Raw genomic sequence first — 144179 nt, forward strand, 5'->3', positions numbered from 1 at the left:
CAATGCATCATGGACTTATTTCTATTTTGCAAGGAGACAAAAGCCCCCAGATCAGCTAATAGATAAAATAAGAATACCTAGCAGGGGAAGCAGAGGAGACCCCAAATTCCCATCTTCAAAAACCTGTTTTGCTTCTATTATAGCAGGGATGTTTCAACATGGGGATTAGGCATGCTATGCAAGTGTTTTGACTATTCAGTCTGTTCTAGCCTGGCTCTCAGCTTCTCCTAGTAGAGCTTTTCCATTTTGAGAAATTCACTGGAGCAGTGACAGAAATCTTGCTTTCTCCCTACCAGATAGGGTAACAAGAGTGTCTCTCTTGTATGGCTAACATCTCTTTATTTGTAAAAAGCAAAACATCTCCACCAGGAGAAACCCTCCCATTTCAGCATAGTCCTTGGTCTTGTGGCTCCTCTCTGACCCTGAACCTTCTAGCCTAGTTCCTGCAAGTCTTTCACAGTAGAGATAGTGCAGGTGCCCATTTAGCAGACAAGAGGAGGATCTGTTGGCCTCTGACTCTTGCGCTCTTATCACATCAGCGGGAACTCAAAACACAGTGGTGCACTGACAGTACCAATCTCCAGCTCTCCTGTCCCAAACAGGGTGAGACACAGAAAACCTGCAGCTGTGTGTGGTGCAAGATAACCCTTAGTCTTCACCGTCTACCTTTACTGTGCATAATGCTAGTGGTGGTGATGGAGAGCCCATTTGTTCCCCCTGTGCACCATTAATAGTGGAACTGTCTAAATGAGTTAGAGTAAAAAGTTTCAGTTTCTGTTGTTTTCTGTTAAAAGAAAAAAAGAAAAGATCTCATGCAAGAACACCATCCCTCTTAAAACGACCAACTTCAGGCCCCTGTTGCTGGCAAACACAGAAAGAATCTATTTCAGATGCAAAAAATCTTCAGGCTTTAAACCCGCACAAATCACTAACTACTTGCCAGACAGCAGGTCCATCATGCAGACTTCAAAGGAATGTCGAGTGGGAGCAAACAGGCAATTACGTTCCAGCAATGCCCGATTATGTTAGGTGCTCTGTTCAACCAGCAACTTACTCAACCAGCGACACTTGTAATGCCCAAAGAGTTCACAGTACTAATTGGTAGGATTTTGAGCGCAATAGAAGTCTTCTCTGCAGGACTTCCTGGCCACTCTGATGGAATTAATTTCATCCTAATGCTTCAGTGTTCATATTATGTATCCTCTTTCTACAAAAATAGCATTTCAAATAATTAAAGCCAGGTTAATTACTGTGCCAGCCATTGGGAATATGTACAATACCACCACATGTGGCAAAAGAGCCACATGCTGTTTCCCATGGGCCTGAAAGGAAAACTCATCTACAATTTAATAAAAAACACTGTTAGCTGAAATACAGATGGTGGGTGTGAGATTTGACAGGATATTTCATGTGAGATTTGAAAGCATAAGTAACAAGTATTGAGGATAAACTGTGACAGAGGAAGGCTCAGAAACTATTTCTTTTAGGTAGTTATTTTCAATAGTTTGGCATTACTGGCAGCAAAGAGCTCAACTTGTTTAATCCAACACAGGTAAGGGCAAGAGGGAATACAGCTGCTCTCTACAGATGCACTGAGAGAAGACAGTGACGCCAGAAGGGAGAAGAACTTCTCAAGCTGAGGACAAATTTATCATAAGAGCAAATGCTATAGACTTGCAACAAATGCCTGTAAATTGGAAATTGGGAAGTCTAGCCAGCAGAGCTATCAGGTGTTTGAATAGTCTCTCAGTTGAAGCAATGGGCACAAAACAGCAACTTTGCAGATGAAGCTCAGCCAGTCTGTGAACAGGAGTAAAAGATCAATTAGATGTGAGAGCAGGGAAATGTACTTTGAAAGCTGGGGAGATCTTTCTAGTCTTACATTTACAGCTCTTTGGTCTGTATGTCCCAGCAGATTTCACTGGGACATTTTTCGCATATCCACATCCCCCAGTCACAAATGTTTTGGAGTTCAGGTATTTGCTAAAACAGGGAAATGTTTTGCCTTGTAGGCTTTTGATCTACCCATTGTCTAAAAATGGAAGATGAAAGCATTTGTACTCTTTGGGAAGTGTGGCCACTATTTATTTACATACTTTTACTGCCTAGGAGTACACAAAAAATTCAAAGTTGCAATGAGCACTTAATAGGACTTGTGAGAGATACCTAGTGTAACATCTATTAAAGCAGCCTAAAGCAAAGAGGAGCCCAAGTTCTCTCTGCTTTCACTTTTAGCAAGGGTAATTCAGCAGACATACTTTAATTTGCTGCTGCCAATTCAGACAGCAATTTTCCCTGGGTTCATAAATAATATGCAAGTGTTTTTCTGGCAGAAGTCTGTTTGAACATTAGAATGTTTAACTAGCAATACAAAACTAATCCTCTTCCCTCTTTCAGGGATGAGGATCCAACCACATCATTTACAAGCCCATTTGCACTGTCAGTTTTAGGTAGCCTTAGTAGAGTCTGGGAACAGTTATCTTCCCGGCTAACATTACAAAGCTGATGATAGCGTCTACCTCAGATTGTACCAAGCTGCTAACCATAAGTAGCAAATAGGACGTTTTAAGTTTTTCTTTCCTTGCAGGTCAAGACAGTAGAACGCCTCTCTCACCAAAACCTTGTGTTTACAGAAACTGCAGACTGGGTCAACAGCTAAGGAAAAATGAAAGCAGAGTTTAAAACTGCAGTTTAACTGAAGCAGACAATAACTCCCCTTTTGCTTAATTCTTTCTAAAGCCAAATCAGTCACTATTTTCAACCAAACCCCACCATGTTGATTCCTGGTGTTTTCTGTTGTTTTGTTGCAGGGAGTGGCAGCTGTTTTTCTAACTAGACCTGACACACAGGAAGAGTTAGAGCAGTCATTATTCTGACAAATAGCAGTCATGTCCTCCTTTCAGACATAACCGCTGGCCCTCAAGATGGCTATTTTTTCCCCATAAACTCTGAATCCAAGTGCTCCACTGACTCACACTCTGCAGGAAAGCAGAGGAAATTTATTTTATCAGGCTGCACTGCCTTGCAAGTCCCCCCCTGCCCCGATCCAAACACATTAAGAATCAAGCAGGTTCAGGATAACAGGCTGAAAGATGATTCATTGTACAAGGAGTTTTATAGACCAACTGAGTTAGGGACGGCTTCCTGGAAACTTGAGGCACCAGTTCCATAAGAAGTCTTGTTACAAATCAATTATCCAACAAAAAGGTCCAACAGAGGCAGATGACTAGTTAAGATTCATAAATCAATGTCATTACTAGAAGTTATCCTGTTAAGAAACTGCATGTTGAAGAGCCACACTATGTGATGACTCAAAGTGATCCTGTCCTTATACAAAATTTATGAAGAAACAGGAGCAAAGTGTGACTGCATCATTTTTCCTTTTTCTACCTACAAATATATATATTTTTTTCCAAATAAAGTGTTTTAGCTAGAGCAGGTCTCTGGAGATGATTAAATAGTATTAAAGGCACTATTAAATGAGAGAGCTCATCTCAAAGTGCACCTACAATAATTGTTTGTTTTGCAGATCACCTTTGATTCATTGCCATGGCAGCAAAGAGTGAACAGTACACCTGCAGCGTGACAAAAAACCCCACAAGTTTTGGCCAAGAAAACTCGTGTGGCCAAAACAAACTGAATTTTCACCTTATGAGAGAATCAACATTTTTATGAAGGTCAAAGTCTAGTTACCACTGCCTATCATAGCTATGTGCACAATACACATGTCAAAATATATAGCAGGATTCATTTCCTCAGCTACAGAAACTTAATTGATCCATATCTAGAAAAACTACAGGAACCAGGACAAAGAAGAGAGCAAGTGCTGGCCTCCACAGAAAAGGACCTGGGGGACCTAGTGAATAACAAGCTCAACATGAGTCAGCAGTACGCCCTTACAGGCTAACTGCCTACTGGGCTATATTAGTCAAAGGGAAGACAGCAGGACAAGGGAAATTATTCGTTCCCTCTATTCGGTATTTTTAAAGCCTCATCCGGAGTACAGTGTCCATTTTTGGCCATGCCAATACAAGAGAGAGGTTGATAAACTGGAGTGATTCCAGGGGAGGGCCACTAAGATGGTCAGGGCTGGAGTACGTGGTGTATGGGGAAAGGCTGAGGAAGCTGGGGCCATTCAGATGGAGAAGTCTAAGGGGTGTGAGGAGACACCCACTGACTTCAGCTACCTAATGGGAGGTTAGAGAGAGAGCCAAACTGTTCTCAGACATGTCCTTTCACTGTACAAAAGACAACACTGGTAAGTTACAGCAAGTAAAATTCTGATTAGAGTTAAAAAGAAATTCTTTCACTATGATGGTAGGCAAGCATTGTAACAGGTTGCACAAAAAGGCTTGGAGGCGATCCTGTGCAGCGCGCTCTAGGTGACCCTGCTTGAGCAGGGGGGTTGGACTAGATCTCCAGAGGTCCCTTCCAACCTCAACCATTCTGTGATTCTGTGAAAACTCCATCCTTGAAGATAATCAAAATTCCACTGGTCAAGACTCTGAACAACCTGATCCAACTTTGATTCTAGTCTTGCTTTGAGTGGGGAGTTGGATCAGTTCATCACCAGACATCCCTCCCAATCTCAATTATTTTATGATTCTAAAAAAATGTGAACCGGATGATCAGGAAAAAAAGGTTTATCTGCCTTAGAAATATTTCAGATTCTATAAGCACCTTTATGATAAGAGACAATTACAATAAAAACAAAACTTACAACCTTGATAAAGATTTTCCTCATCTGCTCATGTTCTTTCAAGTTTCAAGTTTCCATTGCACCTGTGTAAGGCAATGCTAGAGACTAAATCTACAGACTTTGTCACTTCTCTTTCATGGTTGGAAAATATGGATGAAAATTAGTTGTTTGACACAGAGATAGAAGAAAAGAGGGTCATGAAATCTAATTAGCAGCTGCAGAGCAGTTGAGGTCATCTGAAGAAAATGGTGCTAGTATTTTTTCCCCTCTCTTCTGAAGGATCATATCTCTCTGCTTAGCAAGAATGTGTGTCTGTCTGAGCTTTAAACAACTTTTACAAGTAGTGATTTGGTTGTCTCCAGAAAGCCCACTATGAGATCTTAGCATAAATTCAGATATCTCTCTTCAGAAAGACTGTGAAGGGAAAGCCTCCCTGTAGTAGTAGCTGTGAGGTCCTGCTCTGCCATTCCTACACCAGGATCCTGAATAGAAACAAAGCAAATAAGCTGACTCATACACATAACATGTCCAGAACTGTCACGCAGGCCCAGCGGAGGATGAAGTGGCTGAATTGAGTACCATGGGTCATCAGTAATGAATGCCATTAATAATAGACCTCATGAGTGGATCCACTTCTTGCAGCAATTGAGGATGACAAGCTAAAAAGACTTTCAAAGTGAAGCAAGTACACACATGCAGCTAGAGTAGAAGTAGCACACATCTTTTTCAGAAAACCTTCTCCCTGGCTCCCTCTCCATCAGTGAAGTTTAGGCTCCAGAGGCTTATTCCCACACCATATGCACCTCCATCAGAGCAGAGCATCCTGTCAGTTTCTGCTGTGCTCACCAAGATCATCTTAATTCTTTTGCAAGCCAGTCCATAAGCATTCAGGATATTTTTTAGTCACCTGTGAAGGTAAAGGACTATTTCCTTTGCAGTTGCTTGCAGTCACATCCCACATGGTTAGCTTCAAAAGCAAAGAGGTAAATTCAAGACTCTGACAGGTAGCCCATCTCAGTATTTAGTAGGGACTTGTGGGATGAACAATATGGACTCAACATGGCACACACACTGGTGACATACTAACAAAAAAAAAGCTGGTGTCCCATCAACTTCATACAGAGATATTTACTGGGCAAACTCACAGCACTCTACCTGTGACAGACTACAGCATGCAGTTGAACATGTTTCAATGTGCAAAGAGTCAGTAGCAATATTGTTTTCAGCTGCTGAAGGTGCCACATTCGGATGCAACAAACTCATTTTGTTTCCTTACTTCTTCCTTGCATCCTAAGGTGCACCTTACACAAGAGCATGTGAACAGGGAAAAACAGCATTATCAACAGATGTATAACTAAACAACAAATCTATTCTCTGGCTAGACCACTACTTTTATTTACCACCAAGACACACTGAAACACATTAGAGAAATGTCTGACTTATTAGGAAACATCACAGCAGAACACATTTGAGACACAGCTATTAAAGACAAAAATATAAGTGAGGGAGGATACTGACAAAGTGCAAACTTGAAACAGTATAGAACTAAACTGAAACTTATTTCACTTCCAAGACAATTTAATTTTTTTTCTTGTAATCTGATATGCAAAATTTGAGCAAGGCCCAGAGTCTGAGATGCAACAGTGCTTCACTTACCAATAAAACCACGCATCTTCAGGTTTCAAAGGCTGTAAAGAAGCCTAGGTTCATTTGAAAAAGTTTAACATCAGGGCAAAACTATTTCAAGGGACATTAGAAGTTTCATATGTGCTTTTCAAAGGTTTGCAATTCGAGAACCAAAGGGATGTTTCAATGTCTTTGGTACAAGCAGCTTTACAGTGCATGCAATGTTCCCTCCATCAGCTAATAAGGAAAAAAGCTGGGAAAAACTATTGTCAAATCCCAGACTGAAGAGACACACAACTCACTTGAAAGGGGGGAGTTGTCTAGGCATCAAACTGGTCACATCATTTTCTGTTACTCAGTGTACCAGGTAATTGACCATATATCCAATTGTAGACCACTCAGCAGTTATGCCAGACAATCACAGACCTAATGAAAGCAGCAGCATTGACCATGTGCTTGGCAGTAAACATCAGCTTTGTTTTGCAACTAACCTTACAGTCCTACTAGAAAAATATTGTGATCTTGATCTGATGTTTATTGTTTTAACTGAAGATAAATAAAGCTTATTATAGGTAGTTATTTTGTGGACAAAAAGCATTTCAGTAACAGCAAGGCAAGTCACAATGAGGAACACTCAAAAAGCTGCATCTCATACATTTTGTCTAAGAACAGGCTTAATCTCAGGGACTAGCTAGGGAATACAATCCTTGGTAGGGGAAATCCAAACAGCAGGGCAAACAGCTCACCATTAAGGTACCAACTATTCAGGGTTAGGCAAACAGATTACACTTACGTTGAATTCCATTTTTTGCTTCTTGACCAACTGACTTCAAATGGCAACTTCCTTAAGTGCCATGATGTTCTGCTAGCACAGCAATGTACGGTGCTAACAAAAAGGAATTCCAGTCTTACTGAGGAGTGAGCCTTGTTCTGCAAGTCTGCATAAATATTCTGAACTTTTCATCCATCTGCATTTATGAAGCAGAGGAAGCATGTGCTGGTATTAGAGTCCAAATTAGGCATGAAAAAAATCTGAAAAGCTCTATTATTTTGTTACTATATCTATGGGAACATTTTACATTTAAGACAATTATTTGACAGTTTTCAAAGGTTTCAAGAACACCTGTAGTGAAGAAAACCAGATTATATTGTAATTACTTACTGATACCAAATCAGGGTGAGATACAAATTCTGACAGAACTGAAGCAATCCTGAGACAGAGTTATCAAGATGCACAGAAGTCCTCAATCACTATTCTCTTTAGTCTCGCTTGTTTAGTGCTCCAGTGAAGTGTAGTGGCACTCACTGATAGCCTTTAGAATGGGCTTTTGGCACTTGTGTAGAAGCACATATCAGCTTCCTACTCTTTTCCTCTCCTTTCTTTTCAGTTTGCATCACATATTATGGTATCTTCAGAAAATACCAGGTATGCCAAGAATTCCAAATCAAAAAAGTGAGCAGTTATCATGCACTTGATGAAGAATCAATAAACGAATTATATGCCCATTTATCACACACCGTCCCTCTTAGGTGCGTGCAACACACTTGTTAAATGCACAGATTTCTATAAAATGCAAAGCTCGGTAAACAGACTTCATGCTCAAAGTCACAAAGGGAAGAGGAGGGATTATTAACAAGCCCTAAACAGAAGGCTCCTGTTTAGGGCTTATTTAATATGTCAGTCAGGAAAAACAACATCACCTAATCTTTCAAAACAAAATTTCATCTCCATTTAACTAAACAATGTTTAGTTAAATTCAGAAAAGCAGCAATCCTATCTTTGTGAACAGAAAGTAGTAAATAGTTTCAGGGAGAAACATTAAAAACATTCAGATTTCTCAGAGGATTCCAAAAGGTGATCAACTGTGTAAATCAGCAAATATTTTCTGTTGGAGTGCGCAAACAACTGAACTTGCAAGCATTACAAAGATAGGAGTTTGTGAGAGGGAACAGGTATTTTGTGACCTATCAATCTTCATTAAGAAATGGAGAATTTTTTCATATATAAATTTTGTGTAGGAAGTTTAAAATAGCTGTCTTTCACTCATTTCTCTGCATCATTTAAAAGCATTTATTACTGTGTGGTACAAGTGGACTCTGCATCTTTAAAAAAAGATCTATTGTGAGGTACAAGTGGGTGCTATAAAATATTTATTTGTATTAGCAGCAATTTGGCCAACTGCAGTTATGGGCAACTTCAATGCATCAAATAGGTTGGGGGGGGGTGTCTCCCCCCCCCCCCTTGCAAAGTTCGGCAAATTTGTGCAGATAGACATACTCTTAAGTGCCCAGCTTCCCAGACCATTGTCCAAAATATCCAGAGTAACAGTGAGCTCCCACATCAGCTGCACTGGCTAAATAAAGCACTTAAAGGTAACATTTCAGATTCAAGACTATTTGCACATGACCTAGGTGGGCTTTCTTCTGGTTTGCTTGTTTTCTTCTATTAGAAGTCTCTTCAGGGACCAGAAGCAAGAAGAGTTAGATCTACTCAGATTAAGAGGCTATTAACATTATGCTGTGAACAGAAATAAAAAAAATCCACATCCTAATACCTTTACGATTCCATGTGGTTTCACCTCCTTCTAATGCAAACCATCGCAGGACTCATTTCAGAGGGTACTTGCCTGTTGGTGCTGAAGTAGGTCTTAAGCAGCCCTGAACACTTTCAGTGCAGTGAGCATCTACAGCATCCATTCACCTCCATCTGCGCATATTTGCCTCCTATGCTTTGTCTTTAGACACAAAGGTTGATGAGCTTTAAGACTTGCAAAGTCCTGAACTTTCTTCAAATTATAAAATAATTTATTCTTGAAAGAGAAAGATTTTGAGATCTGAAGCTGTCATCACAAGACAAACTAATTTCACTACTTGCTGTGGTTATTCAGCTGCAGTTTAAAATCAAGTTTTCTACCTTAAACTGCCTCTGTTTTGATACTGTAAAAGTAGTTTCTTCTCCCCCCGTCCCCAAGTCTTTTTATAAAGAGAACTGATTTCCTTAGTTAATTTTAAGTGATTGAGATACACAATACAGTAACTCAATTACTTATTGTATAATCAACACTTTTAGTTACAAGTATCCACTAGATATTTTATTTCATATAGATATTCCACAGGGTCAATTACACTTGCTGCGCAAATTAAGCAGTGAAGCCAGTGACACTAGAAACTCGATCATCTTTGGCTTTCTAGGGGAATCTTCTGATGTGCTAGGAGACGGCTATGCAGCTACTAAATCTGAATACTGATCCAGCCTGAAACAGATGGTAAAACTCTGATGTTATTTCATAGTAACACATTTGAACATGACAACTATAAGTCTCAAGTTTTGTATAGTTTTGTCTTAACACAGCAGCTTTTGGATACTACACCCTGCAATATTCAGCTAAGTGGCATCAACATCCAAATTAACCAGATTCCTCTTGCTATTAGGATGCACCAGGAAGTGAGTAGCTTTTTCTAGACAATTGTCACACATTTGGTTTAAGATGCTTTGAGAAAACTGAAAATTTAAGTAAGTCACTGCTTTGTCAGAGAATAATTTTTTGTTAAATGGTAAGAGTATTTTATTTTGCTAGAGGCTCATTTCCACCACCATGAAACTAAGATACTGCGTCATGCAATCTCACTACTAAGCATCCTACATCACTAGCTGTCCTAACTCTTGAAAGCAGCATGCAAGTGCTTTAAATGCTGTAATACCGCCTTTTTGTGCAGGTAGAGGACTATTGCCTCCAAGCTATTATATTCCACTCCACATTGGCCTTCTTTCTTGCTTATTAAGTGTCATCTGTCACCTGAAATTTAGGCCACTTAACTATTTGCAGTGTTGCATCTTCATCATTTTTCAGCTATAAAGAGGATAGCTAACGTTGAAAAATTTCCCACTTTCCACTCTTAAAATTTCTTATTTAAATACACATATATACACACACACACAGAGCACATCCCTCATGCAGTTATAAAATTTGAAAAAGAAAAAAGTTCTATAACACTTTGTATATCAACCATTTTTACCTAGGGTTTAAAATTCACTAACACTGTTCTGAGAAGTCAGAGGCCAGCAGCTCAGAGACATATGTGGTATAAGATAGAACCTATTCAGTGTTTTAGAAACACATTGAAGGGTTTCTCTTAAGACCCTAACTAGGTATATTAGCATGAAATATTTAGACAGGAATATAAATGAGAAGGCAATCCCAGGGAAGACACTGCATCCTCTCCCTGCTGGAAGATTAAGTTTGAGGTGACTGGGCAAAGAAGAATGCTACAGACTTTGGAGGAACAAAGCTACTGGGAAGGGATCAGAAAGACAGACAAGCTGCAGAATTAGCAGAAACAAAATGGCTTTAAGGGCATTTGAGACCTTTTCAATCTGAATTACTTAACAGGTAAGCATTACCTGCTTACTGTCACTTAACAGGCCTCCCAAAACTAAACAAAACAGACTGCAAATGTCTAAAGCTACTGACTGTTTTTGTGATGTGTTCCCTTTTAAAGAATAGAAGCTAGGCAGATCCATGTTGCAGGGGGCAGGCAGGCAGAACTTGGTTCTGGTTTATGTAAAGGCTAGTCCCTTTGGTTTACGAAGTCACAGAGGATACCAGAGGCTTGCTGACTACTCAAATCAACAATCCCACAATGAGAGATCCTGGAAAATTATCTTTTTGTCCACACACACCCTTGGTAATGGCCACACAGCTAGAAAATTAGAGGCTGCCAACTTTGTTGTTTGTAGAGGATACATCTGCGCCATATTGCTTAAGGCATGGAGTCAAGCCTGGAAGAGTTCCTGAAGATCAGTTGTTAAGGCTTAGGTTAGTAGTGCTCACTGCATCAGACTCACCGGGAATCCTGACAGCTTATGTAAAGGTAGTGGTACTCTTGGGTCCCAATTTATTATTAGCTGGTTTTTGTGGTGTCTCTTCGAGCACTTTTAAACATATGCAAACATGTGAGACTTCTCACCTTACCCAATATTTGTTATTCTATAGGAAAAACAATGCAATTCTGTACAGTGCCTCTAGCGATGTTTTGGCAACTGCAAGCTGATCCAGTAAATGATACATTAAGTCAAGTCACAAGCATTAGTAACTAAACATTGTACCCAGAAATAGTAGAAATCTTCCTCAGGCAACACCTTAAGCCTTTTGCCTATTTGCTTAGCTTATCTGGACCAACCAATCTACAATAGATACTGTCTAGTCAATCAGGTTTTTACAGCTACCTGGACCAACGCAAAGGCATTCTAGGCACCCACAGAAATTTCTCTTTCATATCAATTCACAGCAAAGCAGAAGAGAACTTTGTTAGTCATGGCATTGAAGTTGGGCAATGTGTGGTTCACACAATGGGTTCAGTGTGCCTTTATGCCTAATAGAAGCAGTCGCATCAGTAACTGAAGTTTGGTCTTGAAAGAGCTGATCTAGTTCAAATAGAAAACTGAAATCCAGCTGCTGTAGGATTTCATCTACCCTCTGTGACAAGGAATTCAGCTCTCATCACAGCAGACAACACTAAAAGTAATCACTCCAAGTTCATTACAGCAGTCCAGAACAGTAATGTAGATCTGTGGCCTCTTTTGTTCTGGTGAGCCCAGTACACCATGGTGATTGGAGAGAGCAGCTGGAACTCCTAAGGAGTGGACTGTATCCCAAGGAACACGACAGGGGAAAGCTGGTTGCAGCTGGGGGGACACCATCTTTTAACAGGTCATTCTCTCCTAATAGCCAACCACCTGAATGGTAGGACTGATGCACCTTTTGTCAATACACTGCTGCATTGCACATGATCTAACACTAGAAATAGGCACAAAGTAGCATGAAAAACTTCACTTTCTGAAGTTTATGACCTGAATGGTGTAAACAAATAAATATTGGTCCAAAATATTTTGCTATCAATTAAGGAGCTGTTCAAGCACAACATATCTCAAGTCATACATATCACAAACTTCTTAAAAGGACAGGCAAGATAAAATGTCAGGAAGATGAAAATTGCAACCACCACCATAACCGGACCACCAGAAGCCAGTTTTCAGAGATCCAAGGCAAAGTAACAAACAAGTAAAATTGAGCTTTGGGAACAGGACAAAGAAGGAAACAGTCAAATCTTTTGCAACACCTCTAACACTTTACTCACAATCCTTTAGTGATGCAGCCTGATTATTGTTTTCATATATGCAAAAAAATGAAGTTACTTGCTGGCATTTACACCAAAGTCATACAGCACTGGCTTGGAAGCAGAGGCAGAAGTGGCAGAGAAAGATCTGGCCAAAGACATCTAATTTATCAAGTTCCATTAAGAGCAGTAAGAGTTTCTGATGTCACAGGCATCATACAAATTCAGTATTATTTTTAAATACCACCACTAAAGTAAGTTTTCACTCGAACAGGAACAAATTCAGATGCAATGAAACAGCAAGTATTTTCTTTAAACTTCTTCCTGTGACAAATCAGCATTAAAAAGTGATTTCCTATATACCTGTTGTTAGATTAGAATTCTAATTCATCCTAGTTAACAGTGGTTTTTAGGGTGGAAAACAAAACAAAACAAAACAAAAAAATCAATCACTGGCTATACTCAGTCAAGTTAAACTGACATTTTTATATACTTAACACACTATGTATTCTCTGTGCATAGCCCTGCACAGTAAATTCAAATTCATCCATGGGTAAGCAAGCTGGAATCTTCTTTGTCTCCTGACTCAGTCTTAGTGAGCTAAACTCCAATTATACAGTCTCGGTTACTAGTCATACATAAGAGACAGAAGGATCACAGCTTGACTTCTAGGCTCCTAAATAGAGTTTGTTTTCTACTAGCAATTGAAGTTTCTATATTTAGGTACAGAATAAAATTAATGTCAAGTAAGATTAAAAAACAGAACTAGAAAGAGTTGTGTCAAGGTGGTTTCAGTGCGGATTTAAGTGCCTCACACATCCCTACCTGGGTTTCACATTGTTTGAATAATTACTACTAAGATTCAGAATCTTTTTTTTTTTTTATATTTTCCTTCAGTATTATTCAGCTAAAGGTATGAAGTCAATGACCAAAAACAGTGCCATACTTTTCTATAATTGCACAGATATCAAATCTTTACTTTCAGTCAGAAAGGAACTCTGAGGTTTACTAGAATTTTGAACCGATATTTTGACTGTAAGCACTTTAGAAGTCCAGTTTTTGGCAAAGGATCAAGTCTAGACCTCTACTTTTCAAAGCAGTTGGTGATATTGGAAGCAGAGAGCAGAACAGCATAACCTAAAAGTTGCCTAAATTTCAAAACCTGAAGTCCTTACTTATAGAGAAAGGACACTCCACAAGTAGGTCATTTCAAAGACTCTCTAGTGAAATCACTAAACTAGTAACTGACAGTTTTTTCACTGCTGACAATTATCTTCCAAAAAAAAAAAAACTTAATTACACAGCACAGGAGAGGAGAAAAAAAACAAAAAACAACCTCCTCCCCCAAACCCAGAAGAATAAAGGTTGGTATATTTCAATGTCACCAAATTTTCTAAGCCATTTTCTCCAAAGGGGGGAAATCTCCCAGGATTCAAATAGGTGCTATCCTGTTGAGATTCAACCACTCTTCAGCTTCTGCTTTTCACCAGCTGTCATCTCCTTAACAGTTTACCAATACCCCTTACATGACGTTTTACCACTTCATAAGAACATAGTTATTTATAACCTTTCATAGTGACTGGCCAGGTGATTTAGGTCTTTCTACACCAAGCAGTTTCTTGCACATCTCCCTACTATTCCAGGGTTCTACTCCACTAGTCACATGAAAAATTGGCAACATTGCTTTGAAACAGTACTAAAAACACAGCCTAACTTGACTAATCTCAAACTCAGTGCTTTGATGACATTTGTAAGATGTGTTATATGTGAAGCAGCAATGAAGTGTTAGCTTTGCTGTTGGAAAAAATCTTGTTTCCGGAAGTCAAATCTAGTCTTCCAATACTTTAGACACATACCACAGTGGACAAAGAACTGAAGGCATGTGCATACTGTTGTCACCCAATGCTCAGTCTCCTGTTTCAAAGTTAAGTTTCTCCCTAGAAATTTAATCTGCCTTAATCAGCCTCATCTTCAAAAAAAACCTACATCAAGACCAAGTCTTAAAGAGTTTATTCTCCAGTCAAAGTATTCAATTTTTATAATGCAGGGATTAATACTGACATGTGACAAAAATGAAAAACTGTACCTAGTAACCAAACCCTCCCCACCAAAGGACTCGGCAAACAATCAACTGATATTAGTCTTTGCTAGGAGTGCCTTATCTGAAATGCAGAAGAGCCAGGAGAGCAACTGCTGCAGCTAAGGGACCCTACCATTACTAAGCAACCTACAACCCGGGCCATCTCTCACCAGGCAGCTGAGCAGTTAAGAGCTACTAAGGTCATTTTGTTTTTCCACAAGCATTTACAGTGAGCATGCCTACAGCTTCATCTCTTCTTGTCAGTAATCTGTGAAGTAACCTAAGTTGACAAACAATTTCATCTTTGCTGTTACCACATGGACAGCACCCACATGCAAAGCCATCTAACATCACAGTGATTTGGTCACAAAGAAAAGTAACTTCAGGTTTGTGGCATCAAAAATGTTACTGTGCTACACTTTAAGCACTTGTCTATAAAATGTTACAGCATTTTGCACTCAAATTCATACCACTCAAAGAAGGAAATAGCAACAAGGCTGTCAGAAAGCACCTGAAGTTAAGAATTCTAGAGATGAAAACCTTCTCTCCACTCTCCATGAATTATCACACCCTCTTATTGGGCTCTCTGCAAGACGGGCCTATTCATACACCCAATACATTAAATTTTTTTTGACGCAACAGCAACAGGCCTCTAGTGATCTCTTGTGCAGCATTTCCCTAGTTCAAAAGTTTCTTGCTTTTCCTTTTTAATTATATCCAAAAGCATTTATATCTCTAACTGGACTAGCTTGTAGATTTTTAAAGATACTTGAGCAGAGAACAATTCATATTTAATCAAAGCTAGAAGCATGAATTCAGCTGCTGCTTCTCCATTCCTACTTCCCTCAGCAGTGATTTTGGGTGGTCAGTTTAAACCCTAGAAGGGCTGGATCTTCAGGAAATACTATATGCTACCTGTTAAATAAAACAAAATGTTGGAAGTGCATCTCAATTCAGTACCCATGACCACATTCAGAAGTGTCGCTATTAGAAAAATATAATATGTGCTCTGAGGATAGAACCAGAGATGAAGAGAATATCACCAAGAAAGTAGATGAACTTTTCATACCTTAAGGAAGCTTAGAGTCTAAACAACATATGAAAAAACTTCCATTTTGAGTGCTTTTATTCAAAACAAAATCCAAATACAAACATTTGAAGACATACAAAAATAAAAAGCCATCTTCTACACCTTAAAAAGGCAGATTAAATTCACTTCTATAAGCAATCCTTTCTGTGGGAAATCCTAATTAGCAGACATTTTTCTGTTCTCTTCAAAGAATTCTGCATTAAGTCCCCTCCCCCCAATATCTACCCACACTTAAGACTGTAGACAATGCTTCAAAAAAACTTAATACTCTAAATGTCCCTGAATATATTACCAAAACCCCTTTAAGTTTCTTACAGGTAATAACCACAGTAATATATTTCCCTAGTTACCTTAGGGCAAACTAGGCTGATGGGTAGCTTGCAATTCAAGTTTTTTGTAGTTTGTTCATATAACTTGAGCAACATAATTGGATTTTTTATTTTTTTTAAATAGTCTTACTTGCATTTTTACAAATTCAAAAGGTAATTCAATACTTTACTATACAGAAAGCTAACAGAACCAGACAATTTTATGATAATACAATTACAATTTTGTTGATAACATTCTCCCCTTCTCCCTCCTTCCCCCCAGTTTCAACTTTTTAAACCAAAATGTATCTGCCAATAAGAATAAAAGTCAGTAGAAGAATGAAGACTAAACCTAAAGAACCAGTTTTGGATCATCTGCCAACATAATAGGAGTTGAAATGATCATACTGAACTAATGAATTTAGTGTAATACATATTTAATTTTTTTAAATAAAGTTTTGTTCAGTGATGTCGGTTAAATTTGAAGCAATATAATTCATGTCAGTGTTGTATTATTCTATTTCCTTTAATTTTTGGCCAAGGCATTGTGTTTTCTTTTCATGTTCTCACAATAGCTTTTTTGGACCTACAGTAACATATGGATAAGTGGGGCAACAGTTGTGGAAAGAGGTAGTAACTTAAACTGACATTATTGGAAAATATAGTTTTGGGGCACACCTTCTTCAGATCTCAAATACAGCAGCAGGCTTCAAAGTTGAAAACAGTTGCTCAGCATTTAAATGTATGCACTCATCCGTCCATCAGAGAAGAGCAAGTCAACAGTGGTTCAAAGAAAGCTTCCCAGAAACAGTCTTTCTCCTCAACCTTTTTCTCTGCCACCAGCTCAGTAGTCAACTTCAGCACCACCATAAAATATTAAGCTGCTTAGCAACAGAACAATGTCTTTTGTACAGTGTCCAGAACATGGGGACCTAAACCATGAGCTTCTAACTGCTACCCGTAACAAACTAGAAATACTTACCTATCCCTATTGTAGTTCCCCTATTGTGGGATCTGCTTTTAAACACCAGAAATAACCTCATTAACTTCACAATAATGGAGATGAATAGACGTTTTAAAATAGCACTGTCTGCAGCACACAACTATACTACTTTTCAGTTCTATTGCTTCTACAACTATGATTCTTCCCCTCTGCCTGAGAATCAAAGCAAGTCTGTACAGAAAATACCCTACTATTGCACAAGGGATGTTTAAAAAATGAAGAGTTAGTTTAGTATGAAATAGCCATTCCTCTCCATATTTAATCTTAAGGTCATCTGATTGAAATTCACTATTCCAGTACTTATGCTTAACTTTCTCCAGCAAGTTTTAGTCATTGTCTTATTTCCTGCTGTCTTAAATTACTCTGATTGTCACATGAGCTCATTTCTGCATTGATACATTATATATACCCTTTTTACTTGCAAAATATTTTTTTGCACTCCCAAAGAAAACTTGATTCTTTTAAAAAGATCCTGAGCACATTTTTCAACCATTACCTTCACTCTTAGAATTTCACCTGGAATACTATTAGCACTAGCAACATCAGGACATTCACCAATTTCTTCACAGTACTATTGCCATCTAATTTAAGATTAAAGGCTAGTGCTGAAAACTACTAGTGCTGAAAGCCCACAGAAGCCTTCCTTCTCTTGCTAAGATGTAAGAACATATGCAAGGCAGGAGTTTTACCAGCAAACTGAGAAGAAACCAAAGAACATGAAATGTACTTATTAACAAGCAACAGCAAACTCTGCAACACTTAAATGGGAGTAATCCATGGAAAAATGGCTAATAGCAATTTGTAGATAAGGTGCAGTTACATGTGAGACACTTTTAGGAAGAGTTTTATCAGCCTAGTAACCTGCTTCCTGCAACTAAGTTTTATATAAACTTACTCTGAAACTACAACCAGGAAGTACATCAGTTGGCAGCCAAGATCAAAATAAAAGGAAACAAAGGTTCTTACGTAAGGAAACTGCTTCAGTTTTTACAAGGTGGGAAGACACACAACGTATGTTATGAAACAAAGCAGTAGTAGAGAGGTAGTATAGTTGTTCATTTGACTGGGAGAGGTAGAAGTAGTGGAGAAAACAATAGCTGTGGCCAGTCAAAATTATAATTATCCCAAGTTTTCTAAAAAGATGCAACAAAAACTGGTTCACAGCCTGTGACTGCTCATTTAACCAAGGATTCAGTTCGCTTGCTCTTATTTACTCATTTTTAAATCAGTACCATAATTTCCATTCAAAATATCCATTCGGGGGGGGAGGAGGGGAAGGGGAGAGAACAGTCCCAGAAATAACCAGGAAAAACAGTCTAACTACATTCTGACATGTCAGCCAATTCATTTGCAACTTATACATTTTAAGACAACAAAGGTTAATAAAACCAGATGGAGCTCCTTTGCTGGCAGACTGATATTGTACTATAACTACTAAAACAAGTACATACCAAATGCTAGAAGCCAGTTAAGTCACAAATTCCATAGGGTTTATCTACACAAAATTCTCCATGCAATTTCTTCCCACAGGAAAAAAGACCAATTCTTTTAGAGATGAAAGCCACTAAAACATATTGGTCATACAGTCAACAAGCATTAAAAACTTCACATCTTAAAGTTAATATCTGAGTATACAATCATACATAATGCTCCCTTGGATTGATGTAGACTCTTCCAGATCCTGAGCTCTGATGGTGTCTGCTACTCCAATTTTTGTAGTACATTTGCTCATAAACAGGGTACGTTTGCTGAAGACTCTCTTGTTCCTGGGGCTCTTCAGCCTCACAGTTAAGTTGCCTTCCATTCACAGCTTTCTAAACACACACATACAAAAATTAGTCAGGTTCATAGTCCTGCAACTCCTGTTGTTACAGCTTTAAGCAAAATAAAAGGTGCACGGTCTCCAAAACAGTCCTTTGAATCAAGAAACATGACCTTAAAAATTCTAATAACTCAGAAACAAACTTAAATAAAACTATTAGTAACTACTCAGATTTAGCCTCAATATTTTTATTTTAAAAGAAAGTTGATTTTAAGGCTCACTGAATCTAAAAAGCAAAGCAAAATAGAAAAATGTCCGTCAGCACTCCTGTGCTTTGTTATTTTATTCAGCAATAACTTTAGAGTTCTCGTGTTTCTGCACTGAAGCCAGTCAGCAAAACTACATAGGAAATACAAGATATTAAAATGATACTGACTTGTTTCATTTCAGGGATAGCAAACCCACACATCCAACAGTTATTGACTAGGATGGATAAATCCTCTGTTCTTCATGGAAAATATCCTTGTAAACTTATTTTAAGAAACAAGATAAAAATCAAAGCTTTAGCTAGGAATTTAATCTATTTTATTATTTACTATGTATTGCAGATTTCCAGTATCTCTCTCTCCGTACTGGCTTTGTGAAGCAAAATTTTCTTTCTGAAAGAAGAAAAGTTACAGCAGAAGCAAGTCAGAATTCAACACTGCAGAACAGGTTCAATTTAAACAAAAGCACTAGTCATTGCAAAATACATTATTGCCTTGTGAAGTGTCTTAACTGACCACCTTTTTGAATATCTTTTACAAGCTGATCTCTGGTGGAAAAAAATAGATGTTGTCGTCAATTTAAAAAGCGTTATTTTCAGAAATATATTTTTTAATTTTAATGTGAAATTTATTTCAGACAAGTCAACACAGGTTAAAATCAAAGCCAAACCCCAAATCAGATACATATTTTCAAGTTTTCACAATCAAATAGATAAATGGTCAGTCTGATATTAGACAAAAATATTTAACTGAAAGGAAATTTAACTGTATACTACTGATAGTGAAGGGATTACATGTTTCTGTTTCTCAGTTTGACAAAAGCTAAACAAACTGCTTCCAAATGAATAAATTAAAAACCTGTAATGAGACTATTCAAAACATTCAACTAAAACTAAGAGAAATTACCCTGCAACAGTACAAAGAAAAGGTGCTTTTCAGTACAGTTAAATTGTTTTTTTTCCTTGTTAATAAAAGCAGCAAAGACATATTTACAGCTTATCTACCCAAGTTTATTTTGCTGGTTGGTTTTCCTACTGACAGTCCATACTCCCTAGACATTTTACTATGAACTTCTGTGGAGCCTAGAACTTTTATCTTCCTGGTTCCTCAGATTATACCTCCCTAAAACATCTCAGAGCTCTGGCAAGGCTTGATAAGATGCACATCAGGAGCTAACCGGCATTCAGTTCACAGCACAGGACAAGAGCTAATCACAAGCAAAACCATCCAACACATGCATAGCACGAACACCCTCAGTACCAGCTGTAGGTTTACTCCTACTGCCAGGCACTGCTTGCTAATAAAGAAATGGTTTTATGTAGCAGTAACTTCTCTTGCAACTCAAATAGGATTCCTTTGCTTGTTTCATTAAGACCATCAGTTCTTGGAACATTGGTTATGCTGGAACAGAGAGGGGGAAAAAACCCAAACCCACACACGAGAAACCACACACAGAGCATATGGCTGGGTCCTGTTATTTCATTCCCTATTTACAAAAGTATCTTTAGAAATTTATTTTACTCTCTCTCCTATTTACATAAGTATTTTTAGAAAGTCACTTATTTTATTCTGCAATTATTTGCCAGTCATTGGTTCCCAAAGAATGGTCGCATGACTGAGATCAATATGGTTTTACAGACTGTTTAACCCTGAAGTTTCCAAACTCATTAGCTCCACATGGCTATTATGGTTAAAAAAGTTTTAAAACTGACAATGATCAACTGATTAAAGAGTTTGAAAAATACTATCCTATCCCAAAGGTCTCTATCACTTAACTATTCAGTGAGCTCTCCCAGAAACTGGGTAAAGAAAGCAGAGGTTTGCAGGTGGCAGATATGTACTGTTCTCTGCCTTACCTGTATCTCATACATTCCACCCACCAACACTGTTACTGTACTTACTGGGGCTCTGTAACAGCTTTGCAAGCTAAGACATTCAGCCTCAACATATAGAGTAAACATCAATGTTCCCAAAAGCGTGACCATCTTGGTCTGACCGAAGCGTTTGCATTAACCCCAAATCTGAGAGAACAAAAGCATATCAATAAAATTACAGATACATATAAAGGGTAAGCACAGATGTTACTTTTACCTGTTAGAATATTCAGTAAGGGATAGAGAGTGATGGGTTAGAGACTCATGACATTTAACTTAGATAGAAAATACCTTATAAGGTTTCTGTATCTTGTCAGCTACATTGCTTCTGGAAAGAGATGCCATAAATGGAGAATATATTTGAAGATAATGATGTGTATGACACCAGTATCCTAAGTAGTCCCCAACTTAAACATATCCAAATTCGTTTCATCTACAATTCCTGATATGATTTTTTACAGGCAGAACTCCAGACAGTATCGATTTTTTTTTTTTTTTTGAAGGGCACATGGTAGTAGATAAACATAAGATATGGAGAAGGAAGAGGAATAGGGAAAAAAAGAAAAAAAAACTGTGTAGCACTACAACTAGAACAAGTCAGTCATTATCAGTATTCCTGATACAGTAAGGAGGATATGGAGGTGGCTCATCATTTGGTCAGAGTTTTGCTTGGTTTTTTTGAAATAAAAAACCCATCTTCCAGTGGATACTTTGCATATTACTCATTTGATCTTCACACAAATCAGGAGTAAGACCAAACCTAATAGCACCAATAGTGTACCTCAAGAGTTTCCCTTAAGGATTTACAGGTACATAGCAGCTATACAGAGCAAAAATCAAAAATGCCTCCTGGCTACTAGCTTTAAGTGAAGACAGATATATGTCAAAAGTGAGCTACGTTTCCTATGTATTGCATCTTTATTAGCAGGTGTGCCACTTCCCAAGTAACTGCAGAGTTCCAATTTTCATCCTTAGAAGTTCAAATAAGTAAGTCCAACACTGCAAAATATGAACAGCTATTACTAAAGAGGATTGCTTATCTTAAAATATTTATAGTATATTGCATCTTTAACTGAATTATTACAGTCAGACTTTAATTTCTACTTAATGATCAAAATTATTATTTAACCTCCTCTATTAGGCCAGATGTCTGTTTTCAACTCTACCTCAAGAAAAAAAGTATTCATGGGCAACTGAAAGCCTAGTCAGCAAGTATACAAATGCACCATAACCAACTAGATTGAAATAGTACAGCCTAAGTTGTATAGTACAACTATACACAAAAAAGTTTGGTATTCTTCAAGTAATTATTTAAACCCTGATTCAAAAGAAATAAAAATTTTCCTGAATAGCAAATACAATATCTGAAAAACCATACTGGTTAAATTTTCAAAGAAAACCGATGTTTGTCCTTTAATTTTGCAATTCTGAAAATTGTGCATTAAAGAAAAGCTAACCTCAATTCACCTCTACGCTAAACAGAAAAAGATAAGCTAAAAGTTGTTACTTCTACATTCAAAGACTTGTTTTAAGCAATACAGCAGAGAGTCAAACATACAAGATGACGACTCCAGCCTTCTTCATGGAAAGTCTAACGCAACACATTATGAACAGGGAGAAACCCAGGAACAGACAATTTCAGCACAGATCCATATAGCAGAGGAATAGTTTGAGATCATTCAAGATGATCTCAAAACTGACTGGACCTTTACATTTTAAAGTGGAGCTTTGTGAAAGACCTCAGGAAATTGAGGTATGCACGGGTGGTTGTTCACGTGCAAATTAAGATACATTAAAGCCCTTTAAGACAAATATAGCATAAATGTCGACTAGGTTTCAAAGCACCAAATGTATAATGACAGTTTATTGCCATTAGCTATAATTGAGTTTCTATGACTAACATTGAACCAACATGAAATTTAGTGGTCTGAACTCTATCGCTTGCTCTAGAGAACTACTGAAATATAGCCATGCCTTAAAGTTAACAGCCAAAGTGAAATGAAGTATTATTCATCCCATTAAAGCTCTGTAATTCAAACCTTAACTTATTCCAATGCCATCAATCTTTATGGATCTAATGTCTTGCTTTACCATATTCCACCAAACTCATGATTTAAAAGTGCTGCTTTTCTCCTCCTCCTATCTGCTTCCCTCCATTTCTTAGAAAGAGAAGATTAAAAGGGACATTTGATCTACCAATAAAAGCTAGAAAATTGAAACGTGTCAGGCCCAATCAACAGTACAAGGCACTGGAGAGGCAAACAAATCTGAATGTATTAAACTAATACTGTAGTAGCCAGTTACTTGATGTATTTACAACAATATCAAGAGCCAATAAAATTCTCACATACATTTCAGAAACAACACTATGATTTTTTTTACTTCAAGTTTAATAAGATGTTTCTTATCCACCTCAGCTGAAAGGCAGGCATTTTAATATTGTGAAAACTCATACTGCAAGTTTTCCATGTAACATCAAAAATTCCTATTTGCAGTAGGCAGAAACAAACCCTGACAGAGCCACCCCAGAATAAATCAGTAAGAGTTGAGCTACTTGGCCAATTTCACCAGCAAACTGCCAGTGGCTTGCAGAACTACTGAACCACACTGGTGATGCATCTATGTTCCATCTCAGATCTATTTGCATACGTTTTGGATAAGAATTCTGTTTGCCACCTTTGTCTGCCACCGTTATAACGAAGTCAGTCTGTTACTGAATGGACAACTTCCAAACACATAGTCAGTCACCAACTCCAACTGCCCAAGTTAAAGAACAGCCAATTGCAATCACGAGCAAGCAACACTATCTAAGAAACATGATTTAAGATTCAGCTTTTACTAAGGTATCATCACTCCTTAGTAAGCTCCTCTGTCTGTCACACTTCACTGGTAGTAAGGGAGTACAGCACAGACTAAAGCAGTAGCTTTTCCACAAGTGGAACAACCCCTTTTCCAACTACTCCACAGTGGTAGCTGAGATACTAGGTAGCTAAATTGCCAGTCTTTCAGGAGGAAGAAAACCACACCCAAGATGTATTCCTAAGTCTTTTTGACTGACAGGTTGATAACATTCAGAGTGGTCATACAGCCCATGTTTGTACCTTCAGAATTGTTTTTCAAAATAAGCTATTTTAAGTCTTAATAATCTTTCATGCTTTTTCCTCCTTCCCCTTTTCTTTTTCCACATTTGTTATTTAGTTCAAGTTTTCAAATAGAGTTATTTAGTTTTTAACCTGACCTGCACATTCATTGTGAAACAAGTTGAAAAATCTAATGTTTTCTTTGATCCTCCTTTCCCCACTCCTCCAACAGTTCTTTTTCACTGTCTTCACAGACCTATTTTTCCTACTCTTACTCATCAAGTTTGCTGCCTCATAATTCCATTAAAATATTATCATTTTCTGAAGTCATACTGCTTCTGCTCCTCAACTACTAGAATGTAATGTTAATTAATTCCAAGAACATGTGGTTTACCACTTACCAGAAAGAAACATACTGCTGAACATGAATTCATCACACTAGCAGGTGATATGCAGGTGAGGAACAAAAACACTAGCATTATCACTAAAGGCTAACGTTCTCTGGACAGGGAGGGAAGGGGGGCAGGAAATCTGCCTGCTCTAAGATTTCTACCAACAGCAGATTTAGACATGACATAGACAAGCACTGGAAATGAGAACAGGAAATTCTGGTGGGTCCATTTATTATACTAAAACCAGAAATCAGGGAAATCTTCCCATACAGCATTAAAACACAAGACCCTTGTTAGAGAAAGGAGTTTCACCTTTTACTGCCATGGAGCATGTGACAGAACTCAAAACCATTAGGTTTTGTCAAAGAAAACAGGTACTGGTCTACCCAACAGCGTTCAGATACAGAAGGACATAGCATATCTCTGTTTTTGTGCTTTGATGCTTGCAATAGCTTGCATAGTTGTATTTTGTAGAGTTTTATGAAAGGTATTACATACAGCATTGTGTTTCACTCTAAACATGCTCGTTCTCAAACAGTCCTTTAAAACTCTAAATCAATATCTCACCAACATCTTAATCTTATGTTTTCTTACCCTTTCCAACACAGAAATCCAACTACAACAATATTGCATCTACTCACAATGTCTATCACTTCTCATTTACCAGCATCCATCCCAGACAGTATGTCATTGTCTTCATACAGCCAGAGTCCATTAACAAAATCACTTTCGTGCGTCATTCTGGTCCCCATCAGGTTAACGATTTCTTCCATTGTAAGGTCCTTCATTAATATAGATGAGTTTATCTACATGCATTTTGTGCTTCCTTCTATTCAATCTTGTTTGCCTAAACAGCTCCTCAGTCTAAAGCAAATTATAATAATAATGCTTTCTCTTTCATTTCAGAAGAGACAGTCTCACCTGTATTAAGACCATTAGGAAAACAACCAGTAGAGTCCAAGAGAGCCATAATCTATAATGAATCCATATTATGCCAGATTAAAACTACTGTGGGCCATCTTTTCAAATCTGGTCCAGAAATATCACCATTCATAAAGGGTGTTTTTTAGCTTTATGCTTTTAACTATGCTATTACAATTTCACTATCTTCTCTCCTGTTTTGAGCAGGAATACAAACATTATCATTAAGGAGCTGCAGTATTTGACAGGCTAGCCTTGCTAAGTACATTAGGTATTCTTACAAGATGCAAGTCTAAAGTCAATCTTCCCAAGGCTAGAATTACTGAACTATTTCCCTTCTCCAGTTTTATTTCTGTTGCTACAAAAAGCCCAACTGATTCCTCAATGCTTCAAGAACTCCGAACATGCATTGTACTAAACAAAAAAATCAGTTATTTCCCCCCCGCCTTTCCTTCAGAAGTACCTGTCAAGCTAGACATAACTCCATTCCTTCACAAAGTCAAAGAGTATTTTTTCCCCCGTCACATTTCTCAGCAAGCATAGAAGTCATCACTTTGAATAAAGTGAATCTAACTCTAATAATTCAGAAGACTGCCTGAATTAGTGCCTTTCTCCCCACTCCATTAATTAATATTATACAACAAGATTAATTCCTTTCCAGGCTACTGAAATTCTTCCATTGCTCAATTTTCTGTTGATTTACCTCAAAACTCAGTTGCCAGGTTGACATCTCTCTGTCACCAAGGGCATAACCTTCATGCTGCTCAATAAAGACACTGCTCTTTGGAATTATATGCAAAAACAAGAGTAACAAGATAGTATTTACATGGCCATTAGGAAAAAAAAAAAAAAAAAGAGACAAAAGCAATAGTTCTGTAGTTAAAAAACAGATAAAAATGAACTTACAGTCTTCAGAGCAAATAAAACTGAAAAGGGCAGAACTATTTAGTGTCATTCTTTGCTCTGTTTAATATTCCTTTGTTTTGGACTTCTGCCCCACTATTTTAGGGTCATAAGTGAACTGGTTCTTTGCAATTCTGAAGTGAGCCAAAGAAACACAAATTGGTTTCCACAAATATCAACATAGAGATATGGTGATGAATACTCAGTTACAAGGTACTTTACATACATGAAGCTTATTATTTAACATTAGCACATAAACGCAGATTATGAAAAGCATTTGCTACCCAGTATTACTGAACATGTACAACATCCCTCATTTATTTTAATACCAACACCTACCTACTCAGACATCGGTAAAATCTCAATTAAACATTAACTGTTGAAACACTAACAAGAGAATTTCAGTTTTGTTAACTCTAAAATAATTCACATGATCCAAAAAAGCTACTGTGTATGACTTGGAAAATAGCTGTAGAGGCAATAATTAAAAAATGTGCCTATTAAAATATATCAGTGTAATGAAATCAGCTTAAATTGAGTCAATCCACTTCCGTCATCAGATATTTAGAACATGCAGAAGACATCATTCCAATTCATTCTCCTTTAACTTTGCTTTACATCTTTGTGTAGCTTATCATTTGCACTCAGACTGAATTTGATTATCTATTGCTGTTGACAATGCATCAACACCTCACCTGCAGTACCTTTTGATGTAACCAAAAGCTTACATCTGAACAATCCAGAAAAGCTTACCAGCATACTTCTCATTTCCATCTAGACAACATCATTCAAACAGCATTTGGAACATAAAATCCAAGGCTAGTAGAGTTTTAGTCAAATAGGACAAGACATCATGACAGGCTGCTTACTCTGGGGCTTATTCACTTCCTTTCCCTCTTTACAGCTATTCAGGCGTTGGCTTATTACATCAAAACAATATAACTAATAATTTCTTGGTTAAAGCTAGTATTTTGACACTTATTTCTATTAGATTAAGCAGAAGCTCTTGCCTAAAGCAGAGAAGACAGCACATGTTGATTATGAGTAATATCATCAGCAGATCCATCACCCTCCAGCTCTATTTCTTTTCAGATTGACAGAGTTCCACAGAAAGGAAACAGAATATGAATGCTAACGGTGTTTTGCCAGCATCCAGGATTTTTAAATAAAGTGTAGTTAGCATCTAGCCTGAAAAGGAACTGGATCATCTCTCACTTCCTTTTCCCAGAACAGCGCTGCATTTATCCAGCTTGAGGGACCCAAGTATTCAATTCAGCCTGTTTAGGGTCTTTCCTCCATATATACATATATATTAAAGTTATAAATGTGTTTAACATACAGATTATATTCAGTTTCAGCTTTTCTTAACTCCTTTATTACAAGTATTCACCAACACAGAAGCCACAATAAGCAAACCCCAGAGAGAATTCAGACATAGTGGACAGAGCTCACAGAAGGAAACCAACAGGAGCTATACTTTATGAATAGCCCTATTAAGGGAAAAGGATTGCATTTCCTTCCATCACCATTTTTCTATCTAGCAGCACTACATATGCATAATATATTTTTTACAATAATCCATATCTTGTGATTCTGTAAGCAAGATAATTTTTCACCATAACACTTAAGCTCAGGATTTTATCTGTGATGGTTAGGATCAGTTCAAGTGAGATATATAATACAGTGATGCAGAGGCCACATTCACATTATATATATATGAACTAATGAAGATGGAACAAAAAACCATTAAGAACAATTACAATCAAATTCTCACTAATATTGATAGTAGAGGCTTAAAGTTTTCTTCAGTGACAGCAGAAATCTAAAAGTCAGACTGACCGATTCAACATATACCAAAATCACACTTTGGGGCTACAGTCAGGATCTATGTGGTCTTCATAAACAGACTGGTTTATCATATGAGATGTAATAATACTGTTAACTCAAGCTCTCTCCTATAAATAGGTACTTCTGTATTGCCTAGTACAAAAGAATCATTTTGGATTAATTCAATCAGATAACTCATCTGGAGTTTCACAAGCAGCCCAGCCCAGGGCAAGTCCACATTCCAGCTAAGAAAAGCAGTCCTACCATCCCTTGCTCTGTGCTTATTTTAGCTTTCTGATTTGCTAGAATTAGCTTCCTAGTGTATCAGCTCTCTGATCTAGCTAGATCAGACTGCAACCACACAAACACCAAATGCTGTCGTGGAACTCCAGCACACAGAAGAAAGCACAGGCCCATCCTTTGTTTAGACAGCATTACTTTAGATCACATTAAGCCACTCATGGAAGCGCATTAAAAGTCCAAATACTTGTCACAGAATTGGCATAGAGTTGATGAAGATCAGCTCAAGAAAAGAGATAAAAATTGAAAGACAATTGCAGGAATTTAAGAGCGATTTAGTGATCTTCACTGAGAATCAAAACAGTCCCATGAGTTATCCACATAAAAGCCAAAATTCCAATATATTCCCATCACTCAGACCTCAATAACTTATAGTAACAACTGCTTTTTTTTTTTTTTTTTTTTTTTTTTTAAAGTCACAGAACTTCACTAGCAAGGAAGATCATGCTGCTGAAGTCACTTGTGAAGTTTATCAATTATATTTGCTCTAAATATTAAAAGCCTTTCATAAAACCATCAAATCCCAAGGTGATTAGAGAATAGACATCTGTAGTTTCTTTGGTTCAAGATTAGCAGAGTCTGTTACATACTATGAGAGATCCAAAAAGGATTTATCTGCTAGTTCCCCATCTTTAAGGATCACATTAACACCAAAAACATAAGATTCAGATACCCCAAAGGTAAGAAAACCTTTTGATTGCAAATTAACAACGGAACAACTCTGTATGTTATCAGAAAACAAAAACCAGACTAAATTAACATTTAAAAAAAAAAAAGGCAAGTTAACACTTTTCAGTTTAAGATTATAAATAACCACTCACTCACCTGAAGCATGTCTTCATTCTGTGGTGCAGAGAATGCTCTATCCTCACATGAAGAGGATGGTTTGTGAGTGGGTGGAAGATCAATCCTGTATTAAAAAAGAATAAAGTAGAACATACCATGTTTGTGAAGTCCAACTGAAGGGTCAATTAGACAGACAGATTTTTTTTTTTTTTTTTTTTTAAAGCAGCCAGATCCTCCAAAGATCACATTCAGGAGCACACACTTTTCAGTCAGCAATAGCATGTGAAATAAATATTTTAACATTAACAATACTTGCAAAGTATAGCTGCTTTACTCTTACATTAGGCCTGCAGTTATGACAAACCAATAGCCTATAGCATTTGTGGCAACAGTCAAGATGGACCTCCCCCCAACCCTCCAGTTCAAACTGCAAGTGATTTTCTTTCCCAAACCTTTTTTTGAAGGGATTAAGAAATATATTGCCTCTTAAGTCATGCTTAGCTTCCTCATTTCTTTTCAGAAAGAAGTGATTTTACATTTGTCTGCCCTGAAAATGCTGCCCTGGAATTGTGACAACTGAAAAGTTTCTACAGGAACTCAGTCATTTAAATACTTATGTAGAACAAATACAAGTTTTCTGCATATTTCTTCCAGTTAAGAAGTCCAACACATACTTACACTTTGTCAAGATACGATGGCCTTTTTTTCCTTGGGGTCAGCAGCACTGTCACAAAGATGGTAATGATAAAAAGAGCAAGGACTGCTCCAATCACAGCCCCTGCTACAGCAACAGAAGATGTCTGCTTAAATGGCACATCTGTAATGTGATAGCATAGATTACTTTTTTTTTTTTTTTTTAAGAAGTCTACGTATTTTCAATACTCATATAAGCTATTTCAGTGATGCTCTGAGAAATGTTTCTTCCTTGTATCACCAAGTAGGAGCCCTCTTTCTGCACTATCATTTTTGTGGTCTTGGTTTCAGCTGCCCAATTCAAAAATTGATTGAATTAAAAAAGAGCTTAGGAATAATTAATACCATTTCAAGAAACTCATTGACTACTTCTTAAAAAAATACTAGCTGCATGCTTTTATTTTCAATTTCAAACCAAGATACAGTTACAGAACACATGCTTTGCACTTACACGAGCAAGCTAGGTGTTAACTCAAAAAAGACAGACAACTATGCTCTATTTGCAATCTTTAAAGCCACTGAAGTCTGCCAGAAAGGGAAAACAAACTTAGAATCAAAGAAAAAGATATACTGCTACAAGCAATGAACATGCAAACCCACTAATGCTTGGTTTACACTTACCAAAGCAGCCCCTAAGACCATCTGTCATCTCTAGGACTTAAAGTTATTATTAGAAACAGTCATTTTTATAAATAAACTTTAACACTGAGTCCTCCCTCCAGTAATTTGCTTTCACTTTAGGGGGAAGAAGAGATTATTACTATTATTAAAGTATTTGTTTGACCTCAGCATTTTCAATCACTACATTTAACAACTCTCATACTGAATTAAAACATTTGTCAGTCTTTAAAGCTCACCCATCTACTATGCTAGAAATTCAGTAAGCGCTTAAGATCTTTCAGAAGACTAAGTTTGAAACCTGTTAGCAAGCTCTAATTCAGTGTCATCAGCCTGAGTGTTATATACACTTTAGAGAGCTATCCACACTGACATTGACAGGCTTATCAAAAAGTCACACAGTTGGAACAATTCATACTAGCTTCAGTAAAACTGTTACCTGCAAAATATACGTAAACATGCAGAAATAAGGAACTGCTCTGTTTTATATCATTTACTGGATCAAAGGTAACAGCAAAGGAGCTTAAAGTTAACACAGCTCTATACCTGGTAATGCATTTTTAATGCATTACACTTTTATCATTTTCCTTCAGGAACAATCATGTACTGTGTTTCTCCAAACACCACACAATCCTCCTCCATTCAGTCTCTTACCAAAGGGAATCTCAGGAGCCTTTTCAGCTACACTGCTATATCAAAACCAAACAAGTATCAATCACTTGTATTTCAAATGCTGCCCAGCTTCTGAGCCAGAAAGCTGGACCATGTCACCTTACTTTCATCCCTCATTTTGGGAAAGCTCATTTCCAATCCAATAAAGGCATTCCTGCCTCTTGCAGCATAAGACAGACCTGACAGATAACTCACATGAGTAAGGTGAACTCGCATAACTTGTTTAAATAGTAAGAATATCTAGATAAACATAAAACAATGGAACTATGTTTTTTTCTAACTTCTTCCATCAACATTAAGGTATAAAGCCACAGGTTAACAAAACTGGCAGGAAGCTAACTCACTACACAAGACTGATGTAAACTATCACCTTAAGTGATCAGTGTTCTACTTTAGGAAATATATTTGATGGAAACAGCTTTCCTGACATAAGCTTCATTTGCTGTCACAACACTACCCTATATACATAAGAACCACAGGTCCCTTTTTCTCATGAAGATTGGGCACATGAATTGGCTTAAGTTTAGTTTATGCTGGATGCTATCGTGTTCAAGCAAGTAAGTTGCAGGAAACAGACAGTGATAGGTCCAGAATTCATGAAGACACTGGTCTTGTGATTGCAGCCTCACTAGAGTTTCTTGCCCATAGGTTTCAGCATACTACGGTCTGATAGACCTTTATGATGTCTTTTCCAGTAAGTTTTGCAATAACATTGAAATATCCTCAAGTATTATAAGTTCAGTGAAAGTCTGGCCATTGAATCTGGTTTTGGGTGATATGACAACAGCCACCCAATTCTCTCCCAACACCAGGAAACAGAGCCACTCTTACAACAAGAGTAGCAACATATAGGAACTGATAACTGCAGTTATCACAGTGCTCACTTAATTTGCTTTTGAATTGCTTTGGCAAAGTAGTAGGTACAAAAATTAAACCCGTCTAACCAGAGGAGTGGTCAGAAACCTAGACCATCTTGCCAAGCTGAACAAGTCAGAAAGCACCAAAGATGTATGGTGCCAACTACACAGCAATTTATGATCAGTTGGTCATAAATAGGTGGGAATTGTTTTGTTTCAACAAATATGGTTAAAGCAAAGCTACAGCACCTGAAAACAAAGTAAAAATTTCTTTCAAGAATCTAAATCCTAGATATTTTATTAGCTGTGCTTATTTATTAGCTGTGCTTAATGTACAATTGTTTAGACCACACCTATCCCTACTTATCCTTCTCAAGTTCACACTTTTTAAAATTGTTTCTAAAGCCAGCTGTTTTGTAAGCTTAGGGTCTTTGAGAAAATACTAAAAAAGCCCATCCTAGAGGTTTAATTGCTTTAGCTCCTTTTACCCAACTTTTAGTTTTGTTATACCTGTTCACCTTCACTTTTATGAAAGTATCTTTTAAAGATTTTTGAACACTACCTACACTGGAGAATGTAACAAAAGTTTATTCACACAACAGCCATTTGTACTTACAATCAATTCTTTTTACAGCAGATATAATGTACAAAACATTGCAACACTTGTAAGCCCTATCCCTATTATCAACTTCAACTCCAAAACATTTCAACTTCTCAATCAATAGTAGTTAAATATTTTTTAAAACAAAAAATCCAACCAAAAAAACAACCCTCAAAAATCCACAGAGACACAAGCAAGATATCCCATGTGGAGAACAGGTTTATGGTTATGTTTATTTCCAAGTAAGACCATCTTTTAAAGATGATATATCAAGTATTTCTTTAAGAGATATGATCCCTTTACTTCAGAAACTTGGATCAGAACCTTCTACTAGAAACTCAACTGCTTTCTTTGAATTTGCTCTCAAACTACTGATACATAGAATATTATTTGCTATTGTACTTGAGACTTTCGTCAATTACATACCAGTTAATCCAGATGTGAACTTTAGTTGTTTAGGGAAGTTTTCGCATTTGAATTTCAAATAAAACTGTTGTCTTACTTTTTTTTTTTTTTTTAAAGACATGCAGTCATATGCGATCACAGTGTATTGTCTACAGCACTCAATACAACTATTTTTGTCAAGCTCTAAATGCTGTAAGCTACCAAATACCATGAGGATAGAAAAGAGCTTCCAGCATGAATACTCATGAAGCAGCCATAATTACGGAGCCCATTTCATTTTAAATGTAATGGGCAGTTTTCCCTTTTCAGGTTTCAAATACTAATAGCCTTATTAGCTTCATTTTTCCAGCTAAACATTTAAAAATGGCACTTCAAAGAAGTCATCTTTCTAGTTCTGACTTTATCATTGTTCTGTAATTCATCTAGATTTATTTCATCTTCTGTCCACATAATCAACAGAATTAGTTTACTGAACCTGCTTAAGACAAAGTAGAACTACTTCAGATCATAAAATAGATGTCCTACATATGATGCCATTTTAAAGAACAAGCACTTACTGTTAAATCAGTAACTATTTGCAGGGAAAACAAATCCACTGCTGTACAGAGACTGCAGGGTATATCTAAACTTCTGTTCCATATATTCTGTAGTTGCACAGTACGTTTTTACTACATGAAGTGGCAATGCAGTGTCCACTTCCCTACTAATAACCCGGAGTTCTAGTCACCCTCTTCGAAGCAAGCATTGTAACTTTTAAAACTTGTTATCCAGAAGTAGCGTAAAACTGCCATTTTAACTACAGGTCATAAAATTTCTAGAAAACATTACAACATCTCTTCACCTGCTTGATGTTATTGGCATTCTGGAAAATATGCAAGCTTGTTTGCTTCTCCAACTTAGAAATCCATTGGAGTTTTCTTCCTAGCTGTGTTCAATTCCCCAGCTTTCAGATTCAAAGGTAGGATTCCCACAAAGCCTCATAAATGGGTCTTTAAAACTATTAAATGTACTTGCAAAAAAGAATCTTGTATTCAGTAATGAGTTTTGATATCCTGTCAAATACAGGCCTAAAAATACCTCACTTGTATGTATATATACACATGCTAACATAAGCTTTTAGAAATCAAAGATTACAAAAATAATTTTTCATATTACTCGAAAGACAAGCCTTTGACCTGTTTACACAGTTACTCCTCAAAGTTTTGTTCATAGATAAGTTATTTTCAGTGCAATGACTTAAGTACATAGTTACAAGAAGGCTCATTAAAACACTAAGAGGTATTCATTTTTGTGCAGAAAACCTAGAAATAAAGCTTTAATTCTGCTAAACTCATTTTAATTGGTAAAGTAGTTGCTATATAGAAGCATTAGATTTGTTGCGGATGGTCTCTAGATTTGAGTAATTCTCTTACTGTTCTGCATTAATAGATCTGCAAATTAAATGCCCCAAAAGATTATACTTGATCATTGTCTTAGGTAAACTTCTTTTTCAATCAGAAAGCCAAGAAAGCCACTTTTCATTCTTAATCAAGTCTGAATGGTAACTTTAATTTAGCCGTTGTTACCTCTGACATAGACCAATATAAGCACTCTGCATTAAAATTCAAATCTTGAACAGTAGTACAAGCATTGGGAGAAAAATAATAATAATAAAAAAATCAAAGCAGCTCAAATACACTTTCCGAGATTCAACATTTCCATTTGTCAAGTCACAATAGAAAAAGCTTGGGGGGGGGGGGACAATTTCAAAAAGTTTATTCCTCCTCACATGTAAGTAAGTATAAACAATCTGAAAGTGACCAGCCAATGAAATGAATTGTAGGTACAAGTTAAGTTTTCAGTGGTTACTACACATACCACTCCCTCCGGGATATTACCGAGCCATCTATGTGAGAAACAAAGTCTTCTTCATTGTCATCATAACATTCACCACCCATATATTTCATCCCCAGTGTTCCACCTTCAAAATAATCCATTGGTCTTTCATAACGTTCCTGGTACCTGTTAATATTGTCTATATTGTTCCACTCTGGCTTTTCAGGGTCTTCTAAATAATCTTTAGATATTAGGCTGTTCATTGGGTGTTTTATTTCTTTTTTTATACTGTCAGGGTAAGAATCCACATCATCTGACTGAAGAACATCTATTTGAGACTCTTTTTGCATATCTGATGGTGGAATGTAGTTCTTAGCAAAGTAGTCACCACGGAACGTCCGTCTTCTCCTATAGCAGATAATTCCAACCAGAACACTGACAAGTATGAGGAAGAGGGCCCCCCCCACCGCACTACCGATGACGGTACCCCAAGTGTCTTCCTGCATTGCTGGCAAAGTTGATGTTGGGATATTTATTATTCTAGGTTGTGTTGCTAAACCTGTGATGCCATCAGTCGAAGGATGCCAGGGAACCGTGGGCAGTCGAGTGGTAGTAGTAGGAGGATCTAATGGAAAGAGCAAAGAAGTAGACAAGACACAGAAAAGGCACAGAATGTCAATGCAAGCTAAATCAGTTAAGGGTTTATAAGAAAGCCAAGTTGATGGATATGTTCTACAAGAATAGTTTTTCATTCTCAAGTTTATGGTACTACAAAATGAGCCTCTTACATTTTCCACAGGCTTTGAATCAGCTTCAGTGCATTTTATTCTGAGCTATGCTGCAGCAGGATAGGGAGCCTCCTTTGTAGTACAGGATGGGGAAATAATGTTTAAGTCATCATCTTGCCCTCCTCACAGTAAGGAGGTGCAGCTTTCCTGCTCAGAAGTTCACTGTTCATATTTACCTCACCCATGGGAGAACACTGCCTATTACAAAAAAACAAACAGTCCCATACCTTTCCAGCCAGCAGTTAGAAATACTGGATCAAATTGATTATGCCACAAAATAAGTTATTTAACATCAAATCCCCTCTTCAGAAATTGTTCAGGGCAATGAGTATAAGAATGAAAAACTATAAACTGTGTGCTAAGCCAACAGCACGTGAACTACTGATTTCAAGCTATTCTCTCCAAAAATATTTGTTACATTAATACAACTTACACAGCTTCAGGTTGGGAATAGTGAAGGAAGCATAGTTAAAAATGGCATGTATTAATTTAATCTCAAAATAAAACTACTTATACTTGAGCAAGGAGTTTTCAGGATTTTAAGTAACAAAAAAACCTGAAACATTTGAAGTAAAAATGCCATCCTGCATTCCTCCTAAAAGTAATTTGATTCCTCATGTGCAAAAAAAATTCCATATTCACTCCCCAATGTGGTACAACATCAACCAATTTCATGTCAGGCTATACAAGTAAACAAGAGATTGTCAGCTACTGCGCTTCTCCAGTGGCCAGCTTTTTCCCTGTGTTCTTCACATCAACTGGAGATTTATGCAGCTGCATTTAAGACAGGGTTGCAAGCACTGGGCTGATGACAATGAGAAAACTTCAAAATTATTTCAGACTGCAATATTTCATGCAACACCAGTTTCTATGTTAGTGTTGCACTGAATAAAAAAATTCTTATTTTACATTGCCCAATACAAGGTAGTTTTAAAACCAGTAAAGCAACAAACTCAAAACATGTTACTGTAGCTTGAATCTTTTAGAGAGAATATTACATGGACAGCCAACTAGTTCACTACACCATGTTATTATTGAGTTAAATGAACATAAGCAAGTTTCATGGAACCATTATTATTACCTTACAGAGGCACGTAAATTTGCCGACACAAAAGTAAAATAGAACTGGAGATTGGTCAAACTTCCAGTTATTTGACAAAATTTTAAGTTTGAAAGCTCATAAACAAAATTTTTAATCTTACTATTGAGAGATAGTCACTCAATTCTCTCATACCAGACAGAATTGCCACATTTGTCATGACCAATACAAATCATACTTCAAACTGCACCTCACTGCTGAATGCAACACTTTAAACCTGACATAAGTAAATTTTTGTGCAGGTTTTTCTAAGCACAATTATATGACCTGGCCATGTAAAAGAAGTGGTGATTTGTTAGGTATCTATACATAAATGATATTAATTTGACAGAAGACAGGAAACTGAACAAGATGTGTAATCAAAATGAACAAAATGAATTCAGATTATGATTTTAGTAAAAACAGATTTAAAGTGAGTTTCATACTTTAACAAAGATGTAGAGATTTAGGAATCCAAATTTACCAGGGTTCCCACGTCCTACAAATCCACAGGTAAAGAAGTTAACTCAGATCTCTCTTCCTTGAAAATACATTTGCTTCAGGATACAAGATTTGTTAGCTTTGTACACAATTTCAGACAGGACCAGAAGCATTTACTTCCAGTTTTCTTTCCTTTTTTTTGTTTAATTTAAAGTAACTGGCTTTATAATTCATCTATTTTCCTCTAATACTGAGGTGTTAGGTATCATTCTCTATATTTTAAAAATTCACAAGTACGTAGCACTTGCTTCCTGGAAAGTTTAGCCATCACCTATGTAAAAATAAAGACAGTGGCAATTATACTCTATCAGGAATATTTTAATTAAAATGCTAGTGTTTTAAGAAATGCTTTTTGTTTAAAACATTTTCTTTCATCCACCCATTGTCAGGCTGTCTAGCTGAATTATCTTCAAGCACTAATTAACATATTAATCTTAAATTCACCATAAATGTAAAAAAACCTCAGGGTTCATTTATATGCATTCCTAGTCTATTTAACAATGAATACCTCTACTGTCCATTTGTGTCAATTCTTTTTATTGTTGCAGAATGACTATTAAAATCAGCTTTCCTTGTTTACAAAGCATAAAAAATCAGTTGCAACTAAGAACCTGTGAAGTCACAGAGCTTTCTGAAAGGAAAACTAGACTTTTCCCACTTCCTGCACCAAGCAAGCTTCCCAAATAGAAAGCAACAGTGGAAACAATTAAGACCAGGAGTGTCAGTAGAATTTCAAACACTATGTTGCTGATGTGGCATTTTATGCAGCAGCACAAGTTTACAATATACTCAAGGATACATACAGGCCACAGAGCTGAGAGCTGCAGAAATTCGGACAAATTTCATCTTTTAGTAATTAAGTGTACCTTGATTTTTATTCTGCTCTGTGTTCTGGGCCCCAATCACATCCTTATGACATATAGCCCCAATAGTAAAGATAAGGACAAGCTAAGACCCATAAAAAGACTCTTCTAGTATTACATAGCTACCATCCTCATTAAAATAAGATGGACTCATAACTGAAGAAACCAGAAGAATGCAAAAGCCTATTCCCATTAGGTACAATAAACACACCAGCTCCCTCCATACATAAAAAGAAGTCTAACTTTCCTGGTTTGTTTCAAAGCCAGTCCTTATTAGTCGTCTACCAATAAAAGCAAGATTTGCCTTTTGCTTCAATTGAAGCTCTAATATCTTCTCATAAAAGCACCATGGTCTTTGTACAGTATGCTTAGCTTCCCCTCTATTATATATTTTCCAGACAATTCCTATGATAGCTGGTACCAACTTTCAACAGTAGCTTTGCCCTACTTGGGTCTGATACTTTTATGCTTCCCTTAAATGACTCTTCTTGATCCAGTTTTCACAGCTCTTGCAATGCAAACAACTTAATTCTAAAATCTCCTCTGCATAAGGTAAGCTTAATAGAGATATTTGTTATATATTCCAACTACATGCATTGACCAATCTCGTATCCCCAAACACTGCACCTCTCCCTCCAAATCCCCTTGCAGTACATCCTTGTTCAAGTGTCCAGGGCCTATCTTCTCTCCTCCTGCAATTCAAAACCAACAGAAGCTGAAGAGTCTGAGAGATAGATGGTCAATCCTTAGTACCAGACCAACACCTTCAAACAACTTCTGTTAAGTCTTAACTTGAAATCAAAAAGCATACCATTTTATATAATTGACCACTTGAGTCTAGAGAACAAAATAAATTTCAACTACAAACCACTCTAGATTTAGCCCAATCTGAAGTCTTTTAGGAGTAAAGTGACCAACTCTATAATGAGGAAAATCATAAATACTGGCATACATCTCCTTCAGATAAAGTTGTCACTTAAGCATTACAGAAATGAAGTCTTGGAGGGGAAGGTACTTTGGTCTAGTCACCACGTATTAACACTGATAGTCAAAGGCTGTCTGGTTCCAAAAACAGGATAAAGTCTAGTTCCTCCCATATGAAAAACAAAACCCAAACCCCACATGTCATTCCAGATCACAATCCATAAGTTTTTCTGTCATATGTAACTGAAGAGTTTTAAGTGGTCAGTTACTTTTGGCATTTTCCTCCTTATGGAAAGGATTAGGTCATCTCAAAATTCTCAGGTCAGAGAGGTTCATCTTCAAGTACCCCTTCCAGATTAAAATGATCATCCTTAAAGACCACATTCTTTGAAACAGACTTAAAGACTTAACAACAGGACCTAAAAATAAGGTCATACCTGTTGTGATCAGAAAAACAATATGAAATTCCATTAAACTATGCAGTCTTATTTAGGATGCTGAAGACCCTTCAGAAAACTTCATTTCAAGGGCAACTGGAGCATGCCAAAGTATAGTAAACAGATCTCTTTGGCAATGGAGTTAGAAATCAGCTATAGGCCAACACTACTTCCTATCCAATGCCGTGTCATTAACTAATGTTCTTCAACTATGCCAACTGCTAATGGTGATTTAGCATCTTTCTGGGGGGAGGGAAAGGAGGAGGATGATGAACTATGGACCCCTTTCTACATCCCAGACACACGAGTTAAGAATTCTTCTCCACAAGCACATGGAATTAACCCTAAACCAAAGTTTCTAGCCTCAGATAGACCTGAGTATCCACAAACGCGCTACCACTCACTAATCTACATACTGCAAGATGAAAATATCACCACACACTGCAGGTGTCTTTTTTTCCAAAGAAAAAAAAAACCCACCACACACTACATTCCAAAAAGCACTTGTACTTTTCTCTGAACTAGAGAGGCCTATAGAAATAGGGGAAAAGCACAGTACCGCTTTGCTATTAGTTGACTCCCCACCCCCACCCCCCAATCAGCTAAGTACCAAGGCTAGCTTTTCAAACTTGTACCACTGCATAGTTTGCTAAAACAAATAAAGCTGGAGCCTGAACAACACATCTCTGTACTGGTTAACTTGAAATTCATTACAACCAGACAGACAACATAGCTGAAGCATCTTCAGAGTCTTAATCAGACTCCAGGCTTTCAAATACAAAAGGCCATTTAATCTGAGGTGGATTGCACCACAACATTTCTTCAGGCCAAGACAGAGAGAACTGGAAGAGTTATTTGTTCTGCTTCAGACTCTGAATGAATTCCCTCATTAGTAAATGGACTACATTTCTGTTAGAATCTTATTCTGGAATACAGGTGAGAATCAGTGAAGAATATCAACAATCATGTACTCAAAGCAATAGGAGTGAGACCTGAGAAAAACAGTTGCAACAGTCATCTTTTTGGAATTGCTGCTGTTACTGAGGTAGTCATCTCTGGGATCAACAGGAGTGGTTTCCCCCTACCCTCCCACTCCGCCACTGAGATTAGTGATCAGTCTTCCACATGTAGCAGTAGTGCTTAGAGGAATTCGATTAGAAGACTGACAACTTTCAAAAGCTTCAGTTACAGTGTACAGCTTTGGACATAAGTTTTTACTATGAATTTCCACAGCAAAAGTCTTCTTTTGCTGAAGACTAGCAGATAACAGCCAGAAAGCTACAGCCATGACAATGAGAATTTATCAGCCTGGTAGCTATATGAAACACATTTACAATCACCTCAAGAATTTTTCCTGGAAGGAAAAATGACACTTCAACTCCCACAACACTTCCTTAGCAGTCTGCAAGACAAGAAGCCATCATAATTATAACCTAAAAGTCAGTTGGCTCTGCATAAATAAAGTATCTGATTTTCTGCAATTCTAATTTTAGAGAGAGGAGATGGAGTGCGTATACACAGGTATAGTCATCTCTACTTCTTAACCTGCTGTTATTGCTAAGTTGCTCTTAGACATGTTAAGTACCTAAAACAAAGTGGTTGACAACACTTTTCCATGTAGCTGGTCATGACAAAAATAGCCGTTTCTTACAACAGAAGTTTTTATGCAGTTAAAACTCCGTTACAGCAGGGAAAGTGGTCTCTCCATAAAAGAAGGCTTTCTGAATGTCTAAAGTATGTCTGATGGTTTAGAAAATCATTGTTTCTCCAACCATTCACACCCTCAAGTTAGGAAGTGGGTAAGGACACTGTGTAACCTTCCCCGCAGCCCTCCCCAAAAGCTTCTTGTGTGTGCAGGCTCCACACTGGCTTTAAGGATTAACATTTTTCTTACGATTCTCTTCGGTTTTCCCCCCCCCCTCACACCCTTGGCCCCAATTTGGCAGCATGATAGATAGGAAGATTTATATCAGCCTGAAGCAACAGACCATTTCTTTCAAAGTCATAGGTTCATTTTGACAGTTTGTTGTAATTCCAATCTGGGACAATTTGCCTGCACGAAGTAGAGCATTTTGCCACCTCTGTGGGAAACGAGAAAGTTTACTGTTATCATAAACATGATCAAGCTTGCAAAGAGTATTCAGAAATAATGTTGAAAGTTCAAAGGCTGTATACTGGCAGTATAGAAGTTAACAGTTAGAAAAGAGGGTCTTGGGACATCCTATCTAGCAGAAAAAAAGTGAGCTTATCAAAAGCCATCCAAATATATTGTGATAAGACACAAGTGTGTCTATATTCACAGTGCTCTCCAGTGAGCTTTAAACAAGAGTAAAAACAATACCTTTGCTAGGTTAACCCTGACAATATCCACCCTATGAAAAGGTGGCCCAACTCAAAAAGATTCTGCATTTAGAAATCTGACCTTTCTAGTATTGCCGGGATCACTGGCTAACAGAGGCTAGCTTTACTTTTAGCAAATAAACAGTCTCTTCCAAAAGCAGTCATTTGAAAAGATGACAGAGGAAGTAATTATGTTCCTATCTGAATGCAAGTCTCAGGTCACCTCTCTTTGCAAATGGAAAAGGGGGAATCCACAGTAAGCAGTATGAAGGTGTAGGAGCACAGGAAAATAAAGTTCAATTCCTTATGTAAAGTACTAAATAAATCTATATTATGAAATCAAGTGTTTGACATATCAAGCTGATAGCTGGTTTTGGAAACCATGCTGCTGTGGAACTTTCAGCAGGAAACTTTCAGCAATACTGGATCACATCTGATTTCCATGATTAATCAGCATGACCTGCTTTTGCATAAAGAGGAAATTTCTTATTTTTTTTTCCACAATTTCCCTTTTTTTTTGTTCAGAGATGTAAAGGTATTTGTGCCTCAAAACCAGTATTAAAAAAGCCTCCACCTTCAAATACTATTTTAATATTTCCCTGTCTATTTAAGGACATATATTATTTCTGGGAACTTAAAGCCTGATGAATCTATCATTTAATCCATGTCAACTACTATTGATAATTTTTTTCCCCCCTCCAACTTGTTTCAACTTAACAGCTACTTACTTTTTTAGAGCAGTCAAATAACTTTACAACTACCAGCACCATGACTGTTCAGAAAGACTAACTTGACAAGTCGTCTTTGACAGCTTCATAATTAATATTTGCAAGATGGTGTGATCATATAGCTTGTCTGCTAGCTTCAAAATTGAATTTTATGTTTTTGCCAGGTTTTATACAGTGAAAAATGGCTGCTAGGGTAAGGAGAAAAAGAAAAGAAAAGAAAAGAAAAAGAGCTAATTAAATGATTACACCACAATCTACAACAGTCCCAATGCTCACCGTTACTAAATAAGTTTCAGAGTTAAGGTGATAAACAAGCTAACAAAGTTTAGTACTTCACAGTCTTGTTTTTGTACTCTTGACAGCAGTCTATGTTCTTTCCTTAGGAAAGAATCTAAATGATTATTGAAAAACAAGAAAAATTTTCTGCTGTTTCATACTTATTTACCACAGTCCTACATCATGAAGGGCTTTTCAGTTATTTTAAGAGCCAGTCAGCACACTGAAAGGTTATTCAGAGTTGTAGAAAAAGGGGCTTAATATTCATTTTTGAAAACAGTACAGGTGTTAAACTATTCCCCCCAGCAATGCACACAAACTGTCATTCTTTTTAGGAAATGTCATAAGACCTTGCACTAAGATTTTAGTCTGTTAGGAAAGGCTGCAACTGTAATTTAAATAAGATTTTCATGCATGACAGTTGTCAGAAAAAAGCATGAGTTCTACTTGCAGATCATATTCATAGAAGTGACAACTTTTAAAGTGATGGACTTCAGATAACGCCCCTCCCCTTACAGGCAGAACAACAGGGCTGAGGACAGGACTGTACTCAGAGAAAGTAACAATACAGTTTAAGTGATTTTGAATTTTACATTCCAGGAGAATTTTTCATCATATTTAATGATGCATTTTTAATCTTTATATTACTTAATACTTCTTACAAAGCAATAGTCTTTGTAATTGCTTTAAGGCTGCTAAAAAGTCACGAATTCTTATACATACAGGAATCATTGGAACCAAATATTTAGAATAACTTCTCACAGATGTGACTTTCACTATCAATTGCAGTACTTAGTCTTTTAATAGCTAAAATTTTATTTAATTTAAAGTTCCATTTACAAATAGTTCCGCTATCTCAAAGTATAAGTTTCCAGTTAACAAGCCAATTAGCTAGCCAGTTAATTAGATCCTATTAATTTTCACAATGGCTCACAGTGTAGTTATGTCAGTCTGATGGTCTGAAACACCACCTCTTGTTCCAAAATTGCTGTTAACTAACAAATATGAATTGATACATGTGGCTTCAAACATTCTGTACCCTTAGTTTAGTCTTAAGCTCTCATTCCCTTCTCAACCTTTAAGTATTCATATTTAGTTTCTATATTTGTACTAAGAAATTACCTATGTTTCTATTCACATGTCTTGTAAGTAGTCAACATGCACTCTGATGCTTATTTCACATTGTGGAACAACTTATGCCAAGAACTTAACGAAGTTAAAACTTCATTCTGTTTTGTGTTTTCATCTCTATATTGTTTTCCTTAAAAATTGGTAATATATTAGCACTTTTCAATCAAACTAAGTATTATCAATGTAGTTACTCCATCATAGAAACCTGGAGATCTTTTTTGCACTTGTACAGCACTACCCACATATACCCTACTAAGTCACAATGCTATGAGTGAACTTTTAAAGTCCTTACAAAGAAGTTGCCATAGTAAAACATTAAGTACATTAGGCTAAAGAGACATGAGGATATTTTCCAGCAGCAGTGGTGCTAAACAGATGCACAAACTTGCCATGTACACTGAGTAGATCAGCATGTGAGTTCTACATGAGAGAGTTAGCTTTATGATAGATGCTTCCATCCTGAGAAAAGGCGGCAACGAGTAACAACACTGCCATTCTGGCATTCAGAAGACAACCCTAATAACCTTAAAGCAGAGCATTTTTGACTTTTCTAGATCTGGTTGCTCCCCTCCTAGTAAGATCTGTTTTTCAGCTTATTACAAACTACAGTTCGTATGTCTTGCCAAAATGCAGGTTAACACTGGAAAAAACAAAAAGTTCATCTACCAAGAGGAAGTAATAACATGAGTAGCACTAGAGAAAAGCTTCAGGCTTAACTTCCACTATATGTTGCTGTTACGGAAGAGTCAGTTTAATCCCAAGTTTTACCATAGCTCTCAGCTTCATACTTTTAATTCCTTTTAACACAACAGGCTGAAGTATTTAATATGTCAAGCAGCTCTTCAGTTTGCTTATTCAATTATTGACAAAAACGTTTGAGTTAACATATTATCTTTGCCAAGCAGCAAGACTTACCTAATATGTAGATAGTCTTCTGATCACTTCTCTGACCAAGGGAATTAGTCACCTTACAGATGTAAGTCCCAGTGTAGTTGTAAGTCAATGGGCTGCTGAACTGCAGAGTATTGTTGACAGATAGCAATCCTTCAGGCCATTGTCCATCCAACCTACAATAAAACAGATGGATATATTTTAAGTGTGAATCTTTAAGACTAAAGTCTAAATGTATCTAATGGAAAATAATATTTGCAGTAATCTAGAGATTTAACTTTTGCTGAGCTTATTGATATTCTTAATGTACCTTGATTGAATATTTTCAATATCTACCTGAACATTTAGCCCTTTAACTTAAGGGATTTGGCACACAACTTCAGTGCAATATTTGCTGGCACTAGTGAGGTATCTAGAAAATAAATGCTCTTAAAAATACCAAGAAAACATCATCATCTCAAAAGAACTTGGAGGAACTATTCAACTCAAGCTGTACAAACTAACAGACAAGGTAGGATGCCTTTATACCACTATCAGGATTATCTAGCCAGTTGAGTTTACCATGATAAAGAATGCTTTTGCCAGTACGAGCTTCATTTACAGGGCAATTGGACTAGCATTTCTCAGCAAGAGTTCAAGCAGCTTCCTCCTTCTCAACCCACCTCTTTTCACCCTGCATCATTTTCCCTTCCAAATCATGGAAACATAACTGAATTTGCTGCTTAGAACCAAGTGACTTGTCCAAACGCATCATTCCCCTGAAGCATTCTGCACGTGATTGCAGAACAACTGTGCAAGCACAATGGAGAAAGGGGAAGGGACCAAAGCATCAGGACTACTTTAACAGAGCTGCCAAATGCTAAAATATGTACTCAGTAGGTGTGTGAGTCCGCATGTCTGTTATCATCACATACATAAATGCAGACCCCAGTTTCACTCGTTTATATGACTTCAGCTTCAAACTTCTGCTAAATCACTCTTCAGTCCTAAATTCAGCTGTTTGAGAATCAACTTTATTTTAGCTTAGATTCTTAGGCATCTTACTCCCCACTGGACACTTATGTAATTTCATAACTATACCACTCTGTTGCATTCTATTTTGCCACTATGAGAACAGCTAAGAGATATTAACTCAAATATTTGATAACCTGATCCTCAGTATCCTGGAAGCATTTAGAAAGTATGATTTTTATAAGTAATATCAAAAATAAAACCCTCCCATGACACTTTGAACCATGTACTGAATTAGAAAAAACACTTAACAATAAACATGAATACGTGAACTCCAAACAGTGCAGGCTCAGGAAGACGTTCCTATTTGAAGTAGGTGCCAGTGTTATGGACAACCCATGCTGTTTACATGTGTCGCGGATGAGTACTCATCGCAACATGTAAGGCTTCTAACAAATACTTTTACATAAATCCTCATCCTAAAGCCAATGATCCATCTTCATTTAAAAGCTCCAATTACTTTGCTGACAATTATTGCCCGTAGTTGCTTCTGTCATATAAAATTAATACCAGTGATTGAAATCAAGGATTCTGATATTATGAAGTACATGTTTAAAGAATATTGCAAAATAATCAATTAGTTTGAGTGCTCCAATATAATATTAAAGGTTTCACATATAAAAATAGTATTTTAGATATTATTAGGAAAGTTTTTTTATCCTAGCAAGTATGATGTCACCCTTGCTTCCAAGGAATAAAGAAGTTTGGGGTTGACAGTTCTAAGATGCTATTATAGTTTGAAAACAGTAAGATACCAAGCAAGTTTAATACAGGTAGTTTTTGTTGCTTAAACACTTGAACTATCTTTCTTGTGCATAGATTTTTCCCAGCCCCCAAAGGGTCTTCTCTCAGCAGTACGACAGGGTTTTGCTGTTGTTTAGTAAAGCAAAAGGATACAGTAGTTTTATTCTACAAAATTAAGTTTTTATCTTCAAATTTGTTTCAGTTTTAATGTTAGGAAGTTTAGTAGCGACCTTTGTAAACATCAAGCATTTGTGCATGTTAAGTGCTCTATTTCTGATGAAATTAGAAGTTGTATTGATTAGTTCTTATATACATCTCAAGCTCAAGTCAGAGAACTGAGAACCTAGTTCACCTAAAGAAACAAGCTGTTATTACTCTTGAAAGCCTGGCATGCCCTTTCAAGTGTAGAATGTTTTGTTTTGAGCTCTCTTATCACCCTAAATTTAAACTAAGCATGGGGTGGGGATGGCAGCCTATCATGACACACAGGTAATGCATCCATTGTACTAATCCTCCTTTAGTGTAATCATACCATTCTGACTACAGTTAGCTGCAATACTGATTCAAGGTCTGAATGGTTGCTTTTAGGATTGAGATAGTTTATCAGGAAAAAAAATGCTAGCATAACCACCATCAAGCAATTCCAAGCTTACCACAACTTCAAAGCACATTATGACTAGTGTTCCTATATACTAAGTTTTATCTGCCAACAGAAAGGAGGGAAATAGAATACAGCTTCAGATCAGTAAATATTCCCGTGATTTTATTGGCAGAAGCACTGCAACAGAACTACATATAGATTTATGCTATCCTTATGAAAGTTACTTCCTTGGTTTCAGCTAGCACCAAATCAATTTAAAGCACCTGCTTATTTCACTTTTTTCCCCTTCACAAAACAGACTTTGGATCTACGTTTGCTTTTATTGTCTCCGTCCCTTGCCCAAAACACATCAATGACTACAAAAGCAAAGCAGTAAATCTCAAAGCAGGGCCATCCAGTCCATGTATTCATGACAGGCATGTTACATAAGAAATACTTCCTTTCCTCCTATTTCCCCCTCACATATGTTCAAACTACAGTTTGCATCAGTAGGCAAAACACTGCATTTATCTGTCTTGGCAACTACTTGAGCACTCTTGAAAAAACCTGACAGATTCTTTAATTCAGTAAGTAGTATTTGCCATCTCAACTTTAGATTCCAGATCTTAGAAAACAGATACCAAATAGTCTTTTCAAGTGTTTACAATCACCTTCCAAGTAATAATAAAACAGAACTGAAGAACAGTTGGATCCCTACTAGATTAATTGGGCTTTGCCTAATCTACTGCAACATACTTTAAGTAGAGTAAAATTTGTAACTACAAAGGATTTTATCCTAAAATTAATGACAAAGTGTTCAGGCCTGTAAACTTAAAAGTTATCCACCCACCCATATTCACACACACACACACACCCTTGTATTTTTTTTTTTTTTAAATAATACAAGTCATGCAATCCTTGTTTTCAAACCAGGTATTCTGTAAACAAAGAGATACCATTTACACCACTGTAATCAAGTGGCAAGCCTCTTTTTATAAATATTTACCTGGTCCACATAAATTCCATAGGCAATGGATTTGCATCAGCATTACATCTGAGCTGAACGTTTTCTCTTCCAATGAACCAGTTTCCATCATAGCCAGTTACTGAAACTTCTGGGGCATCTACCAAAAAAGATTTAACCTATCAATAACACAATATTTTCTTTAAACAGAGACCGTGTTTAACAGTCAGCTTGATGGTGCAGGAGGCATTTTTTGTTTCATTTTTTAAAAGGATTCGCAAAACAAAATATAACTCCAAGCTACAGCACAACATACAGCAGTAGATTAGATCAGAAACGGTATGTTATTTTAACCAGTGTCAATATCCCATTGTGCGTTTTCAGCAGCAAGCATACAACATTTGGGAAAAATGAAAGGCCAGAAGAAAAGCGGTTTAATGCCCTTTCAAAGCAGGGAAAGGTAAGTTAGAGCTATTTCTCACTAACAAGATATAGCAGAGAATCAGAAATAGCATTCTGAGAAGTCAGATAATTAGGAAATCAAAAAGGTCATAAATACTGGTTGAAAATGTTAAGGACAATTATCCATTGGTATCATCAAGTGGGACTCTTGTCATGGACCTAAAAAGAAAAGAAGCTACTTCAGATAGGCAGGAGAAATTTGGCTGAAGTATTCAGAAACCACAGAACACACAAAAGCCAGTGTGATTCAGTATAAGCTCCTACAGCAGAGGAGTAATAAGAGTTGCAGCAAAAGCTGTAAGCTTAAGGGAAGAATGACAGATGACTTGAGAATAAAGACTTGGACATAAGATCTCTGCTTCTCATTTGCCACTCTGTCGCCTACTACACAGTTACGTGGCAAATTCTGAAACAAATTTACCTGAGCACTAGTGCTCAGGTAAGACTAACTTGCTCCCTCTTTTCACTTTAAAGACAAAACTTCATTCTTTTATTCACTCTTCAAGGCAACAGTGGGATCAGCCATTTCTATTCCTGAATCAATCGCACTTCAATCTAGAACTTTACTGTAACATCTTATAAAACATGACAGTATAAACCAACTCTTCTACATCCAAGTGATTTCAGTTGTGCTAAGAAAAATACAGTTGTGTACCCAATGCAATAACCACATACTCATCCTTTAAAAGTTTAAATTACTCATCTTCTAAGGATTAAAATTCCCAAACAAGGAAGTTGCCTCAAGTCCTAAACAGCATCAGTCACCTTCAAAAAGAGGCAAAGGTGAAATACGACACCAAAGGCTATCTCGGTTCAAAGTGGCCATCTCTCAGGAACTACACAAAGCTTCACCAAACAGAAAGAAGTCACAGGAGATTTTGGTCAAACAGAAATAATCAAGTTTATGCTTTCTAGCCATTACATTTTTTTTAAACCAAGTTGACAGACTTCTAAGATTCAGAATACTTTAAAGCAGCACACAGCTAAGAAGGGTATCAAAGGAAACACTTGAAAATGGCTCATTTTGGTCCCATGCATTGTTTAACAAAACATGGATCACATATGCCTAAGGCTTATTTGTGTCGGCTGGTTTTAGATAAGCAGGGTTATAAGCCATCTGACTTTTATTCATGCATTTTAAAGCCACAAACTTGTTAGACAAGCCTGGAGTAACTGTACAGGTTTGAATTACATGAGCAACTGGGTGCTCAATATCACAAATTACTATTGTATATATTACATTCCCATTTTCTTATGCAAATTAGAATGGGAAAAACCTTAGTGAATAATTTGAAAAATAACTTACTATCCCTCATAAGACATTTTCAAGTTATCATCTCATAAACATGAATCCTCATTAGAATTCCTCTCTAATACTGCTGAAATTGTTTCAAATGAACATCAGCTGACAATTTAAGGCACTGTAAACAGTTTACAGATCAACTGAGTGTGTTATTTTATCTGTAAACTTTCAAAATTAAATATAAAAATGAATAAGAGGTTTACCCATGAGGCAATAATAAAAGGTAATAGCTTAATTGTATTCTAGCTTTGTGATTAGATCATGATTGCATTTATCATTTTTATATGCACAGTCCCTTGGTTCTGCTCCGGGCTGATCTATTACATGCTTTTCTATACAGTTTTATTTTCCTTTCATTCCCCTGAAACAATATGTGGTCATCTCATCCCCACAAAAGGTATACCAGATAAAGAGCATGGTTAAGACACGTACTGAGTAGTAGCTACCTTACAGAATACTTACACTGTATGTCCAACACATGAGAATATCTTATCTCCTTTTCCAAAGCTGGGTGCCTCACAATACAAGTTATACGTCTTCCTCTTGCAAATCGCGTCGGAACAATAGTATACTGACTTACAACTGTCACTGTTTCATTTGGAAATGAAGTAGAGCTGGATTCCATTTCACCAAGACCTCCTTCCCAGTCAATCTCTGCAGCAGGTTTTCCAGTGGCTGCTGTACAAATGGCTGCTATTGTCTGATTTGCACCATCTATCAGAGGATTTGGTCCTTTTGTTAAGCTCACAACAGGTTCAACTATTGGGGAGGAGGGGGGGAAAAAAAAGTAGATTTAAACAGCAAAGACTCCATATCCTCAAAACTGTTGCTATGTAAAACAATCAAACAAGATTAATCTATCTGCAAAAGCCCACACTCATCAGATATCCCAGAAATAAGATCAGGTTTATATCAAGGGTGAAAACTCTGTAATGCTTTGGCCTGCTAACACTATTCACTTTTGCCCCCTCGTTAAAGCTTAATGCTGTTCATTCACCGCAATTTAACACATCAGAGAACTCCCAGGTGGTTAGGTTCAAAATGCCAACTACAGTGCTCCAGTTGCAGTGTCTGACAATATAGACAGACTAAGATACTAGGCTGAAACTATACTGTTATTTAAAAAAAAGGGCTTGGATTCTGCTGCACTTTAAGTGTTAAAGCATTCATCTATACCATCAGTTTATGACATTTCAAAGCTAACAGTGGATGCTAAGAGTTTAAGCTTCAGTTGGTCAGTGCAGCAATACAAACTGATGCCAAGCTGAAAGTGCCCCAACTAGGAATTACTTACTAACATGTAAAAAAGTGTGTGTATGTACATGTATATATACACATACACACACACCATTTTCGCTTGTATTGCGCTTCACTTTCCAATGCTGCTTCAATGTATGTTTGTAGCACTTCAGTGCAGCTTCCCAAGTCAGTATGTGCTTCATGGCTCAACTTAAGTTTATGAAAATTAGCCTTAAAACATATACAATATGTTTAAGGACAAAATTAAGTACAAATGCATTAAGATCACTAGCTGTTACGTAGTCAATGATATTGTGTTCGTGTAGTATATCCAAGGAAGAACTGAAAATATTTTGTCAATCTTATTTTACAAAAGGTCTTTTAGTGTTGAAATGGTCACAGTCTTTAGGTAATCAAGACCACCACTAAAGGTCAATACATACATCTTAAATCCAGTTCATTACTAGCTGTCTTTTTAAGATATTTGATCAGCAAAATTACACCTTTCCTTCAAAGAACTCTGACCCTCATCGTCTCCACCGTACCAAGTTGGCAGAATTAAATGAAATCTGACTTCTAATGCCTTTGCACATTAATCCTATGTGATTTCCGATTTAAAAACCTACTGTTTCTAACCCAGTTTTCTAACCCTCATCTTTTCACTACTCATACTCTGTTTACTAGCTGGAAAAGTAGTACAGTATTACACAATTGATGTGGCAGTTGTGTTGCAGCCAGAAAACAAACAAAACAATCACTGAAGTCATTACAGCTTTTCTTTTGAAGGGGACAGCAGATAGGCTCTCTTTTCTCCTTCCAGCTTCAAGTTATCATATAGCCTATAGAAATTTCACCTATCCTCTCAGCTATTTTCACCAAGTACCTTCCACAACTGACTGGAGGCAAGAGGTGAGGGTGGGCACACAGGGGCGCCAGGATCAACACAAAAGCAACAAAGAAGCAAGGATAAAAAGTATTTTTAAACCAAGTACTTCAGAAAGTCATACAAAGTCTCACAGTAAAAAAAAAAAAAAGCAGTATATCTTAGAAGAAGCCTTCTTTATAACAACTACTACTAGCAGATGCATCTGTAGTAGACAGCAGTTTATCACAGAAGGCTCTTTAATAGTTTATGCACCAAGACTACTATATTTTGCGAGTATTAGAGTTTGCCCTCAATATTCAACAGACATGGGTCACAGCATTAACTACAGCAGTGGCTAAATGTTAATGTTAAAAAAAAAAACAAAACACACACCCTCTTCTACAAGGTACTTCAAATATCAGGCATCAGACCAGAGGAAAGTACTCACAATATTGTATTTTGTCAAAAAACTTGAATTCTTAAATGCCCTATTATTATTTCTTCCTAATATTATATTAAGTTTTGACTGCAAAAAAGGCATCAAGGCATTTAAGAAAATTATCTAAGGTCAAGCTTGGAGAAAAGTCAAAAATTAAGCAAGGACATTTTTAAAGTCAGAGAGGCATGCTCCTTCTCCACAGCATTAGAAATGACAGCTACGAATAAGTTTAAAAATGTAAGATCTCCCTACCGTCATTTAGAGGTCAAAAATTTGAACTCAATACCATGCCAAAGACTTAAAAACAAACAAACAACAAAAAACAAAAAAAAAGCCTCACCTTGAAGGACCCAACTTCCTTAGAAGCCCATTCCTCCCCCAAAAGTTTAGAGAGCACACTAAAAGAAATTTGAGTTCCCTGATGTAGAATTCTACTGTTGAGAGTAGCAGTCAGAAAAGCTTTTTTAAAAAAATTCTATTTATCAAGTCAGTTTCAGCCCTGTAGTAGTCCCTTCACTAGTTACAGCTTCAGTCAGAGAGACCATTTGCTGGTTCTGATACAAACTAAAGTTTTGCTTTCTAGGATGGCCCATTTTCATCATCAATACTAGAACAGATGTTTCCCCAGGAACATACTAGACTATTACAAAAATCCTTGTCTTCTGATCCAATTAGGCTATCAAAGTCCTCCAAAGTGAAGCCATCACTACACAATATACTGTTTTAGAACTTACTTCAATGGACCAGTCCTCACTAATCACAAACCCAAGGCAACTCTTGCCACTTGCATGCCTTTCAGTATCCTGTAAGAATTGCTTTTTGAAGTAGAGGCATAGCTTTTCTTTCCAAAAAACTTGAAGATGACCTATGTATCTTAAAATGAAATAGAGTTCACAACTGCTAGCAAGGTACTTCTCCAAGTAGCAATACTTCAGAAGGGAACTGGTTAACAAATTCCTCCAGCTTGAGTGAATCCAGTGCCAGAATCAGTCTGATTCTTTTCTGCTATACATTAAGACTACTCAGTGTTTTTTTATTTCTTCAACACCACCAAAAGGAAAGGCAATTACTAAATGTATAGACCTATAAAAAGATTATGTTTTCTGTTCTATGCCCAAAGTATACCAGGTGCTTAAAGTACACACCTCATTACCAAAAGAAAGTTAGTTTGTTTGGGGTAAAGGTGGAAAGGGATGGGGAGAGGGGCATTGCTTTCCACTTTGTTTCTCTGGATACAGAATGACTGCCTACCCTCTGCTATTTGTAAATGACCCTAATGTAAGAAAACTAACATCCAGTTTTTATTTATTTTGTGAAGTCCTAATATTCACTCTTCTAGATCTGAAATATCCACAGCAGAACTTCTAAGTTTGATTCCTTGCTCTCCAACACTATCAATCACTAAAGTTTACTACAAAAACCAGGTTCTTCCACCTGATGTATATATTCTGTTGTATATATTTATATATTATGTATTGCATATATTCTATTGTTTGAACATAAATTTCAAAACCTATCATGTAGAACTTGACATTTATAGCATTGCTATCTGACCAACAATCTGATTACTCTGATTTAACCTAAACATTATTCCCTTATTCCCCCTAAATCACTACCAGTAAACATTATTCCCTTATTCCCCCTAAATCACTACCAGTAACCTTTCAATAGCCTCTGTAGAGGTTCTATGTCTTTAGTATTGTTGAAACAGAGGTAAACCCTCAAAGTTACATTTAGTGTCTTACAGGCATAAAGATATCCATTTGTGATGTTACTTCAAAAACAAGTTTGTATTTTATAAGAAACTGATGTGCATAATAGTTATTTATTCTTGAAGAAAGCAATCCCTTTTCCACAGGACCTCTGTCACAGTGAGATCAGTTACCCAGCAGCTATCACTAGCTTTTCAAGTCAAAACTTTTGGACTCAAATCTTTCCAGCTGGAAATACTTCAGTTTTGAGGAAAGTTCAAAGGAATAGAATATATGGAACTGCTTTGAGTACACACCTCCAGAACTGCTCAACACCTTCTTGAAGGCATAAGTCAACATGAGTTCTTAGGTAGCTGAGATCTCCAGACCCAAAGCAGACTATTCAATACACTGCTTCATTTACTGTGCTTGTTATAAAAATGGCCTTCAAGTATCATTAAATTACACTAGCCAGAGAACAGGATGTAGGCTCATTTAAAAAGTGAGCTTAGTTTCTCTGAAGATTATCATCATCAGGAAAAAAAAAAAAGTGTATTTTACTTTCTCAAGTGTCATCTGAAATTGGTGAGATTGGACAGCTTCAGCTGATTAATTCTTAGTCTTAGGTTTCTCAGAAAGACAAAGTTAAAGTATTCAAAGCCTAATTTATAAAATGTACTATTCCAGGTTCAAAGTGTTTCTATGCTTCAGTTTAAGTTATACTTCACAAATGGCTAGGCCTCCACTATTACATCTTCCTGTAAATCATGATTCTTGGACTACAAACCACCTACCAGGATGACCAAATAGTCACAAATTACTGACCAAGATGCAAAGCAACTTCTGTTGGAATACCTACATTTTATCTATTGTCTTTCCTTCAGGGCTACTTTATTCCAGCAACTGAAGCAGCAACTGAAACCCAGCTACTCATTCTACAGCCTTTCTAGTTGTTTATCTTAATCCATGACTAAAGCACGACTTGAATGAATCCTCAGGTTCAAGGGTATAATGGCACCTCCTAATCTCACTTCTCACATCAGGAAAGTTACTTTTTCAACTTGGAACAAAGATTACCCTAAGCTTCTTTTTGAAAGCATAAGTTCCATATATACAGACTCCTGTAGCAGTCATCTTTAGTCACTGGAACCATTAAGGGTGCCGTGGTACTAACAGAATCATACTGAAGTGTGTCCTATAGACTTTAATTGCACTTGGGAGGGGCACGGAGAGGAGCATGGGAGATGAGGGGGAGTGCAACTTCCCCAAGCACTAGAGAAGCTGCTTCAGCCATTCAGTAGAAACATGCTCTATTCAGTTCAATTGAAAGAGATGGAGAGGGACAAAGCTTAGACAGGGGAAAAAGAAAACAACAAACCCTACAAAGATGCAAAAGCAGAAGGGACTTGCTTCCACAATGCAAGAGTTAAAGGGCAGTGGCAACTTTTTGTTTTAAATAATTAATGCAGTAGATATGAAGGGGTATAGGCTATCAAAAGGTCGGTGCACATGGGACATCTTGTTTGCACACCTTAGGAGAAGGATAGTCATGCAAGCCTGAAGCAACTTCATAGCATTAATTACCTTCAAGTTATATGAAGAAGTGGTGGTTGAAGTATGAGAGCTGAACTTGTAGCTAACTGCTTTGGGAAAGTCTAACTTACACATCCATGCTATCTCATTTACTGATTCATGACCACTATTTCACTACCTAATATAAGCTTATTTACTCCCACTTTACGTTATGTTTACAAGGACTGTCAGAGATCTCTTGTTGTCCAAGTCCTTACATTTCTTTACAGAAGGACAACATAATAAACTATCCAGAAAAGAAAGAGTCTCAAATCCAATTTTGTTAAGTTCCTAGGTCTCAAAAAGCTTCTTCTATTTCCAGTGTCAAGAATTTCATAAACCCTTTCCAACTGCTTCTGTTCTTTTTTCAGATTTTCTTCTACCACTGTGCACAGGAAGTCTGGATGAAATTGGCATGATTACAACATAAACAGTGTTATTTCTATTTACCATTAAATTCACTAGTTCCCCCACCACAGCATGACACTGGGACTTGTCAGCCCTTTCTTACTCATAACTGACATATCCTTGAATAACTTTGCCAAAACAGAATTTCTACTTTTTAGTTTGTCTCTCCCCCTCAAAACCATGACCTTAGATTTCTGTGCAATAAAACTTATCCAATCCACTAAATTAATCCTTTATTATTGACTTTTTCCCCCCTACACCAGTCAGTTCACTAATTTAACTCATAATGGTACATGCTGTCTACCTGATACTTTTTTTTTGCCCGGGGTATTGCACAGTACTTCAGAAGCATGTGTACGTTTCCTCAACCAGTACTTTTCAAGCAACTACTTCATCAAAATTGCCTGATAGAATCCATTTTCCATACTGTCTGACACGCATCTTCCCTTAATTTCTTACTGTAAGAATTCCTATATTAGCTCTTACCAATATCAAGCAGGATTTAGCCTGTAAAGAAAATAAGCTATACAGATAAGGTTGACAAAGGTAAGTGTAGGTCTGTCAGCCTGACTAGATCCCAGAAATGCTAGCATGCACAGGAACAAGATCTACTTTATCAATATGCACGCTAACACAGCTAGCTTGTTAAGAGAGTAGCAGTCAAATTGAACCACGTTTACTTAGAAAGAACATTTGACAGGGTAATTATGCAGTGTATATTATCTCTGCAAGTTACCCCACCATACACCATTTCTTCTGCCTTCAAACACCATTTTGGCTGGTTTAGGTCATTGTCTTCAGAAAGCAAAAGAACACCAAGTGAGAAGCTTGGCATACAAGTCTTCACATTCTTTTTCCCCTAGATTAATAAGAGAAGCTTGAAGAACCACAGTTTTTGACAAAGTCAATACACCAGTTTGTCTCTAAAAGCATTTTCAGTTTTTACATGATTTATCCTCTTCTACAGTGAATTTCCTTACAATATCATGAAGCAGCAAATCAAGCAAACTGGGAGTAAGGACAGTCACTAAATGTGGTAGGTCTATTAAGCTTAAATAGCATAAGATAGATGTTCTAAATAGGGCTTCAAGCAATTAATGTGCTGCATCAGATGAAGTATTTTATCCTGCAGTTGCATTCTCCTTCATGTTTGTCTTCAGTGTCTCTGCCTTACAACGTGCAAGCACCTACAAGATGAAGTTAAGTATGCCTACTACAGATGGAAAGGAAACTACTTCCTTGCTGAATAGTAATGGACAGGGACTGGGGAGAAATGCAGTGCTGCTTGGACTGGAAACAATCAGTTTCAGCTCCAGGACAGGAATTTCTCTCTCCTCACTTACAGGAGATATTCAGTACAGTAGGAGAATGCAGTCAGAATAAAGCTGATTTGAAGTTACATCAAGTTTTAAATTTTGAAAGGAAATACTCTATGCCTTAAGATTGAGCTGAGCTTGTGGTTTGCTGAGCTCAGGCCTGTAAAACTCAAATTATTCAGTCATATACCTACTCTGAAAAGCTAACTTCCCCATTATTTTTTCTGCTTAAGTATAGATGTCAGTATAGCAGGACTTTTGAGAAAGTGCTCTGAGGCCACAGAAAGCAGGCAAGTTGACAGAGGCTTACCCAGTTCTTTATGCAAGTCAAGCAACTGCTAACTAGGAGGAAAAAGCAAACAACACTTAGAAAACAAGCCAGAGGAACAGAATAATTAAGATGAAGGACTTGTAAAAAGAGAAGTTTGAACTACACCTCTCTCCCCTCTCCTCATCCCACCTCCAGAATTGCAGAGGTATTCCTCTCAAATATGTAAGTTTGTTACTAATTTGGTTTTGGGGGGTGAGAGGGTACACATTTGCAAGTATTAGTTAGGTTTTGCAATTCAGAGGTTGATACCAACTCACCGACATCCATCATCAGCTACAAAAAAGCTATGATAAAAACCAGTGTATGCCCAATAAATACTTCTCTACCCATTCCAACTGCAGTTTTTGATCATATACAAGTTACCAAGCAAGTTGTAGCCCCTCTACATTTTCCAACGTGACAGAATAAACACAGGCCATACATTTCTTTCTCAAGTTGTGTGGCCTCCTCAGATTCTTCATAAATCTAAAATCTGAAGAGTATGACAGATGCAACTACTAGTAAGATCTAAAAAATTTCCTAGTAACAGCCACTTACTGGAAGAGATGAGGGAAAGCAGTAAGACCAAGCCTCCCATTTTATGTTAATCTCAATAAATCACAACAGCTGAAACCTGAATTCAAGAGATTGCTATAGTAGCCACAGACATAACACCACTTGCGACATAGGTGGAAGAGAGGTGGAAAAGGAAGGGTCATAAGGTTGCATGCTATGTATCACATGGAACTTCTTTGATCAAGTTACTTGTTTCAAATTGGATTGAGTCACTTGCTTTGATGTGTTTATTTTGCCCACCTTGTGGTGAAATCCAGTTTACACAGTATGCTGCAGCCATCTGATTAAACTTATATGGTATTCTACTATCCAGGAAAGGGGAGAGAGCAAAGACCAAGAACGTAAAAAAACGCATTTATTTACAAAAATAGAGTGACCAAGGGCCACCTCAGATGAATAAAATGCCACTTGATCACTCGTAGCAGATACAGAAGTAACTTAATTATATTGAGCTATAATTATTATTACAATAAAGAAAGGACAAGTCAACAGGTTTTGAAATTTCAAGATAAAGTAAACATTTTACTTCATACTGCACTACCAACTAAGTCTACCTGTGACTCAGTAGAAGTCCTTTACAACAGCATTTCACCATAACAAAGCAAGACAATTAGTTTAGGGTTCTGCATACCTTGAAATGAGAAATTTAATTTTATATACACTTCATAATTTTGACTATTCACAACCAACATAGGGCTTAAATTTCCCCTTTTTCTTCTCACAATTCCCACTAGTAGGCTGAATAGCTTTATTTTACATTCACACTGTGCAGACAGCAATTTACCAGCCCCAAGCAGTTAAAATAAGTTGTATTAACAGCATAGTTATCAGGAAACTTAAACAAGGTGGTGACTAACAATATCTTTAGCAGCTTCTCAGCACACACACAGGGGTCTAGCATCAGCACTGCCAGGTCCAAATTCTAAAGCACTGTCCAAAATGTTTAGACTAGCACGATGCCTAAAATGGTCTTTTAAGTCAGGATAATCAAGAAGCAAGTTCTAAAGAAGCAAGACCCTAAACAAGTCCCCTCACTGAAGTAAGAACATCAAGAAGGCTGTTAAGAAAGACTGGTGAATACATCTTCGCATTGTCATTGGGTTAAAGAGTAAAATACAATGTATTAATAAATTTGCAGAATTTCACTAAGAAGTTTGTGCTAGTCATCTAATTTCTTTTTATAAAGAAGTTGACTTACCTAATACTGTTACAATTGTTGATGACTGTGCATTTCCAAGGGGGAATGTAACTGCCTTGCAAATATATTCTCCTGCATCAGAAAAGCTTACATTTTTTAAGACGATTGTTGCATCAGTAAGCGAGTAATTTTTAAATGACACTCTTCCTTGGTATTCTCCTTGAATAGAAATTCCATATTCAGGATGATGAACAGCAATAGTCCGTGAACTTTTACCATGCATCTTCTCCCAAGAAACTTGTGTAATTGTTTCATTTACATCAATTATGCATTTCAGTGCAACTTTCTTCCCCCAAACTGCCGTCACATGTGGATCAACAATTGGTCCAGCTAAAACACCTAAAAACAAAGCAATCATTAGTTGGTACACAAGAATGTTATGCCTCTTAAGTCTTCACATTAAGCCTTCTTCAGCAATTAGCTTACGTTTTTCCAATGAGAATTCCTACTTCCCTCTGAAGAACCATATTCTTCATGTGATTCACAGCAGTGTGGAAATATATCGACCTTAAAGGTATGCTCTGAGCAGCAACATAAAATTACACCTAGAGGTCTGAACTTGCATCTGGATCCACTGAGCTAGGTGTAGATCAACCATTCTTCAAAGAACACTGTCATTACGATGCAACATTCTACCAAAATGACCTGACAATTGTGTAACTGCTGCATAAATTTTTTGGAAAAGGTAACTAGATAGATATCAGCATTGTGTACATTCATATTTACTAGAGGGGGAAAAAAGTAATCAGACATGGGACAACTGCAGTCAAACTACAGATGTAGGGCATCAAGTAAAAATTTAAGCTAGATTACTGCAGTTTCTTCTATTTCCAAGAGATAAGACTCCTAATAAAAGACTTTTAATGAGACATGCATAAGTCAAACTTCTACCACATACCATACCAGTGATTATAATTTAAAAAAGCAGCCCCCACACTACTCCATCTTAACAGTGACAGTCAATCTAATAATTCAGTTTTAGTTTTAGTAGTCTCATATCCAGGAAAGTAGTGTACCATCATACATATGCAATCTTTCTGCTACACTATAGTGCAACATCTTCACCCTAGTCCTTCCTTCTGTATTAACACAGTAAAAAGCAAGATTAGATATGGTCATTGTTTGCTTAAGATTTAACATAATTCTGTTGTAGACCTAAGATACTTTCCTTAGTAGCAACTACATTCCGAGCTCAGCATTTCAGACCAGCTCCCTTCAAGAAAAGGAATCCACCAGAGAAAGCAGTTTTGTTCCCACACAAAGTTCATTAAACCACAAGTATCCCTCTCTTGTTTTGGCCAAAACAGATGCTCCAGCAACTTCAAACATCCATTTTCTTGGAGTAGTGTAAATTAACATGATGAAGAGGAATCATGGTCTTAGACCATACTGCATTTATTTTTACTGTGCTTAAGTTTTCAGTTTTAGAGAAGCTGTTTTATCTTCTCTGATTTTCTTTTTAGTTGTTCAGCCAGTATTCAAGCTGTTACCTAATAAGTTAAACCAAGGAGCTAGATCTGAGACTAAATTTTTGTTGCCCAACTCACATGCATGAAGTTATTCAATTCATTAACCACCTTTTTAAAGTTTCAACAAAAGAGAAATTATGCATTCAAGAAAAAAAGAATTTGTACATCCTTTTATAAAAGGGTTCATTGTCAAAAGCTTTCTATTTCCCATCCATTGATTTTTCAGTGTTCAAACGATAACTAAGTCAATGGAGTCATCTAAGCAAGTGATTTAGAGATCCAACTATAGATTTCTTCAGTATTAAACTCCTGACTAATGTCAACAGTATGAAAACAATGAGTTGCACAAATAAATCAAACTGTAAGCCAAAACCTTATCTCTAGATTATTGAAATGCCAAGTCATTAGAAGTGTTTGGTGAGGGGCAAAACAACCATGAAACTCAAACCAGAATGAGTTTAAGTTTCAGATAAAGAAAGTCTAATATTAGCAATCCATGAGTGAAGAAAGAGCATTTCCTGTCGTCTTTTCATGCCTCTTCAACTGATCCATACTGTTGAGAGAGACCCTGGACAGAGGACCACTATCTAAACACTTAAACAGGTGGAATTCTGTCCAAATTTTGCATCTATCTCCCACTGCTACATGTAAGCATACGGAGATGTATTCCTTAGAGGTAATTTAACTAACACTTCCTACCTTCTAAACTCAAAAGGCTTACAAGTTACATTTCTGTGGTATTCAGAAAAGAAAAAAACACACTTTTTCTTGTTCAAAAATAGGCAATTTACAATATTTAAGACTAGCTTGTCCCGAGTGTTCACAAAATGATCAGCTGTACTTTTTAACTACAAAAAGTTTATTAGGACAGAAAAACACTATAAACAAACTTAGCTAAAAGCTTCTTATACTTCTGGAAAGGTATCAAACTGAACAAAAAAGTCATTCTAGTTAGTAGCATATACTTAAAATGTTTTGTTTCCTTTTAAATTAGTTTTTTACTGGGCTACTTCTAATAATTAGATGCTTTAGCTACACCAAGATGATCAAAGGACCTTTATAAGTTCAATATTCAATCAACTCACAACTATTGCTTTCTGGAGATGTAAAAATAAAACATTTTTCACCAAGGAACACTTCCAGCAGCTCATTTATGCCATGAGAACATTGTGTTACTTCTTATATGAATTGCATCAATATTGTCAGTCTAACTTTTTGTTGCTGCTAGTTTCAAGATTACAGACTTGACTGAACAAACCTCAAGCTTACCTGCAGCTATATAACATTAACCAGTTGTGTCTTACTCTTCATTCAGCTTTTCCAGTAACAGAAATAGAGCCAACAGATTATTCGACCAAATCAAAAGCATGTTGGAAGACAAGATAAACATGAAAAGACTCCAAGGACAAGATCAAATCCACTCATCTATACTAATTACTTAACTTGAAATTTCATATCTAACAATGAATATGGGGGAGGAGCAAAGAAAGTACAACATTATTACTGCTACTACAGGATTATTAGAGTCATCCACACAGTAGATTTTTGGGGGTGTGTAAAGTAGATGTATGAGATTGGCTGAGTTTAAGACGGACTCTGAAGAGCCTCCCTACACTATAAGGCAAGGCTTGTTAAGAGTCAGGTAAAATGGGTAGCTGTAGGTTTGTTTTTCTTTCTTTTTCTTAAGCCACTTTATCCTCAAGAAAGTTCTTAAACATTGAGGAACTGATACATATGTAGAAAAATTGGCCCCAAAAGACCCAGCTGTCAACAAGAAGAAATTTCTAAAAATTATTAAAAGCTGTGTTCTAAAGAAGTTGTGATTAAAAGAAGCTATGAGTCAACTCCAACTGCAGGCTTAGACCAAGAAATAGAATCAAACTTGACAGTTTCTATGACATCTCATAAAAAGGAGAAAATCAGCAGCTTTAAATACTTGTACACATCTCAACTCTTAAGTATGTGGAATCTTACAGAGACTTTGCCAATAAAAGCCACCAAGCTCTACAAAACCAAACAATCATGGCCTGATATTCCATCCATTTACTAAACAGATTTTCCTCACCACTCAGAAGTCTTCTGGCTGCCTCATCTTTCAACCTCTAACTCAGAACTGGCCATCTTATCCACATAAAGTCAGTCTGTCTGTCAGACAGACACACACTATATTAAAGCTTCCTTTAATAACTACATCACTAATATCATTGGAAACACACACTACTATTCCTAAAGTTCCTGTGAAAAAGCTTGCTTTGAACAGTAACCAGTAAGTTTTATGACTGAATAGGTTCTGTTTACACTGCATACTCACACCAGATGCTTTTCCAAAAATGGAAATTAGATACTGGAGAGTTAATTTTCATTATACATCAACTGCTATGTACCTTATTTACAAGGCTACCAATTCTTCACATAATTACAACTTTTCACAAGTTTGAGGTTTAAGCCCATGAATCCATCTCCTGAAACACCCCACAGCATATAATTTACTGAACTTCAGAAGGTCAAGATACCTGTTTCACGGAATCAGGGGAGACAGGCTTTTCTTCATAGAATAGTTTAGGTTGGACAGGACCTCTGAAAAATCATCTGGTCCAACAGTGGTCAAAGCAGGGCCAATTTTTACAAGTTATTCAGGACACTCAGGACCTTTTCCAGTCAAGCTTCGAATGTCTATGGATAGGATTCCAACTAGAGATTTCATATACAAGACACTTGACCTTTTTGCAGGTTCTTTACAATACAATACTCAAGTGCAATATAACAGCAAAACTTTTTGCATACATCTGTGCACATTTTCAGACAACAGAATATTTTAATGTGGCTGCAGAGGCTCATTCTCATTTAAGTTGCAAACACACATCTTACAATCAAGTAACAATGTTTTAAGTTCGCTTTGGAAACACTTCATGTTTTGACTGCTTAGAATACTGAACATCAGAGAATCCAACAGGCTCCTTTCCCTTACAACTAAGGTTCATACAAACAAGTGATCTGAAAACTAATGATTAACATTAAGAGTTTCACAGAATTTGAGGAACATATCTAGTAATTAGTACTATATGAACAAAGCAGATACTGTCTGAAGCCTACAAGAAAGACGCACTGAAATGACTGCTGTTTTGAACTGACCTTTTATTGAGCAAGTATTGCAAGATGATAAACACCAAGACCATTTGAATAGCTTTGTTAGGTTTTAAATGTTGGATCTGAGACTAGAAAGCAAGAGAGTCACAAGCTATGATTATGCATGAGATTAGAGGAACACCACTGCTCTAGCGCAAAGCTGTAAAAATTGCACAAAGGTAAAAGATTTCATGTGACCTACAAATTGAAGACACTAGCTACAAGAATTGGTTGAGTTTGAGATTGCAGAAGTTCAGCCTCTTATTTCAGAACTGTCTTAATCAAAAATTAAATGCTGCAGTATAAAGAAGCAGGGGATTTATTCAAAACATCAAGCTCAAGACAGATCGCTTTTCAGTCAAGTGGTATCATAGTACTTGCAAATTCTGCAAAGCATCCTCTGAACCTCTGCCTTCTTGTCTTAAGGGTAGTGTTGACAACACACCATGCCATCTACCCGGAGGCTGGTGTTAGACAACTTTCTCAAAACCCATAACTAATGGAAAGGACAGTCCATTATATTCCTTTAACTGCTGCATCAACATTTAGATATTAAAAAATACTGGTACACCAGGAAAAGATCAGCAACTATATTACTTGCCAGACAGCCAGATAACACAGTACTGAACAAAATACTTCCATCCCAATACAAATGGGTTAATATAAGGTATACAAACCTCTGCGGGGCCATAATAAACATTGTTTGGTTATCAACAAGATTTCTGACATTTTCATCACAGAAAAGCAAGGAAACAGCTTAAGAAAGAGGTATTTTACTCCAATGCAAGGGGAAGTCAAAGAAAATGTGGTAAATTCTGAGTGTTACACTAACATAGCTTGAACCCAACTCATATAGATATGCTTAAAAAAAAATTCCACAGCTCTGTACTTAAAGTCAGGTATGGCTGTAAAGCAATATCCACATTATGTGGATCTATTTCACATGGGACTTGCTCTTTTCTTCACACTAACTTGAGCTTCTGTTCTAGTCTCGCTACCTCCACATTCAGTAGAAACAGTGTCCCTGCAGACTCTGCTTCCCAGCATGCTCTACAGACCTTTACTATCAAACATCAAAAAAAAATTACAACCTAAGACACTAGAGGAAAGCTAAAAGTCATGATTTAAACTGAGTTGTCAAGGACACAACCAAATTTATAAAGTTCAAGCTTTAAATCCAGCTGCTCACCAAGAACATCGACAAAGCATCAGTAACTTTAAAACTTCTTCTGGAATTTCTACTTAAACCATGTTAGCATCATTGCCTGTTTTACATGATGTTGCATTGTAATCTTCTGTGCATGTTAATACACAGGAAATCAAGACACTCATGTTTACACTGATACTAAGCATTCAGATGTTTACAAGACATGTTGAACTAATAAGTGAGGCAAGCTAGAGGACAGCTGGAAGTTCTTCTGCAATGAACATTCCAGCCTCAGTTTAACCAAGCCTCCCACCCCCTTTAAAGAGAACTTCAAAATCACTTGAAACACAGAAGAGTCATAGTCCTGACAAACTGACCTGGAGAAAAAAGCTAAAGTCCTCTTATGTGGCATCCAGTTTAAACATACAACTAAAATTATCTAAGAGATACAGTGACAGGTCAAAAGGACTCTGTGCTTCTGTTCTGTATCTGTGGGACTGCCAGCTAAGCACATTAGAGACAGAAAAAATCCCAAGTAAAATTACACATAACAAAGTCAGCCAGTGGAAACCCTGAAAAACAGAGAGGAAAGCTTCATGTTCTAAATGGGTCCAAATTAGAATAGTAGTGAGCAGGAACAAATGTAAGTTACAGTTACAGGATGCTAAGGAACTGGTTAGAGAACCAGCAGAAAGTTCTGAAAATTACAGCAAGTCTGTACATGATTATTATGTTTTGAAGAATTGAAAATGCCACTCTAGATTGTGCAAATATAGAAGTAAACTTTCTACTCTAGCCAGCACTGGCAAGGCTCCATCTGAAGTTTTTCAGCTTGAACATCATACTTCCGTTATCAGTCATCTAGACAGTCTGAAAGTAAAAAGCTTGTTCAAAGGCCTAGAAAACATGACCTACATGGGAGGACTGGAAGAACTGACCTTTGTTCTCAAAAGAAGGGGACCCCAATAAAGGTTCTGCAGTACTGACACTGATGCAAAGACAGAAGGATTAGTGAGTATATCTGAAGGACAGGACAAGAAATAAACTGAAGCACTGACAAAACATGAAAGTAAAAAAGTTTTTGATGCTACAGGAAGTCAAACAATCAAACAGCCTGGCCAAATTGGTAAACATTCACCACCTTCAAAACCGGTTAAGTGTTCAGCTATCAAACTAACTTAAGCTGATCCTGCATTGGAACAGAGGCATGATCTGTGTTCAAGGACCTTACTAGTCTAATTCCTATGAGATTACCAATAACTTTAAGTAATAACCTGGTCATCTTTCAAATTCTTGTCAACTGATATGACACACATGTTGAAGGATTCAGTTTTGCACTCTGCTCTCAGGAGCTTAGTCCATCAATCCATTCCACATTTACAATGCTTGTTCTCATGACCACTAGTTTCCTGGACCTCAGGAAGTCTGAGAGGGTTTTAGAAAACATCGCCCTTAGAAGTTTTTTCTTTTCCCAATCCTCTAACTAGTGACTAGCTGCTATACTTTTTTCCCCACCTGTGTTTCAAGATTATCATAACTTGCTTTGCAAATCAAGGAACTAACACAGTTACAGGTGAAGAAAATACCAGAAACAAAAAAGAAATGAACTCAAAAGACATCTAGCCACTCAATTTTTAATGCACAGCTAGTAGCAATTCAAAAATATACTTATTAATTACAAAAGCTAAATTCTGTGTTCAAGAGCACTAGTGTTTTCAGGTGGCACATATTTACTTGTGAAGATAAAGTATTTTCAGTTACTTTTTTCACCCTCAAGTCTACTGCGTTTGACATTTAACTTGAATGTTACATTCAACCTATTCAATTAGATAGCTGTTTAGTCACCAAATGTTTTCCAACATTTGCCGCTTTTATTTATCTCTTCTCAAGTTAGTCTTTTCAGTAAAGGTTTTCCTTTACAGAGGGACAAGCCAGCTCAGAGCAGGTAGCCTTCTCTACTACTTATTTCTTGTATTCTGATCCACAAGTAGATATTGAGCTTTTGTCATGTATTTTTAAAGCTTTAAATTCTTCAAGGCTCTAGAGCTGAGACCACATAAAGTCTGTTGGCACCAGTTTGTCCATAACTGAGTGATTCTGATGTACTCGAATCACTCTTTAGAGACCAGTTTTCTCTTCCTCAACTACAAATGAGACTTGGAGAATTAACAGCCTTCAACTCTGAAAAAAGTAACTCATTCCAAACATGTTCATTAAAAAGTTAAGTTATAACCTTAAGTTTAGAAGCAAATTTAGAATTCCTTGCTTAGTAATTTTAAAAGCTCAATTTCTTCATTTTTATTTGCAGAGTCATAAATTCAAGATTATGGTAGTAATTTCATTCAGGAAATCTGGGGTGACACCACATCACTTAGTTTTAGTCAGCTAGCACTTAAGCTTTTCCCCTTCTATAACCAAAGTACATAAAGCTTCATTTCCATTTAAGTCAGCCCCATCACCTACTACCAAGTGCCTTATGTAACAGATTTAATGATTAACATGGAGAGACAAATACGTATATTATCAAAAAAAGTCACTAGAGAGCAATTCATTTTTAAAAGGCTTCAGTTCCAATATGGCTCTTCAGAGCTAAGTCCACAAATTCCATCACTGGCACCATTATTCATTAAGTTCAAAAGAGATGACATTAAGCTCAAAAGAGATTATGTTATGGCAGAAGAACTGCTTCAAAACAATACACTAGCTAGTCTAGTATGTGCAGCTGCCTTCATGCAAGACCTCTAGCAAACGTCCTCTGCTTTTCTCTTAGGGTGCAAAACAGGAGAGACAACACAGCTTACGGCTAGACTCCAAACTTCAGAGATAGGCATAGCTGCTCAGGCTGCTATGCAATCATCCACATTATGGGTGTATTCTGTATTCTCCACCATATTCTCCCACATTCAGAACTGAATGCAAGATGCTCAGCCACGCTGCGCCAATGAAGGACAGTCCAACTGAGGCAAGGCTTACAGGTAAGAGCAGCACTAAAGTCAAAAGCACATCTGACATGAGAGTGATTACCTACACAATTGTCTGTAAGGGTGAAAAGAGTATCCAAAGCTTGCAATATGACTACAAAATTCAATGTCAAAGTGTGGTCTGCACTCCAGGTCTGTTGACCCCTGTAATCTCCCACCACCTGGAAACCCAACAGCACAGCTTGTCATGGTAGAGAAACAACACTTGTGCTCTCACCAAGAAAAAAGAAAAATACCAAGAGTAAGTCATATGCAGACATCTCAGTAACAACGGGGCGAGGAGCAGGAGAGAAAACAGGGCAAGTATTTCCTCCTAATACTTTCAGCTCAGGAATTGCCAAGCCTGATGTGATCTTTGAGTTTAATTCTCAGTTGATTTTGAAGTACTCGCCCGTCTCCTGTTGATATCATAAGCTTTCTGCATCCACACCATCCTCTGACAAGGAGTGCCAGAGGTCTTACTGTCAGTTTTAAAAACACCTTATCTGTTTGTAACCTGCCTCCTGCTAGCACACTGTTGACATCACTCATGATTTTGTAGATCCCAGCATATCCCTCCCTCTCCTCCCCCAAAGAACCATCTCTTTTCTGAACTGAGAAGTCTTAGCCTACTCATTATTTCTTACAAAAAAAGCCTCTTTTCATACCTTTTATCCTTGTTGCCCTCCTCCAAACCTACTCCAATCCTAAGGGTTTTTCTTGCTTTTTTTATTTTTATTTAATATCAGGGAACCAAAACTGCATAGAATATTTAAATGGACAAACAACCTATTTACATAGTGACACAGCATGTTCTGTTTTCTCAAGAACTCCAAGACTTGACTTGGATCCCACATTCTGTTTTTAAAAAAGGTAACAGAAAACACCAGTTCACAGAACTGACCAAAGACCCAAGGTCTTGTTTCCAAGTTACAAAAAGTGAGCTCAGAGGCCATAATATATATGAATTTAAGATTATTCCTCTCCTCCACAATGGAGGCTTTAGGTGCATCACTTATCTGTACTAAAATTAATCAGCTTGTTTCATTACTCAATTACTCAGTCGCATAAGACCCTCCATAATTCTGTGCAATTCACCCTTATTCCAACTTCGTATGAGCAGCAAGGAGTTATGTTAAATTAGGACATCTCATACTCTAGAAAATGGAATGGACAAGATCCTACTACCCTCCAGCACCATCTAGAACTATAGCTTCCACCATACAAAGACCCTCTAGAGAGACACCCTAACAAGACCACAAATGACTGCTAACCAAAGGTTTGGTCAGATATATACCCTCCCACACTTCCTTCCACAGACTCCAAGCCTCACCCTTACTGGAAAAGGGATTTAATGCTATCACAATACCTGCTGGCATTAGATGTTGCAGGTTTCCATTTTTTGTTTGAGTCCCCCCCCCCCCCTCTTTTGAAGGATACAGGAATTGGGGTAGGGGAACAGGACAGCACACTAAATATCACATCAGTCTGGAGCAGTACTGCCCATCACTCCTGCTTCATCTCGAAATCTGTGAGTTATCAATGACAGGGCAGCAGTCTCTTCTACCTAGCCACAAACTTGCAAGAGCTTAGATTGATTCTCCAGTAGATGCACTAAGTCCCACACTCAACTTTTCTCCCAAGTTATATGTCTGTTATTTCAGCACTATCATGTAATGAAGTTACCATTACATGAACTAACAGAAATACAAGATGGCAACTACAATCAGAAACCAAAAATGCAATACAAAGCAAATAATGACATAAGAATCTTATACTTTATCACTGCTTTTCATTACCATCTAGGAAGCTACTGTTTTGCTGCACAGTGACAGGTATGTACACTGTTGTACTAATTGCAAGGATACCTGTAACATGTAGCTTGCTAGACTATTCCAGAAGATTGCTGCCTAGCCTATCCCAGGGTACAAATTGTTAGCAGCAAGAGAATCTTCACCTGTTGTGGACTTAATCCATTGGACCCAGGCATTCAAAATACTCAGGTCACAGAATTTGCTATTTATCTGTACTGGCCATCAGAGAAAACACATTCACAGAAAGCCTGTGACATCTCCAAAGTGTTCAATAATACATCATCTCTAGAGGCAGCTAAAAACTGTATTCATCAGCTCCAGCCAATATAGCTACCAGTTACCTCAAACAAGTGAAGTCCTAGGTAAGGGTTTCTTCACAATGCACTTGCAATTAGTAAGGGCAAATAAGCTCTAATATTAATTTACAGAATAATGAAATGACATACATTGCATGAGACCTCTAGAAGTTACCTAGTCCTGCTCAAAGTAGGTCCAGTTAGACCAGGCTGCTCAGGGCCTCATCCAGTCAAGTTTTGACCACCTGTCACCAATGAGGTTCCTCAACCTCTCTTGGCACCTGTTCCAGTGCCCAACCTCCCTCAGGGAAGGAATTATTTTTCCCCTTGCATTGAGTCAAAATTTCCCACATTCCAGCTTGTGCTTGTCCCACACCTCTGGAAACAGTCTAGCTCCATCTTTTCTACACCCATCCAAGAGGCAGCTGCAGGCAGCAACAGGGGCTCCCCTCAGCCTTCCCTCCTTCTGGCTGAAGGAGTCCAGCTCTCACAGCCTCTCCTCCCACACCCTGGACTCTAATCCCCAACCAGTTGGGATGGCCTGCAGCTGGGCTTGCTCCAGCACAGCAGGTCTCCCTTGTACTGGGGAGCCCCAAACTAGACACAGCACTCCAGGGGTGGTCTCACCAGTGCCAAACAGAGGAAAAGGAGCACTTCCCTCAACCAGCTGGCTGCACTCTTGCTAACACAACCCTGCAAAGGCATACAGCTAACCCATGCTCAATTTGTTATTCACCAGATCTTTGCCTGCCAAGCTGCCTTCCAGCCAGTTGGACCTCAACCTGTGCTGTTGCATAGGGCTATTCCAGTCCAAATGTAAGACTTGACACTTTCCATTGTTGAACTCCATGAAGTTCCTGCCAGATCATTTTTCCAACCTGTTGAGGTTGGAATAGCAACCCCACCCTCTAGTGTATCAGCTGCTCACCTAGTTTGGTATCATCCATGAACTTTGAGACCACACTCTACCCTATCTTCCTAGTCATTAGTGAAGACATGAAACAATATTGGCCTCAGCGTCAACTACTGAGGAATAACATTAGTAATCAGCCACCAGTTGAACTTTGTACAGTTACCACCACCCTTTGAGCCTGACAATTCAGTCAAAATTTCCATTCACCTTATTCCCCCCTTACCAATGCATATCTCAATTTTGTTACAAGGATGCTATGAGAGTCAGTGTCAAAGGCCTTGCCAAAGTCAAGTAAGCAACATCATCTGTTCTCTTCTTGTTCACTGAGCCATTCATGTCATTGTAGGAGGCAATCAGATCAGTCATGATTTGCCCTTGGTAAATCTGCACTGGCCACTCCCAACCACCCTCCTGACCTTCATGTGACTAGAAATGGCTTGGAGAATTTGCTCCATAACCTTCCCAGGGACTGAGGTAAGACGGACCAGACTGCAGCTCCCTGGATCACTGGAAAAGGAAATGACATTTGCCTTTTTCCACCATGATCTTTCAAAGATGACAATAGTGACATCAGCTAGCTCTCTCAGCCGCATCCTATTTGGGCCCACGGTCTTGCATATGTCCATTAGCTTCTGTACCTTCCTCTATGGTAAGTAATGTTACATTCCCACAGACTTTGCTAGTAGGCTCAGGGAACAGGCAGGCCAGATCTTACCAGTGAAAACCAAGACAATAAATAAATAAAGCATTACATACCTCAGCTTTTTCCATGTCCTTCCTCACTAGGTCCCTGCCTCACCAAGTAGTGCGGGCACATTTTCCTTAGATTTTCTTTTGCTGCCAATGTAGTTATAGAAGCCCCTTCTGTTCTCCTTCATATCCCTTACTAGTTTCAGTTGCAGCTGAGCCCCAGCTTCTCTAGCTCTATCCCTATACTCATCCTGGACAGCACCCCCCCCCCCCCCCCCGCTTCAGCTTTCTGTGAATTTCCTTTGTGCATCTGAGCTCAGTGAAGAGTTCCCTGTTCATCCATGCTGACCTTCTGCCATGCCTGCTGCACTTCCCACACACTGCAGTGGATCCTTCTTGTAATCTGAAGAGGTTTCCCTTAAAGATCAGTCAGCTGTCTTAAGCTTGTTTGCCCAAGGCAGTTTTCCATGAGAACATGGCAAACCGGTCCCTGAATAAGGAGAAATATTCTCTCCTGAAGTTCAGTGTTATGATTCTGTTGGTCTTTTGCTCATGATTTCAAGCTCCAGACTCAAAAATCACTGCAGCCAAGGCTGCCCTTAACCTTCACATCTTCAACCAGGTTTTCCTTGTTTGTGCATAACAGATCCAGTAAGTAGAGCATCTCCCCTAGTCAGCCCATGATCACCTGCATCAAGAAATTGTCTTCAGTACACTCCAGAAGTCTCCCAGATGACTTGTGTCCAGTCCTATTGTTCTTTCAGCAGATGCCAGGCTGCTTGAAGTCTCCCATGAGCAGCACAGCCTGCGATCATGAGGCTTCTTCAAGCTGCCTAAAGTAGGCTTCTACTTCCTTTTTGATCAAGCCATCAGCAGCAGATCCTTAACAACTGCTTTGGTCTGTCCTCTTAACCTTACCCATAAATCTTTGAACCAGCTTATCACCTGCTGCATGGCAAGGCTTCATGCACTTCAGCTGCTTTTCTATATAGTGCAACTCCTCCTTCTCACCTTCCCAGCTTGCCTTTCTTGAAAAGCATGACTCCAGCTAATTGCAGTACTCCAGTCATGCAAGCTAACCCACCACATCTCTGGAATCCAAATGAGGCCATAGCTCTGCAGCTGTGCACAGACTTTCAATTCCTCCTGCTTGTTTCCCACACTGGGTGCATCTGTGCACAGTCACTAGGGATGGGACCACACTTGTGCTGCCTTCACAGCAGGAGTGATAGTCTCTTCCCCATCATGTCCCCCCAGACACTTCATTGCTTCTCACACCTTCACTTATCTTCAAAATAGAGACAATTTGAAGACACAGTCAACAAACCTAGTTTAAAGCCCTCCCACAAGCTAGCAAGGCTGTTGGAAGAGAAACTCCCACATGACTTTGATGGATTTGTCCCCCTCTTGCTTCCTCAAGGAGGGTCCAGTGGTCAGAAAAGTCAAAGCCTTGCCTGCAACATCAGCTATGCTGCTAGGCATTGACCTGGTAGGTGCATCCACTTCTATCTGAGCCTCTCCTTCACTTGGAATTACTGCTGAGACCACAACCTGGGTCACTGGACTCTTTAGTCACTCTTGATAATACTCACGGTCACCCCTGGCAGAATTGTTGGTGACCACATGGATATCAGTGAAGGGTAGTAGTCAGAAGGCTGGACTCAGCAGTCTCTCTGCAACACCCTGAAACCAAGTGCCCAGAAAGGAGTCCTCTCAAGACATCAAGTCAGACTGGCAGAGGGGTGCTGCTGTTCCTCTGCCCCAGGAGAGTCTCTCTGATAACTAGCACCCTCCTTTTCTCTTTTGTGAGGTCACTAAGTCCATTATACAGAACACTAGGCTATTAAGATACATTAACTCACATGAGTACAAAACTAGGTGCAAACATGTGAAGAAACCACTAAGCAATTTTAGCTTCTTCCATCTGATGAATAAAAGTGCTAAGACTACAGTTTCAGGTATGCCCTCATCAGTACAAATCCCAGCCAGCAGCCAATAATCCTAAGATAATAAGCTTTTTTAAACCAAAAAGCTTTCGCAACACCTCTGAGTTAATGTTTTTGTGAAGGACAGTCAAGTCAGCACTATACTGATAGGCCTAGCAGATACTGGTGAAGGAATGACTCATGGAATTAGCAAACGAAAATTTGACCTTGCATGCTACAGTAAGCAATAGCTGACTGCGGCATTGTCACAACCAAGTCTTCCTGCCATTAGTTCCTCTCCCTTCTAAGGGATGCACTTACGATATAATTAGGACATAACTTGTATGCATGCAAACAGTCTTTTCCCCCTACCTCCACCATACAAGCTATCCACTGGAACTTAAAGTAACCCAGCTATGACATAAATGCTCTAGCTATAGCTACCTTTTTCTCCAGTAATATCTGATAAGCAAAAAATGTGCTGGATGAAAATTTGCATGTTATAGCAGCTGGATGTTAAGAATAGTCCACTACAGCAAGCTGTTGCTAATCTCAGAGTTGCAATCTTTTCTCACTGTTGTGCCATACCAAGACCACAGGAAACTCCTGGGGAATACTACTAGTCTTCATTCTCACACAAACAGTTCCTCCACTAGAATATCATTCAAAGATCCAAAAATGAACAAGTGTTTTTCTTCCTCACTTCAGTTTAAACCAGTAAATGTTTCAGCCCCAGCTTCAAATGAAGTTATAACTTCAGATGGCAATTAAGAGAATCCTACAGCAGGTAATTCAGAGCCAGTAACATGGTAATAAATTATTGGGGCTGGGCTGTAATTGCTGAAGTCTTAGTGATCAAGTGTCAGTACCTGATCCTTCAGGCATTTGCCACTATTTACACTACAACAAGAAAGCTCCAGTGGTCAGCTAGAATCTACATATTAACTATTACACCGCATGGTACACTTGGAGTAACAGTCAACTCACTTGGCTATGAGAAGCAATAAAAGTCTAAATCAAGAATTAGTGTATTTCTCTGTGTTCAGGTGCCTTTTAATAGACCTACAGCAGTAGGTCATTATTTTGTCATACACTGTTAAACCTTAAAGTTTCTACATCTGTTTCAGTGCTTTTCTGCTTATGTAGTTTCTGCTCTTCACAAGCTGTGCCGCACCTCTAGGAATCCATTTCTCCAATAATCATTACCAATAGTTTAAGTCTGCCTTATCCTGTGGATTCCAAGAAACAACCATCAATTTCTGGATTTCACAATTACTATTTAACTTTCTTATGTTCTAATGGAAGGTCTAATAAAACCTGATCAGTTAAGTTATTAAGCTTTCTAGTACTAAGCCATTTACCTTCTAATTTTTAACTGATCTTACCTACCCAAGCAGGGAAGGTAGGTTTGAACTGGTCAGTTCAGGCAGTAATGGCCAATAAAAATCAAAGTAAAGACTAAACAGATCGCTTTCCTTTGTCTTAGGAAAGTAAGTTCATTAAGTATAAATACAAGATAGTTAAACATATCAACTAGAAAAACAGTTTTGCAGCACATAAAAGCAAAGCAGCTCTGGTAGTAAGTATTTAACTACTGACAGGCAGCGATACAGATTTAAATGTGTATCATATTGAATGACTTTGAAATTCCCATAAAGCTTGACCAAGAATTAAATTATAAGCACAAGTGAACTTAAATAGCTGAGACACTTGAGGGAATGAGACCAACAGAAAAAAATACTGCTGTATTGACATCTTTAATAGGGTGCTGATGAGATATTATTTTTTATAGGCAGATTAAGGCAAAAATTTGTGTGAAACAAAGATGGACTTAGCTCTGATTTTTAATGGAGAAAGGAGCATGGCACACTTGGAGAGAGAGCCCACGTCATTTGGTGTTAGGGAAGTAAACAATCCTTAGGGAAAGCCTGAGGAAAAGCTAGCACAAAATTCTGTACAAACAAAAATTCAGAATTTCTTAAAATAAGCACCCAGTTTTGTGCATGTACAACAAGTTTTAGAAAATGAACAGAAACTCTGCTAAGCATACAGCAACAGTCCTAAGCATTCAGCATTCCTTGCCCCCTCAACCGCACCTCCCAACTTGGAATTAGAGAACCATTAAAAAACTGGTCAGAAGCACAAGTGCACAATGCCCTTCTACATGAAGGGACTAGACCTTCAATCCCTACAAAAGTCCTTACACCCTTAAGCAGGAAGTCACCCCCCCCCTTTTTTTTTTAAATACAGTCTTGCCCACTTTCAGACATTTCTCCTAGAGCATATAGCACCTAATCTAGGAATAACAGATCTGAGGGAAGAGAAGGGAAGGTGTACTTTTTATAAAGTGTTGTCTTCCTGAGCTTGTTTTTGACTGCTAAAGCATAAACTTCACATGTTCATTTATTTGTAGAGTTTGATTATCTGCCAATACTCAACAACTGCAGCCGTACCATGAAATGCAAAATGGACAAGTTTTGTAAGGAGCAGCAAATCATAAGATATAATGTCTAAATCTCAGCTGTCCATGACAAGATCTGATAAAGTTATAAGTTATATTACAAAGTTAGGAGGATGCCAGCCACCCATTGCATTTCTGACACTGCTTGCTTTCTTTTTGCTCTTAAGGCTACCCTCCACTGCAAATTATTCTGAAAAGCTTACTCTTCTTCCCAAGACCTGCACCTAACTAGGTGATAGCAAAGCACATAAGGCTGTATAATAGCTGCTGTATTTATTGTCAAACCATATTTTTAGTATTTGTCACACTGCCAGCATTGCTCCGAGCCATGTGCTGTAAACAGTGGTCTTACTGAACTAACAGAAGAAATGCAGGCACATCTTTCTTAAAGACATTCTCTAAAAGTTATTACTTACATTAGAAGATAACAATGGGATCCAATCAAACTGCTTGATAGGAAAAATCTTGTTTCAGGCTTTATTCAGACATTTTTAAGCTCAACAGAAAAGACTCATATATGATTTCTACATTTTCTTCCAGGGCTAGCAGCTATAGTATTAGCTCCTGCCTACCCATGCACAAAACCGAGACTCACTTAGGTTGAAACGGACTTCTGAATGTTATCCAATCCAACCCCCAATTCAAAGCAGGGCCAACTTTGAAGTCAGATCAGGTTGCTCAGGATCATAACACAGTCAAGTTCTGAATATCTCCAAGGACAGATTCCACAACCTGTTTCAGTGCTTTATTCTTCTTTCCTTGTGAAAAAAACATATTGCTAATATTTTATTAGCATTTCCCTTGTTGCAGCTTGTTTCTGTTGCCTCTCATCCTTTCCCTATACACGTCTGAGGAGATCTGGCTCCATCACCTCCCATTAAGCAGTTGTAGCCAGCCATTAAACTCCTCCCCTTAGACTTTTTGTTTCTCAAGGATGAGCAAACACAGTTCTCTGCCTCTCTTCATATGTCATGCGCTCCAGCCTCCTTATCTTAGTGGCCCACTGCAGAGGCATCAGCATCTGCCTTATACTTGAGAGCATAAAATAGGACACAGCTCTCCAGGTGATGTCTCAAACTCTGAACAGAAGAAAGTTGCTTCCTTTAACCTGCTGGCCACACTTTTGCTGCTACCACCCAGTACGCACTTTACCTTTTACACCACAAAGGCATACTGCTGATCAATATCCACAAGGACACCTAGACCCTTTTCTCTAGGAGGTCCTTTACACAAGTTGGCACCACACCTTTTCTGCTGCATGGGGTCATTCCATCCCAGAAGGACCTGGCATTTGCTTTTATTGAACTTCATGAGGTTCCTGCCAGCCATTTCTCCAGCCTGCAGGCATCCCCCTCAATTAGCCCTAGTCTCCAGCATTTGTGGATATCATCCACAAACTTACTAGAAGTGCCTTACTGACCTGGACAATAGGTTGGAATAAAGACAAACTGTCCTAGTACTGATCCCTGAGGAATGGCACCAGTAACAGGCCTCCAGCTGGACTTTGTACTTGTTGAAAGCCTTACTAAAGTCATGGTAAATAACACTCATTGTTCTTCCTTTGTCCAGAGTCATGCCTTAGGTATTCGTAGCAATCAGTACAGGACCTCTTTTCAGAGCAGCCTCTCAAATTGTGAGGACACTATAACTCCTTTTCCTCCCTACCTTAGTTTTCACCTTATTTGCAGCCACATGAATTAATACACCTAAGAATCAAGAGGCCTAGCTTGGGAAACACTGCTGTAGAGTAGCACCCTCAAAATCTGTCACTGAATGACCTCTCACTAACAGTCCCATAGAGTTCCACAGACCTTACCTCTTTCTGTGCAGCAGAGCATTCTCAGCAGAATCTTTAGAAGATCCTACAAGAGCCTTGCACAAAGTTTCTTCTACAAGCTATACTCTGATTTGTTAGTAGGTGATTTATTAAATTATTAAATGTTTACATGAAGACTTTGACCCATCAACAGTGACACCTACTTGTAGTCCAAAGTCTTACTCTTTTACAGCTGTGAATTTAAGAGTGGCCTTAGACAAGCCTACGTGCAGAAGCTTGAACTACCTGATACCACAAACTCCCAGTACACAGCTACACAGAGGGGCATCGAAGCTTAGTAAGCTTCTTCCCATGTAGAATATCCTGAGTAAATTGGTATGTTGCACTTGCTGGTACGCTGCACTTACCAAAGGTAAATTATTTAATGCCATCTCAGCTACCAAACACATATTAGAACTTTTAACAAGAATACATTTAAATCTGTTAAAAAATGATTAACAGTATGTTCACAACCAAATTCTCATGTTTGATTTCTTTAGATCTATAGGGCCAATTATGCTTTTTAAAAGTCTCAGTATCTTAATCAAGTCATAACACCACTGTTACTATTTAAAGGAAATTTAGCTTTTGAAGTTACAAGTGCATACAAGTGTTTAAAAGCACAGCAGTAGCATCACTGCAGAAGGGACAACCGGTGAGTTTTTATAATACAAATACTATCAACATTGCAAATATGCTCAAAGATGGAATTAAGCCTAACTCCTCTTCATCTTTGCTTCACCAACCTCTAACTACAAGCTTTAGCAGAGTCAACTAAGTATACTTTTATTGTGGCAAGGGCCAAGAGGGGAAGAAGAAAAAGTAAGGAAAATAAAGAGAATCATAGAAACAATTCTCATACAATGAGCTTGAAAAATTTACACCCCAGGTTAAGTTAGTACAAACCAGAAGTTACGATGCCTCAATTAATATTCGTTATTATGCAGAAGTTCCCTGGATTTGATGACATTTAAGTTATCATCTTTGATTAAACTGACCACTGTTTTACCAGGTGATGTACACTGACAAGAAATTAGCAAAGCTAGTTACCCAGCTTGAACACAAGCTCAACTTTTTGAAGCCCTACTTTCAGCATCCTGTCACCTAGTAGCATGTTCTTAAGTGCGCTTGTCCCAGCAATAACTAGTATTCAGCTTAATCAGATGCTGCATGGGTGTTATTGCAAGTAGAAAGGAAGCAGAGAATGCCCTCATGAAACTGGATTAAGAGAAACTTAAGCCAAGCATTTATAATCCTCTAACCCAATGGCTAGTGAGGACAACAGGTCAGAAATCAACTCTTACTATTAAATTCATCAAGATAACCGTTTCCTCTACCCATCTCTATAGAGATCTGTTTGACTAACCTTTATTTACCTTTCAGTTAACACCTTTTTTGGCAAGAGATTGCTGTTGTAATACTTTGAAATTCTGCATATGCTACTGCATTACAGTGGTAACACTAACACCCTATAAGTATTTAAAACAGCAGTCGCTTTTAAGGAAAGCATGTCTCTTCAAACCAACTCCAGGAAGATACTGAGGAAAAGTTTAAGAACTGTCACATTATACTAGCATTGACTAATAGAAAAAGAGAAACTGATGATTCCCTTTAGACATACAAAGATAATTAAGTACTTACAGGAAAAAAAAAGAAAGAAAAACAGCAAGAGCCATCTACTGTTGGAGGCAATCCTAATACTCCAGTCAACTTAAGACAAACCAACACTTGACTAGTCTTCGTGTTGAGAAGGTGAAAACATGCCATTTTAGGGCATTAGAAAATTTAAATTGCTTCTACTCCCCTACACTGCCTGAAAACCAACTGAAACAACACAAAAAATATTGAACAGAGATTATCAGAAAAGAATCTGGAAGCTTGTTACTTTTCACTACCTGAATTAATAGTGACCTTCTTGGTATTTTAACTCAAGAAGTTTACTCTTGAAAACATACAGACATAAAACTTCACCTGATCAGTTTCCCACACTTGGAGAACACAGGTAAATGAAAGAGAGAATGGAGACTGAAGTTTAAAGACTTCAAAGGTTTTTATTCTTGCTTCTAACTTTTTACTACTAGTAATTCATGGACAGAAAGACCTACTTGTGATTTAACATTTGAAACAGCCCCATGCCTCAAAGGTAATTAGCTGAGCAGAACACGAAGAAAATAACTCTTGAGGCACTGATCTCGGATCACACACGAGAAAGTTTATTATGACTGGAAGCTGTTACATTCTGCCTTGAAGTCCTTCACCATAAGCCTGTGTTTAAACATTTAATTTAGTAGCCAGCACTGGCAATTCACTATTCTTATCTTATTCTTAAGTGATCCTGAAGAAACCATGATCTGACTGTACTGAGTACAAGATGACTAATTATACCTTCAGATACACATGTAACTCTTAATGCAACCTACAATGCTCCATACTTGAGCAGAAATTTAGAGTATTTCCAAGAAAATCAGCTTGTCTCATTTTCCTCAACTCCGTCAGACTCTGCTGTACAACTAGAACCACAGTTTAATGAGAAGGAATTAGAAGCTATAGCCATAAACAAATTACTAGTTTGTATTAACCTTTGAAGTCTCCTATGAAATTATCCACAATAACAGAAATCTTCAGATGCGTATGAAAATATTTTATATGATTATGTAGTATTTTGGCACTGAAGTGCAAGCACAAACATGATAAAGGTGCACCATTATCTAGTTCATGTAACAGACACACACCTGTTCTTGTCGTAAGTCTATCCAAAGGGAGGCCATCAACACCAGATAGCATATAACAAATGGAAATACCTCCCACAGCTTCCCTCAAAAGCAGTTTTAGTACCCATACAGCTGTGAGTAATAACAGTATATCCATGTAACACAAACCTCTGGATCAGTTACTCATGTAGCTTCAAATAATCTGCTCCTGACTCCAGGTCATCTCATATACAATCAGCCCACTCTGGACACTATGTCAGCTCACAAGCATAACGGGGTAAAGCCTGAACTTTTGACTAGCTTTCTTTACATTACAGAGAAACAACATGTTTCAGCACATGCATACTTTGACAGGTTTGACCAACAGTTATTGCCTTATTTTAAACAGAGAATCTCAGGTCTTTTTTCATCTCTCCTCACTTCATGGACTGGAAATAACAAGCAGTTTCTTTGACATATTCTATTACTGCTCATTTTGTTGCTTAATTGCTTCTCATGTATTTTGCTGCATTTTATCCACACTCAGGCTATTCCCATCCTTCCCTTCTCAGGTATTCTTGGGATTTCTTCCCATAAAGTGATACTCTTTTCTAGGCAATCCTTTTGCTTTCTAACCAGGAAAAGAGAAGAGTTTTAACTACCCTTTACCACTAGCAATAAAGTTTGACCAATCTCATGCCTAATCCAAAAATTCACTCTCTTCCACATCTCATCAATAAAAATGCACTACTGTATTTCAAATCCTTATGGTCTCTGAGGCACTGAATGCAACTGTTCAAGCATCTTTTAAGAGCCTGATTTTTATATAGGCAAACAGTACCAAAAAGCCATACTCGCAACACAACTCCTCCCCCAAAACAACAAAAAAACCTCAGCAACACACAGCATAAATAAAACAGTAATTAAATAATTGCACCTATAGCTATCCTTTGAGTATAGGTAAGAAAATCTAGCCATTTAGCTAGTATCCAACTATCAGATCCCTAAGAAAATTCCTCACAGGAACCTCTGCATTAGCATTTATACAATAGTAAACATAGTGGTCACAGACAAATAAGTTTAGTTCAGATAATCCTGATTCAATACAACATTGCCATTCAAAGCTGGAAACAAGAAGTCCAAGCAAAAACAAAGTGCTAGCGCAAAGTGATCTGTTACCACACAGCTCACCTTCAAGAGACAATATGACTACAGAGTAACTGTGTAAAGCAACAGGTATCAGCTCTCTCATTTAACTGCAGTCTTGCCTAACAAGTCTCTTGCCATATATTCCAGTACAGAATGTGGTTTGGACACAGGAAAACCCAAAGTTGCATTCAACTAGACAGTAATTCAAGATTACTTCCAGGGCAACAGCCTGGTGCAACATGGGATGCAAAGTAGTTTTCTTCGACTTTATCACGCTTTAACAGATTCCGGCACTGACACCGAAAAAAAGACAACATGTACTTACAACACAGCAGGCAATTGGCACTTACCAAGATTAACTTATACCAGTTTATATACCAAGCTTCATATTTCTATTACCCGTCCTCTGTTCACTAGTGGTTTTGTTTTTAAAAATTGAGACTTGGACTTGAATTCTTGAGCTTCAACCCAACCTTTTTCACATTGCACAAATGCTAGGCTTTAGCCCCACCCGCTGTGTACTGAAACACCACATCACCAGTTCCTTTCCCCCTTTCACAAGGGATCCATTTACACCTGTGACACTGCATACTGTAGAAACATAAACCACCAGCATCTAACAGGCAATCAGTTGGTATGCAGGCTCTGCAAAGGCAATATATTTTTGCTTCTCTTGCTGCAAAAAGAGTCCTGTATGTTTCCTAATATCTTCTAGGGAAGAATACTACATAAATGGGGCAAGAGAAAGAACATCCTAGATTTGATTACATTTCTAACCAGGATATTTGGCTGTACAGTCTTACAAGAAGTAAACCATGACAGAGTCCTCCTTGGTCTCAGTATCAAACAATCTTCATACTTCATATAAGAGTATTTATTTATTATTTAAGGAGGCAGTGAAGAGAAATGCACTGTTTAAACCAAGAAGCTGTTTTCAACCTTTATGTAGAAAAAGTGGCTAAACAACCATCACAATCCTTTTACAGTCCTCAAAGTGCTCAGATGTTAACAAGTCAGAGTAACATTACATTTCACTTTCATATGCATATGGGAGTGCTTGCACCCCAGAAGCTAAAACATCAGCTGGCATCCCCTCTCCTCTCATTCATCCTAAAATTCATGATTACTGTAACACTGGTCGGAATGAAGCCTGCCACCTGCTTTCACCTTTTCTCTGCAAGTTTTACACCACTTCTTCCAGTTAGAGCATCTCCAACATACTATTTCCATGTAATGCTACAGATATATGAAAAATACAACCTAAAACAAAAACAGTCAAAAATTATAAACCTATGCAATAATTTTATTAGAACATTAGCATCCACATTTTATTATTCTGTATTTATTTTACATGAGCACCACAGCCTAACAGTTATCTCTCTAACATGACACACCTAGCACAACGAAATGGAGTTTAAGACCTGTTCCAAGATTGCACTATGTATTACTGAGTTGTTCTGATGCACGAGCTTGACAAGCTTTAGGTTTCATTTTCTCTAATTATCAAGCAAACTAGATTTTCTTCTCCCCTCTATTTGAGGTCACTCTTATTTCTTCCAGTGCAGTTGCTCTATTTATTTTCTCACATGGGTTTCATACACTGCCCTACTTCCTGCATAACTCACCAATATCCCCTTCTCTCCAAGTTCTTTCAAATATCTTCTATAGTACTCCCATTCTTTCTCTTAACATTGTTGTATTGGTTCACCCCAAATCTTTTCAGAAGTACACTTCTCGCCATAGTAATTCTAAAAACATATGCTGACAAGGATTTTTTTTAACTATTATTGTTGTTTTACATACAATGAGGAAAAAACATTCTATAGTGTTTTTGAACATACCACCACACTTCCCCATTTCCAAGGTAGTAACCTTGTTTGCTTAGCTTCAGTATGCTTTCATCATGGCTTGATTTCTTAGTCACCTAGGAGCTAGTCCAGTCAAAAGTCACTTGGGAATTTTCTTTGCTTTACTTACAACTCTTTTTTTAATACAGTAGACTTCCATTTATCCAGCTTTCACACTTTTATGACCCAACCCCCTTAGCTGTCCTTCCACTCCCACTACTCTCTGGAGTTCTGTACTCCAGGCTGCTTTAAGAGAAGTCTTTTCAGTGTTAATTTGAAAACATGTGGCCCACAAATAATTGTTTTTGTAGCCTCATTAAGAAGCCAACATAGCCAACAATTCAACTTGGAAAGAAAGGTAAGTATTTCCTAAAAGAAGTCCCTGAAAACACATCTTGGAACTTTTTCTTTTCTATTCCCTTTACTTTCCAATTTTGCTTAGTTTTTCTTTAATTCACACTTATATTTTTGCTGAGCTGTTGAAATATATCACTGTATGCAAACTAATGAGGCACTGAAATTACAAGAATTTTGTTACTCAGTAGCCCACAGGTTCACATATACAGCACAGCTGAAAAATATTTGCCACAACATATATTCAGTTATCTTATGGATTGTTGTAATTTCTTATGCATACCATATATTTCCACTAGTTCAAAACTGCAATACTTTTGCTTTCATAAACTTTGTACATACTCCATTGTCAGAGAAATAAGTGGAAGAAATACTTGTACATGCAATAAATTAAGCTGAACTTTATAGACTTTTTTTTACTAAAAGGAGCAGTATTTATCAAAACAGGTCTATTTTTATTTAAAATCCAAAAGTTGCTGTTATTTCAGACTCTACATGTATTTCTCTCTCTCCTCCCCATTCAGGTTTTTTTTTTTTGAGCCTTTTTAATATATTTCTCTGAGGAACTACACAGATCAAAAAAATCATCATCTCTAGCTTTTGCTCAAAACGATTGTGTAAAAATCCATCTGATTTTATATTGAAGCTTTCCTGTTTGCATTTTTGGTGGTGATGTTTTCAATTCTTGCTTTTGCTAGGGTTACGAAAATTAACTTACTGGCAGGAACAACGGTGACCAAAAGCAGTCAACAATTTTGTGTTCTCTCAACATCTAAGCATGCTCAAAACGTATTTCTGTGAAATGGCACTAGCATTTTTAAAAATCTACAATGATTATCTCCCTCTTCCCCCACCTTTTAAACTCAATGACAGTTACAGAGATAAGGAAAAAACTGTGTGAAAATTCAGTGAAAAATGTAATCTAAACACTGATGTTTACCAAGAACTGTTTTCCTCTTACCTCACAGTCCAAGAGTCACCAGTAGTTCCTTAAGCTTCCCTTTTTATCTACAGACTACACTTCAAAGCTTTAAACTTGGAAAAATCCCATTATTTCAACACAACACTCCGACTTTTGGCAGACACTCTGAAGCCTTATCAGTCAAGTTCATATACATCAAAAAGGATCCAGGAAGAGTGGCATCTGAATTGCACTCAAGGCTAAAATAGTAACCTATTGCATGACACAGCATATGGATGCTCTTAACTTCATTGTTACTATTATCTTTACATTCACAAGTAAAAATAGCTTGGCAAAGTTATGTCAGGTCTGCAACTACAACTTTTTCAGCTCAAAAGAGCAAAGATCACTCTGAACAAAGGGAAGGAAAAAAGTGCTAGTGAAATATGTTTGCCAACACTACAAACACCAAGTCTTCAAACCTTAAAAGTGTTGAAATGTGACAGCTTAATATTGGGAAAGTCAATTGGCCACAAATAAAGCTGAATACCACCTAATAAGTGCTTGTTGTCAGCTAACAGCTCCAAAGTTTATTCATGGGAAAACTAACTATTGGTCTTTAATGCTTTAAGACATGCAGCCATGTAGCTCTAGGGAACACGCAGGAAGACAATAGGCCTTGTTTCATTTATTTCAAGTGCAAACGAACTCTAGATTTCCATCACCTGGCATTTCTGCCAGGACTCCAGGAAACTCAGTACAGGGGAAGTCTGAATTGCTTAAGTTCAGGGCAGACATCTCTGCATGAACACACTCTGCTGCTTGAAAATCAAGTTGTACTTAGTTTTCACTTGGGGAGGTTCCCCCCCCACACACACCATTTGGTGCCCCCCTTTTTTTTAAAGCAACACAACATTTATCCTCTCGATTTTAGCATTTTATTTTTCATTGAAAATGAGGGGATGCTGTAGAAGTAACCTTGCATTAACATTAATGCATATGGGCTCAATTGCTTTGGTTTTATTAACTCAGATTAACTTTCGGTTCTCTAAGAAATTTTTTAAATGTAGAATCTATTTCATACAGAATAATACCAAATTCAGCTTATTTTTAATCAATAATTATCTCCCACCCCACCCCCCTGCCAATATCACCAACTATCAAACTAAGAAAGCCCTCAATACATGGACTTAATCCTGTAGCCAGGACATGCTCACTGTATGCAACAACAACAACAAATCTGCATAAGCAATTCAGCTTGTAGACCACTTCCCTAACATATAGTTCATCTTCTCTAAAGAAGCACACCAACAAATCTCTGACTAATATGACAGTCAGCTAGTCCTGCAGAACTCTTATGCTATAAGAAATATTGCAGTTATCATTCAGGTCAACTAGGACCAGTTTGTCTTCTCATCAGAATTTATATAAGTACATTAGCTGTAAGTCAAAACAGTTATAGGTTCACCACCAGAATAAGGAATCATATGAAACCTTTTTTTTTTAAGGACAAATGCTACATATGCTATTTTACAGCGTTCTGTTTCAGCAAATGCATGTTTTTAACTTAAATTAGTAACAATCGTCTGTTCCAAGAGCTACATCATTGCCAGAGGGGGGAGACTATTACATGCAAGAGCACAATTTTACAGCAGCAGTGTCTCAACTCCCTCCCTGCAAAAGCATTTCTCAGATACAATACCATTGCTTTATGGTGACTAGGCTTGTAAGCTCATCTAAGTATTTATATCACATGAACCTCCAGAGACTTTTTCCTTTAACTTGTTCCTCCCTCTCCTTCTAGAGGGAGAGGACACAGTATACCCTATAACACAAAATCCTTGCCAACTACTCCTTACTGCGTTGGGAACACAAACAGCAGGATGGTGGTTTTCAATCTGCCCTTTAAACAGCCACTTCACTTTGTCTTCCACTGCCGTGAAAATGGCATTACACACTCCACTTTTCATGCAGTAAAATCCTCCCTTGATTTAAGTTTACAACTGCTACCTCGTTTGCTTGTTTTCTACGGAGGGGAGGAGGAGAGGAATACATAATAATAATAAAAACAAAAACAAACAAAAAAAGGAGCTGGGTGTGATTGGAAGGGGAAGATTTCTCCGCGTCTGGTCACATCAAACCACATGGGGGCCCTGCACTGTAGTGCCCCCCGTACCAGCTGTTGGAGGGTGATCTAGGGTACGCAAATCAATTTTCACAAGAAAAGAGCTCTAAAACTATCAGTCTACAGTAACTAGCACCAATTTCACCCTCATTAAGGGAAAAAACTACGCAAGCCAACAGCATCAGAAGCTAAGAACACACATTCCTCGTCCTCCGAAATAAACCCTAGGCACATGAAGGCCCACCCTTCTGTCTTTCCCACAGGCTAAGGAAAAACAAACAAAAAAAAAGAAAAACGAAAGCGAGCAGCCGGGAGTTTCTTCAAGCAGAAGACCGCGCACCATTCAAGAAGGGAATTAGGCGCGGACAGTCTGTCGTTTTGGGGAGAAACGACAGACTGCCAGGAGAGCGCCGCGGAGAGCGGCGGACAAGCTTCCCCCCGCCGCCGGCCAGCCCCGGCTTTCCCCGCGGGCCGCCCCGCGCTGATCTGCGGCCACCAGCCGCCGGCCGCCTCCGCAGCCCTCTGACAAGGCGCAAACACACGCGCAACTCGCCAGGGGCAGAGCCAGCCCCCGCCGCCCGCGCGCAGCCCGGGAGGCTCCACCCGAGCGCGGCGCCCGGCAGCGCCCCCCGCCCGGCGCCCCCAGCGCCTAACGGTCGCGTAACGGTCCCCGCTGCGACAAGTGGAATCCAACGGCCGCGGCTCCCGGCAACGGCGCCACAACACGGCACAACAGCCCGCCCCGCCGCCGCTGCCCCCCCTCCTGGCCCCAGCCCCGGCTCGCCTCCCCCCCTCCCCGGCCCCAGCCCCGGCGCCCCGCGGCGGCTCGCCTCCCACCCTCCCCGGCCCCAGCCCCGGCGCCCCGCGGCGGCTCGCCTCCCCCCCCCGGCCTCCCGGGACGCCTCGAGGCGGGTGCGCGTCCCCGCGGCGGCCCAGCGGCGCAGGGCGCGGAGATACCTCGGGGAAGGAACGCAAAGTGGCCGGGGGTCTGCTGGATGCCGGCTTCATCCCGTCCGCAACCTTCTCCACCCCCCCCCCCACCTCCAGCCGCTCTGGGGGGGCTTCGCCCCCGCGGCGAGCGCTCCCGGGAACAACTTGCGCGATCCCGGTCACGTCCCGCCCTCCTTCTCCTTCCCCGTTCCCGGCGCGGCCACCACGCAACCGCCACCCCGCCCCGCCGAGCGCGCACACAAAGTTTCCCCCAACTCCACCGCGTCCCCCGGCCCGGCCCGGCCGCATCCCGAGGCATGCCGAGATTTCTCAGATTTCTCTTTCTCGCCGCCCTCCTCCATCGCCCGCCCCCTCTCCCTGCCCCAGCTGCGAAGAGGGAAAAGTTTCACTTACTGCAGCAGAGGCGGGAGAAAAGCAGCCCCAGCAGCCCCAGTCGCGGCCCGGGGGGCACAGCCGAGCGGAGCCGCCGTCGCTGCTGCCTCTGCCACCACCACCACCGGGGGGAGGCACCAGCGGCGGCCGCCGGAAAAAGTTCCCGGCGGGCAGGAGGAACCGGCAAGGGGGGGGAAACAGCGGCAGCCTCCACAGCCTCTTCGGCCCTTGCCATGCTCCGGGCTCGGCTCCCAGTCACCGCCGCCGCTACGGCTCCAGTCCGCTCTCGCCTGCTCCCTACCAGCTGCCGCCGCCTCCCCGCGCCGGGTGCGTGTGTCGCTGAGCAGGGAGGTGCTGCGCGCGACTCCCCGCCCTCTTGGAGCGGGCCACACCACCCCGCCGCGGGGCGGGGGGGGGACGGGAGGGGGGGAGGCGCGCGCCGAGCGGGCAGGCTGGCGCGCCCGCCTTGACCCCCGCCTTTGTTCCCCCTTCCCCACCGGCCCCGCGGTGAATCGTCGCGGCCCGCCGCGCCCCTGCCCCGCTCTGCGAAACCCCAGCCGCGCTCGCGCGCCGGGGGGGTTCCCCTTGGCGACGCGGCCAGCCCGCGGAGCTGGTGGGAGGGGGCGCCCGCGGCGCCCTCCCCCGGGGGGCTGTTGGTACGTCCCGCCCCGCCCCGCCCCGCCCCGCCTCGCCCCGCCTCGCCCCTCTCCCCCCGCCCGCCAGCAGCCGCCCCGAGGCGGGCCGGGGGCGCCGCGCTTCCCGGCGGCCGGGCCTGGCTCGCGGCGCCTGCCCGGCCTCCGCTCCTGCCCCGCCGGCCTCTTCCCGGCAGCGCCCCGGCCGCCCCCGCCCCTGGCCCCGGCCGCTTCGCCGCTCCGCCGCTCCGCGAGGCCGCTGTCCCGCGCACGCCGGCGCCGCGGCGGTGCTGCCGGGCCGGGCGGCGGGAGAGGGGCTCGGGCGGCGAAACGGCGCTGCGGCGCCGCCCGGCGCGGCTCCCCCGGCCGCCGCGCAGCGAGGCGCGGAGCTGCGGGCGCTGCCGCTGGCTCCCGAGGGGGGCGCGGGAGGGCCGCGGTGTCCCCGCCGGGCAGCGCCGTGCGGCGCCCCGCCGCGGCGTGGGCCATGCCCGCCGCAGGCTCCTGCGGTCGCTGGTCGGGCGCGGGGCAGCGCCGGCTCGCCCGCGCCCTTCGCGCTGGGCTCCCACCTCTGCAGACCGTCGACTTTCCCTCGTGCTTAGCGCACCGCCCCGCTGCCGTTCGCAGGCCCGTTTCCCACCCGAGGAGCGCCGTCGCCGCCACCCCCGAGCGCCCGTGCGCGGACATCTCGGCAGCGCGGGGAGACCCCAGCACAGAGCGCAAGCCCGGGAAAAGACACGGGCCTCGTCCGAAGCCTGCAAGGGACGGTAACACCAAAGGCAGGTTCTGGCAGACCAAGGGGTCTGAACCAGCTGGGAGCAAAGAAAAGCCTGCACAGAAATCACTTAGGAATACCAAATATGGCCCTTTGCAGCCCTCTGCAGAGGGCTTGCAGGGATCTGAGGGACAGAAGGGAGAATCTGTCACACCAGCACCCTCAGAGATGCTTGGCTGTGGCACAACACATAGCTTTTCTCTGGGTAAGGCTGTCGGCAATTAGGGCAGAGCTGCTTCAACCAGAGCAGCCAGTGCCCCAGCCGTGGCCGCATCCGAGTGCTGTGAGATGGCAGAGCAAGGTGACTTTGAAAGGTTGCTTTACAGATGACTCTTCCAGCAAATGCAGCTTCTCTGCTATATCTCAGCACTGACTTGAACAAAAGTTCTGTGGGTGCAATGTCAATGGCTGTATCCCTAAATCCAGTTCAGATATCAGAATACAGCAGGGCTTAAAATAATTGGGTTGAGAGTCTGACTTTTTTACCATCCAGGTGTGTTTTTCTTTCATGGCAGATGCACCATCATCCCAAAACTTCAAAGAAAACATTGAGGAGTTGTATAGACCATATCTGCCGTTGAGATATCTCCTGGGAATAGGTTCCATACAAGCCCCATGTTTTCCACAGCACAGCGTAACATTTGACAATTTCCTTCGCTAGCAGCCGTGAACAGCAGTTCCTCTCAAAGCTACGCATGGCTAAGTTTATCGGATGCTCACAACAGTATGTTCATCCAGTCCTCAGCTACCACTGAATGCTTGCCAATTAACTGGCCTCATTAATCTGTAACTATGAAACAAAACAGAGTTCAGGCAAGGAGTTACTAGAGGCAAATTGTTAGCAGCAATGGGCATTGTACATTCATCAACACTTTGGCGTGCAAATGAACAACCAACAGGGCTCTAAAAGTTTTGTGAAATCAGTTTCATTCCGTAAGTCTGGTCCTTGGCTAATATATAACTGTGCTCATGTCAATTAATGCTGGGTTTAGGAATCAGGATTGCTCAGGTGGTACGCAAGATCTTGTCCAAAAGTGTGTAAACAAATTGAGGAGCAGTTTGTTTTACAGGAAAAAAAAAGTACTTGCTGGAGAGTATTTTCAATGTTTTTCCCACTCTGTTGAAACTTTTGAAGTCTGATCCTTTATTCTGTTCTTAGAGTCTTTGCCATTTTGATTCCATGGAAACTAATACATTCCAGTATGCCAATAAATCTAGATAAATGTATTACTGATCTAATCATTAGAGCCCAACTTCTGTTTATACTGAGAGTCTTTTCACATGGAAAAATTGATCAGCATACCTATAGTAGCCTTACTGGTGTAACATTCCAGGCAGATGTTTTAATTGCATGTGACTATTCCATTTCCCTGTATAGACAAGTACTACACAGATAAGTCCCTCTTTATACTTAACAGTAGAAGCAAATTACATTTCATAATTACATTTACACCAAGTTTAAGGCGCTTTTAATCTGGCCAGGAAATGTAATGAGGCCATAGTGTAATTGAGAATGCAATCCTTAAAATTATGTTTGTGACAACTATAATCAAATTGTCATCTGCTATAAAATTTTCTTTTTTTTTCTCATTCCAAAATAATAAAAGGCATTAAATCTATTCAAATAAAATGTTTTGAAGGTCTAGCACCAAAATTCATACATCTATTCATGATGGCTACAGACCCAAATGCAGTTTGTCATATGTAAACAAAACTGTGCCCAGTCTGTAGGTAACATCTTCTAGTGCCAGATTCAGCGCTGTTGTAATCAGGCATCCTGGGGACCATGTGATACAAAAGGAAATTTCACTTCATGATATCAAGGCTAAATTTGGCTCTCCAATGTTTAGAACACTCCTGAAGGTACAAGGCTCCAAACAATTAATCTTGCATAATATTGAATGAATGTATATAGGGCATGCTGGCTCAGTTTTTTTTATATCCATTGTTACTGGCATATTTTTCCATAAAAAGATGTTCTTCCAAAGTTGGCAGCAGTCCTGTTCAAAAGCGTCTTTAAACTCTAGAAATACAAGCGTCTACTTTATTTCCAGTCTGTACTTTTTTCTCTCTCTAGTCATTGTCCACCCACCTGCCTTTCCCTCCATAAAAGAAGCCCTTACCCTTAATTTGTATTGAGGTGTTTGGCAAGCGTTCACTTCTCAGTCCTTAATCCTTCTGGTCATTTGAAAACAAGGCTCTGAAGCGGTGTGAAATTAACTTATGTGCATAACATTTGAAGTGACGGCACAAATTCCCGTTGGAATGAAGGGCTATTCACTTCAGTGGGAATTTGTAAATAGATTTGTAACAGAACAATGTGCTTTTTTGAAAACTTTCACTTCCATTTGAATGGATGTGATGGCACCTCCCTAGCAATGTTTGTGCACATTATGACCTTTAAAAAAAAAAACACAACAAAACAACACAAGACTTGCCTTTTTCCACACACTTTCAGCTGCATGAGTGATATTTAGCTTGTTATTATATAGTTTCTGTGATTTGTTAACAGGTGTTTGCATTTCCTTGGTGAGTGAGATCATTCCTGTGTCATTCCTACAGCTGAAGTCAGACTAGTTGTGTCTCTGTACATGCTTCAGCAAAACTGCAAATGTGGTTAGTGTTTTCTGTGCTGTATGGAGAAAGGTGCCTGTCCAAATCCTTGTCTAAAAAGCCATGGAAAAGCATCTGTGTAGGCTGTGTGGCAGGCATGACTGACAACAATTCCAGCAGGGCCAAGGATTCAAGGAACATGGGCTGCATATTTATGTGCATACATCTCCTGACCCAGCAGTGGATTCAGTGCTCTGCTCATCCATGAACTTGTTTGGGAAGGGCTAGACCACTCCCCACTGTGACAGAGTTCAGCTTATTGCTGTTCAATTATGTTTTTAATAGTGTTGGATGTGCTTAGGAATCTTTGGTTCCAGGATGCTCTATAATCATGATTATGAAATGACTAAATTAAGAATATATTGTACAAGTTGAATTATTCTTATGTTTCCAAGTTCTTTGCCTGCAGTATGATGTAAAATGATCTGGGTTGTCATCTCATGGAAAAATCTATCATAATATTTTGATTTATATCATAAGTAAACTTAGCCAAGAATAACATACAGTTGCCTGGTATATGGAATTTTTGAATTCCATTTGCCCAATACTTTACTTATTAAAGATGGCATATTTAAATCTTGTTTGAATCAAATACTATCCCGTTAAGGAGAAATTTGGGTAGCTGACTCCCTCTTTATTGCATGCTACAGTTGGAAAACTTGGGTTCTTTTGTACACAGAATAGCCCTGCTCTCATAGGTTTATGCAAGAAATTTGTGTGTCTCAGCAGAGTCACAGAGTCCCAAAGCTCATCATTTGTGTACAAAACAGTCAGTAATGCATTTACTGACAATAATCACCCCTGACATTATGTTTCATACCCATGGTCAAAGGTATGTATCATCTAGGGTCCAATGAAATTGAGATTCTCATTGTCTCGGCCAAGAGGTGTTAAGACTCCCAGCCAAATAATTAAATTCCTGCATTTCTGAGAAACAAAAATAATAGACAAGGAGGTGAAACTGTTTCCAGTTTGATCTGACTGCCACTTTCGCCACTGAGAAAGCGGGCAGAAAATGTAAGGATTCCTCTTGAAATAATGTTTACAAATCAGACAATGCTTCCTCTGTTTTCTTGCTACTCTGCTTCCCTTTACTGTAGTCTCTTGATCTCTTTCTGCATGTCTGTTTTCTTGCCTGTCTCTCTTTCTTTTTAACTCTTTATGTGCACATACATAAATTTGTGATGCTTTATTCTAATAAATACAAAAATACCCTTGGTTTATATGTGTCTGTATGGACAAACTCACAATGTACATATTTTGTTCTAAGACTGCCACAATTCATTCTAGACACAAGCTATAAATACTTAGGTTAATCAAAAAGAGATCCCAGGAAGGTGAGAAAGAAAAGTGAAAGGAATAGGTGGACAAGAGAGGGAAAGAGAGTGAGCGTGAGGGGAAAAAAGAGGCTGTGTTACCACAACACATCTCAGAAAGACAAGTATACTGGTACAGTTACAAAGACTGGAAGAAACACAGAGCACCCTACCTTTATCTATAGCTGAGGAGCAGTTGATGGAGCAGAGCCAGGATGCTAAATCATGCTTTTCACATCCCTCACCCTGGGGCTGTTCCCCAGCCGTAACTACTAGCCAGATGCCTGGGGTGCTGCCAGCCCAGTCGGGTGCCAATGGGACATCCTTCTACCTGAGACCCACTTCCCTGCCCTGAGCAACGATCCCTGTAGCAGCCACAGAGATCCTCCCAGTCACACCTCTACAGTCTGCCTGATTTCCCTACACAAGAGAGCCACTGACCTGGTCTATGGGGCTGAGCTTCCTTCAGCCCCCGCGTGGTGTAAAGTGGTGGAGGAGGAATGTGGGTTATTACATAAGATAGTCCTGATACTGTCTGTGTAAGAGGATTCTTCCTGTCCAGTGGATATTTCTTTCATGACTAAAGAAAACTGAAATTAATCTGCTTTTCTACAGGGTCAAAAAGAACAAAGATGAGTTCCAGGAAAAAACCTATATACAAATGAGGTCACGATTTTATAGTGCATACATACATTTCACAATGTTCTTTTTATTGTCTCGATTCACTAACATTATCCCATACCCAGCAAGAGTTTGGATCTTGATTCAGGGAAAAGGGAGTTTTAACATTCATTTCAATGGGACCCTTTATTCATTATTAGTGTCAGTACTGTTACACCAGCTTTACTTAATCACGAGAGGAGGAGCAGGCTTAGTATTCTCCACAGAAACTTCTTGTTACAGTTTTCTCTTCTTGGAGTTACCCTCTTCATCTTCTCAACTGCTCCTCCCTAAGTCTTTGTATTTTCCTTTAAAATGCTTACTCTTATCTCTAAAAATGAGCACATTTTGGTGAGATTTTTAAGCACTCTAAATGATGTCATCTTATTACTTTGCTTCTATTGCTTTTCCTCTGTCTCCTCCTCTGTGCGTTGATAGTTAAATGCCACAGGTATTCCACAGTAATGATGACTGGAATACACAAAAGTTGTGTCTGCATGTGTCTGAAGAATACAGCTTGGATTGTAATACATGAAAGATGCATCAAAGTATGGTCACAAGGTGACTGCAGTAACATACTATATCCCTGCTACTAGCATCCATGTTTTGTACTTGAAACCACATTAACTTCTTTGAACTCAAAAACCTGTGTAAGATCGAAGCATGACATAATAGAGTATGAAAAAATCACCTTTATTCTATCTGTAGGCTTCTGCTGCATTAAGTCAGTGAACATTGCAGGTTACATTATGACATTTCTGAATGTCTATAAAAATTATTGTTGGCCTAAAACTAAATAAAGGTTTCAGCCTCTGAATGATTTTTTGAGCACATTTTAAATCACTTACAGATCACGTCTTCTAAAACTTTATGAGTGGCAAAGAGAAATGTATATTAATTTTATACAACTATTCTTAAACTTGTATAATTGAGTTCAGAATTTGCCCTTCTACTTTCAGCCTGAGAAAAGTAACCTAGAATGTACCTACATGATTTTGATATTTTGAAAAAATCTGTGCACTGTGCATTTCTGTACCGATCTTCAATAGATAGATGCTCTTACAGGCATACACAAAATCACTAAGGCTCTGCTTAAACACGAGCATTCATTGGCTTATCTCAAGGTATGTCTTTAAACCAAGAGAAGTACACTAGTACAAATTTGCATGTAGAAAATGTTACTGAAGTTGAAGAGTTCATCTACATAACCAGCTTGCACTACTTTAACTCTTCCCTCTCAGAAAAGAAAGATGCATTTATACAGATATGAATATCCTTATTCCTATAAGGAAAAAGAGTGCTTACCCTTTATTGATAATAAATACATCCAAATTGCAGTTACGTAACTGTTTCACCTAGAAATCAACTCATGATCAAAACTGATACCTAACAACAAAAAAATCTGTGTAGATGAAGGACACATGAATACTGGATTTTTAATTGGTGGTCCAGCCAAAATATGGAAGAAAAGTAATTTCAGTTGTGCCAAAAAATGCTCAATATTTTGGCTTTTATAAACATTTCTAACCTCTTTAAATTAGGTCAGTTTCTAATCAAAAGCACCGTTTAAATGTGAAGTATCAACATTTCATTTTGGAAGTATTTCCTGTTTCTTTGTTCCAGTTCTCCAAAATGAGACATTCCACCATTTACTGGAAACTGTCTCAAATTCACAAATATTTTCAGATTCTACAAAAATGAGCTTTGGGTAATTTATATTTTTTGGGGGGGAGGGGAAGCAGTACACCTACACCTTCTTTGAGAGTTCACAAGGCCTGAGAATTTTTTTCCTTTATCATAACCCAGTCAGAAAGGATTAAGTAATCTAAAACAGACCACCCTGCAACTGAAATACAAAGGTTTTATTTTAAGCTTGCACTAAAAAAATCAGTTTAAAAGAATATCTTATGTGAGGCGCACAATACTGAAGCATCTGACTTTTTTATGTCATCTTTTAATAGATACAATCAAGAAAGAATACAGGCCTAACTGGTAAAGAACTTAAATACATGTGTAACTTTAAGTAGAAGAACCCAGTTAAAAGCAAGAAAACCTCACATGCTCTAAGTTGTATGTACATGTAAAATACCATGCTAAACGAAGGTTGTAAGACATATTTCTTCTGCCCACACACTCACACCTGCTAATATTTCTCAGAAAATTAGTAGCATACTCAATAACATCCTTCAACAGCAAGTTCCAAGGTCTAATTATATATTTAATTATATATTTTTTGTCATCTCATTTACATCCAAGTACATTCAGCAGCATGTCATCTGGGATCAATTCTGCAACAGTGATTTTATTATAGCCTGTATATAATTTTACTTTGGTATATCCACCCCGTTCCCACCCCTGAGCATATGGTGTCTCTTTTTTTATACATTTGAATTGGAGCAAAGTACCAGCGTTAAATATGAATCTCTTGGCTTTTGATGGTTGCCAGTCCTAGAGTTGTTTGCAAATGTTTTTGATATCAATTTCACTTCTGTACCATAAGTGCTTTGTTAACATCTGCCCTGCAGCCGATGATCATTTTTATTTACTAATTTATTCATGTATACATACTTTGGTGTGAAAACATAGTTACAGCTCTTGGGCTTTAATCTGTGGAAGGAATATAACATAATGAAACAAAATCATTCACACTTTGCACTTGAAAGGAAAATAGCAATTATTTCTTTATTTTCTGAGGTAGTCCTAGGTGTAATAGGTAAAATGGCAAAAATAAATGAGAAAAATCAGGCTCTTTGTTGAAATTCTCCCTGTCTCAGACGAAAAGACATGCTTTCTCTCATGTATATAGCCTATCAAATGTTATTTAAGGATCTTTTTGTGCCAGATGCTATACTGTTTCACTTTTTGCTTCAGATAATCTCGCTAAACATTTTGATGAACAAAAAGAATGGTGCCAACATGAGACCGACAAATCCTGTTTTTTGGATTTTTCTTCCAGAATGGCCCAGTCACAAAGCACCACGGCAGTGGAAGTATTCAGTTTTGCATCAGCAAGAACTTTAACTCCTGTCATCCTGTGATTCTGCAAGGCTGAAAAGTTTGAGGAATTCAACGATCGTCTGTTGCTCTCTTCATTTGTAGGCATTTCTAGTTTGTATGAATGAGAAAAATTTGGTAGTATTTACACTTTGCTTATGTAAATGACTGCACATGGTTCAGGAAGGGTAGTATCCAGATCATGAGCTGTGTTTTTAGAGAAGACTCCGTGTTCCCACTAGAGACTGTGTCATTTGCCTTTAGCCTTGAGTGGGCTGGATATTTAATTTAATCATTTCAAAATGAAATGGCTATTTTATGTTAATTTTAGAGAACAATTTGAGAGAACAGTTTTTCTCTTCCTGAGAATCAATATAATGAAACTTATAGTAAATAAGATAGGAAATACAGAAAAGTAATAAATAATCCCAATCATACTTAAAAAACAAAAAAAACTCCCCCCAAAACTCTAACTCTTTCAAGTGTTTCAGACGTTGAACATTTTCGACGAGCTGTATAATGGTAAAATGTTTTAGAAATGTTTTACTAGCATGTAGTTTAGATAAGCTGTACAAATCAGTTGTGTTTACATGAGTAACACAGTCATTCTAACAGATGTTGTGTGTATGTGTGTGGAGGGGGGGCTTGAGAATAAATGCTAACATAAAAATTAGCCCAAATAAGCATCAATAATTTCAGTGAGATTTAAAAAACAACCTGAAGATTGCAAGCACAGGCATTTTCACCAGGAAAGAAAATGTTACACTTGGAAATGTTCATACTCGGATAACACAAAAACGTGTAATCAATTGTAATCAAATTTTCCACGGATCCTTGGTTGAGACTGATCTAAAATACTCACTCCAAGATCTAATAGTCATTTTTGGCCTGCAGTCATATGTTGGTTCTGTCAGTTCAATTTGCCATGAGTAGAGATGTCTGTCCTTAAAAAGAGCTGCAGACTTTGTCATGCTTGTAAGCTCTGAGAGAGACGGCTAACTAAAAAAGCTTCTCCAAAATGAGGATGACTTGTATTTTTATTGAAAAATTTTTATTAATAATCTTAGAAACGAAGAAGGAAATTGACTTGACAGAGACAATAAAAAGCCATTTCACTTTTAAAGATAAACCCTGTGTAAGAACCAGGGTATTGTCATTCTGGCAACTTGTATGAGAAGATGGCTTTCGTGCTGTCTCTGCCTGTTCTGTGGTTAAACAGAAGACATTGCTTTCTCTCACATATGAAATGTGTGGAAAATATTATAAATTAGGTACTCTGGAACTCTTTTCCAGAAGGAAAAATGCTACAGTCTTTAATTTTGGTATATTATAAGCAGAAATTCATACCAAAGTTTTAAAAATTTGTATGTCCCTGTCCATTAATATGTAAGTATATCTTTTAAGAATTATGATAGTAATCTAGCCATCATTCTAACTATGTAGCATTTATCTACCTATGTATGGATATATTTATCTGAACGGGTATATTAAGTGTAACTTGTCTTACGAATGACCCAATCCTGCAAAGACTTATGCATATTCTTTACTTTAGATGGCTAGCGTGAGCAGAATAGTGTCACTCACGCAAGCAGGTTCAGTCTATGTATTAATATTAGCAATATAGAAGCCTTAATCTGCCTGGACTAGAGTGGTTTGGGAAATTTCACAAGACTTTTTTTTTTTTTTAAGTCAGAAAATGTGGGTGAATTTAAATCAAACCTTTTCACAAAAAACTGTGTGCCAATTTCAAAAAGGCTGGAATTTCTGGTGAGAGCAAGACATCTCTAGGATTAAAAGTTAGCTGATACATGTAAAACCACTGCCCAAACCTCTAGGCCCTATTTACTGAACTATACGTACAACATGGGACAGCAGTAGTAGATGTTTCAAGAGAAAGCTACACAAATACTGATAAAGAAAGAAATCACTTAAGTATTCATATGGGGGTACAGTATTTGAGATCCAAATGCAAAATCTAACTCAGGCAAGAAGGAACTTGAATCCGGGTCCTGATGGAATGCTTTAAATAAGGTGTTACAGGCTTGTGTTCGGATGTAGTTACATAGCGCTCATGATTAAGTGTAGACACTTAGCAGACAGCTTGGAAAATGTCTACTAGATTACTTTCATGAAACATGAATACTGTTTCCTGTTCAGTTGTTATGACTGTCTATTGTTCCTGCTCCATTTTTAAGTGAAAATTTTTTCATCCGTTATTGTTATAACGGCAGGAATAGATAATTTTTTTTCAATTACTGGAAAAGTGACTGAAAGTACAGTCCTAAAGTGACCAGAATTGTTCACAGCAATGGATGTAATTTGGCAAATAATTACAACTGAAAAAATATGGAAGCAATATAAAAAGACCTGAAAGGTTTCATTTCAGAAACCCCAACTGCTTATTTTGACATTTTTTAATGAATCATTTTGGCTTTTCACTTCAAATAATGTTTTTCATTGGAGAGTGGTCTATATTTTTTAAAGAAGTAATAATCAGAGGTACGTAGTCTGAGAACAAAATGCAGCATTTCAATGAAAAATGCAAAAATGTCCGTTTTGATTTCAAGAGAGCAGATGATATTTCCATGTGTGTCAATGCAATTAATATGTTTTTTCAACATTCACTGGCAACACAATGAAGTAAAGGTGGCCACCCCATGCTTGAACACATGGCTAACCTAACTACATACTGAAAACTGCAGTACATTTACACAACGAATAAGGTCAGAGCTCTGAAGAAGCCTGGCTTAATTCCCTCCACCCTTTGTAAGACACACAGGGTATGAGGCAGCTTTGCAGGAATCATCGTCATAGTAAGGACCTCATCAAAAGCCTACAGAGTTTACTGAAAGTCTGGTTTAAGGCCATATTGTATATAGTTGTAAGGGAAGGCATGGTGGCCTTTTTTATTTCCTTAAATCTCGGGAATGTGCTGAAGAAGCAGAACAGGACAGCTATGGGAGCAGAGAGCTTATTGTGTGCAGACATGAGTATCTGCAGAACGTGTCTGAATCACACGAGGGCCCCACTTCAGAGCTTTGGCATGGGAGCACCACAGACATATATGATAAATTGGGCAAAGAAGAGTTAAGATGCATGGCACAATTCCAGGGTATACGAGTGTTAAACATTAAAGAAGCTGTGCTGGTGTAAGAAAAAAAAAGGATTTGGACCATGTTCTTTCACTTATTTTTTCTGAGTTGATGTAAAACTGATCCAGTGAAACTCCACCAAGCATGTGTTTGCTCCTGGGCACAGCACAGCAATCCTCAGTACAAAATTCTCCCCATGAAATGACAGGGTTCAGGCACACCATGCTCAGCCTTTGTGCAGAAGTGTATTCCACCATCGAGTTGAGGGCCATCACATTGTAATGTTCAAACTTTTCCTCCTACATCACAGCAAAAATACAATTACTTTGTAACTGCTTATGCAAGCTCCTTTATAAGCATACCTCTGTATCCCCTTGGGTTGTCAGTAGTGACTTAGAGTTTGCATGTCCTAACTTTTTCACATTTGTGTGAAAGAAAAACTGAGGAGATTAGTCTTAATACCTTAGAGCTAAATAAATATTTACTAAGTTTGATTCTGCCACCGTTTCATGGCCAGCACTAAGTTCAAGGTGACTGCAGGATTGCTGAAGATAGGCAATGTTAATCTGCTAAATTCATTTCGATTTTCAAATATACCATAGGATCCACTTTCAGGGTATGCCTTGTTTTTATGTGTATCCCTTCCCAGGTGAAAGAGCCACTCTGTCACTTGTGATATCTTCATTTCTCATACGTGTTTCCAAAATATAATGCTCACTTTCACCATTTAGATATACATCTATGCAAAACCTGAAATTAAAATCAATCTATTCAGTTTCTGAGGAACAAAGCAGTACCCTAACACCTAATTTAATGCAAGGATTTTAACAATTTTTTGCTTCAATAATTCAAAAATAGCCCAATTAGCTGAACAAAATCTTACCTCCTCTATGAGTTTTCCTCTTTGCATTATTCAAAGAGAACAAAATATATACTCTCCGTCTAGATTATGTGACACAATAAATGAAGAAACAGTTATACAGTAAACACGAAGGAGGTGCTAACCCAAAACTTTTTGGTATCAGTGTAAAGACTTCAAGGCTGAGATTCTCCAAATCATGCTTGAGTCTGATCTTCAGTGAGAACTGGTCAAGTTCTCACTGAGCTTTTCCATGCTTTTGAATATACCCTTCCATCCACTTCTAATTACTGACCAGTTTGAATTGTCCTACAGTATGGTCAGCTAATGAATTTGTTTCTTTCTCTGAGAGCCTTTTTCTACAATTACCTAATGACAGAGTTGGCTCCTCAGACAAGTTTAGAGATCATCATGTGAAGAAATGCAAACTCTTCACAGAAAATGAGAGTCTAATTTTATCTACAGTTGCATAGCCACTGTTAGCATACCTTCTAAGATCATTTCAGTTTAGTGGGAATAAAAGCTTAGGGTCTAAAAAGCAATTTGTTTAGTCATCTATGTAAGTTATATACAGATAGGTAATATTACCTGGCCAAGATTAGAAGGGTGTATAAAATTGTCCCACGCTATAATACACATAATTGGAGGCTTTGAGTAAGGGCAATAGGAGGAGGGAATTAAAGGTGGCCCAGTTGTTACCTTGGGCTAGTCTGATGTCAGCTCTCCTATAGTAGAGATTTACTGTTACAGCAACTACTTTTTGACATATCAGGCAGCCAGCTATTACCTTCTGCGAAATCCTTCCTGTTCTAGGATTCCAGACTAACCATAGACCACTCTGAACAAGGATTCAAACATATAAATCCCAACTCTTCTGTTAGCAAAAAGAACTTCTTGGCTGCGCTGCATATAAAACTCAGCTGATGATAGTTAACCAGATTTTCACTCAGAGTAGATACTGATGATATTAAAACACCCATGTCAGCGCCGACATGTAACTTTCTGGTATTTTATATGACTAAAATTCACTGAACTTTTTCAAAAGCCACAGAACAATGATCTGTGTACTGTTCATCTCCGTATGGGATTACTATAATTCAGTCAATCTGCAGTTGTATGTGAGGATAACAAATAAAATTCATGTGTTCTAAAATGTAGCACCTTACTCTATCTAGCTTCAGACTTTTGCAAGTAAAAGAGGTTCACGCCTCTTTCCTTCTTTTGGCTCCAGACCATTTCCAAAGCCTGCTGAAGGCCTTAGACATAATCCTCGAAGTAATTAATGGATCAAGCCCCAGCTACATGACAGATCCAGCTTCAATCTTTGAGTGGCAGAGACAGCTACTTCCTCGTGGGATTAAGCAGATCACAGAGCCAGAGAAACTGCATTCTCCCATCTATGGAATGCATCCTTACGGCACAACAGACAAGCGCAGTATCCAGCTGTCATTAGGAAATATTGCAACGGTGCTCAGGGATGCTGACACAGCTTATGGGTAGTCTCCTTTTGGAAGGTTATGACAACCTGCCTCTGTAGGTTATTATATGGCTTCATGGAGGTCATGTAACAAATGATAATTAGAAAAAAAATCAGTAATTTAACAAGGACTGTCCCACAAGACATAATCCTACAGCAAACAAATGCCACAAAAACAAAAACCCAACTAAGGCCTCTAAATTATCACATAGATTGTACATAAAGAACCCAGGTGTAGGATGACACTATGGACATCTAGGGGAAGTATTGTAGTATACAAGATGTTTTTGGACTTTAAAAGCACAAGGGGATTCCTCTGATGAAAAGTAAATGTATTGTTGTCACTCTAGATTCCTTTAGATTCTGGAGAGGAAAAGGCATTCTGTGATGCAATTCACCTCGTCCTAATGTGGACATCTAAACAGGGCAGATGACCACACCGTTAAAAGTGTTTGCTTCTCACTTTGAACAATTAGAAAGTCTGAGCTGACTAGTTCAGATGCACAAACCTGCACTACAGATACATAAATTAGGTGAAGGGAACAGTCCTGGTAAATATATTTTGGACTAAGATTCATCATGATTTATCCAGGTCGTCTATGTATGAAGTCTGTGTTTTTTTTCTTGCAAATAAACTGCATCTGGGCAGACTTTATGTAACTGAAGGTAAGAATAGCACCCTCCATATAGGTGTAAAAAGAAAACTGAGAAGTGTTTGAGCATACTTTAACTAGAAACACTCGTAGCACAATGACTCATGAGACAAAGAGAAGAAATATTGCACACTCACTGACCAAACTATGTTACAACCTTATTTGGCCACAACGTGTCGTTGCCTGTGTTATAAGGCCAGGTGTACGTACCATGTGTGTTAACCAACCGGAACTCAGCACAGCGTCAGAATGGAAAGGGCAGGATTTGGTCAATATGGTTCCCAGCACTGAATTTCGGAGTTACTCAGCAGTGGAGTGCTAGCTCCACTAACATGGCTACAAATTATTTCTGTTTTCTCAGCTCCAAAAGCAATGCAGTAACTACCTTTCCGGAAGCTCTGAATTTTCTTACTGATTAAGTTATATTCCTGTCAGTTTTTTCTTATTTTGCTGTCCCCCTAGAACAGGTATTCCTTTAGCACCACGGGAGACTATGGAGGCCAACAATTTCATGGAGTACACAAGAAGTGATCAGCTGCCTGATGTTGAAACCTTGGAGGCTCTAATCAGTCATCTTTCCTTGCTGAAGCTTCCTCCGACATGAATCCCAAACGTAGCTGTCTCTATACAGCTGTATCTCTTGAAATGACACACCATCACAGGCGTCAGGCTCTAAAGCGCACAGAAGCTTGTTTGGACATCATTCTAATGGCGTGTGCAGGCACCATTCTCTCAATGTGTGTGAGGGCATGGGCATACACATGCACATGACTTCATGCCTAAAATCACTCCTTCCTGGGATTTGCCCTTAACTGAGTACTAGAATGGCACTACAAAACTATTTTACACTCTCAGACTTCTCCCTTCAGAGGCATCCATCTCAAATGTGAAATCTGTTTTTTTTCTGTTTTCTGGCACTCTGTTAGGGAAGTAACTTAAAAATACACCTCAACTTTTTTAATTCACATGACAAATCCTTTAGTTCAACTAGAGGATGAAGTTCAGGAGAGATTAAAGTTTTGGAGACCTATGCATATTGACATATAATCACAATAATTTTTACTGACCTCCTAAGTAAGTTCTTTCCCAACTTAGCACAATATGATTGTGACGCAAAGACTTCTGGCATGACACGGAGTTGTACTTCCTGAACCACAGCCATGTAACACTTGTCAGGTTTTTATGATAATTTCTTATCAATATCACACAGTAGCGATTCAGTATCAACTGACTTAACTGACCTTTTTAATGTGTTTTCTCAATTTGCCAAATGGGAACTTTTCCCTCATCTTATCACAATGAAGATTTATACTGAGATGAACAACGGAATGTCTTGATGTTTTGATAGGGGGCAGCCATTTTCTGCTGAAGAGGAAAACCTAGCTACCAAAGAAACCAAGAGAAAACAAAATAATAATAATAATAATAATAATAATAAACCTTACCAAGCTGTATTCAAACATGGTGACATTTCACAGGTGCCTAGGTCCTTAGCAGTCCCCTCGTAAGTGATGAGATCAGCTTAGCACAGTTAAGACTAGAGCATTTGAAAGGGGTGGCATGGTTGAGATATTTTAAAAGAGGAAGTGAAAAATAAAAACCCAATGGAAAATTCAAGGGGACTTCAGGGAAACACATTTTTCTAAAGCAGGATTTGACGAGAATATGGAGACTTAACACTTGTCATGAACTTACGAGATTCTTTTATGATCACTGGTGGTGAAAAGCTTGAGTTCTTTGACCAAATTTCTCTGGAAAACATGACAACTTGAATAAAAGACATCTCCTGTTGCCATGTTTAAGAATTAATTAAATATTGATTCAGAAAGATATCTTAGTCGAATATCTTACAGCCACTTAATTATGTTCTAAAATCTTTTATCCCAGTACTACATAAGGCCTTACTCAGGAACCTAAAAGGTACACCTAGACAAAAATACATAGAGAATAGTGATGTTTAAATAAATGCCATATTCTCCTCAGAATTCATATTAAATCAGTATCTTGATGAAATACATTAAAGTTATTTGTTATGCGCATCATCTAAGATGCTTATTTTTGTTACTGCAAGTTGGGCCATTACTTCTCATGAATAGTAACTAACTTATTTGATATTCAGTTTAGAAAAATCATTTTTAAAATGCTTCTTACTGTTCAAAGTACTGACTATATAGAATTAAAAACTTCCACACAGTGAGGGTAAGTGAAAATAAAAGTGCTTTAATCATAAATATTACAGTGTCTGCCTGTATAAAAACCATAAGTCTAATTTATGTGCCTCTTGATGAAGTAGTATGTAGCTAAATTACAAAATTACCAGTTTAAAATGAAATCCGGTGTCTAGCATTGCTTAATGCCCATATGTACAAGAGAAAGAAATACAGTTCAAGAATTCGGTTTATGTTCCTTTGGAATCCTTGTGCTAAAAAGCCATTCCATGTGTTAAAGTCTTATTCTTGATGTTTATAGTACCTCTGAAACCATATTGATGCAATTTTGAAGCTACATCAGTAATAAACATAATCTCTATCTTGCATATTTTGAGTTATATCAAGATTGTAATTTACATTGCCATCACTATGAATTATATCACAGTTCTGTCCAGGACTTCAAAATAAGTGTAAGAAATATAAGTGCACACTCAAGCACTTTATGGAAAAACACTTTGTTACCTTGTCATTCCCTGAGACGCAGGACACGTATGAAACAGCTTATGCAGTGTGCAGCAGCAATATTTGCAGTATTTCCTGCAGCAGGGAAGCATGGGAGTTTGTGGCAGGTCATCTCACACAGTGGTGCTGGCTGGGGAGGAAGGGGTGCTAGACACCCTAAGGCCAGAACGAAGACACAACTTTGGTCTTCATCATTTTGCAGCTCTTCTAGAAGCCATAGATTTGGGAGCTGAGCAAATGGGAGAGATCTGGGGTTTCTCAGCCCTACAATGGGCCATATTTTTGAAGTACTCCTGCAACTTAATATAGTTACACAAAAGAGAGGGGGTCCCCGCACACCACAGATTATCAGTGAAATGACGTTTGTTGCAAAACTGGTGCCTTTGGAAAGTAAGTCTCTTGAATAAATTCTCTGCTAGATTAAAATTAATTCTGTTTTGCCATTCAGTTTAATGTGACTAGATTTTCTTGATGGAGCTTTCTTTCCCGTCTTTCTATGGGATTTTTTGAGAAGCACAGGGTGACCCATTATAATAAAAAACAAATGGTGTTCATATTTTTCTGTGTTTTTGTGGTTGGGGGGGGGCTACACATGTGATGTACATACACACACATACACACACATTTATTTATGCAGAGAATGTTAACTGAATTTGAGATTTCTCTTCCACCTCGTAACATTTGTATATAATTCTCACATTTTTAGTACTCATGTCATTGCAATACCATGCTAATTTGTAGTTGGTCTCCTATTATGAGTCACTTCATTACATCTTACTCAAAAACATGACTGACCCACATTTTTGTTCCCATGACTGAAATAGCTTTGGAATCTGCATGCAGAATTCTTACTGTCTTTGCTTGCTTTTGTGTTCTCAAACTGTTACTAAAGAAAATTTTTATGAAATGCTCATCGTTGTCTCTGTGCCTGTACAACATTGTACCAATATTACTCAAGAATTACAGAGAGCTTCAGTGAATGCCTGTGTACAGAGCTCTAGGAATTTCTGATCTTTGTCTTCTGTTGCAATTTGAGCCTGTACAAGTTTGTCTGATACATGAACTATGCAAACTCTTTTTTGAGCTTTTTTGAAGCTCTGGTTTTGTCTTTGGGAATGCATGGCATTTTATTACTTCAAATGTGAAGATGTTTGTTATAATAAGGATAGAAAAGCAGAAGCTAAAAGCTTGGTGAAGGAATATTAGTTAAGATAACTAGCTAGCCAGGACTCAGATATTCTTCACTTCTATCAGTTTTGTCCATAAACCATGTAAGAGAAACAGTTCATTTATAGAATACAAACATAAAAGTGACAAAAAAGTGTCTTTTCAGATACACACTTAAAGTCTGTTGAGTTTTACTGATACCATATTTGATATCGTATTTGTTAATTCTAGTAAACTTGATCTTGTTACCTGAAGCATTTTAATAAATTACTGAATATACTATCTCTGTAGCTGGAGAAACCCCGACATGATTAGAAAATGAGTTACCTTGCTTTAATTGATTTTTCCTTGCATCAGTATAAGAAACACCAATTTCTTTTGCCTGTTGCCAACCATTAAGGTGAGATAAGAACCACTTCCTTAGGTTGTACTGTCAGGGAATGCATGGATCCCATCATATGGTGTTGGCAATAAGTAATAAAATAAGAAGCTGATGTCATGACTTGTGCAATCACACACAGCTTACTGTACACAGACTGTTGAACTGTTCAGAATATGATTGCTGTAGGATGAAAGAATGAAGTGGAGTTACTCCCTAAGAGCTGCATCAGGAATTTTTTCATCCATTCAGATGCCATGCTTCTCAACGAAGCATGTTCCCCTAGAGAATGATTTTTGCTTTTATTTTGAGTTAAGCAATTTATTTTAATAGTTTTAGGTCAGCACTGTTGTGGTATAGTAGAAGTCCTGTAAAGCTGGGATAAAAGCTTTGAAGATAACAGGACTACCATGGAAATGTCATTATCTGGAGATGGAAAAGTAAACGCACTGCCATAAAAACCTTTAATGATTGTTTTATATACATGCATATAAAAAGAGAAAGTGCCAGCATCAGTGGGCGCTCAGCCTTTTGAGTTTTTAGGTACTGATTCAGGTGATAAATAAAGAATCAGATTCCCAGTTATAGTCACTTGAATCTAGATTCTTATTCAGCATAGAACAGTGTAATTTTGCTGGAATAAGTGATGCTACACTGACATACACCAGCAAATGCCCTGTCCTCTCTTCTCTCCTCTGAGTGACCATTTTCTGGATGACTCATTTAGAAATGTATTCATGATGGAATATAAGTATCAAGAGTAACACACTTTATTGGATTTCGTAATTCTCAAAGATGAAGAAGCTAACTTCATTCTAATAAATTATATTTCCAGTAGAAAAATGAGCATGCTGAATTTGAGTTTTCTTTCAGCCTCACTGAGAAATGAAAGATTCAATATGTTTTTAATTAAAAGCAGCCAAATGGAAGTCTAGATTATGCTCTCAATTCTTCCCTTTTCAAAGTGGAGGAGCTAATAAGTATGCTAGAACTGATATTTTGCTTTCAAAGTAGAGAAGGTGTCAAAAACCATACTCCAACTTGTAACAGAAGAGTCCAGTCTCCACCAGTATCTATGAGGAGGTCAAATAAATATCTAAGTGATAGCCCTCAGGAGCTTTTGCTAAAAAAAAAAGTCTTTGCTGAAAAGCCTTTCTAATTCAGAACTGGATTTATCATCAAGTACAGGAAAACTATTCCTCATCTTCTCCCTCCCACATCTAAGACAGGTAGGTGTGGCAAGAGCTAGGAGATTTCAGTTATGGGTTACAAATACGAAAATCAAGTTTATTCTTTAGTTATAGTTGTGGTGTAGCTGGGTAGCAGGGCTGTGTCAGTATGTACACCAAGCACACTCAAGTCATTAATTCTTTGGATGGTCCAGGAATTCCCCAGCCATCTCAACATAGATGAGATAATGGACTGGCCTGAGACAATGGACCACCTTGAAACTAGATGACTGACTGGACCTTCATAATGAAGTATCTGACTGACTGTTACAGGAGACCTCATGGTGGGAATTTTGGACAGTTCCAGAAATTCCCCTCAAGTCAGCTCTTGCTGTGCCTGGTTAGTTTTGATGGCAGGATGTTGATTAACATCCTGGCTGGAATGTCCCAAAGTGTCCCTGTTGCAGAAGTGATCAGACTGTACAGAGATAAGAATTTGTAAATAGTCAATAGAAACTCTTCTCAATAGAAGAGTCAATAGAGTCAATAGAAATGGCCATGTAGGACAATCTTTTGTAAGTAGCTAGGATATTTAAGAGAGAGTTTTTATGTAGTTAAGGTCTATCAGTAGTGATCAATTACGCATGTTTCAGAGTGGTTATGTAGGACCACAGCCAGCTGGATTATAAAAACTGAGCAAAACAATGCTTTGAGGAGTCTCTCCTGATCTAGCTGAAGATGCTGCTGCAAGGACCTTGCAATGAACATTGCCATCGTCACTGGACAGCAACCAATTGTCCTGTTTGGAAGATTTCATTCCCCACATGAGCCTTGCCCTATGGCAAGATCCCAGTAAATTACTTTTTTTTTTCCTTTTAACAACCATTCTGTCCTGGTGTCTGCGCAACATTAGGCGAGAGCTAAATTAAGAACGAAAGAGCTGATTCTCTGAAGTCTTCTGGATAGTGTGGGCTAATGAGTTTGAGATAAACATGGTTTCCAGCTGCACAGAAAGCAAAATTAGCTTATGTCAGAGTCCCTCTACCCCTTCACTGCTAGCTCAGTTGGCTACCTTCTCCCTTCCCTCCCACTTCTGTATGTCATTTCTGGAGAAGGTGGAAGTTCAATAAACCTGTTCTACGGATCCTCAAACTTGGCTGACTTTGGAATGAACTATAAACAAACCTGAACTGATAATGCAGGTTCCTCTGCATTGTAAATCTAGGACTTCGACCACTAAATAACTTCCTCAACTTAACGTTTTCTTAGCCCCTTTGATCTTTATAGGGTCGGAAGCCTTTTGCTCAAGGAGTTAGATTGTCCAGAAATGTACATCTATTTGTAATAAAATCCATTTTCAGTCTTTAACCTGAAAGCCCAAACATGTTATTTAATATGACACAAGGCAGAAAGTTTTTCTTAAAAAAAAGGAAAAAGAAGAGACACTTAGACAGTGAATGCAAAAGAGATCAAAGACGTAGCTTCTGTTTAACAAATTTCATCTTTTGACAGTCAGCATGCATAAGACTAAATTCTAATTCCTGTGGCATATATTGCCTCTCTCAAGAACCTTTCTACTGCAATTGCAGACATTCGTAAGGAAATGCTGTTTGAGATTTTTCACAACTGAGAGCAGAGTAAGTAGGCCCCCCTTGCAGACAGTGATTATGGGTTATGCATAACTGCATTTGTCAAGTACTTTAGGCTGTTATGAAGTGCTTTAAACTTCTACTTGAGGGTCATACCTTCCTTTCAGAGAAAGCTCTCAAACACAGAAATATCAAATAGCGAAAATCAATAACAGGAATTGTTCTTTCTAGAAGCTGCAGCTTCACAGGGATTAGCTCTGTTTGGCCTCTTTTTTTGCGTGGATCATAATACTGTGGTATATTACAGCACTGAAAAGATGACTGAAACTGAGAAGATTAATATCTAGGCTGAATCCTAAGAAATACCAAGCATCTAAACATCTCAATTACTCCTCTGGAACAGCAATGCTTTATAACCTGTGTGGGTCTCCCTAGAAAATTTTTTATCATCACATGTCAGGCAGGCCTTCAGTGTATTGGGTCACTACGGGGAGATGAGAGTGAACTAGAAGACTTGCTTTCTGCTCTGCTGGAAACTATGGGCATGTTACTACTGAAGACATGGGAGTTTTGGCATTTACTTTAAGAGGTGGGAAAGCAATCATGAAGAACTATATACCTGAGTCACAGGAGGGACTCAAGGGTGAGGCCAGAGAGGTATGAAGGCAAAACGGTAATGCTTCTGCTTGACCAGCTTTAGACACCAACACCATCTGTACTGGGGACATAATAAAGCAACTGCCATGATCTTAGAACAGACCTAAATGAAAAGGAATCAAGGGATAAAATAGAGACAGAGTTCAAAAAAATCAGCAGGAGGGAAAATCTCAGAGGGCCTGATTTTCAGTCATATGCATATTCTACTCCCTAACAGCATTAAAGGTCCTCAGAGTAACTGGGAGCTCAGCATGAAGCCATACATCACGGTTCATGTGAATTATCTGAGAACTCTGCTGGTCTTACAGTCTTCTCTGGCCAATTTAATAAATAGTGAACAGAATTTTTGGCATAAAAAGTAGCACCATCTGTTCTCAAAGCATGCATCCTTGTCTCAGGGAAGGGAGCTGCTGTTATTTTTCATGAAAAGGTAGTTGCCTCACTGTAGGTGAGACTAATTTTGAGTTCTCAGAGTATCAGGTACAGTAACAGTTTTATTATTCTCTACACTATTTCTCATCTGATAAGTCCCAGAAGTTATTTACAGTTCAAATCATTCCAAGGTCTCTGGTTATCACAGGAAGAGAACACATTGTGAGGCAATGCAGATTACAAGGCTTAGCCGCAAGTTACTACAAGTAATAGAAATTTCTCCAGGTTACTGTCCTGTGTGGGCCAAATTCATTAAAGTGAAGGCTAGATGAAAATTCCTGTGGGGCAAGGGGTCATGAGCTGAATTTGACGGTGGTATAAACAAAGTAATAGCTGTTCTTGGAGGGCATCTACACTTATTCCACCTCATCCCTAGTGAAAAAGTCCTTTGCTGCCACTGAATACTCAAGTACTTATCCCTTCTGGACACCCATTTAATCACATTCTCTTTAAGCAGTCCTTGACTGCATTCATTCCCAAACAGTTCCTCATTTAGCTGCTCGATCACCATTAATTCTGGCTCTAACATCCCTCTGACAGTCTGTGCTGCAGAAAAGACAGAGAGAAACTTAGGCTCACAAAGACTTTCTGAGCTTCAGAGACCTGTATGCTTTCTCTTAGCCATGTGGATGTATACAAGCCCATCTAAACAAGCCATCATCAATGCTTGCAGATTTCCTTTTGGTGGAAGAAACCTTCTCTACCCTCATTCACAATGGGCCTGATTCTAATACTGCCTGTTCTCACCTTATCAGGGTTATGTTCCTGGAACATACGTAGTCTGCACCAATGGTATAAAACAGGTCACTTAAATTTAGGTCTGTTTGATACAGAAACACGGTAATATAATTACACTGCACTTTTCTCTCCACTGAGTAAATTTGAACCAGTCAGCCAATTTGAATAATCTTTAACAGAGAGATAAAGGTTTAAAAGATAATTCAGTTCCTACAAATTTAAAGAAAATAAGTGGCCACAGAAGTGAACCCCTTTTTGTCCCTTTTTTATGGTAAATGCTATGATTTAGGCTCCCATCCTACTACGTACCTGAGAATGCACACATGAGAGAGTGTGATAAAAGCCCCTCCATGGCCTAAGTTTCACCTTGAGCTCACAACAGAAAAGTGAAAAATAGTTAACCATGAGTCAAAGCTTCACAGAAAACAAAACTACGTTAATCTGATGCTTGTGGAACTTCCCATGGGATGAATTTCTCATTAGGGGCCTTCTTCAACCACTGTGAATTTCATCTGACATCCTGCGTGTAAATAACCACAAATAAACAGAAAGACTGCGAGGCAGAGAGGCATATGTAAATGCTAATAACAACAGAATAACGACTAGCATTGAAATGTATCAATTCTCAAGCATTCTTTAAGCTAGCAGCCAAGGCACAGGGAGACTCTTGTTAACAAGGCTTAGTGCTGGAGTCAGGATCTACACAGTACAGTTTGGAAGTAAGTGGGACTTGTTTTGCCACCTAGAGTACCAGAGGGTCTGAGGATGCTATTTTTGGAAGTGTTCAGAAATGTACCAATTACTGTGGTATCATTTGCACTAGAATATTATCAAGAGCCTTCTATCCTGAAGTTTTTAGCAAATTAATTAAAAGATTTGAATCCCCACAAGTCCAAAAATTCTTTATTGCTTAATACCATAATCTTCTTTGTTATAAATAAGGGGTCTAGTCATACAAAATAATCCAAAGCCTGTTGCAATGCATAATCCAGCGAAAGACTCTGGTTTTGGTTCAAAGTTAGCTAAGCTGTTTGTAGCAGGTGGGGACAGTAGCAGGATTTTAAAGCAGTCAGCTGTTTGAAAGGTCCTCTGATAGGAATCTGTGGAGAGCAGTAGTTCACTATCTAGGGAGGACTTTGCGAAAAGAAAGCTGTTCATACATGTGTGTTTAACAAGAAGCTTCTCCAGCACAAGGGTTTGGTAGGTGAGGTGTGAGGGACTGTAACACTGTACCCAATTTGCACCTGCATTTACATAACCTTAAATACAACCTCAATCATAACAGCAGCAGCTGAGGATAAAACACAGATGAACCTGGGAAGGGATGACAACTATCATTAGTATTCATATATTTCCATTACCAAATCACCACTTTAAAAGAAAGGGTGGAAGGTCAAACAGAGACTTTTAATTGGGCAAATAACTGCACTATTTCCTTATGCTGCTGAGAGAAAATCCAAAGGATTTCCAGAGATTAATCTTTTAATTAATCCACAGGAAATCCTTAGATGATGAGAAACAGTTACAAAATGGGACCTTAGGGATTGTCTCTTGTAAATCATAGGACTAACCCAGGGATTCATCCATGGATATCACATCCTGGCTAACTGCCTATTCAGCTGGTACTTAAATATATCCTGCAGCCTACAGTTACTCTGGAGAACACGCAGTGTGGCTGTTAATGAACTTGTATGGACGCATCCATCAGAGGCCTCTGTCAGCTATTTACATGACAATCATATTTGCTCTTCAGACTTCTTTGGTCTCTTTTCTAGTGCTCTCCACTCTCTCCAACCCCCTTCACAGAGAGATGTTCAATTGCTGATATGTGAGAGCACTATGTTAATCTGGACATTTAAAGGGTCAGGGAAAATGTGACCAGATGCAGCATCACCAGTGTAATAGCATGACGGCTGCAAGTTTTCATTGATCAAATACATCATGCTCAATAAGGCAATTCTGCAGCTGGCCTCATAACTCCCATGAGGTCCTCTCAGGGTTGCTAGAAACCTATAAGGAGAGAGAATTTCCAGAGAATTACGGTGTGTAGATAGCTCATTGTCTACCAAGGCCCAAATTCTTTTTTTGCTTAGGTCACCAGCATACCTATTGCTGACTTTTAACTGGCTGAGCATTCTTGGATGATTTTCAGACTGATAAATATTAACAAGTGTTGAACTGGACTCTACTTGCATATAAAACTTCGAAATGCCTATTAAAAAGTGTCATAAACTTTTTGCAACTTAGAGTTTGCATCAATGATGTGAAAAACTGCATGAGTCAACAAGGAGTTACAATCTTTTTTCACAAATAGATGCATCCTAGGTTTTTTACAAGAAAGTTTAATGGAGTAGAGTAAATTAATGGTACTAGCCTAACAATAATTAAATGATACATCCCCTACTCTTTTTTTATCTTTTCACTTAATTTCTTAATGATTCAATATTGTCAAAAGACAGAAGTCAAAAGACTTTTGCCTCCTGATTAGAAGGGAAACCTACAGGAACTTTTATTTTCCAGAGAACAGCGCAAATAAAATGAAACTCAAGGAGTGAAACAACAATTTAATTTACCCTCTGGGCTGTTTATACCTTGACTATGTATAGACAAATGAAAGAACATTTGAGGAAATACATAAAAGAGAAGCAACGTAGGCAAACCTCGGAATTGACACATATTGTGTTCCCAGGGTCACAAATTTTGAACAGATAAAAAAATTAAAGGTCCCTTTGCTTCACCACCCCTCCCTTCTTCTGCCCCCCAATATGTCTGCCTATGCTAGATACCATACAGAGCAAGGGCAGTGAATAAGTAAGTTGTTTTGACCATTTCTCAAGGGAAAAAGTTTATTGCTTTTTACTTTATCTCTTTCCTGCTGACACACCTCAGCTGGCTTCACATGACGATAGTGAAATAACAGGAGAGTGAGAAGCAGGCTGGGCTGGGGATAGAGCACTGTGGTGGAGAACACCAGTGCAAGGTTTGCCTTTTTCACATGGCATGGCTTGGTTATCTGCACTGTACCCACCACCTTGAGACTAGCTGCTGGACTTGGACCACTACATGCTGGTGACTTCAGCGGAAGCTGAGCATATTAAAGGGACTATGAACTATCAGAGCTGTGTCAGGTACCTACATACCGATACAGTGGTGTAATACACTTATAAAATTACCTGGTAAACTGGCCCAGCTAGTTCAACAACAATCAAAAAGTCACTCCTGTATCATGTTTTTCTCCAAAGCTTTATTCTAAACTCTTAAGGAATCCAGACTACAACAGCAGATTTTGTGGCCAAACTTTCCATACTTGGCCGACTAAGGCTGGGCTCCTAAATCCATACTTTGGCAGCTAACTGGGAACTGACAGAGCACCAATAAACCTCACTGAGGTCATTGCCTTGCAAAAACAGGCCTCCTTTATTTCTGTGCCTAAAATACCTTAATTTAAGCATGTAGGACTGAAAATATTGTCCAAAGGTTTTACATTAACCATAGATTAAACAGAACCATCGGCCAGACACAGAGTAAATGAAATCATTCCCTTCCCTGACCAGTGTTGCTTTTTATTACTTACAAAAGATCTGCTTCATTGTTTTGTGTGCACCCCCTGAGCAGTTCATGTGTTTTCAGAGCCCAGGCTTGTTTTCCTCCTGCACCTTTCACACCTGTATTGAACCTGTCCTGTCAAGGGATCAGTCAGGGTTTATGCACTCAGTGGCAAAGACAGGAAAGTAGAATACAGGAACTTTTAAAATCCTCCTGCCTCGTGATCAGTGTAGCAGCTTTTTCAGATCCTCATTTGTCTGCATTCCTGTGGAAGGCATACCACAATCAGAAACCACTTTCTTTCTTTACCTCAGTCCAAACAGATGTAGCCTAGCTATTCATTTGTTCTCTCTTTAACCAATATTAACTTTAACTTACATGGATACCTCAATTCTTTGTTTCACTTATCATTTCCTTTGTGTTATATCCCAGAAATGTGAACTTCCAATCTATATGTTGCTTTAATTCTATTATGCTTACCTCTTAACACGTGATCCTAATTCAGTACTCTTAGTCTTGGAACTTTCTAACTTTCCCATGCAACTCATTTAGATGTTGTTCATCATTTTCCATCCCATTTTTATTCAAACTTTCTATCCTCCTTTCCTTATTAAAAGAAAAGCAAAAAAAGACAACTCTAGTCAAAAAATATTTTCAAGTAGGTATTCATGCGAAGTGGTCAACAGAAAAATGTCTGGTTTAAGCGTTGGCAGCATAATACAGCAATCATTCAAGTGAAGTGGCACATTTGTCTTGCAGTTGCCTGAAGTTAACCTTTTCTTTAGGTTGGGAGAAGGAACAAAATGCTATATGTGAAAATGAGAATAAAAAGCACCTTTTTCTTTAAAGTCTATGCCGGAATGAATGCTAAATGCCAGTTCTTTTCTTTGGAAAGCAAGCTTCTAACATGCAGACAGCCATTTCAGATAGCTGAATACTTAGCAGCAGCAAAACTAGCAAATTTCGCTGCAACCCAAAACAAACAAGGAAACCTACATAGAATATGTTGAAGTGATGCTTTTGAGAACAGCTTGCACCTACTTTAGCATGCAGGGTAACACACCTCTTGCACTCACTATGGAAAACGATAAAATAAAACAAACAGCGATATGAGAATGCAAACAAAACAGCAAAACACAAGGAAATGACTGAAATCTTCGGAAGTGCTCATGGACCGTTTCAGCAGAGAAATACATACTAAGTGTACTAACACATAACAAAACTGACTAAAGAAGAAGTCAGTGCCTATCTGTTTTCTCTTGGGAGCCGCAGGGAGCAAACATCTTTCTGGTGGCAGAAATACTTACCCTAAGGGCAGCAATAAATTAGGCCTCCAGTACAGTGACTGCTACAGAACACCCACAAGGCAAATCATTGCTACAAAGCAGTCTCTGTGGACATTTACCTAACTTTCCTCCTGACCACTCCTGGCTCACTGTCACACTCTGCCATGACGGGTGCAGGGCAGACTGGTGCCACGGGAGCTGCAGAGCCAGCTTGGCTCTCTGGGAACATGTGAGATGGGGCAATCAGCCTCTTGGAAACAGCTGCCTGGGAAATGATCTCCAAAGTGAGCGGCAGGATGAAACAGAACAGCACTTCCCCTCTCGTATTTATTTTTTCCAGACGTGCAGATTCATCAGCTTCATGTTGGAAAGCCTCTTGATGCTCACTGGAGGTGGTACTGTGCTGATGTGCCTCCATGCCAAATATGCTGAGAGAATTCCTACTGTGAAAAAAATGAGCTAAGGAGAGGACAAAGGAGCACACACATGTATGCCTAATAAAAGTATAAATCCCCCAAATCTGTGGGCTGATATGTTTGAATTATATTGATTTGACATGTTCCTGCTGCCAATAAGAATGAAAGAGAAGTCAGTGAAGTGGCATGTGCATGTGCTTACAAACCATTTTTTAACCTTGACAGATGGCCTCAGGCTTCTCTTCAGAGGAAGACTATTTTTTTAGCCCCAAATGTGTCCAAAAGGTTTGGCAGAAGGGATCATCTTAATAGCTTCACAACTTACAGCTGTGCTTAACAACTGTAAATGTATTCAGCAATTTCAGTCAGGAGCAGGAGATCCTCAGCGTTCTTGCACAGTACATCATTTGGCATGTGAAGACCTACTGGTCCCCCTGGGACAGAACTCTTCCTAGGATTCACTTAGATTTTCTCACTCCTGTATTACCCTCCTGAACTGAAAGTCGTTAACTCCATTTCTTAACAAAACTCATAGTCTTGATCCAAAACTCAGTTATGTAGATCATTACTGAACCATTTACCTGACTCATGCAATACAATTATTTCACTTTACAGCTACTTAAGATTAAATTTCAGAGAAATGCCATAACTTTATGATCAGTTTAAGCTGCCATAAATGAGCCCTGCAGCTGACAGACACAATCCCACTTTGCTCCCAACATTGGAGGCTATTTTTTGGCACAAGCAGTCAGTGTTCATAGCTCTGCTGTTTTGGGGTGAGCAGTTGAAGTTTGAAGCCTATTCAGGGCATAGCCTTGGGTTCACTGACACTGAGACCTACTTACTGACTTCACAAAATTTCAGACACGAAAGCAGACGTGGGGGAGGACAAGAGGAAACCTTCTCTGAGATTTGGATTCAATTCATAATCCATTTCAGATGGTGACTGATACAGAGCTTCATTTATAAATTCAGACTACAATATCTATGACATTAAGATGCACAGTTCCTTTGTGTATTTATCTGCATTGTTATTTGAAAGACTTGTTTACATTCCCCACTGATTTAATTCATGTTCAAAACCCTCTGTTATACTAACACAGTCAAATGCAATTTCCTATACCTGGATTCCAAACTCAAACATAAATCTCCTCCCCAACCTCAGAAGTGAGAGGTACAGTCACGAAAAATTCCGAAAATCCTGTCATGGAGGTTTCATTAATTTTCATGTAAGCATGCCAGTGCAGCCATTGGGACCCTTGGCTCCTGCTCCTACCTGTATCTATAACACACAAATGCTTCCCAAGACTAGGGAGGCAAAAGTGAGGAACGCCATTCTTCTGATGTCTTTGCAAAACCCTTACCAGCGGATCCAAACAAGGCTATGTCAATGCTCCTGGTTTAACAAATGCTGAACATTCTGCAGGTGTTTGACCTCTCTTAGGTTGGATGTTAAGACTCTTTAGGCTTGCTATGAAAGAGCTAGCAGGTTCAACAACTTGCACAGTAAGCACTAAGCAGAAAAGTTATTTGCTCTGATCAGCAAGCTTTATATAGGGAAATAGTTGGTAAAGTATATACTTATTAGAACTCACAGAACCAGGTGTACTTTTGGATGCCGAAACCAAGTCACTGGAAATGAAAAGTAAGCATTACTTATTCTTGTTAGCATACTGAGCCCATCTAATACCTTTTACAATATAAACAACTGAAAAATGAGATATTAAATAGCACTAGATGAAATCTGATAACACATTACATTTATATAACCCTTTTTCTGAAACACGTCGTGTTAGAGATTTATAGGACAGATACGTGCTGCTTTACATCCCTCTTATGACACTCCAGTGTTGAGTATCTGTCCCCACAGAGCATCTCCCTCCACTGCTGGATTTCCAGGTGATCCAGAGCTTTCACCTAAACTTCCAAATTGTTTTTCTGTCACCAGCTAGTGGGCACATCTTAAGTCAATGGGATGTTACTAGCAAGGGGAGACTCACTCCTCTCAGCTGTGACCAGTTGATATGAGCAGCTCTGAGGCTATTCTGCTACACTGGGGTTGAGACAGGGTCACAAAGTAAGGGGCAGGTTACAAAGTAAGTTCAAACCACCTTCCCCTTCCTAACTGCTATGGAGAAGTTCTCTGCTCATTTTTTCTCTCTCTTGTCCCCATACTATTAAGTGCAACTCATTTTTACTATTGACGGCTATTACTAGCCATCACTTTAGACAAGGATGCTGAATAGTAAATAAAAAATATATATATTGTAGGCAATATGTGACTACCTGAAATGGACAGGCCATAAATGTTTCTGGACTAGTGCGACAGGTAATTCCACTTCAGACAGCTGGCAACAGCTGCCCTGAAAACAAGACCTTATCTGACAGTTGTTGCTAGCTCATAGATCAGTTAGTGGACGGTGTTACATCAAAGTGGCTTAGAGAGGAGTAAGCCAACAGATTTGGTGCTAGGAATGGAGATGAGAACTAGCAATAAAAATGGAACAGACCAAGAGAATGGATGCGAACCTCTGAAACAGACAGGCCAGGCACACTGTGTAAGAATTAGCAGGCTGGCTAGTCTTACAGCCGGGACATGCAGAAACCCAATACATTCTTCCAAAGGGATTAAGACAAGATAATTAAGATAAGAGCTTGTAATGTGTGCAGTTTCCCTAAAAGAAAACAACTATCAGATATGGCTATGCAGCTAATATGTGTTATGATCCCTGAATGTATCTCTGATAAAGCAACACCACAGAAAATGAAATACACCCATGTGGCTGGGTTCCCGGTATTGCTTTATTATTGGGTAGAGAACACCTCCAAAAGCACACTGCTTTCTAATGCCAAATCTAAAGTCTTAATTCAATACTGACTCAGGGATATGTGACACCTACTGAAGCAAAAAGACTATATAGCTTGCATTTATAAAGGTCTCCCATCCAAGCACGAATCATGCCCTAGTCTGCCAGACTTTGAGATCATAGCCCAGCTCACTACAGAGCAGAGACAAAGCCATTGCAAAGCTTAGAGCTGCACAGCGAATGAATCACACATTCTGGTCATTTAAGTGGGCTGAATAAGGTTTGTTACATGAAGATATGGATCTCATTCTTCTGAACAAAGCAAAACATTTAATGAAAAACTGACATTTTCTTAATATAAATGAGTAAGCACAGTAATTTGCACTTATATAACTCCTTTCATCTTCCGCAGAGCTCAGAGCTTCTTAACAGTGAAAGGTGATTTTTTCTTTACTTATATTTTTAAAGGAAAAAAATGAAGCATTTGTAAATGACTTCCACAAAGAATTGAGTCAGAACTCAGGTCAGTCTTCTGCTCTCACTGTCAAACATTGCTGCCTCCTCCTCACTACCAATTTAATAGTTTATTGTTTGCTAGTGTTGTTTTCATACAGAAAAGTCTAAGACAGTTGCAGAAGGATTTCTTACTTCAATATATAGATTTATCCTGCAAGCTTTGGAATGTAAGAATAATTATTGTACTGTCCAGTATAGTTTATTTATAAACATTTAGGACCACATTCATCCAAACTTGTAGAGGATGAACCAAGAGCACGGTTACACGTATTTTTCTTTTGGCATCAGCACCAGCTTAAGTAGCTCTCTCACTTTGCTCTCGCCCATAATTTTTGATAGCAATCTGTTTTTTCATTTGGTTCACTGCACAAACAGTTGTTGATACACAATGGATGGAGTGGGGTGGAGGGAGGGAGTGGCAACGGGCAGTGAGTACTGCTCTGGCCAGCTTTGCTACTGAAAAAAAAGTCCATGACTATATCACCTAATTCCCTGTGTCCTAAACATACTGTATATAAAATTAGTATATGACCTGGATATCTCAAAGGTTCAATAATAGCATACAAAGCTTTTATCTTTAGGTCATTAGTTCAAATCACAAGTAAAGTATCTGTAGTCCATTTCTTAGTAGAAGGGTGCTAACGACACTAATTTTCACTCTTATCAGTGGTCTTATTAAAGAAGCAACAGCATGGGGAATGAATTATCCACTCTGCCCTAGAGGCAGGTCAAGACTGAGCACATTAGCAGGTCTATGTGTAGGATGCTGTGGCTTGCTTTGTCCCTGTTGAATAAATAGAAAACTAATCCCTTGGGTAGTGAGTGTGATACCTTTCAGCACCACAAATTCACAAAGGCAATTCACAAAGGGAACGAATGCAAAGTGAGCATCTACAGATTCACACTGTGTAAATCAAAAGTGACTCAGAAGCAATTTGTGTTGGACAGGCATAAAACTGATGCAACCCACAATCACGGCAGTTTCTAACTGATCAATGAGAAGATTCAGTAAAGCCATCGCAGTTGTCCAGCTTTTAATTGGTGGATAAAGTTTTATGAAAATGGATCCTCACATAAACAGTAACAGTATGTAAAAAGCTGCAGCAAATACACCACTAACAGCTTAATAGTAATTCTGACAGCACATATTTCATATAGGAACCTGTTTACTACTGATATCCTTCATGAACTTATATTGGAAATAAAGGCTATTAAATTGCAGTCAACCCATGAAATTATTACTACAAACATTCATTATTTTATGAAGCAGCCTACTGACATTCCTTAGCCTGCAGAAAGAATTATGAACTCTTGTTACATTAGTACACCATAGCGTGGCTTTAGATTATAAATGCATCACTCTGTTCATAAGCTCTCACCAGTGTTGCATTGCTCATGTGTAAAATATGCATACATTTACCAGTTTTGCTAGAATCACCACTAGATAGAAATGTTTCAACCTGCAGATATTTGAAGGGTTCTGAAGCTGATGATGTCGGACTTTCCAAAGCGCTTGCAGTCATCAATAAATAAAGTGTCTCTAAATGTTCTTAAGAGGAAACACAGAGAAAGTACAAAAGAACCTAGATTCACATCAGCTCTGGAGATCACCTTGAGGCGACCTAAGGACGGAAACAAAGAGTAATGGAGGTTCTGCCAGCACTGAGATTTCCTTTTCACATTCCCCCAGAAAAAAAGCTCTTGATAGAACTTGAAAGTAATCCCACAAGCAATCCTTATCTTTCCCTTATTCAGAGAAAAGTATCATGCCCTGTCATGCACCTCATCACTGAGTGACAGTAAATGGGGCTGACCACTATATTATCTTCTATAAGCAGTTTTGTTATGTTTTTTTTTTTTTCCCCTCCATCAACCAAGACTTCAAGTACAGTCTACTCAGAATAGTTGCTTTGGCTGAGTAATCTCTTTGCCACATTTCTTCTACAAACAGATGGGTTATTGGTGATGCACTGTAGTAAAACACTTTTCATCTTGGAGTTTTGTAAAACACCATATGTGCTCATGCAGCAATAAAAGACAACACATTATTCCAAGTGTTTTGGAGACTTCTCTGATGTGAACTGATAAATCAGTCCTGATAAGAACAGAGCTCCAGTCCAAATGGAGATATTCAGCTACCTGAGACTTTCATTTGTCAGTACATTCTGACAGATCCATTTTCTATGTCAATATCATTTCAAAAAGGAATTGGGCATTACTAACAGCATAAATGACATTAAAAGGTTTTGGGTTTTTTTTAGATTTGTGCTATTTACTTTATATAAATTTTGCAGATTTGGGGGTTTTTGCTTGTGCTAATTTGTGAAAGACATATGTACAACATTATTTTTCAGGTTGTTGATATGGGAGATTAAAATATGGTTGTTAATCTGCCTGGGAGATTTGTGCATGGTATATATTCAGAAGAGGAACATGATATGATCTAGGCATGGATGAAAACTTGCTGCTTGTTTCAGGGTGGAGTTGAATCATGTTCTTCCTCATTCTGCATAATTCCACTAGAAATCTGAAAAGAAGAGCCTATGAGCCCTAATTGCTCACACTAAACAGCCAGCGCTGCACTGTCCCCAGCAAAAAAAAACGCTCTTCTGTTACCTCTCAGCCTTAGCTGCGTAGCTGCTCCCGACCCTGCTCAGCCTCTCAGTGCGAAGCCCAGCTTTCCTTTCCCACTCTCCCTTGCACTTTGAAACTTTTCCTTCTCGAGGACTGTCACTCCCAAAGGAGGATAACTATAAACAAACACATGAAAATAAACAGCACTGGTGACACAGCCTGAAGGAGACAGTGGCCGCTGAATGCAGAGGGAAAGGGCTCTCTCATCTCTCCACACTGGAAACACTCTTGGGTTCAGGTAACAGCCAGCAGAAATTTACCAATACCATTTAAAATAATTCTCCTGGGGATTTAAAGTAAAAGACTAGCTGATGAAAATATTTTGGAAAAATATTTTTTTGGATCACACAGACAAAAAAATTTGTAAAAATAAAGGAAAACTGTCCATATTTTGATAAAGAAAACTTTTTAGATATGTGGAATAATTTCACCATGAAGTGCTTGAGAAATTTTCCACAGCTGTAACACAGGGGATTTTGATATACATGTATGTCCCTAAATATTCACGCAAGTAATATGTGAATATTTCCACACAGTACTATGTGTACAGCTTTAACCTTTTTCTGCTCATAATCTAGGCTGCCAGGCATGAACCCTCTCTTAATCTCTCCAGTGGTTTGAGCTATGTCCTGCTAAAAGGAGGCTAAACATACGACTGGGCTCAGTAGTGCAGCCTGACTATGATTCGCTTTGTCTCCCAGCACAGGCTAAGCAAACTCGTATGCGCTTCGCATGAGGGCTGAGCAAGCTTTTCCCTGCCAGCAAATTACGACATTGCTATGCCCCCAGGCACTGTAAAGGAGTGCCAGAAGACTTTTCTTGCTTAAGAATAATGTTCAACATACGAGCTCAATTTCTAGATACTAAGTTTTGTGTCCATTTTTCTAGATTTTTCCTAGATTTTTTAAAATCACCCCATCTCCTCATTCCCCAAGAAATCTAACATTTTTGTTTGAATGAGGTTTCCTCCTTCCATTCTGATTTATTTTGTGACAGAGTATTCGTCTTTTAATTTCTTGATTTTTATATTTTTTCCTTACTCCTGTCAATAATTGTAGTGTGTATGTATTTTAGAGAATGTTTCTGTCTTTATTTGTACCTCCATTAAAGGACCTATGACCTAGTATACTTGCGCTCAGATGACTTTCTGCTCTAGCTGCATGTGTAAATCCAGCAAAATTAAAGCAACTGAACATTTGACAGATAAAGTATTACACTAGTGAACTTCTGATATACTAAGCTTTTGAGGGGTAACTGCATATGACCCCTCCTTTCACATCTGAGGGTCACTTGCTTAGTGCGACTCGTTTACTATGTGAACTGTAGAATCCCACGTTATTTTTGATGTACAATTTTCCCACTTGTATTTGGGCCTAAAGAAGCTTATCTTCTCCAGCGAAGCACTTTTAGCTTCTTGTATAACAAATGCTCCATGTTAACAAAACATCGTTATGTTACTGGCATACAAACAGTTTTGATGCATTTCTGTTTTCACAAAAATAAAATTAAATGTTTGAGTTAAAGCTTAAATGACCATTTCATTTTCACAAGTAAAAAGAAAATTCAGAACACCTGAAATCCAAGGTACTTCCTTCCATACACATACAGAGGCCTGGTGCTTGGGACCGTGGTGGTTAGCTAACATTGGCGATGGAGGTGAGGAGCAAACACCTGCAGCCCCCGCCGGGGTGGGCGGCCTGCCTCCCCACCTGCACCCCTGCACTGTGCCTCTCACCTGCAGGTGCTGCGGCATGGCACAGCAGCCAGCACAGGGTAACTGGCTTGGGGGAGCCCATGTCAATGACTGACACATCTGAGGTAACTAACAGAGACAGCAGACTTGAAATCACTGCTCTCCTGAGAAAACTGGTCAGTTAAAATGTAAATGACTGACAGAGAAATAAACTGATGCTATATTTGCAAATTTATTTTCAAGTGTTTTAATCAGGAATGGAACTCAGTTTTGCAACTTCACTTATTAGTTGTTCAGTCATATAATAAAAACTGGAGGTTAATTAATTGGCTCTGTAGTTTGACTTCTAAGAAGTAAATATTTTGAAATTTTGCGGTGAGAACCTATGTTCATAGACACTCCATATTTGTTTGGGAGGGATGTGCAAGGTTGGGAAATACAGCCTTCAAACAGAAAGTAACATTACCAGAATCATAAACATATGTATTTTTTTGCCTCAAGTTAAACGTGTGTGTGTGTGTGTGTGTGTGTACACGCGTGTGTGTTTGTGTAACAGCGACACTGTAATTGATTTCCTTCCACTACGTTTAAAATATTTTCTTATACTCTGTAAGCTTTTCTATAAGAACAACAAAGTTTCTGGTGAGATAGCTGTTTGCTCAAACATCGAAGTAAAAAAACAAAAACAAAAACAAAGACTATCCTTCACTGGAATTAGAAGGCAAAAGCACATGTCTATACTTTGTCCTGAAAACAGTGTGCTGTGGTCATTAGAAGTCAATTGACATTAGAGTCACAAAACAGATCCAAGGATGCTCTCAGGGAAGATGCACCTACATTGCTAAAAATCAGACACAAAAAGAACACCTTTTCTTCAGTGAGGACAGGTGCAGAAAGTGTGCTTGGATATTAGCAGAGCAGAAACACACTGATGACTTCTTGTTCTTTTTCTTCAAACTAATACATATATTCACAGAATCACAGAATCACAGAATCGCTGAGGTTGGAAGGGACCTCTGGAGATCATCTAGTCCAACACCCCTGCTCAAGCAGGGTCATAGAGCACCTTGCACAGGATTGTGTCCAGACAGCTTTTGAATATCTCCAAGGAAGGAGACTCCACAACCTCTCTGGGCAACCTGTTCCAGTGCTCTGTCACCCTCACAGGAAAGAAGTTTCTCCTCATATTCAGATGGAACTTCCTGTGCTTCAGTTTGTGCCTGTTGCCTCTTGTCCTGTCACTGGGCACCACTGAAAAGAGTCTGGCCCCATCCTCTTGACACCCTCCCTTCAGATACTTGTACACATTGATAAGATCTCCTCTCGGCCTTCTCTTCTCCCGGCTGAACAGGCCCAGCTCTCTCAGCCTTTCCTCATAAGAGAGATGTTCCAGTCCCCTAATCATCTTTGTAGCCCTTCGCTGGACTTGCTCCAGTAGTGCCACATCCCTCTTGTACTGGGGAGCCCAGCACTGGACACAGTCCTCCAGATGTGGCCTCACCATGGTGGAGTAGAGGGGGAGGATCACCTCTGTTGACCTGCTGGCAACACTCTTCCTCATGCAGCCGAGGATATTGCTGCCCTTCTTTGCTGCAAGGGCACATTGCTGGCTCATGGTCAACTTACTGTCCACCAGGACCCCCACATCCTTCTCTGCAGAGCTGTTTTCTAGCAGGTCAGCCCCCCAAAATTTTTACCAGGTCGGCCAGCCTGCTGGCAAAGGAAAAAATGCTGATGGCCTGTGCATAACCTGAGGTGGAAATATGGAAAGGAAGACTGGGGAGGGGAGAAGATGGGTATTTATGGAGGTGTTGGTCTAATGGTTCGTGTGCTTCTTTTTCTCCCTATGGGAGTCGATAGTCATAGGTTTGTGTTGGTGGGCAGTAAATTAAGCCGGATAAAATTCCCTGACTCCAAACTGTTTTGCCTATGACACAAATGGGTTGGCTCAGCACAAGCCCTTTTGGCAAGTAAGTAGCCTGGAGGCAGTGACACAGTGACTTTCTGCTACGGAGAGGAGAAAATCCTGGAGAGCAAGAGAGGCCCACCTCTGCCTCCTGCGTCCCACCAGCCTGCGGGAAGAGGGACTCATCTCGGCCTCCCTTCCTTTTGCACAGTGTGGCCTCAGCAGCTGGGGTGCCAGCACAAAGGAGCAAGCAGCCCCAAGAATGCCGAGATTTGTGTCTGACACTTGAATGAGATGGTGGCAGAAGTGTGCATGACTTCTGCCTGAGTCTCACCGTTCAAACACTGAGCTGGAGACACTGGACCCAACTCAGCCCTGACAAGGGAGCTGGGCTGTTGACACCCCATCAGAGCTGACGTCCTCAAAAAACTTCTCTCTTGGGACCAAGGGGGCTGCAGGCACCCAGCAGTGACACCCAGCCTGAAAAGGGACGGTCAAACGCAGGGGGAGGCTGAGGACATCCCCCTTCAGCAAGCGGAGGCATCGGTGCTGCGCTGGAGACAGTAACATGGTTCTGTTCCGTGTTCTCCACGGAAAGGAGGAAATTGTGGGGAGCAAGGAAAGGGGGGCGAGAACTGGAGGATCAGCAACCTGAGGAAGGCCCTAGGGTCAAGCACTCGTGCTGGGTGGAGGGGACAGCCTTGTGGTTGTTGTCCCATGGCCTCAAAGGGAGGCACAAATTCCTGACTCATGCCATCAGGCTACTGCTTTGCATGCCCAGAGACATGGGCCATGCCCAGCGGGGCCTCACAGGCCACGGGAGGGACACAGCCTTTGCCCTGGGCACGGAGCTGGTGAATCTCTAGCAGTCCGCAGGAGAGGAGCTAAAGTCAGGGGAACGGAGAGGAGCTTTGGGGGACCGCAGCACCGTTTCTCCGGACGGAACGGTTGCCGGTGTCCAGCCCTAGCAACCCCAGCAGGGGCGAGGGGGAGGGAGGTGCGGGCGCCCCTTTGTGAGGTGTCCCCGAGGCTCTGTGACCTCAGGGCTCTCACTGCTTTTATCCGCGCGCAGGGTGTCGCCCAGCTCGGTTCGCCCCAGGATCCTGCTGAGCGAGCGCGAGTGAGCGCGAGTGCGAGGCGAGGAGGGTCAGACCTTGTGGAAGTGCAGGTGCCTGCATCTTTGCGTTGGATCTGCAGCAGCTCTCTCGGTGCTGAACCCAGGAGCCACCTTTGGTCTCTGCCCCCTTTGTGCCGGGCTGCCGGGGCTGCACGGCGTCCTGCATGGCCCATGTGCGTGGAGGGGGCGGAGGGGCCTCTGGGAGCACAGAGGAGACACGCTGCCTGCTCCGCGAGGTCACTTGCAGTTGAGGTGAGCTGGGCTGGGAGAAGCTGCAGGGAGCGGGCGCTGGGGCAGTGGGAGGCAGCACCGGGGGAAAAGCCTGCTCGAAAGCCTGTGCACATGGCATCAGTTTGGGAGAAAGCAAGAAGAGCAGTTGTGTAGCTGAGCCCTCCTGGCGGAGAGGCCAACAGCACCTGAGGTATTTCCTCTCAACCAGAAAGAAGCAGCTTATGCAGCTTCTTCTTAACCTTCTTCAAGGCTGCTTTAGCCGTTTCCTGCCACATCCCTTGTGCTCCATGGCAAAGCCCCGGCCCCCACACCAGCCTCCTGTCTCCCTAGGGTCAGGACTGATCGTGGTGTTTCTCTCCTTTTCAGTGTGTGGCAGCAGCCGCTGGGGCGCCTCCATCTCCCCAGCCCACTGCAGCCACCATGGCCACAGCTGCCTCTCCAGCCACAACTTGTCCTGTCTGCCTGGAGGGGCTGGACAACGTGGTGTTTGTGAACCCCTGCATGCACCAGTTCTGCTTTGGCTGCGTGTGCCGCTGGTGTGAGACCAAAGCCGAGTGCCCCCTATGCACGTCCAATCCATCCTGCACTCGGTGGCGGTGGACAACGATTTCCAAGAGCTCCCCGTCGGGCCTCCCACAGGCGGCTCCGTCACCAGCTTCCAGCCATGGGGAGCCGCTTTCTTCCCTAACTTGCACTGGACACTTGCCCCGGCAGCCCCGCTGTGGCCAAATCCCTCCCCCCCATGGGTGCCGTCCCCTCCTGAGGACGACACCGGGCTGCTGGGGCCGTCGGGCTTGGCTGAGCTGCAGCAGAGGGAGGCAGCACGGCCCGGCCGAAGCAGGAGCCCACTCTCCCGCAGGACGGCGCGTCCCACGGGAGCCCCTGAGAGGCAGGTGCTGGAGCAGGAGCAGGGGCCGCACTCCCACCACCCTCAGCCCCGCACTGTGGGGCAGGTGCCAGCAGTGCCCGACAGCGACCACCTGCCAGAGCTCTCGGCGGCCATTTTCCACTGCAACCCGGCCATACTGCAGAGGCTCCTGCCTTGGCTGAAGCGGGAGCTGCACCTCCTCTTCGGTGCCCGCCAGACACTGGCTGCAGCAGTGGAGTTTACTGTCATCACAAATGTGCGGAGGTACGATGTGGGCAGCCCGGCCTTTGCGGATGACCTGAGGCCATTCTTGCTTGGACGCACTGACCAGTTCATCCGCAAATTCACCACCGAGGCCAGACATGCCAGCTCCGGGGAGGCTGTCGCTCCCCAGGTGCCCAGGGACACCCATGCTCCTGCGGGCAGGCAGGGACGCCCCGCAGCCTCTTCCCACCCAGACACCCCTTTAGCTGCAGATGGGTCACCAGCCCCTGCACAGGGCCCATCCTGGAGCAGGAGACCTCCGGGCCCTGGGCATGAGCAGCTCCCCAGGGCTACAGACACCCACGCCCATGAGGTCATTACAGCCACAGGGTCTCCCCAGCAGCCACGGGGCAGCTCTACTGAGGAAGCCTCCCGTGAGGGCAGAGAAGAGTGGAGGCCAGTGCAGGTAGCTGTCCCCGCCGCAGCAACAGAGAGCTGGGAGAAAGAGATGGAGGCGGTGGCCGGCATTTCTGCAGCGGCCGGTGTCAGCAGCCCCTCCGTTCCCGGCAGGGCTGGGAGGGTATTGCCTGGGAGTCACCGGGGCCCCCAAAAGAGAAGGGCAAGCACTCCCCAGGCCGATTCCCAGCCCAGAAAAAGACAGTCACGGCGGCGGTGCTAGCGAGGACGACGCAAGCAAAATCTGCTTTGACTCCTCCAAACGAAGATGGAAGGTCTCCAGCACACAACACTTCTTTAGATGATGCCTTGGCTTTAATAAATGTGTTTACCCTTGAGAACTACTTCCCTGTTGCGATTTGGGTGCGGTAAAAGGCCTTTGTGCAGGTCTGGCGACTGTAGCAAGCCCTGGACTGGAGGCACTTTTCTGGCCCAGCAGCCAGAGCAGTGCGAGTCAGGAGCTTGCACGGCTTTGCAAATGTGTGTCGATGGGGAGCCGCTACAAAGACAGATAGCCACCCTTTCTTCTCGCCTGGCTCAGCTGCACTCCCCGGCATCTCTCCAAGTGGGGGTGAGGCTTGAGGTGTCAGTGGCGTGGTTGCTTGTGTGGTAGGGTGCTCACTGGCTTGCGTTTTGTTCTCTTTCCCAAACCACTTCCTGCTGCCAGAAATGTGCTGCTCTGGGATATGCTCTCGTCTCACGGCAGGAAAGCTGTGCAGTTCACAGCAGTCCTTCAGGTTGAGTTCTGCCCCCTCACTGGATTGGGCAGCAGGCTTTATCTCTGCTCCTCCTTCACCAGAAAGCAGTGGTTCCACAGAGAATGGGTTTGTGCTGGGAACAATGGATCTACGTGAAGGAAGACTCAGATATTCCAGAGCAACGTATAATCACCCAATTAAGCAAGCAAATGATTGTTGCAACCTCAGGTAGTGGGAGTAGATGTGTAGTCACAATGGTGGGCCCTGCTGAATGGGAAGACTCTCAGTGTGGAACAGCACCTGGTGGCCGTGTTAGTGGACGGTAACCCCAGTGCTAACAGCTGATGCTGCCTACCCCCCACAAGTCCACAGGCAGGATAGCAACATCTCTCAGGCTCTGCCAACATGGGCTGCATGAAGCATAGGTGTGTTTTGCTCTGCAGAGCCAAAAACCCCAACAGCATTGACTCCAGACTAAGACAAGGGGGGTGAAGTTCCCTGTAATGAGCTTGTGTGCTTCATATTATGGCCAGGTCCTAAGGCCCCTGTCACCCACAGCATAAAATTTCAGCACTTTCTGGGCAGAACTTTCAAACAGTCCCTGGAAGGACAACTGGAACAAGACACTTGCAATGTGTAGGGGTGGGTGGCACGCACTGCCAAAAGGCTAGGATGCTGACAGTGGGTGACTTCTGATATTGCTAGGCTGATTAGTGTTCAGTGGATGGTCTGTAGAAATACAATAGCCTCTTCTATAGTGCTCCTTTTCAAAGGCTACAGCATGTGCAGCATTTGATATCCACGGGGTGCATGGACTTAAATGCATGTTTTTTTTGGAACTCGATCGATTCTCTAAGTTACTTCTGCAAACCAAAATGATAATCACTCTAAATACCAATTAACATTGGAAGTAGAAGAAGCTGCTTACAGTTCCTCTGTGTGAAATGCTGTCCCCAGAGAAATCCTGACAGATTTTGAATATCTCCGAGGACGGAGACTCCATAACCTCTCTGCACAACCTGGTCCAGAGCTCTGTTGCCCTCACAGTAAAGAAGTTTTTCCTTATGTTCATACAGAACTTCCTGTGTTTCAGCTTGTACCCATTGCTTCTCGTCCTGTTACTGAGCGCCACTGAGAAGAGTCTGGCCCCATCCTCTTGACACCCTCCCTTTAGATATTTAAAGGTGTTGATAAGATCCCCCTTCAGTCTTCTCCACTGCAGGCTGACCAGGCCCGGCTCTCTCAGCCTTTCCTCATAAGAGAGATGCTCCAGTCCCTTCATCATCTTAGTGGCCCTTCGCTGGACTCATTCCAGTAACTCCATGTCTCTCTTGTACTGGGAAGCCCAGAACTGGACACAGTACTCCAGATGTGGCCTCACCAGGGCTGAGCAGAGGGGGAGAATCACCTCCCTCGACCTGCTGGCAACACTCTTCCTGATGCACCCCAGCATACCATTGGCCTTCTTGGCCACAAGGGTACATTGCTGCCTCATGCTTAACTTGGTGTCCACCAGCACTCCCAGGTCCTTCTCGGCAGAGCTGCTTTCCAGCAGGTCAACCCCCAACCTGTACTGGTGCAGGGCGTTATTCCTCCCCAGGTGCAGGACCCTGCACTTGCCTTTGTTGAACTTCATGAGGTTCCTCTCCGCCCAGCTCTCCAGCCTGTCCAGGTCCCTCTGAATGGCAGCACAGCCCTCTGGGGTATCAGCCACTCCTCCCAGTTTCAGATCATCAAACGAGAAATAGTTTTTTTGCTTTCCCTTGTCTGGAAGTTACCAAACCTCAGTGTTGAAAGCAAAGCTATGCTGAAGAGATTTGGGATAGCTATCAATAAGATTATTTTATTTCTGGTAGACTTTGGATTTGGGGGGGATTTTTTTTCCTTTTACTAAAGATTAAGATTTAAGACTGTTCATTTATTTTTCTTATCATTCTTTTTCCTGTAAATTAAGATGCATTAGTTTTGGTAACCTGGTCACCAAAATCTTAATTTTTGCCCTTGAAAATTGCACAAAGAGAAAGCATGCTGGCAGGCCTCTCTAATTAAATGATATTGGTTTCTTTTTCTGTTAGGGCATATGCTTTTCTCTTATTTTCTCTTGTTCTGGAGTGACATGTAATCTAAAGCTTCTTAGTCTTGTATAAGCATTACAGTGCAAAGAATGAACTGAAAATAGTTCTATTAGAAAAAGAAGAAATAAATTGTTAATTTTTATTGCAGTATGTAAGCAAATACTAATAAAATATAAACCATGTAGTTGCTTTTTTGGTTAGACATATTATATGAAACTGACACATGCGCTCCTCAGAACCCTGTTGAGATAACAGAAAGAATATTACTACTCCACTTCTAGCAGTTTCCTAAAATCTTCAAGCAGCTCCTCATGTATAAGCTTACAGCTCAGGTTCTTCTGATAACTTAAACATGCTCACATTGGCTGTATAATGCTTTGGTAGTAATACAGCTGCATTTGGCTAAATGGAAAATGAGGCTTATTTTCACTTTAAAATTCAACTCAGTATATTAGACTTCAACAGTAGGCTTCAGTACCCAAGCAACCCATCTAAAACTTAGGGAGTTACTGAGCTAGACCTGCAGTTAGCTGTATTATCTATGCAGAAGTGAGGGGATAAACATGAAAAGTGGATCTCCAAGAGAAACAGGGAGGAAAAAAAGAAGAAGAAGAAGACAAGGTGTGAATTTTTGGCTTTTGTTTTTTTTTCTGTGTTTGAAAGGGAATTATCTATTGCCATTTAATTGCTAGTTGTTTTACAAGTGATGATGTAATACCAGAAACTTTAATACTTTAATCAATAATGACCAGAAATAAATACTGCAATCCTATTCTTGATAAAATACTAATTTTATTTGAAAGTTGACTCCCTTACTTGGTGTAATGAATTACATTTAACTGAACACCAGAGATATGGGCTTGAAACTCCCAGGATTTCTTAGGCTTCCTACTAGTAAAAACACACCATACATATGTGATAATATATAATTATCCAGTAATAGATTTTGTTTCTTTGGTTATTGATGAGGAGTGTGAGCTAGAGCTCATAACCATGATAAGGCTTCAGCAAATTATTAGCTTAACAAATCCTACAGGAAGAAAGTTCTTAGTAAAAGATCCCTTCCCCGCTTCTGGTAACACTAATTCTTAAAAAACTACTAATCTGTACCACAATGCTCCACAGTGTGGTATATTACACACATGACTTACAAATCCAGGTATTTTTCCAATCCATAATTATCTTGGTAATTCTGAAATTAAATATAATTCCCTTCTTAAATGGAAAAGAGTGGTTTTGTCCAAAGCATGAGGGTTAAATGCTTTCAGGCTCTCACTAACGAGTGGGATGAGGGTCCTAATTATGAATAACCCCCCCAAAAGATGAAATAAAAAGGTAAGTGGTCAGGCAGCTACTAGACATTAGGATATCCTAAGTTACAAAGTTCACTTGGAAGACTGTTGAAACAGTAGCTGTGCTACTGAATGCTCCCCTTTGACTGAGTCGTGGGATAACAAATGCTAGTACTGCAGATACACTATTGGAATTGTTGAAAAAGCATCTGCAGATAGAAGGTAACTACAGTCCACCAAACACTTTCTGAACCAACACGGGTAACCAGTTGGTTTCCCACCTGCTGAAGGCTTAACCAAGATGTCAGAAAGACAAAACAACATTTTATGTCTATTTAAGAAGAATAAGGGACCAGATAAACTTGTTTTGATGGCTGAAGAGAGACTGATAGTCTGTAGCTGGAAGAGATAGCTTATTGAATGAGCTTCACTGATAGCTTACCAATCAGTGTATTTCTACTAAGCTTTAATATGAAACAAAGTTCAGATTTAATACACTTCCACTTCATAACACTCTTGGAGCCCACTACAAGACAAATTTTACCATTAATGAACAATCTCTTCTAAAAAGCTCCTAGAAGTTCCCATTTCTTCTTTTGAAGCACATGAGAAGTCTGTTTCTCAGTGATGGGAGCAAAATTATCATTACTTACATCCTTTTCACGTGAATGGTGACACGTGTTATAAGCATTGCTATCAATTGGCCCAGTTACATTTGACTTAATTAAATTTAAATGGATGTTTTTAATAGTCACTTTTAGCTTTCACTGTTCATCTGGAGCATACATAATGTTGATAGCTCTGTTTGATTAAAGGGATAGTTAGCAGGAACAGCTACATGTTCATCAGAAGTAGTAAAGGGGAGACGGGGCTGAATGGAAAAACAAAACTGAACTTGCAGAACAGTTGAGAGTATCACTATTTTTATGAAGAAAACAAGCTTTAGTAAGAGACAGGGGCCTTTGCCTGCTAATTTAAGTAAACACACTTCTGTATGTAGAGAAAAAGAGAGTTATATCATCAAGAGAAACTTTATCATGCTTTTTTTTTAATGGAAGTAAGGGAAGGGAAAAATATGTTACAGAGTTAAAATTACAGTTTGATTGCACCAAGTTAGCATTGGGAATATGAAGAGGAACCTTGTGGTCCCACTGGTGTTGAGTGACTCTTCCTGTGACCGATTAATAGACATGCAGTTTTACCACATTCAGTTTTTCCTTATCCCCTTTCTAGGCAGAAGTTTTGATCCCATAAAGTAAAACTGGATGGCAATTTTCCTAGCATCTGATAAAGATAAAATGGATACTTTACCTATTTGGTCTCTTGCTATTGATGTGCCAAGACAAGTTTCTAAGAAACCTGGCTTGGTCAGAGCCAAATGGAGGTCAGCATCAAAATGTCTATGCATGTGAAAATATAACCTCATACCACTATAAGCTACAGGGCTTGCAGCTATCTGTACACATCCTAGGAATATGATCAGTAAGCAACACAGATGAACTTCTGTCAGTCAGCTTGTAAAGTGCCTTAGTATTTCTCCCTAAAATCATCATCCTAATTTTGTCTCATATCTCAATAGTTACAAATTGTTCCCAGCAATATGGCTGCTTGTGTTTAAAAAAGAAACAACCTTGCATAGGCCTACTATGGACTGTGGAAAAGAAAACAAATCTTTCCTTTTTCAGATCTGTAATATAAAGCATATGTAAATATGTTTAAATGAATTACAGTTGACCATTGACATGACTGTCTGAAATTCAAGGACAACTTTCAAAACATGGCTTAGCTCAGGATTGGTTTATTAATATCTATGTTATATTAACATCATAAGACTATTTTGGGATAACCTGCCAGTGACCTGAAGGCGAAGGTCTCATTATTCTCTACCAAAAGCTTAATAATCTTCCAACTACGAGGTTATTAAACCTCATAGTTGGAACTTAAAATACTTTTTATTCTAAGACCATATCCAGTCTGAGTAAAACCTCAGGTAAGTTAATGTCTGTATTTATACCTTTCTAAAGAAAACTCCTAATGGTATCTCTGAACAGCAGAATGAAAGATTATGGTCATATGGATATATCTCGCTATGACAGCCTTATGGTGATTTCACTGTGGTTGCAGCAGTGAGATGCAGAGGCCTGAGCAAGTTCCCAGAGTAGGAGCAGAATCCAAGCTGAGTTACAAGCCTGATACACCACATCTAGCAATGATGTAAAAGATGTGCTTAACTTTTCTGCAGTCATATTTTGCTTGATTTTACTGTGTCAGCCTAAACCCCATTTGGGTAGGAGTTTGTAGCAGGGAAAAAGTGGCTATTTCTTCCTCCTGGAATGGAGATTCCCCCCACTCCCCAGTTGAGAACAGTGGCTCATTTGTTTGAATATGGAAAGCTGTTGGTTTTGCATCATGCTTCCCGAATGCGAGTGTAAATTGTGTTGAGGTGCAACATAAATTATATACAACTTTAACTAAGGCTTTACTGATTTTTTTCTTAATTATTAATAGCATACATGTGGGAAACAGAGAACTGTCTATTTAAATCTTTTTAGTGGCCAAAAAGCTTTGGAAGACAGTACTCATCTCTGTCCATGCAGAAAGGGTATCCTGAAGCTATTGATGGAAATGAGGCATGAGACAAAGCAGTTATCAAATATAAGGGAGGGATTGTTGGCTCCAATTGGGCTGTGGCTTAGGAGTACCATGTACCTACTGAAAGCAGGTAATGGTTAACAGCTAATAATCTGATACTGTCCATTCGAAGACTAGCAGGGCAGTACAGTTTCCACTTGCTTCTTTAATTTTAGTCTTGCTTTGAAATCAGCGGCAAGATAGATTAGTTCTATTAATAGAGGAATGTAATTCCTTGACATAAAGCTAATTTCAGCAAAAAAAGATACTATCAGTTAAGGGTATCATTGACAGAATACACAAGCGTGGTAATATGATACATCCCAAGTTTGGCCACAACAAAATATTTGGTGAAGATCAGGTTTTAATACAGGTGGTTAAAGAAACATACCTTACAGTGTGGCTTTGGTACTTCTACAAGCATTAAAACATAGCACTATATATAAATCCATGTTTATTTCATTTTATCTAAGGCTTTCTATGGCCAGACAAGGTCACCGTGATCACAAAGAGATGAGATGATGAGCAAATTACATGGAAATGATGTCAAGTTTAATGGCTGTCAGTACATTACAACCCTGGTTCAGATTCATTTCTAGTTCAACAGTCACATGGTGGTGGCTTTGGTGTAGACAGGGTAGTTTACACTTGCTCATTCCAGGTCTGAATATAAGGATACAAAAAAAAATCCACCAGTGTTTTCTAGTACTAGAGCTACACTAGAGCTCCTACCAGTGCAACTCAGTGATGGGAAAGATGGTTCATCTTAAATGAAGCCAAGGTCAACTCAAGTATTTGTGCTATAGTATAAATAAGACAATCTTTTAAAGATAACACAGATACTAAACAGTAAGGAAGAACTGAAAAGCAACTCTGCATAATCACCAGTCAGTTAAATGATGATTTCACAGATGGAAGAACAAATGAAATGCAGCCAAATGATTTTAGGGGCAAATGAATAGGCAATAATGTACTTAGGAAGCATTAGCCTCTCTTCATTCTCAGAGACAGAGACTCATTGTTCACAAATAACAAACCCTGAGGCACAAAGGGGACAGAGATAGTGGTTGACTAAGATCTGTTCAAAGCCATGAAATAAAACAAGCATAGAAAATTGTACATTACATTGTATCTTAACATAAAGCAGACCCTTCAAAAATGTTGAATTACTTTCATGTATCCAGATTAAAATGCAAGCCCTGCCAAATTATGACCAGTTACAAGTCTCCTCCTGGATCTGATGAAAGTCACTTTTGCCATAAGTTAAAGGATCATTGGTTAGGTAGCAGTTTAGCTCTCCTTTGCTCATAGGCCTTACTAGGACTGGCACAAAGAGGCATGCAAGGGAGTCACCAGCCCTTAAATGCCAGCTTGTCCTTGAAGCTGAAAACTCAAGAATAGAGCACTACTATCTGTTAGCTGCAAAGCAAGTTAAAAATGAGGAATTCATCATGTAGCAAGCACCTGAGCCAATAAAATCCCTAACCAATAGCTTTAAGAGATGAGTTACTTTTTTCATTTTGATAACTAAAATAGCAGTGATTCTGAAAAAGGAAAAATGTCTGACTGTAAGTAGATGATACCACTGTGAGGAAAAGCAACTGCTAATAAGCCCAGTAGTTCATCTTCGTAAACAGGTGAGCTTAGAGACAATCATTATAACTTATTTTTTCTCTGGGAAGTCCAAAAGAAATTGTCTTTTCTCTTTTGTCATCTGGCAGCGTAATTATTACTTTTGCTTTAGAAAAACAGAGAATTACAGTGAGGATGTTTAACCCTCTAATATGTGTCAGAAGCTAGTTTTAACACTAAGGCTGTCAGTCAGTGGTCCAAAGCCTATAGTACAAGAAAAGGATTAGGAAATGCTTTGCAGTAGCTGTACTGTGGAAAGGTTTGTTCTGGTAAATGACTAGCATTCCAAATATTTTGCAATTCTGTGTGAAACATGATGCTGCAGGACATAAACAATGCAACTTCAGAAATACTATGATCTTCCTGCACATCTAGCCTGCTCAAGCAGGATTTCTTCTTCAGCAGTTCCCCAATAGTTCGCTCTGTCCTCCTTCTACAGAAGTTCAGACCTATAAAATCACAGATATCATAGAGAAAGAAAACAGAAAATTGTTACTTATTTATTTCTCAAATACCAGAACTACAGGCCACCTAATTAAATCATCAGGCAGCAGGTTTAAAAAACAAACTAAAAGAAATATTTTGTAGCACAACTGATTTATACAGCTCATTTGCACAGAATATTGTAAACAAAAATATAAAAGTGCGGTCAAAAAATAACTAACATAGTTAATGATAACTCTACTAGACAGAAGATCAGGTCTCGAGATGAATGACTTGTATAACAGCACTGGAGGAGGATGGCTGATTGTAGTTTTCTGGTTAAGGACTCCATGTAGGAGGCTATAACCAGGAGTATTGCTCCATACCTGCCCTTTTATTATATTCTTTCCCCTGATGTTTTCTACTGGTCAGTGTCAGGTAGCATACTACATGCTAGACACTTCTTGAGTTTATCCTGTCTTAGGATAGGTAATGTCTGTTTTCTGGGCATGTCATCTTGCTTATGACTTCACATGGCATTCATGGCACTGTACACGATGTCTGTTCTCTGAGAGGGCTTATGATACATTCTCCTCTCCTTAGGAGGAAGAGGAAGGCCAAGCTCTGAGTTCACACTGCACTTTAAGTTTGAAAAGCATGCATGAGAAAAATTAGATGCCTAAGAATACCTAAGAATCACCCTTGGGGCACAAGAGCTGGAAATTAACAGTCTCTATATACTAGCCCTTAAACAGCAACATACCATCCAGTCACTTTCCAGACCTGAAAAATCTATATGGTAAGCAAAGCAGCTTATGGGATGGGAGGTGGCAACAAGCCATTATAGGAAGATGATTCTTGAACCATCACTCCAAGAGCAGAGAAGAATCAAATGGGCATGTCTGTGCAGCCATTAAGCTTGACTTGCTTCCAGCAAAGTTAAAATGTAGAAATACAGTGCAAGTTACTAATACCTGAAATGTGATTTAGAGTTACGGAAGGCTCATGCAAGTGTTTTAATATATTGTATAAGTTTCTGTATTTAGCAACCCTATGATGGGAACAGCGACAGTCTAGCTATTGTAATGTTGCAGGTGGAGAGCGAACGTGGAACCCTTGCTTGAACTCCAGAAGGTTTCTAGAAATTGCAAAGGCGTGGAAGAGTTTTGTTGTCTAAAACTTCTGCAATAATTACTTACTTAACAAAACTAAACTCTAAAGCTAGTTAGCTCTTCTTTGCACGCTGAAAGAGATTTCTGAAATAAGCATGTTTTGCATTTTCATAGTGATAAATACAGTGGATCATTATGTGGGTACCAGACATAGAGCAGCACTGAAGACTAAGACACTTAAATGTATTTTGCTACTTTTGTGTGATTTTCATCTTTAAAGAGAAGGGAAAAGCAATGCTGGGGAAAAATAAAAAAAGTATTGATATTTTTGGTTTATAAACAAAGGTGTGTCATTTTTGTAGGACTTAGGAATGGTATGTAAGTAGCAGTAATATGGGGATGCAGATAAAGAAAAAAAAAGCTTGTCTTTCTAGAGATAAAGCCTGTGAAGTGAACATGACGTTGCATGCATCCTGTGGTCTAGTTAACACAGCACTCTATTAAAGATTAACTAAATGTGTCAGTATATATTCAAACTTTATTAAAAATTCTGGGGTTGTGCTGTAATGAATGATCAGTAACCAAATGGTAGACATTTCATAAATAAGTAAATATATAAAATGTAAATATTTTGTAAATAAATACATAAAATGATGAAACTTTCTGTTCCTGTTTTGGTAATGCTAGCATACCTTCCGTTTTCTTTGTTAACTTCTCCAATCAGATGTCTGAAAAAAATCTAAAACTTCAAATTAGCACATTCACTATGATTTTCATACCTTGAGCTGAAGACCTCTGCAATTTAGTCTTTCCAATATTCTTTGAGAGCATATTCCAATTACAACTCACAATTTCACCACAAACTGATTTTCAGAAAAATTAGTCTTTCCCTCCCCCACAGCATGACATGAAAAACTGGATTTTTTTCCCTCTATTCTTGCATCTCTAGATGTAACAGAGGAGCCGTATCATTTAGCTTTCCTATTAACAAGGAGCAAAATGATGACTGCTATTGCTACAGCAGGACAAAGACTTTTTATGCTTTAATGCCCAGCAAAATGTCTTGAAAAATGTGGCTTAATGCTGTAAAAGAGATTTAACTGAAAGATTAACACATCCCGCCCTCCCATCCCATGGAGCCTTTCATCTTAAGTGTATCTGGGTTTTTTTTTGTGTGTAGGCAAATTCTGAGAAAGGTTAAAAACAGAGCTTTGTGCATGTAACTACTACAAGAGAGAAACAAATTGATCATATTTTAAAGAGCAGGATGGAGAGCTGAAAAAACAGAAGAGGGCAAACATTCTAGACTGCAGGTCACAAAGAGGAATTTTTCTCAAATTTTAACTCCCAAAAATGACATCCCTGGAAAAATACATGCTTAAAAGTTGCTAACTCTGACAGCCCTAAAAGCTGTACAGGAAAAAAGTATTTCTAACCTTTATACCATTCAGCTAAACTAAAATTAAATCCTTCAGCAAAAACTTTGTTGCATATGAATAATAATTTCTCTTGCATGGCTCAGAGGGTGGTAATAAATCTATACTGAAGGAGGAGAATAAATTGAGGATTGACTACTCATGGGCATAGGTAGCTGACCATCTTTGGAAACATTAATATCTAGAAACACTGGAATGGAAGAGATGAGAGAATTTAAATTCGGTATCCCCCAGTGTGAGCACTAGCCCAGACATCTGAGGGCCTGGAAGACATGACTACCAGGGATCCAGTGGCAAAAGTGTTCAGAGAGCTTATCAGATTGTATGTCTTCATGGTTTTGACGACGGGAGCACCTTTGTGAAGCACCAGCACTTTAGCTACAGTCTTCAATGTCACTTGTTGATAGAACCTCTGTGCATGAATCCAAGTCCATCACGGTCTGCTCAGTATGGCTTGGACAGAAATACATCTTGGGTTGAAACCTGCTCAGAAAAAGGAAAAAGCTTTCTGTGGACAGGAACATAGGAGCCAGGCTGCCTGTGGAACAATCCTGTATCATTTAGGATGTCGGAGTATGGCAATTGTCAGGTAATGCTCTAGGTGCTCCTCTGGCAAGAAAGTGGTGGGCTGGGGCAAGTTACTATCTTGGCAAGTTCCAAGATGACACACTCAGATCTCCACTAAAAACTAGGGATCCATGTTTTACAGAGAGATATAGCCATTTATCCCAATTTGAATACTAATTTCACTGTTCTAGAAAAGTGTAACGGAGCATGGGGAGTTTGACACAAAAAGAACTTCTGATGAGGTGTCAGACCATCAAATAATGCATATTCCACCATTATTCTCCAGATTATTCAAGTGTAATTAATCCTGTTGCAAAGTTTAGTGAGCAAGAAGACTGAACAGCGCTGCTGGAAAGGGGGTTTGAACCTGGCTTAGTAGCAGAAAAGCTAATCAATAAAAGAAATAAAGAAACCAGCTAAACTGGTTTTCCAGGGCACATTGTAAGCCGAGAAAAGTGAGAAAGAATAGAAGGGTCATCCTGGGAGTAGGAAGGACAAAAGATCCTGAAATGCAAAACTTCAGTGTTTCATCACATGCAAACACTGTGTGATATTCAGTCAGATATCTACCTCATAAACCGTAATATTTGTATCCCAAGTACATAGATTGACATGACACGACAGGCAGGAGGAAGGAACCTGGCAAATGACATGAGTTGTGTTTTTCTGGCATGATGGCTAGGGTTACAAGAGGGGAATCCCATCTGCAAACTGTATCAGGAGGGGTGAAAAAGTAGGTCCTGTATTGCCATGTGTTGATCGAAGGCTCAAGGCAGCTGATGTCAGAGCCTCAATTCCAGTGGCCTGGAAGAGTGAAGAAACATTTATAAATCTTCCAGAGTGCAAAGCCCACCTTCATCCCGGGATGAAGGAGTTGAAGCCTACCAGAGAGATGGCAAGACTGGCAGTGGATGAAGGCCATTTAGTCAATTCTGCAGAACAGTGCTTGGAAATTCAGTAAAAAAGGACAAGGGGGAAACTGCTCATTTTGATTCCTGCTTTCTCTTGGGAAAGTGTGGCCGCATATTTGTCCTTTACACAAAATGCTGAATATATAATCCTGATAGATTTATGGAAAATCTTTTTTTTTTTTTTGAATGAGTTCAAACATAAACATGGTGCGTTTCCTGAAAAATACAAAGAACCTGTTGCTCAAAGGTAGGCTGTTTTCCATTAGCCTTGGAGACCACAGGGGAGAGGAAGGCAAACACTGAAGAGGTGGTTACAATGAACTGGGCATGAGTTTCTTAAATGGTAACTGAATTTATGGAATCGCGATGAATTAGAATCTTTTACAGGAAAGCAAAATGTGACAACTCTTGCTCAATGGGAATTACCCATCTGGATGATTACTGTGCCACGCTTCAATAGGTAATTTGTTCAAAATACCATTTTACTTAAAAAAGGACTACCTCAGGATGGGGATGAGATCTATTTGTATAAGGGATATCCAGAATAGGTGTTTATTATGCACCAGTTATACATAAACCTTCATTCCAGTTAGTGGAGACTAATTTAAGTAATGCTGCAGTTTGGAATTAAACAGGAAAATAAAGTAAGGAAAAAATGCTTGGTAATAACCAAACATTTGGTACCAGGCAAGCAACTGGTACCAGCTCTTTAAGAAAATGCAAACTTCAAAACTATATACTAACATACACTCTTACATACTTCGATTGTATAAGCATGCTTGTTTTTGACAAGGTGTGAAGCAAGCGTAACGGATTGATAGATGAACAGTTCTTTAAAAAGCAATGGCTTCAAGATCTAAATTAATTTTGTAGCTTAAATTAAGGGTAACTGCTTAACTAAAAATACGAAGAGAAAGGAAAATGGAGAATACTACGGCAGTAACCTTCATACAGCCTTGGACTATGGAAAACATTAAAGTGTGTCAGACAACAGGTCACATAATGACACCACATAGGAATATAAAGTAAGAGTTTTTCTCCGGATACTCTTCTGTAAAGACTGAAACAGTGATCCTCATCAGAAGTTTTAAACTGACCTATCAAGTTCCTATTAACTCTCTACACAGGATACAAAACAGCTTCTTGCTCTATTTGAAAACAAATTGTTCGATGCTCATTATTTCTCTTGGGAAACATGTAGCTCACTTAAAGGATTTGCTTTTTTTACTACACTTTGACATTGCTGATTTGCATAGAGATTTTCCTTCACAGGTATCGAAGACCATTAATGAAGCACTTTTTTGGTGAGATCTTGTACGAAAATAATGTAATATAATTTTTTTTTAGAAAGTACTTTTACTTTAAACTTGAGTGCTGTCATCAAGAGGAAGGTCTGCAATTCTTTCTAAAGAAACAGTAAAGATTAAAAAACCCAACTCTGACCAAATAACCCATTGTATGACTACAGCAGCCTTTCCAAGCAGGGTAGGAAATTAAGCAGTAAAGGAAATATTA

At 39.3% G+C, this 144179-nt stretch overlaps 1 protein-coding gene across 3 annotated transcripts; it reads right to left on the bottom strand.

Annotated features, from left to right (window-relative positions):
- Positions 1–15621: 15621 nt before the first annotated feature.
- NECTIN3 (nectin cell adhesion molecule 3) lies at positions 15622–88653 on the bottom strand. Of its 3 annotated transcripts, XM_067300674.1 has the most exons (9): positions 88358–88653; positions 59331–59669; positions 50179–50475; positions 47994–48111; positions 44677–44828; positions 29713–29851; positions 29074–29158; positions 19282–19344; positions 15622–18737 (listed from the first exon to the last, which is right to left on the bottom strand). In XM_067300674.1, exons 1-9 carry the CDS (start codon positions 88569–88571, stop codon positions 18561–18563), a joined length of 1584 nt encoding a protein of 527 aa, XP_067156775.1. In that variant the 5' UTR covers positions 88572–88653; the 3' UTR covers positions 15622–18560. The 3 variants fall into 3 exon arrangements, with proteins under 3 accessions (XP_067156775.1, XP_013805604.2, XP_067156787.1); XM_013950150.2 differs by lacking the exons at positions 15622–18737; positions 19282–19344; positions 29074–29158; positions 29713–29851 and adding an exon at positions 30094–35320; XM_067300686.1 differs by lacking the exons at positions 15622–18737; positions 19282–19344; positions 29074–29158; positions 29713–29851; positions 59331–59669 and adding an exon at positions 30094–35320.
- Positions 88654–144179: the final 55526 nt, after the last annotated feature.

Source organism: Apteryx mantelli, chromosome 1, assembly GCF_036417845.1.
Source record: "Apteryx mantelli isolate bAptMan1 chromosome 1, bAptMan1.hap1, whole genome shotgun sequence".
NCBI classification, from domain to species: domain Eukaryota; kingdom Metazoa; phylum Chordata; class Aves; order Apterygiformes; family Apterygidae; genus Apteryx; species Apteryx mantelli.

Bases quoted from the DNA above. Each gene is read 5' to 3' on its own strand.
- NECTIN3 (XM_013950150.2), bottom strand. From the start codon at position 88,571: ATGGCAAGGGCCGAAGAGGCTGTGGAGGCTGCCGCTGTTTCCCCCCCC. The intron at 44,829-47,993 runs GTAAATATTTAT...GTTTTATTGTAG, and splicing joins ATGGAATTTATGTGGACCAG to GTTGGATGGACAATGGCCTG. The intron at 35,321-44,676 runs GTAAGTCTTGCT...TCTTTCCATTAG, and splicing joins GAAGACTATCTACATATTAG to ATCCTCCTACTACTACCACT.